Here is a 144179-nt window from a genome sequence, read left to right as displayed (position 1 = left end):
AATGTTTGTAAAGGTATTTCTAAGCTGTGATTCCTTGACTAGGCATATATGTTTCTAATTATGAGAAGGAAATGATATCTATTTATTAGTTAAATGTCTTAGTCCTTATTGGAAAGGTAATTATTTTGTCACTATAACTAGTCTATGGTATCTGTTGTATAATTCCATTAATTTCATGGCATCAGAAACATTCCCCAAGAACAAGCATAAGTCGTTTATACACAAAAGTTTATTTGGTCGGTGAGTTTTATTTAAAAAGAGGTTATATATGGACAATGAAATTAATTCTGGTTTCAACTGAAATATGTCTTCCAATTTCCTTCTAATAATCTGTGTTATTGCTTCATTGAAATGCACTATGAAGGCATTTAAGAATTTCTCTAGCCGGTATTATAGAACAGAGTTCAGATATGGTAAATGTTATCCATAGAACATTTAGGTTTAGGTTTTTAGATCTTCCCCCCGACCAATGGATGTTTTTAGTATGATTGTTGAATGAATTGTAATGATAAGTTTTTTAAATTAGAATTTTTAAGGATTGTTTTAATGTATTAATAATTGGATTGTTTATTACTGTTTTCTGTCTTTTATATATGCTATGAGCCACCCCGAGTCCTCGAAGAGGGGTGACATACAAATCCAATTAAATCTAAATCTAAATATCCATCGATCTTCAGAGGCTTTGCTGTTCTGTACTCTGGTTGGACAAAAAAATCTCTGTGGGAGAATGTAATTTGTGCTTGATGACCAGATTAATATATCATGTTGGAATATATTATTTTGTTTTTATCTGAATCAAGCCACAATGACTTGTCTATCAAATCATGGTTTAAATCATCCTAATTTTCCATTATGTACTAATAGAGATGATTTATAAGAGATACCCTCTTCTGGGTCATTACCATTGGTCTGCTGAAGCCTGCTTGTATCAATTTGTAAGAGGTGATTATTTCTAATTTTCTGGAATTTTGCTTACTGGTTGAGAGCAAAAAATCCAGTTGAGCCCTAACTCCAGCTGAGTCCCAATCACAGTTGAGTGGTGTAGTGAAAACATGGCAATGGAGCCAGCAAATCCAGTTGCTATACATCAGATTACTAGTAATTAACCCTTTCTGATGAAGGACCTTATGCATCATAATAACATTATGACTATCCCACCGATAATATGCTTTCCCAGAACTGTCACCCATGATTAGTAGACATTGATAAACAAGGAATCCACCTAATTATATTACATTCCACTGGAAAAGGAATTGGCAAGCCATCCCCAATTTTTTTTTCTAGAAAACCAAATGAGTATCTGGAATTTGGACAAAAACGCCATTCCATATTCTGGCATATAAACCCACAAAGTCGGGAGATATTCAATGAATAGAAGACAAATATAAGTTCCAGTTATAACATGATTGAATGAAAAATGTAAGAAAGTCCAGTTGCTGATATGGCCAGAAGCAAAATGAAAATTCAATGCTCTATCTATGTATTGTCAAATGTATCCAACTATAATGTATAGTTGTGGAATTGCTGGATAGAGACAAAATAATGTCTTTGAATTATTGGGGTAGAGCAAATGGTTGAGAGTCCTTGGACCTCAAATATGATTGCTTAAATGAAATAAAATCAGACAGTTCACTGGAATTGCTAATAATGAAACTAAAGTTTATGGCTTTGAACACTTAATATGAAAATTAGAGCAGACTCTGATCCTTCGAAAAACTGAAGGCAGTTGAAAAGAAGCTGGCAGAAGACATGATCACTGATGACACAAACATGAGCTTACAAGAACTGAAAGTAGCAATTACTGACAGACTATCCTGGAAAAATGACATCCATCAGGTCATGAAAAGTTGGAAGTCACTGAACAAATGAACCACAACCCTGGTTTTTCACCTATCCTGACTCTTGACATTGAAAATTGTATCTGGAATTGAAATTTTTGGCTCAAACTATATTTCTGATTAATTACAGAAAATATAGGATTAAAGCAAACTTGCGGTACAATTTAAAAAGGACTTTATTATTTCTGTTCATTTATACATAAAGCAACTGTAAAATGACACTGGCAAAAAAGGCCAACATGAATATTCATGAGTTTTCTCGCTTTATAATAAGTGATACTTTAAACAGGTTGTGAAATTATTTAAAATATATAATATGAACCTCTGTTAAATACTCAATATTTTCTAGTGTATAATATCAGTGAGTGGACAGACCTCACCTTTGCTAATAGGCACCTGGAGAAAAGGTTCCTTCTTGAGGCTTTTATTAAACTCAGATTTGGAAAATATGTTTTAGGGTGCCTGTTTATGAAAGAATGCTTCTTTCAATATTGGAAGTAGCCATCATCACAGACCAAGATTCTGGGCACCAGAGCAGACAGTGATAGTGGGAAAATGCTTACTTATCAAGTAAAGATTAAATGGGCTAATTGTTTTTTGGCAGTGAGTTGATTACCAAAATATTTAGCAAATGACTACATTCTCCCTGTGCAAATACAAAATTAGCTTGCCTGAGAAAATGCTAAACTGAAGTTTTTGTTTGAAACTTGCTGACTTTCCACAAGAATGGAGAAAATCTTGTAAACAAAATTGGAGAGAATCTCATTTTGTAGGATAAGGTAGAAAAGGCCAGGTGAATAGTTTCTGCTTGAGTTAACTAGAGTGATCTTCCTTAGGAGATACCTATAAAACACATTTTATTTAGTGTCTAGGATGAAATCTCATGCTCCAGTAGTGATATTATATGATGCACACTTCAGTTCCTGAAGCCAGGAACAACTTCCTATTATATAAATTGCATTTGCAGAAAATGTTCTTAGAATCTGAGCTGTATACAGGTACACATTTATGATCTTTCCCCCCAGAAAGACAATTTTGTTTAGGGGCAAATCAGTAGTGAAACTATAGCTGATAAAAGGTAGTGGGGAAAATGTATTGAAAATTCAGAATAGATTAACATGTAAAACAACAAAGTACACACTAACAACTGTCATGAACGGCAGATTTTCATATTGTGGTTCTGTACTGAATGAACATGACTTTGAAAATCCCTAATGTCTACAACTTTTTCAAACTTCTTTTGAAAAGAACAGTCTTCTATATTTGCCAAGAATCCTTCTACTGCATTCTTCTATTTTTAAAAAAATATACTGTACTTATATTGCTAAATTCTTCTTAAATTTATCAATCAATAAGGGAGGATATAAAACCAATCACTTTATTAGTGCAACACACTGAAATATAATTAGTCATTTTCAGTGTAGACTAGCATGTAGTGCAATAGTGGGTTGTGAATTACTTTGTTACTGCATGCGCAGAAGCATCCCGGGTGGGTGGGTGGAGCCTACCAACTCCAATACCAGTTCAAAGAACCAGTCCGAAATGGGAGCAACCCACTGCTGATGTAGTGTACACTCTGTCTATTTAGTTACAGTAGTTAACTGTATTATGCAAACTCAGAACGTTGGGTTAAGCAAGTTATTGGCCAATTAAATAACTATTACATTAAATTTAATGTTAAGGACTCTGAGTGATTTGACAAGTAAATTCAAACAGATTTTTTAGTGCTACATCTTCTTAGGTACTACATATTCTTCCAACACTTAAAAAAAAACCCCTTTCCTATTTAGTCTACAGCCCTGGCTTTATTTCCTCATCCAAATGCTATCCATGCATCACCCTGCTTAGCTTCTGAAGTATGGTTGATCTTATAATAGCATCTGCTGAGGTGTGAACGTTGTCTGTACAGAAGAGAAAGAGCTAAGCTTATTATGCAATAATAAAGTGGAGGCTTGAAAGCATGTTTCCAGGTGGCCAGGATATAAATATGGAGAAATAGGTAGAACATGCTCAAAACTTTCTCTACTTTGAAAGCATTCAGAAGAAGAAAAAATGATAAAATCTGAACCTTGTCATAAAGTGTCTTTTCACAGACACTTAAACATAACATCCTCTGTACCTTGATCTTCAGTCAGAAAAAGAATTATTTCCCCTTGGGTCACCAATACACACTTGTTATTTTTTGTAAATTTGTTTCTCCTCTTTCTCAAAGAGTAACTATAAGGACCACTGTTTTAGCCAGCTGTTTATATGAGGGCTTTTAAATGCAAAAAGATCAGACAATATGTTCTTAACTTTTGTCACCTCCAAGTAATTCTTGTCCTTTTTTATTTTAGAACTATGAGCTTTGGTACTTAGCCATTTAATGCAGCTACGGCATAGATGTCAAACTCACCACATCATGTTGCTGTCACATGATGTTTCACAATGTTTTTCCCATTTGTGGAGCTGGGATGGGCATGGCCCGCGTGTGACAGATCTAGTTCATAGGCCGCCAGTTTGACACCACTGAGATGCAGTAATTAACATCAATTTAACAATAGTACAAATCAAATAGTACAAATCAATCAAGCCTATTTTAGGACCGCAGTGATATACTTAAGATAATTTCATTACTACAAATAAATGCAATATGTAAATATCTAAATGAAAGGGAGAATAAAGAAGTATTATGGAGGGAGGAGACAGGGTTAGAGAAAATAATAAGAGAAAAAAGTGAGGGGATAAAGGCGCAAGCAACTAATATATACAAATTGCTAGTGCAGTCAGATGGGGACACAATTGATGGATTGACTAAATGGTGGCAAAATGAGATATTAGTAGAGGTACAAGAAATGCAAAATATAGTAGAAGATATAAGGAAAATTAAAAATACAAGAATCAGGGAAATGAGAAGGAAAATATTACATAAGTGGTATTTCACTCCCGTTCAATTTGCACATTTTCAGCAGAATGTTAGGGGGAATTGTTGGCATGGTTGTCAAGACAAAGGAGTGTTTATGCATATGTTTTGGGAATGCCCGATAGTGCAGGAATTTTGGCAAAAAGTGAAAGAGGATATCAATAGAATGTTAAATATACAATGGACAATCACTAAGGAAATGGCAGTACTAGTAAAAAGTAATGCGATGGGAGAATTTAGAGAAATAAAAAAAGCAGCAATAGAAAGCGCTCAGGCAGTAATAGTTCTGGGTTGGAAGGATGCGACAAAATGGACAATGCAAAATTGGTATAGGTACATGGTGGACCATATTCAATTTGAAATTATGGAAAAAAGGATAAATTTGGATAATGAAACTGAGTTGGGACAGCTGATGGGACGGTGGGACAAGGTAAGACGATATATGACGAGCAGAATCCGAGACCAACCTACAAGAAATAAATTGGAATCACTCTATAATATGTAAACAGATATATTGCTCTTGGGTTAAGTGGATTATACAAGAAATACCCCCAATTTGGTGGTGGGGAATGTGTGTATGTCGGGGTGGTGGGCACAATTCACTACGCACTGTTTTATGTTGTGTGATGTTACATTGTTAAAAATCAATTTAAAATTTTTTAAAAAAAAAGATAATTTCATTACTGAGTGCATTTCATTCTTGGTTATTTGAGGGGCTGCCTGTCTCCAGTTGTTTGTGCCCTTCTGGTTCATTCAGACAGAGTGAGCACACTCTTTGTTGTTGTTCTTATTTGCGACATTGTGTCTTACCCATCGTGATCCTATGGACAACATTCCTCCAGGCCTTCCTGTTTTCTACCATCCTCTGAATCCATTTAATTCACACCTGCTGCTTGAGTGGCTCCATCCAGCCAGTTCATTCTCTGTTGTCCCCTTCTTCTTTTGCTCTCAATTTTTCCAATCATTAGGCTCTTCTCTAGTGAGTCCTTCCTTCCTCTAGGTCACATTCTAGGTTCCCTCTATTAAGCAGGGTTATCACGTGAGACCAAGGAAGTGTGCCTTCTCTGCAAGTAGCCTTTTGTCCTCTGGACCAGTATCTCCCTGGAGACATGCAGAATTCTTCCTCTTCAAGGACCCTGGAAGTTTCTTAAGATATGGCTCTGTTTCCAGGCCAATAGTTAGGATGTCTATAGAACCTGTGCTGAGTTTGTTTCTGAATGATGAGGATGTTGTTTTACTCCAAGCAGTTATATTGTCTTAATTTGTGTTTTTGGATATATTGTGAGCCTCCCAGAATTATTTTGGAGTTGGGCTGTATTAACAAATCAAATCAAATCAAATCAAATCTAGATAGATAGATAGATAGATAGATAGATAGATAGATAGATAGATAGATAGATAGATAGTAAGTTGTAACTATTAGGGCACTGTTTCTCAACCTCAGCAACTTTAAGATATGTGAACTCCAAATACCAGAATTCCCCAGCTGACCATGAAGTCCATATATGCTGTTATGGTTGAGAAGCTATGCATTAGGGCAACTACATATGAGCTATAAAATAAACCATACAATCACTGGATGATGGCAAAGAACTGGAGGTTTTTATATCACTTTGCTACTCTCTTGTGGTTTTCTGGGTTTGGCAGACTAGATATGCTAGCCCCATAAATCATTACTTTAAAAAACAGAACGTCCAAGTCTGCATAATATGTTAAATGAAAATATATAATTATATTTCTAATATTTTAAATTACTTTGCTCCAGAGCTTCTAGCAAGCATCCAGAATATTAAAAACACAATACAAAATAGCAATAAAACAAAACTAAAACTGTGAGCAGCAACAAAGCAATAGTGGCAAGATCTTTCTATTTCTACAATATGTATTCTATTCTCTAGTTGCTTCTGCCACTTCAACAACATTATGTGTTAGCATGTTGCACAAGTCCAATAAATGTCTTTATAGCACTCTGAAAGTTAAGGGCTAAAAAAAAGTAACAATAGGATTGGGGAAAGAAGGGAAATATTACTTCAGAGGAACACCTTTATTTCTCATTTCTCTTCCCCCTCACCCTTCAGTGTCTGTCGGTTCAGGGAATATTAGCAATAAGCTTTCAAAAATGCTTTCTATCTCCACAAGGGTTATATTCTTTTCTGATAACCTTACTGGTATTTATATGAACTGTTGAAACACAAAAAGAAGATCCCATTTGCAGAAGAACTCAAACAGTGTGGTAGGTATTCAATTATATAAAAGTAACCTCAATTACAATTACCTATAGAATATTAAAGATGTTTACATGCAAAAGATTAAGATTTCCCATCTGCCTGACTTTTGAAGCTTGTCTCTTTACGTTTTAAAGATTTTGTTCTTCTTTCAATCTTGTTCTAATTCAATTCAATTCACATCATTTTACTTTTTTTCTTTTTACTTTCTTTCTTTGACATTTTGTCTTGTAAAGTTTTTTTCCCCTTTATTGTTTTGTTTGTTTGTACAGACCCTAAAATTAGGTTCTCTTGAATAGTTAATCCAAATCTATCCCAGTAGAAATGCTGCCCAGTTACCAGAAAGAAAAAAAATGTAGTGCATATATTAATGAGAGGACAGGATAGTCCAGTCCTATGCATAATTTGTTGCTTAAAAGGCCCAAATGGGTTCTTATTCCATTATAACAAATGATAACAGTTTTGATTTGATTTGATTTGATTTGATTTGATTTGATTTGATTTGATTTGATTTGATTTGATTTGATTTGATTTGATTTGATTTGATTTGAATGCCGCCCCTCTCCGTAGACTCGGGGCAGCTCACAACAGCAATAGAACAATGCATAACAAATCTAATAATTTAATTACTATGCCAGATAAATCAAACTGTCTGTTCTACTTATTAGACTCCACTAATTCTCTCCCAATATCTAATAAGACCTTATAATACTTCAGGCAGTAGAGGTAGGCAAGCTATAAATCTCTTGTAGCCCTTCTTTTTTTAAAATAGTTGACAAAAATCACCTATCCCTGAAAACCACCTATCCCTCAATTTTGATTGCAGTCTATAGAACCTGTGCTGAGTTTCTTTCTGAATGACGAGGATGTTGTTTTACTCTATAGCAGTGATTGCCAATCCTTTTTGGCTCAAATGCCTAAAAGTTGTGCACATATGCCCACGCTCATTCCCTCCCCCACACGTGCACAAGCCCTGTGCTTCCCCCATCCATGAACACAATTCCTCTCCTGCCTTCTTGTGCATGCACACAAGCCTTACTGAAGCCTAGGGAAATCGAAAATGAGCCAACGGGCCAACCAGAAATTCGTCTCCAAACTTTCCATTATCCCATTGGACCATTTTTCACCATCAACAGGGCTCTAGAAGCTTTCTTGAACCCTGCAGAGAGTGAAAATGGGAGAAAAGAAGGTCAAAAACTAGCTGGTCAGTGTGCACATGCATGCTGGAGCTGACATAGGGCAATGCCTCACATGACCTCAGGTATGGCGCCAGGTGCCACTGTGGCACACATGCCAAAGATTCATCATCACTGCTCTATAGCTTTCTCAGTCTCTGTAATTAACTTTCTGTTTATTTGAGTAAATTTAATTCCTTCTCATGTTGATATTTGGAAAGGGTTTAAAACAGTGATGGCAAACCTATGGCACAGGTGCCACAGGTGGCATGCAGAGCCATATCTGCTGGCACACAAGCCATTTCCCTAGCTCAGCTCCATCATGCATGTGTGTGCTGGCCAGCTGATTTTTGGCTCCCACAGAGGCTCTCGGAGGGCATTTTTGGCTTCCACAGAGCCTCTGTGGGAATGGGAGAGGGTGTTGTTACCCTCCCCCGGCTCCAGGGAAGCCTTTGGAGCCTGGCAAGGGTGAAACACAAGCCTACTGGGCCCACCAGAAGTTGGAAAACAGGCCATTTTCAGCCTCCAGAGGGCCTCCAGGAAGCAGAAGAAGCTGTTTTCGCCCTCCCCAGGCATTTAATTATGGGTGTGGGCATTCACACATGTGCAATACCATGTGGCCATGCTCTTTCAGCACTCGAGGGAAAAAAGGTTTGCCATCACTGGTTTAAGATTTCCCATCCGCCAATTGTATTTTTAATGAATTGAATTGCAATGTAATTGTTAAATATCTGTTGTAATTTTTCTATTTAATTTATTTCTATTTAGTTTAGATTTAGGGTTTTTTAAAAAAAATTAAATATACTAGATTGCTGTGAGACTTCAATAGTTGAAGCATAAAATGTAAATCATATTTAATTATTTATATCCTGCCTTTATTATTTTTATAAATAATACAAGGCAACTAATTTACCTAATGCTCCTTTTCCCCACAACAATGCTGTGAGATTGATTGATTGATTGATTGATTGATTGATTGATTGATTGATTGATTGATTGAATGAGTGAGTGAGTGAGTGAGTGAGTGTATGGCATACCCTATGAAGTAGAGTTGGGCTGAGAGAAACTAACTGGGCCAAAGTTATCTAGCTGGCTTTCATGCTTAAAGTGGTACTAGAATTCACAGTCTCCTGGTTTCTAGTCTGGTGCCATAATCACTGGATCATATTTAGCCACCATAGAAAAAGTGGATTGGTGGTCTTGCACTTTTTTCAGTGGAAAAACAAACTAAAAAATAAAACTAATTTTCATCTGAGTTATGAAGAAGAAACACACTTTTTCAATGAAAAAGAAAGAAAGAAAAGTTCTATCAAAATCCCAATCACACCCATTTTAATAATGTTACCACATCATTGTGCTACACTTTCACATACAGTCATGCTTACTTTGGTAAACATAATCTCCACATGTCTATAGTTTACCTCTTCTGCATTACAGGGTATAAAATATATTGTGTTTCATACCTACATGTCTCTGTAGATAGATCCTAAAGATAGATCCTAAAGATGATCTATCTTATAGATAGCCACAAATTGAGGAAATATTTAGAAGCCAAAAAAGGACCAAAGCATTCATTGAGTCGAGGGAAAATAGATAACATTAGGGAGCAGGTGTAGATTCTGGATCCTTTTGGTGCTGGTTCGCTCAAGGTCACATAGTGTAAGCACATGACCCCAGCAATCAAAAATTAAAATCTGAGATGGTGGCGCCCACAAAGACACCGATAGAACTGGCTCTGTGACATCATCACTGAATTACTAATGGTTCTAAAGAACTGGTTAGAACTGGTAGGAATCCATCTTTGTTAGGAAGAGACTGAGGGTTGCTGCTCCATAACTCCTTGAAGTATAAAAGGGAGGAGGAGGAGAACAGCATCACAGGCTTCCAAGATTAGTTACTAGAGACTCTTTCAATAAACAAAAATTTCCTGTGGAAGCAGTTTGCTGATCTGGACTGTCTTACTGGATTGGCAGCTGATTTCATAATTGTCAACCATTCAGTCATGTTCAACTCTCAGCCACTCTATGGATCAGCACTCTCTATAACTTCTGCCTAGCACTATCTCCTTCAGGGGTAGGTTCCACTTACCTTCCCTACTGGTTCACATTGTGACAGAAATGCATGTTTTGTGTCACCTCATGCAAAACACCCAGAAATGTTCTGCTGTGCATGCACAGAAGCCTTTGCACATATGTACAGGGTTGTTTTTTTTGCATGCTCTGGTAACCAGATTCAGAACCATGGACTGCCGGTCATCATTGTCACTTTGGAAGAGGCCAAATAGAAAACAATTTGGTAGATTTTTGGGTATGTTACATGGAAGCATGTATTCATACACACAGAGGAACAGGGCAGCATTACATAGTACAATTTTCATGAGAATCAGTAACAAACCAATTCTTCGGATAGTTAATTAGGATAAGATCTGTTGAATCTTATTTTGACTTTTTGTTCTACACAGAAAGCACATTGTGCATTAGCTTGTATTAGAAATGAAGAAAGTTGGTGCCATCATTTAAAGGATGAATTAGGAACACAAAGAATAAAGGAGGCTATTTTTTTACAATTCTGAGTACCAGTAAGGCAAAACCCTACACATTACCAAAACATACTAATAGAAGATATAATATTAAGGAGACAAAATATATAAATTATTATGAAAAACAGGATTGAAGAATATTCAGTTTTACATGAATAATGAAGTAATATTACATTTACTTTTTATCTTGTGTCACCTATTTTTCAGACAGTATCCTTACCACATCACTCAAAGACTCAGTCTGAAAAATTTGCCCATAGCTATAATATATTAAATTGTAAGAATTCAATACTACTCTTGTTTTTCCTTCCTCTATTTTACCCCATTTATTTCTTGTGCTATTTATTTTTTTATTTTGATTTTATTTATTTATTTATTTACTTACTTACTTACTTATTTACTTATTTACTTACTTAGTTACTTAGTTACTTAGTTACTTAGTTACTTAGTTACTTAGTTACTTAGTTACTTAGTTACTTAGTTACTTAGTTATTTAGTTATTTAGTTATTTAGTTATTTAGTTATTTAGTTATTTAGCTATTTAGCTATTTAGCTATTTAGTTATTTAGTATCTATCTATCTATCAATATATATATTGGTTTTTATCCTCTTGTTTACAAACTTTTAATAAAAATTATGTACCAAAAATAATCTGGGAAATTACATGCTGTCTTTTGGCATTTCAAGGAACCAATCACATTTTAAAAAGACATCACTGCTTAATATCCAACCAATTAGTACATTATTGTGCAAGCGTGGATGTTTTAGGCTTCCCAAATCAATTCACTCAACATTCCTGCTGCTATATTTCCCTGCTAACACCACTTCACTCCAGTGTGGTTCATTGTTTAATCTGTAAATGAAATCTGCTAGGAGTCCAACTTGCTTGAATTTCTGACCTTTTGTCTAATTTCCATGCTGAGTAAATGATGCTCTGCATAACACTGGCAGCTGATTTCTCTCAATCTGCAGAGAGCAAAGACAAATCCTGCAGCACTTGTGTTAAAGGAACACTTAGGCTCCAAGGTCTGGCATTGTTTGTGACATAGATTCTGATACAGATCCTGCAAGGCTTTGAGGGAATTTCAGTACTAATTCAGACTTCACTGACCTAATACCTTGTTTTGCTTGAACCATGGATAATAACTTGACCATGGATCTAGAGAATGCATTCTCTAATTCTATCAACCCATAAGAGAATTGCAGATTTTTAATTCCATGTTATTTGTGCATATCTGTGTGTTTCTAATGTGCCTTCAGTGTTGATTCGTGGCTGCTGCATGGAGAAGTAGCTTCAGTTTTCAAGGCAAGATTTCAGAAGTTTCTCATTGCTGCCTCATCCCTAGGACTGAGAGAGAATGACTGCTCCAAGGTCACCTAGAACTAAGCTTTACTTCAAACATACTAGCACCCAGCTTAGACAACTGAACCACACTAATTGATACAGGAGACTTCATAATATTTAAGCAGATTTAAATAGCTCTGTATCTTTTCTGCACCACCCTCTTTCTTTTCTCATCCCTTCCCTGAAAGCTAGCATCTCTCTAAATGTTTCTCACAACAACAAAGCATGATTTTCATTCCTCTTTGTATAAATCTTTGACACTCCTGAGGTCTATAATAGACTTGTTTTATTTTCTTCAGGAGTTTTGACTTGTAACAACAAGGGATGGACGCTGCCGCATTTTAGAAGGCTGTGGCTTTTTTTGACCAGTATCGACCAATAATACAAAGTTCCAATTGAGATGCAGTGAATTTGAATGTTTGATATTGTCATATGTTGAAAATGACATTGAAGCACCTTGGTTAAGTCAGAAAGCTCCCCTCCGTTGTGCGTTTGTGTGTGTAAATGAATATTGTAATGTGGCCAGTGCATAGAAACATAGAAGACTGACGGCAGAAAAAGACCTCATGGTCCATCTAGTCTGCCCTTATACTATTTTTTGTATTTTATTTTAGGATGGATATATGTTTTAGTTGTTTTTTATTATTGGATTGTACATGTTGTGTTTATTATTGTTGTTAGCCGTCCCGAGTCTGCGGAGAGGGGCGGCATACAAAACCAATAGATTATTATTATTATTATTATTATTATTATTATTATTATTATTATTATTATCCCAGGCATGTTTAAATTCAGTTACTGTGGATTTATCTACCACGTCTGCTGGAAGTTTGTTCCAAGGATCTACTACTCTTTCAGTAAAATAATATTTTCTCATGTTGCTTTTGATCTTTCCCCCAACTAACTTCAGATTGTGCCCCCTTGTTCTTGTGTTCACTTTCCTATTAAAAACACTTCCCTCCTGAACCTTATTTAACCCTTTAACATATTTAAATGTTTCGATCATGTCCCCCCTTTTCCTTCTGTCCTCCAGACTATACAGATTGAGTCCATTAAGTCTTTCCTGATACGTTTTATGCTTAAGACCTTCCACCATTCTTGTAGCCCGTGTTTGGACCCATTCAATGCATAGAAACATAGCACGATGCATCCAGCCCATGGGCTGTGAGTTTGACAGCCCTGCTCTACAACAGTCTCTATCTTCCAAATCCTCATATGTTTGTAACCTCTCTGGGCACAATTGACTGCCATGATCATCCTCTATTTTTGTTTCATCCATCATGACTTGTTAGAAGTCTTTTTAAAACCTTCTGTCATGTGAAATGTTATGCTTTAAAGCTTCTGTCATCTTGACTTTTATGTTCAAAACCTTCTGTCATATTAACGGCACAAGCTTGATGGCACTTCACAGAGGGAGCTCTTAACTTTCCAACTCCTCTCTCTCTCGTTCTTAGAATTTGAGATAAGTTTGCCTTACTTACAGAATGAATTCTATGGGTTGGCTCTGAGACTTTCCTTACAGCATGTGCTAAAATCCTTCCAGATGTCTTCCAGATGTAGAGGTTGAAGAGAACAATAGCCCAGGATAACTCAAACCAGCCTTCTCCACCTCTCCATAAAAAATTAATGCATTGTGTTCATAAATGAGAAAACTAGGAGAAGATTTTCATTGGCATAAAGTATCTGCTGATCTATCTATCTATCTATCTATCTATCTATCTATCTATCTATCTATCTATCTATCTATCTATCTATCTATGGAGGAGCATTTGAGAAAGGTGTGACTCTGCTTTGGAAGTCATAAATCTCTCATAGATCTCTGTTAGAAGGTTTACACTTTCAATCATGAAATCATCATAAATCTAATTACCACCCTGGGAGAGGGGAGGTTTGTGTTACAAACCTGCTGGCCCAGTTTTTAAATTAGTGCTCATAATTAATCACTGTAACAATACTATTTTGGGAAAAGGAGGTTCTCCCCTGATATAAACAGGCTGCTATTTTTTTTTTCATTCCCCAAACTCTCTGGAGCAGTTTGAAAGCAATGCATAATATTGAGAAGCATCAGATTGCAGACTTCCTCTAAGCTAGTTCTGACTCTAGAGTAAGCAAGTTCTTTTCCATCCCATTCCATCCAAAAATAACCCACTATTCAAAGAGCCTGAGCATTGCAATTCACTTGTTTCACGGGATATGGAACACAGGATTTAGGAGAGGAGTGAAGTAATCCCCCCCCCCAGTTGGGTAATAAAGTACAGTGTTCCACCATCTTCTTTTCTCTGTTGGAAGAAAGCTTCTTGGAGGTTTCACTTAAACCACAGTTGAGCAAGACATAAACCAGCTCAGTTTTCCAAATCCAAAGCTTCTTTCAGACCAGTGCAAAAAGCTTCATGGTAAAAGAACCATGAAGGGTAACAACAATTTCATTGCAGTTAGATAATTCTACTGTGCCTATTTCCTGAATCATAGCAGCTTACTTGCTATTGCTGTGGGGGAATCCAGAGTCTTCATTAAATTAATGATGGTGGACTTTTTTTTCCTGTATTTGTTTTTTGGCAGTTTTCTCTAGCCGCCAAAGAAGGAAGTTGATAGAAGAAATAATAGGGCATTTGAGTTAGCTCTATTGTACTGTACAACTCAATCAGTACAAAAGTTGAGATTTTTCACAGAGCAGGCTTGGTCCCATTTTATTTCTATAGCAAAATCTATGGAGGCTGGGAAAATATCCATCATCTGTTGACATTTTATGGAGCTGTATAAAGCATCTGTAAATATTCACACATTATTTGTCTGCAAAAGCAAATTATGACTGAAGTGGCTTTCTGAGCTGTGATTGCCAATGCTTATGCTCATAGAGGTCACCAATCAATCACAATTTATCTGTGGGAATAATAATCTGAATATGGCAAGAAGACAAGGATCCAGGAATTCTCCAAGCATCTGATTTTGAATCTGGCTGCTAGTTTGGTTGTTAGTGATCTGATAAACCCTTGGCTAGTAAGAAAGGTCAAGTATGCCTTGGCTCTAGGAGGCAGACAACAAAAACTCATCAACTTCATAAATCTCTATAGTCATTTAGAAACAGATGGCAGCACTGTTGATTTACTAGACCAGTACTTGGGTATCATGTGAAATTACTAATTCCTATTTTGTTTGCTCATTTTAGGAATGAGAGCATTGCAACCATTCCAAGGATATATCTATTTTCTAGCCAAATGAACTGCTTCTTATAAAAATAATAGTGGCTGAGGCTAAAATTTGACTCAGAAGATGCATGTGCATCTAAAAGTTGGACTTGCAGGTAAGAAGTAAATCATACATCAGTGCCATCCAACATGACATAATAAATAGTTCTAGAAAAATAATATGATTCAGAAAAGAGGATTATACATTCTGGAGGCTACAGTACCTATGTGAAGGCTCAGCTCATCATCATTTTGACAAAGAGAATTGCTCATGAAAAATATTAATGCAATAGGTATGTCCTTATTTATTTTATACATGCCTTAGGGAACAATAGATTTCTCTGTCAGGTTTTTGGTAAGCTTGTCATCTCTTTGTTGTGTAGAAAATTGGGGCAGGGAGGATTGGGGAAGGCTCCTCTGTTGGACACACTTTGTGTAGTATTTGTTACTCCGAGTAAATGTTCGGACCCTGTGTTAATATCAAAGCATTATGAAGGAGTTCTTTCTGGGCTCCTTTTGTTACTTCTTCATTAGAAGGAGAATTGTGTCTGATTATATTGAAGAAGAAAAGGTATCAGTTTTAAGTATCACTGTGGCACAATGGTTAGAGTGCAGCATTGCAGGCTACTTCTGCTGATCACCGGTTGCCTGCAGTCTGATAGACTGAATCTCACCAGGCTCAAAGTTGACTCAGCCTTCCATCCTTCAGAGGTCAGTAAAATGAGGACCCGTATTGTTGGGGGAAATTTGCTGACTCTATAAACCACTTAAGCGCTAAAGCCCTATGAAGTCTATAAGTGTATAAGTCTAAGTTCTATTGCTAAGTGCTATTACTATCAATAGCACATTTAATGCTCACTGTCTATGTATTAATAAGTGTTTTTTTAAAGCCTTAGCATGACAATTTATTTTTTGCTTTGATTTAGAGCTTCCCACCGATATGATAAAGAAAAAAATAGTCAAGATGATGCCATTGAAATTCAACTCATAAAAATAAATAGAACTTTGCAATGACTATTTGACTTTTTAATTATAATTAATCAGCCAGATGTTTAGCCTGGATTTGGCTGTTTTGGGAATGTGTTCTGGTTTCACAGTGTTAAGATATAGTTTCAGGGTGTAAACAGTTCTAAGCAAAATTATTTCTTTTTCTTTTCTTCCTCTTCTTCTTCTTCTTCTTCTTCTTCTTCTTCTTCTTCTTCTTCTTCTTCTTCTTCTGTTGATTGATGATGAATTTGTAAATTGTTATCGTTACTACTCAATTTTTTAAAAATATATATTTATTAAGTTTTTCCATTTTTTTAAAAAAAAGTACATGATCATATTTACAGATAAATCTACATCATATATACATTCCTATCAATATTGTCTTTTAATTGCTTTTGAATTTCTTAATATTTTTTTTTCAATGCTTCTTTTAATTTCTTTTTTTTGTCCATTGGTACCATTTTGTCCAGGTTTCATAATAATCCGATTCTTTTCTATTATGAAGCTCCATTGTCAATCTGTCCATCTCTGCACAGTCGTATACTACTCAATTTTTATCCCACCTTTTAAAGGTCAATTCAAAAGCAGCAATCATTTTTAATACTCTTTATCCACAATATCTTTTTCAGGTTGATTTGGCTGAAAGAGAGTGATTATTCCAAAGCCACCCAGCTGACTTTCATGACAAGGCAGGCCTTGAACTCCTACTCTTCTAATTTCTAGGCCAGTATCTTGACACCAGACCAAACTGGCTCTTCTGATTTACTTTCAGGTTCCATTAAACATAGTTCTTTATGTTATAAGATATCTATTTTGGATTCTGGCTGGTGACACCTTAATATCTTCTTTTTTCAGAATTAAGAAAATAGAAGTTTCTTATATTCTAATTGCAAGAACCAAAAGAAATATGAATCTAACTGAATTTAGGTTCACATTCTTATTACAAATCTGTTGAATTTAATTTTCTCTGGTATTATTTCACATTTAACCCTGATCTCAAAACTCCGTGTATCCACCGTTTTCAGAATTCAAAGGATTATGGAAGGACAGTTTCTAGGCATCTGAGTTTCTCAATTCATTTTAGGGAAGAGCAGAACTCCTGGAAAACAATTGTCATAGTACTGAAATAATTCACTTTAATGATAACAATGAAAAAAGTGGGGTGTTCTTTTTTAGTGAAGACATATTAATGTGGCAGCTTAGATCCAAAATCAGGTTTGTTATCAGATTGGGCCTTGTATTTGAAATAGCTACCCACAAAAGTAGAATTTCACACCTATATGCATTTCATGGCAGGGTCATATTTATTATTCATTCATTCATTCATTCATTCATTCATTCATTTATTTATTAGATTTGTATGCCGCCCCTCTCCGTAGACTCGGGGCGGCTCACAACATACAATAGCACAATTCGTAACAAATCTAATAAATTTAAAAAACAAAAAAACAAAAAACCATTATTAAACCAGACATTCACACAGACATACCATACATAAATTGTATAGGCCCAGGGGAGGGGGGAATACTTCAGTTCCCCCATGCCTGACAGCAGAGGTGAGTTTTAAGTAGTTTACGGGAGGCAGGGAGGGTGGGGGCAGTTCTAATCTCTGGGGGGAGCTGGTTCCAGAGAGTCGGGGCCGCCACAGAGAAGGCTCTTCCCCTGGGACCCGCCCGATGACATTGTTTAGTCGACGGGACCCGGAGGAGGCCAACTCTGTGGGACCTAATCGATCACTGGTATTCGTGCGGCAGAAGGTGGTCCCGGAGATATTCTGATCCGATGCCATGAAGGGCTTTTTAGGTCATAACCAACACTTTGAATTTTGACCGGAAATTGATCGGCAACCAATGCAGACTGTGGAGTGTTGGTGCAACATGGGCATACCTGGGGAAGCCCATGATTGCTCTCGCAGCTGCATTCTGCATGATCTGAAGTTTCCGAACACTTTATACAAAATTTAATGTGTTTCAACAACAGTATCACAGAATTTACACTACACATGAGATTTTTCTTGGTAATGCCAAGAGAAGTGTCTTCTATTGATATATGAGGTAAAGCAGCAAGAAAGAATCTTGAAATGATCATGTGTAGATAGATATCTGAAAGGACACTACACATCAAGGCTTCAAGCAATTGATTGGAAGGGATATTTAGATCACTTGGCAAAGCATAACTGTGAATGAGCCACATGGTTATAGTAGAGGATCATCTGGATTCAAACATTTTAGAAACTTGCTCTGAGCTGAAAGTAGAGTACCAATTCTGGGACTCTGGTATTGCACATTACAATACATTCTTCAGTCATTAGACTTTCATTTTTTTTAAAAAAGATGACATTAGACAGAAGCAGCTATTAGTATTTCATAGTGTCTAATCAGCTAATGTCTCTTAGCCTAAATTATACTGACCTTTAAAAGTTTGCAAGAGCTGCAAGAAATTTGTTATTCCAATTTTGGTTTTCCTGCTTAATCTTTCTTCAGATTATGCAGGAAGAGTTATTAAAACCAAATTTCTATCATTAAAGGTTTTTTTTTTTAGCTTTTTAAAACATCTTCTATGTGGGTCACCAACATAAAGAAAGCCTTGTTGAGCAGATAACTTTTTGACTTTCCACCTCTGCAAAATGACACTTAAAATAATATTTTGGCCTTACTTTTTCCGTACAATCAAGATGAAGGAATCCCAATAGTGCAGTAAGTTTTGGAAGAATAGTTTTATTGAATCACTCTTGTATCATATCAGGTACAGAAAAGACCCAGAAACATATACCTACCAGCCTTTTCTTTTTTATTATAAAGGGTCAACAAATGTGATGTAGCCTTGAAGGCAGAATGAGTTTGGGTTTGTATTTGAAAGGATGAAGGAGGAGAAAAGCAAGTATCATGTTCACCTTAATCAATTTTTAACAAGAGCTATTGCTAACAGCACCAGGAGACTCATAGTAATGATGGCCAGAAAGAAAGAGAATATAGTACTGACTTATTGGCCAGAGGATAAGCAAGCAATCTTTATGAACATGCAGAATGGAATATCATTCCAGAAATGATACCAATTACTATTTTTTTCCTTGGCTGCTACTGGGAAGATGCTAAAATGCTATTATCTGCTAAAAACAGCTGAAAAGTTATAGAATGATAAAACTTGTCATATGTTTGTCTGGATTTTTAAACTGACTTTTAATCAGTTGTTTTAGTGTCATGATGCTAAAATATATGACATAAATTTTATATATGACAAATCTCAGCCCTAGGAAGAAGATACTAGCAAGGCTTCAAGCAATTGCCAATAAAATGTTGCCAAGAAAACTTCATGATGTTCCCAGGAGTCAAGACTGAATTGAGGACATAGTAGATTTAATCATAATACATGATTAATCATAACAGATTTAATCACAATGGAGGATTAAAGACCTGGAGAATAAAATATATGAAGAATGGTTGCAGGATTTGAGTTGGCTTGTCTAGAGAAAATGACTGGGGGTCACATGATAGCAGTATTCCAGTATTTGAGCTGCTGCCACAAAGAAAAATAAGTCAACTTATTTTTCAAAGGACCAGAAGGTGAGATGAGCAATGGATGGAAACTAATCAAGGAGAGAAGCAACCTGGAATGAAGGAGAAACTTCCTAACAGTGAGAACAATTAACCTTGCAATTAACAATTAACTAAGAACAGCTTTTTTTTATTTATTTTTTATTTATTCTTTGTCCAATATACAATACATATGAGAGAGAATATACATTAGGAATATATATATAAAGATAGGAAGTAAAAAGAAGGGAAGTGGATAGGAAGATAATATATATAGAGGAGAGAATATATAAGATAAAAGAGGTAAGAAAAGAGAATTGGACAGGGGACGATAGGCACATCAGTGCACTTATATACGCCCCTTACTGGCCTCTGAGGAATCGGGAGAGGTCAATCGTGGAGAGTTTAATGGAGAAGTGTAGGGGATTGGGGGTTGACACTATTGAGTCCGGTAATGAGTTCCACGCTTCGACAACTCGATTGTTAAAGTCGTATTTTTTGCAGTCAAGTTTGGAGCGATTGATATTAAGTTTGAATCTGTTGTGTGCTCTTGTGTTGTTGCTGTTGAAGCTGAAGTAGTCGTTGACCGGAAGGACGTTGCAGCGTATGATCTTGTGGGCAATACTTAGATCGTATTTTAGACGCCGTAGTTCTAGGCTTTCAAGGCCCAGGATAGTTAGTCTATTTTCGTAGAGTATTCTGTTTCGAGTGGAGGAGTGGAGGGCTCTTCTGGTGAAGTATCTTTGGACGTTTTCGAGAGTGTTGATGTCTGAGATGCAGTGTGGGTTCCAGGCAGATGAGCTGTATTCGAGAATGGGTCTGGCATAGGTTTTGTAGGCTCTTGTGAGTAGTGTGAGATTGCCGGAGCAAAAGCTGCGTAGGATCAGGTTAACAACTCTGGAGGCTTTTTTGGCGATATTGTTGCAGTGGGCTTTAGCACTTAGGTCATTTGAAATGAGTATTCCGAGGTCTTTTACTGAGTGTTGGTTGGTAGTGAGGATTTGTTTATTCAGTTCATATATGTGGTTTGGATTCTTTTTGCCGATGTGGAGGGTAGAGCATTTGTTGGTTGATATTTGAAGTTGCCAGGTGTTGGACCAATCTGAAATGAAGTCAAGGTCTTTTTGAAGAGTGAGTGTGTTGTCGGTGGTGTTGAAGAGTTTCACATCGTCGGCAAAAAGTACACAGTTGCTTACGATATTATCGCAGAGGTCATTGATGTATAGGATGAAAAGAGTAGGACCTAGTACGCTGTCTTGGGGAACGCCGCTTTTGACAGGGACAGGGGAGGAAATGGCGCTTCCGATTTTGACAACTTGTTGTCTGTTTGACAAGAATGCGGTAATCCAGTTATGGAGGAGTCCTGAGATGCCGTAGGATTTGAGTTTTAGGAGAAGTTTGTCGTGAACCACTGAGTCAAAAGCTTTGCAGAAGTCGATATAAATTGCATCGATGAATTTTCCTTGATCAAGGTGGGTAGTCCAGATGTTTTTGCAGTGGAGTAGTTGTAGGTTGCAGGATAGTTTCTTACGGAATCCAAATTGTTTTTTTGATAGTAGGTTGTTAGATTCTAAGTAGAGAGTGATTGAATGATTTATAATTGATTCCATGATTTTACAAGGTACACAGCATAGTGATATGGGTCTGTAGTTGTCAACTAGTGATGGGTCTCCTTTTTTGAAGATGGGGATGACTACTGCTTTTGACCACAGTTTGGGGAGAGTGCTGGTCATGAAGGAATTTTGGAAGATAATGCTTAGAGGTTCAGCTATGGCAGATGAGAGTTTTCTTAGGAAGTATGCACAAAGACCATCTGGACCGACAGATAGGGAAGGTTTGAGATCACGGATTGCTTTTTCCACGTAGTCTGTAGTGAAGATGATTTGGCTTAGGTTATTCAATGAGTTGGGAGTACGATTTGCGAAGAGGGGGGATGAGTCATTACTTTTGACAAAGACTGAGCCAAAAAAGGAGTTGAATAGATTTGCTTTGGATGGGTCGTCGTGATACTCTATGTTGTGTGGTCCTACGATAGGTGGAATAGGTCTGGAGTCGTTAAGTTTGTTGTTGACATAGTTGTAGAAGGCACAGTTAGATTTGTTGCGTAGCAGGTTTTCCTCTTGTTCACTGTGATAGTTTAGGCTTTCTACTTTTATTTGTTGGCATATTCTTCTGTAGCGGCTTTTGAAGTTGTTTACTGGACCTTTTTTGTTTCTACGCCAGAGGGATCTTTTTTTGGTTTGTAGTTTCTTTATTGAGATGGGAATGTTATTTTTCTGTTTTCTTCTAGGAGAGGTAATTGGGACATACAGATCTATAAGTCTGTTGATTTGGAGTAAGAACATGTTGTAGAGGTCTTCGATGGAGGTGCAGTTGGAGAGCAGGGATTGCCAATTAATAAGTGAGAGATTGGCGTCTATGAGTTCGTAGTTGGCTTTCCGGAAATTGAACTTAGGTGCCGTGTTGTTCCGTTGAGTGTTATGATGGCGTAGGTTGAGGTTGAAGTTGATCATACTATGGTCGCTGTTGGAGAAGGGTTCGATGGTATGCAGTCCATAGATGGCACTTTTACTATTGCAGAAGATGAGGTCGAGACAGCTGTTGAGTCTGGTGTTGTTTAATACTAATTGTTCCAGTCCCAGGCTGGTGACGGTGTTGTAGATGGTGGTATGAATAGGATCGGTGGAACATTCGTTTAGTGTCCAGTTGATGTGTGGTAGGTTGAGGTCGCCTAGGAAGATAATGGGGTAGGGGCAGGAGGATGCCCATGTTAGTAGGGAGGTTAGTTTTGATGCATGGGAAGTGTCATAGTTTGGAGCTCTGTAGCAAAGTAAAAAGCGGAGAGTGGTGTTGAGGGAAAGATCACAGATTAGGGTTTCAGGAAGGAATAAATCTTGTGCAACTTGAATGTTTTTTAGGTTGAGAGAGCTTTTATAGAATATGGCTACACCACCTCCTCTGCGGGATTCACGGTCGGACCGGAAAACCAGGTAGTTATTTTGTGTGACGATGGAGTCAGGAAGGGAACAGTTCAGCCATGTTTCGCAAACAAAGATAATGTCAAATACGTTGGTGTTGAGTAGAAGGAGGAATTCTGATAACTTGTTGATTAAACTTCTTGCATTGATTAGTTTGCATTTGAGATTGTGTTTGAGTTCAGGAAGGGGATTGGATTGGCTTGCCTTCAGAAGTTGTGGGTGTTTCATCACTGCAGGTATTTAGGAAGAGCCTGGACAGCTGCTTGTCTGAAATGGTGTAGGGCAGTGATGGCAAACCACTGGAGGAGCCATATCTCACGGCACACGGAACATTGCGTCAGCTCTAGCATGCATGTACATTGTTCTGCCAGGCTCTCTGGTAGGAGCCTCCCGAAAATTAAAGGGTAGAAATTTCAGACACACACACAAGTTTGAAAATTCAAAACAATATTTTTTATCCCAAAATTCAAAATAAACTAAGCACTCTTTTTGTATTGCAAAGAGCACTCTTCCCAAAACAACCGGGTAGTCTGTACAATTAACCTTAAGCAGTCATTAAGTACTTAGCTAGCAGCTGTGAAGAAACTTCACACCCCTTCTTCTTCCAACGAAGGGAGACACACACACATTGCTCTGCTTTGGTTTCAAGGGTGTGAAAAATCAACAAACCAAGTCCAGAAACCAGCAATACAGGATTCCTGATGAACTGCGATCAGATACCCTTCCACAACGGCCAAACCCACATGCTGTTATTTATAGCAGCAGCCTTAATTACTGGAGCCCCACCCAAACACAGGTGGCCACTCTTATCTCCTGTAATATGTCCTTACTTGGTCTCTTCTACGCATAATTCTGCACTTGCGTGGGTGCAAAACGTTTTCATCCGAATCAATGGCTGTGTGCCAAGCCCCCCTCTGCCGAGTCACTCCCACCTTCTTCTTCATCCGAGGAAACTAAATTTTGAATTGACTCTGTTGGCGATAACACATGTTGGCCTGTGACATGTTGAAGTTTCCCCTGCATCCAACTCCACATTCTCTGGGGCAGGAGCTGGGCCAGAACAACCACAACATACATGCTGGCCAGCTGATTTCCAGCCTTCTTTTCAGCCCTTTTCGCTCTTCCCAAGGCAAAGATGGCACAACGGGCCAACCAGAAGTTAATTTGTGTGCTCACCCTCAGCTTTTCTTTCACTGTCAGAGGTTTTCAGGAATTTCTTCAGCTTTTGACAGTTGCAGCCAGGCCTCTCACATCTCAGACCATTTCTTCTGCAGATGGGAAGGCTTTTCTGAAGTCCTCTGCAGCCAATAATAGAGCTCCATGTCAATATGGAGCTCTATTATCATCTCCACAGGCCTTCGGGAAAGCCTTCCTGGCTGCAGAAGAAATGGGCCGAGGTGTGCGAGGCCTGGTTTCAACTATCTGAAGGTAAGTAATAAGGAACTTCCACTTCCTTTCATTTCTGGACTTCCAATTGGCCCGTTGGGCCATTTTTCGCCATCCCCAAGCTTCAGGAGACTTTCTTGAACTCTGGGGAGAATGAAGAACAGCCCAAAGGGTCTTTTGGAAGTCATGCGCCCTCAGTGAGGCCTGTGCACCTGTATGGGGAGCAGCAGGGGGTTGTACGCATGTGCAGGGCATTGCATTATGGGTGTGGGCATGCACAAACACACACTTTCATGTGTGCATGCACCCTTTTTGGTACCCGAGGCACTGCATCTTCCATCTTTTGAAATAAACAATAAACAATTCTAAACAATTATCTGATGGTGAACTTGGTTGATATGTGCAGGAATAATGAGATTGGCTTAGCCTCAATCCTTCCATCTGCCTCTTTAATTCACCAGCATGCAGACACATACCTGAACTGTCTCTGGAATACTAGATTATGAACAGTGAGCAGTCAGTATGAACAAAGGAATGTTCGACAAAATGAACATTAACATAGCACAGACTCCCATTAATCCTGCCAATGATTTAATAATATGACCAAGAATATCATACAGTGTCCATTATGTGAAGTTGCTGTACTGCCAAGAAAGCAGAGGATTGGCATGTACTTTCAGCAATAGCTTTATTTGTGCAACACAGTCAGTAAATGAACTCTCTTAACAAGCTATTTTGGCCATCACTCTTCTTCTATGGAAGAAGGATCCACTTGAGGCCAAATCAGGACCACCCTTTTGCCACTGAGTAAGGATAACCAAAGACCTGACTCTTCTGGAAAGCTTTGGAGAATTGATAGCATGGTAGGTTCCTTATGTGCATTAGGCAATTATTTGCTGATTGAATTTCATTGACATATTAATGGACAGTAAGGTTTACTATTGTTACTTATTTGGGAATGTTATTGTGTTGTGTTGTGTTGTACCATACCACACCACACCATACCACACCACACCATACCACACCATACCCTACCCTACCCTACCCTACCATACCATACTATACTATACTATGCTAATTATTTGTCTTTCATTGTACATAGAAGTTGCGAAAGACTCAGAAATATTTCTATATCCATTATGGCATGGAATGTTCAAGATTCGTTTCATTCTTTATTTATAGGGCTGTGCCATGAATATACATGCTTAGTCTGATGCCCTTAGGCCACATGTAGTCTTGAAAGTGTTGGATGCAGCTCCCAGATTTCATCCAAAATAATTCAGCAAGCTAATTTTTAATGTGTTAGTTGAGGAACATGATTAAAGGGGATAATTCTATTAACTATACTTAATTATGTGATTTAGTAAAATTTTAGCTCTAATGTAGGGCCATGGGAGGGTTGTTTTTTATTTATTTAAATAAAGCATTAATTTATTTTGGTACTGAATGCCCGTAGTTTTTACCTCTCTCTTTCTCATGCTGTCTGTTTTATTTAGCCATACAATTCCACGTCTAACAAATTTGCAACCTGAATATTCAAAGGTTCAGACAAAAATACTATATTTGAATTGAAATTGGACAATTGAAATGTTCTATCATTAAGCATAATTCAAATGTATGTGAAGATGACAATGCTTTAAGTGAATATATGATTGTTTCTATCCTAAATTCAAACACTTTTGCCTATCATCCTATCCATGTACCTAGTTGAAATAAACTATTTGTTAGATTTCACAGTTAGACAAATACAGATACACATTTTGGGACATCAAATTTTCAGTGGGTGTAAACATTTTTATTTCATAAGTATATCCTGTTTTATTTCTGGTTAAACATAATTCCTTATTTTGACATATCAGCATCATGACAAATTAATTGATCTTGTGGTTATGGTGCTTATAGCCCAAAACCCAAGTAGTTAATCCCTTTGGGGAATAATAACCTAGCCAAGGAAGTTTATATGCATGCAACTAATAATTGCATGCCCAAACAAGCCAAGATACCCAGTAAATTATTGGAATCAGAGATCTTGATAGAGAAGAGAAAAGAACATTACTGTGAAATGAAGAGAGAAGAAACTTCCATTACCTTGACTTTGTCCCAAGACAGTTTGAGTCACCAGTGGCTCCTTAAATACTGCACATGGCAACAAGAACACTTCTATATCGCAGATGCCAGTACATAATATGCCATACATTGTTCAATATATTGTTTGGCTGCCAATGATTAGACCTATCTCTCTGTGATAACAGCTCCTGCCGCTGCAATTTGGAAGTCAGAAATAGATTGTGTTAGCAAAGAACTAATTTTATTTAAGTCATCCATATTTCTTTTCTGTTGTGGTTCCGTCTGGGACCCCTCCGGGAACGGCTGACCTTCTGTCGGTTTCCAGCTCAGAGGGAGAGGCTGAGGAACAGGAGGTGCAGACTGACGAGGAAGAGGAATCCCAGGCTGAAGAAGGACAGCCAGAGTTCCACCAGGGGGAGCTCTCCCCAGCAAGCAGCCTGGATTCCTTAGGGGAAAATGCTCAAGACATCATAGATATGCGACAAAGGAGAGCTAATCAGAGACGGACTCAATTGGCCAGGTATTTCCAGCATTAGAGGTCACAGCTGGGTTTGGGTGTGGTGCTCTTGGGAAAGGATAAAAGGCGGACCCACCCTTCCTGGCTTGTGGAGTTTTATCTTGGAGATTCGTGAGACCTGTCTGTGAACTTTGGTGGCTTACAATCCTGGTTTGTACCTTGGACTATTGAAACCTTGGGGGGGGGTGCCAGCAAGAAGCTTGTGGTATTGACTGGACATCAGGACCCTGCTGTAACGTATTATAGCCTGTCTGTTGTGAAGACAGGTTTTCCTTTGTGCTTATTTTTTCCAGCTATAAAATACTTTTGGCTTTTACCAGAGTGTCTGGCTGTTTTTTCAGTTGGTGTTGAGGTCTGGGAAAACCCAGACAGAACATTTTCTAGCTAAACAATGACAGATTAGGATTTCTCCTTCATTGGTCTCACTCCTGTTCTTACATGTTGCTGTAGTGACAAGAGATATAATCCAGGTACAGCAAACAATCCATCCCACTGAAATATTAGAACTCTTCCTATGGATGAAGAAGTGAAAGTGTCCACATCTATACCCCCCCTCTCTCCCCCCCTCTTTCCCCCCTCCCTCCCCCCCTCCCTCCTTCTCTTCCTCCCTCTCCATAATCAACATTATCACCAAACTCTGCAATTGTGCAGGTATGGACAGCATATCTATATCAGTCTATCTATCATCTATGTCTGTCTGTGTAGAGATAGATAGGTAGGTGGGTAAATAGATAAAGAGAGAGAGAGAGAGACAGACAGACAGACAGAAACACTTTCGACTTCTCTGAGCATTCTTTCTTTCAGGTGTCCCAATTCTATCTATATCTGTCTATCTATCTATGTCTGTCTGTCTGCCTAGAGACAGATAGATAGATAGAAAGATAGATAGATAGATAGATAGATAGATAGATAGATAGAGAGAGAGAGAGAGAGAGAGAGAAAGAGAGAGAAAGAGAGAGAAGAGAGAAGAAAGAGAGAAAGAGAGAAAGAGAGAAAGAGAGAAAGAGAGAAAGAGAGAAAGAGAGAAAGAGAGAGAGAGATGTGGATGAATGGATGGATGGATGGATGGATGGATGGATGGAGATAGATGGAGATATACATGTATATTCAAAATTGTGAGAATTCCAGCCTAAGCCTTATGTGTCAAGAAAGTTCGCAATTGAAGCAGCCCTGAACAACTCACACACAAAAAAGACACTGAGGCATACTGTCCAGCGAGTTAGTACATTATCATGTAAATAGAAGATATTTTATACTCCCAAATCCTCTTCATTTAATATTCATGCTGCTCTGTTTGCCTGCTACACCAGTTCAGCTCCAATATGTCTCATTGTTTAATCTGTAAATGAAATCTGCTAGGATTCCAGCCTGCTTGAATTTATGACCTTTTGCCTAGTTTCCATGCTGAGTAATATACACTCTGCATCATTTTGGCTGCCATTTTCTCTCAATCAGCAAAGAGAAATTCTGCAGCAGTTGTGTTAAAGGAACACTTAGGCTCCAAGATCTGGCATCATTTGTGACATAGATTCTGATGCCAGATCCTGCCAGGCTTTGGGGGAATTTCAGTACTAATCCAGATTTCTCCGACTCCACCCCTTGTTTTGCTTGAACCATGAATGATAACGTGATCATGAATCTAGAGAATGCATTACCTAATTCTCTAATTTTATCAACCCATAAGAGAATTGCAGATGTTTAATTCCATGTTATTTGTGCATATCTGCGTGGCTTGTGTGTGCCTTCAGTATTAATTCCTGGCTGCTGCATGGAGAAGTCACTGCAATTTCTATGGCAAGATTTCAGAAGTGGATTGTCATTGCTGCTTCCTCCCTAGGACTGAGAGAGAATGGCTAGTCCAAGGTTAAGAGAGAATGGCTAGTCCAAGGTTACCCAGAACTAAGCTTTACTTCAAACATATTATCACCCAGATTAGACAACTGAACTACACAGATTCAGAAGACGTCATAATATTTAAGCAGATTTAAATAGCTTTGCACCTTTTCTGTGCCACCTTCTTTCTTTTCCCAGCCCTCCCCTGCAAACTAGAGTTTGCCCCCGGAAGCGGAGTAAAGACGCTGAGACGTATTGTGGATTAAATAAGGGTCATTTTATTAAATTAACATAAATTTGAATAAATTTGAATACGTAAATTTAAATATTTAAATCCAAATATGAACTAAGGACCTGCAGAGGCCAAAACTAACGGGGCAGAAATTCCTACCAGAAAATTCCTTGGCAACATTGGGCAAAAACTCCTTGCTGAACCAGGTGAAGGTACCACCCTCACCTGGATCGAAGCCACGCCCCTTCGTTGTGTGGGAGGAGTTCACCCTCCAATTCCCATGGGAAATTGGATCCGGTGATTCCCATGGACATCCTCTCTCCAATCCCCGAAGTTGTTCCAACCTCTAGTTCCTGGAGAGAGGGAGTCCATCACCTTTTAAAGGATGACCAAAGGAGCATGCGCAGTCGCTTCTAATTGCCCCATTTCCGCCCCTAACCTGCCAAACCCCAGTGACCAAAGGGAGGCCTAAACTGATATCTAAGTGTGCCGCACCCCCTAACCAATCCAGTCCGCACCGTCAGTGTGGAATAGGCGGAAAAACGGCTGCCTGTAAAGGGGAGGCCACAAAAAAATTCTATTCGGCCCTGAGGTGACCTCCATAGGACACACTGTTAATAGCAGAGGGTGGGCGGGTGTTCGCATGCCAGAGCCAGGAAACGAAAAGGAGGAGGTCCTATTGGGATCGCCCTTATAGCTAGGGCGATCTAGGACCTCCCCCCAAGACCAGCAGGCAGCGCGCTGTCCTGGCGCGCTGCCAGAAGCCAAACTTCCGGGTTCCTTTGGAATCCGGAAGTTCGGAGCTCCGAAGAGCTGCTGGCAGCGGTCCCCCAGCTCTGGAGGCAATTTCGGCCAACGGTTTAAGCCACCGGTCGTGCATTTCTGAACTCTTTCTCCTGCAATGTTTTCTCTTTGTTAAACTTTTTGATACTCTTGAGTAAGTCTATAATGGATTTGTTTTATTTTCTTCAGGAGTTCTGACTTGTAAAAACAAGAGATGAGTCTTTACCTCATTTTAGAAATTGTGGTTGTTCTTTGTCAGTACTGACCCCAAAATATTTCCTGTGTATTATTGAGATGCAATTAAATTGAAATTTTGATATTATCATCTATTTAAAATGACATTGAAATATCCAAAGTAGGTCAAGATGTTTCCCTGTGGGTTTTTGTTTGTTGGTGTGTATGTGTTCATATGTGTATTTTTAATGTGTGTTTGTCTGTGTCTGTGTAAGTATTTAATAAACTCTTTATGGGAGCACTAATCGCTTTTTTTTACAGGCACGTGTGGCTCAGTGGCTAAGATGCTGAGCTTGTCGATCAGAAGGTTGGCAGTTCAGTGGGTTTAATCCCTAGCACCACGTAACGGGGTGAGCTCCTGTTTCTTGTCCCAGCTTCTGCCAGTTTGAAAGCATGTAAAAATGCAAGTAGGAAAGTAGGGACCACCTTGGTGGGAAGGTAACAGTGCTTCATATGCCTTTGGTATTGAGTCATGACAGCCACATGACCACAGAGATATTTTTGGACAGCATTGGATCTTTGGTTTAGAAATAGAGATGAGCACTGTTCCCTAGAGAAAACAACTATCATGCATGTGCAGGGGAATCTTAGAGAAAACAACTATCATGGGAATCTTAGAGAAAACAACTATCATGCATGTGCAGGGGAATCTTTATCTTTGCCTTTAATCACTTTTTGGCATGTAGTTTCAAATTTATTTGCATATCTTCCCCATTTCTCTTATCTGAACATCAAAGTTATCCGTATAAGTTTCTGAACTATCACCAGTTGTTTTATGCTCCTGATATAGCGCATAATTTTTATTTATCTTTGTATCACACTTGTATACCTCTGTCCAGTAATGGACAGCCAAATTTTTTACTGCCACGCTATGGGTGTGGATTATTTTGTGGGTGTGGTTTAATGGTCATATGATTGGGTGGGAGTGGCTTGAATGATCATCATTGTTCAAGTGGACTGTTAAGTCCTCGATTTACAAACTTACTATTGTCACTCGCTGTGGTGATAATTTGCTTCGTTTTTCCCGCCTCTCCTTCCTGGGTTGTTCCCCCGCCTCAGGCTGGGAAGCTAGGTGAACGGGTGCTGCCAGAAGCATAAATGCTGCCAGTGCCACTTCCACCCACACCTTCTGCTTGCACCTCAGGTGGGAGGGTGCCACATGAGGCTGGAGGGGAGCCGGGCAGTTGAAAGGGAAGCTCATCTGAGGCCAGAAAGGAGGAAAGAGGAAAAAAGCAAGTAGCGAAGCAGGGGAAAAAAGGAGAGCCGAGCCGAGACCAGTAATCCAGGAAGTGGCAGCCACCGATCAGATGGAGCTGCACATGCATCTTCATTTCCTCTGGTGGAACTGCATCCCACTCCATCCTGCCTGCTGCCCACCCTGCCTCTCTCTCACCAAAGGTGAATTTATGTTTCTGTTTAAAGACCCATATCACACCTTCTCAGGAAAACTGTTTATGGCATATGTTTATGGATTGAGAATGTTCATCATGTAACATCATGTTACTTCTGGATTTTCTTTATCACAACACAGCACATGCACATGTGGTCTTTGTGTGTGTGTTTTTCAGTGAACGTAACTCCTAGACCTAGCTTAGCCCTGGTGTTCTGCTCAAAAACACACCCTAAAGTTCTGTTCCCGGGTCTATTTGACCCGGACCGCAAATTGTTCATTTTAGGTACTTATATTTGGTCTTTTTGAAATCTTTTTTCACTTGGAAACAAGTTTGAACATTTCTGCCCACAATGAAATGAAAATTGAAATGAAAAAAATTAATGCTTATTGGTTTATTTTGCTGATAAAATGCGCCACCCTATTTTTGTGAATTTTTTTTCAATTTATAGATAGTTTTTGTGAGGCTTGTGTAAATCTTTGATGCAAAGGTTGGTTTCAACCATTCTTCAAGCCAAACACTCTCAAATTTCTCTTGCAAAGCAATGATACTTCTATCTCCTATAGAATGTGGTAGACCTACCACAAGATATGTCCCATTTTAAGAGCCTCCATCACCACTTCCCATAGCAGGGAGAGGCTTCTGTTATGTTCAGAGTGGGTGCAGACATCTCTTCCCTCACTTCCAGTGCAAAACAAACAAACAAACAAACATTGTGAACAGGAGGATGAATTGCAGGGGTGAGTGGTGAACCAACCCATAGAATCTGATGTAGCGATTTATAGTGCAATTGATTCTCTCCGGCTTAATTTTTGTGTATCTTAAAATGTAGGTGCATTTTAAGCTATTTTATTCTGTAGGTTACCTGCATTTTGCAATTTTGTCTCATAGACTTTTTTTTTGAGATAAAGCTGGGATCAATCAACTTTTAAAAGCAATCAATAAAATAAGCACACCAGGGAGTAAATAGAGCTAAATGACATTGTATATGGAGAAAGTAGCTCTCTGGCTAAATATAGTGCCTACAGATCATTCAAAGATGTGATCCACTTAAGGCAGTCAAATTTCTTCAAATGGATGTAGGTCTCTCCATTTCCAGATTTACATTTCCCAGAAGCACCTGAAATACCTGAAGTAGTAACAAGTTTGGGAAACTTTTTTTAGGTCAGGCATTGTTCCCTGCCCCTCCCGTCCCACTTTGTTGTACGTGTATTCATAAATAGTTTTGATTTGGCCAGTTTTGAACAAAAGCCATAACTTTTCAGTCTAATAAAGTTAGATTACTAATGTGTTGTTTTTTACACAGAAGTCAAGAAAAAAGACACATTCCAGCACAGGTCCTGCATGTCCTGTTACTTTATTGCAAACGTACAGATAGGCCTCAGCTTACAACAGTTCATTAAGTGACTGTTCAAAGTTACAACAGCTCTGAAAAAAGTAACTTATGACCGTTTTCGCCCTTAACAATTGTTGCAGCATCCTCATGGTCAATTGATCAAAATTCAGACAATTAGCAACTGACTCGTATTTATGATGGTTACAGTGTTCCAGGGTCATATAATCAACTTTTGCGACCTTCTGACAAGTGAAGCCGGATTCAATTAACAACCTTGGGAAGAAAGGTCATAAAATGAGGCAAAGCTCACCTAAAAACAGAAATTTTGGGCTGAAAATTGTAGTTGTAAATTGAGGAACACCTGGACTAGATTTCAGAACTTTTGTCAGCATTATTTATACCCTGCCTTAAAATTCCTATAAGAATTTTCCTTCTTTATCAAAGTTATACAAGCTGAAATAATGGGAAACTTTTCAAACATTATTTCTCATATTACAAACCACGACCACTCAAGGTTATATAAGAAACATAAAATAAAATAAGTCAAAAAGATATGTATAAAAGTTTTCCCCCATAACAATAACACTAAACTTTGATAAAAACTAATAAAACTTTTTTTTTAAAAAAAAGAATTTTCCTTCTTTAGTGGTATTCCTCCAAATTTCTCTATCTCTCTTTCTCTTTCTCTCTCTCTTTCTCTCTCTCTCTCTTTGTCTTTCTCTCTCTCTCTCTTTTTCTTTCTCTCTCTTTTTCTCTCTCTCTCTTTCTCTCTCTCTTTCTCTCTTTCTTTCTCTCTCTCTTTCTTTCTCTCTCTCTCTCTTTCTCTCTCTCTCTTTCTCTCTCTCTTTCTCTCTCTCTCTCTTTCTCTCTCTCTCTTTCTCTCTCTCTTTCTCTCTTTCTTTCTCTCTCTCTCTCTCTTTCTTTCTCTCTCTCTCTCTTTCTCTCTCTCTCTTTCTCTCTCTCTCTCTCTTTCTCTCTCTCTCTCTCTCTTTCTCTTTCTCTCTCTGTGTTACTTCACTTTGCACAAGAAGCCTTGTAGTGAAATCAGTTGGGAGCAGCATATTTACCCTTACCAGTCACCAATTAGCAGAAACCAGATTTCCAGTTTTACACTGCAATTGCTGAGCAGTGACTTGTGAGTATGTGGCGGGGGGAATAACAGAATAACAGAATGAAAGGGACTTTTGGGGTGTTCTAATCCAACCCCATGCTCAAGCAGGAAACTGATATATGGCTTCATTCATCTCACAGAAACCCTATGCCATTTCAGACAAATGGTTGTCCAATCTCTTCTTTAAAATGTTTCTACAGCCAAGATATGTACACTGGTATATAAGTGAGGAATATCCCAACGCTTACTAGCTTAGACAATGAATATATATGCCATAATTAATTCTTAAATTGTTCACATCCCCCAAAGATTTTTAAAACACTTTTCAAGAAATTTGTAGGCAAGACATGTTTGTATTTTACATCCCATGTAGGAAATGTTAGTTCAACACAGTTCCTCCGCAAAATCATTATGTTTCAAATCTTGCTGATCTTCTTACCTTCCCCCTGCCAATATCTATTGGAGAGGAAATGGGTTGCCATCTTTCCTTCTGTAACTGCAAATCGCATAGGTATGTAAAATAGACTGAATTAAAAGTCTAAACAATACTGTAGTTGATACTTATCTCTCACTTTTTCCCAGCTCCCACGTCTAATTGTAAATCTCTATTTAGTAACCTCTCAATTCAGATCTCAAGCTCATGCTTCATATCTAAAACTAGACAAAAATGATACATACTTGCATTCTACAAGCTAACTGAGAAACAGATAAGTGAATCTGCAGTTTCATAGCTTTAGGTCTCACTTTGTTCTGCCACCCTAAGGAAATCGGATCGGGGGATATACTTAAATAGTAAAAAAGAAAAATGTCCTTCCTAAAGTATTCTTCTTTTTAGTAATGACTCTAGGTTGCAATTCAAGAATGGCTGGTTTCAATGTTTTATCTGTTTATCCAGTGAATAGAAGTCACTATTGAAGTACTCATTTCAGACTTGACTACCTAGCTTTATAAAGTCATTTAGATGTTCTGACAAAAGACAGTGCTACAAACCCTTTGGGAAATCCACCAATTCGTATTTGCATGAGCTTGGCAGCCACCAACTTGCAGCGTGAACTCTGCATCTTTAAATGCTGAATGAGGCTGGTTTCTCCATTTCAGAAGAGAAGGCCATCTGGAGAATGACCCAGGCATTTGGCAGCAACTCTTTAGACAAAGATTGATTCCAGGAAAAGGCCTTTGAGGTAGGAGAGTGTTGACCTGTAGGCTCTTGTTTGTGCAATAAACTCTGGTTTCTCCTTCAAATTTGGATTAATGCATAATCCGAATGGCAGCTCGCATCATTTAGACTGCCTTACACCCATGGAGATGGCTTGGGATTCATAAAGCTGCTGAAAGGGGAAAGTAGAAATGTAGAATTGAACCATCAGGCATCTGACTTGTGCATAAAAAAAGATAGGGTTTTCCATAACCTTGGAGGAAAAATAGTGAAAGCTAGACTATTGGCTACACAATTGAATTAGAAAAATGGGAAAAATTATGGACTAATAATTGGTGGATAACAAAATCAACTGCATTCAAGGAAAACCAATTAAAAATGTTTTACAGGTGGCACCTATCGCCAGAAAGACTATCAAAAATGTTCCCAAAAACCTCTCCATTATGCTGGAAGTGCAAAAAAGAAAGAGGCACATTCTACCACCAATGATGGACATGCACACAGGCAAAAAATTTCTGGAATAAAATAACAAATTGGTTAAAAGAAATAGTAAATGAAGAAATTGAAAAAAAAACAGAATTATATTTATTGGGTATTTTTAATAAAAAAATAGAAAAAGAGAAAAGATACCTAGTTATACATATACAGTGATCCCTCGATTAGCACGGTCTCGATTAGTGCGAAACGCTACAACACGGTTTTTCAAAAAATATTAATTAAAAAATACTCCACGGTTTTTTTGCTATACCACATTTTTTCCCACCCGATGACGTCATACGTCATCACCAAGAGTCACTTCTCTGTCTCTTTCTCTTTCTTTCCTGTCATTCTCTGCTTCAATCATTTTCTCATTTCTCTTTTTTTCTCCCCTTTTTTCTATCATTTCTCTCTCTCTTTCTTCCTCTCTCACACTCTCTTCCTCCCTCTCTCATCTCTTTCTTTCCTTCTCTCTCTTTCCTTCTCTCTCCCCCCCTCCACTTGCCCACGAGAAGAAAAAAAGCAACCTCTGCCGGGCAGCTCCCCTTGTGCCCCCGCTTTGTGCCTGCCTCTTGTCCCTCTCTTTTGGGGATTTTTTTTTCTTTTCTGTCTGAGTGCGTCTGTGTGAGCGCGAGAGAGGGAGTGCGTGTATGTGTGTGTGTGTCTGTTGCGGCTTGGGCTGGTCGGCCTCGGAGGCGGGAGAAGGCGAAGAGGTAGCAAGCGGGGAACCCGGCGGGGTGGATGGCGGCGGCGGTGTGTGTGTGTGTGGTGGCCGCCTTCAGCTTGGGGTCGCCGCCGGCGTGCTCGAAGCACGCGCCGCCGCCCGCCTTGGAGCCCTCGAAAGCCTCGTCGTCTTCTGTGCTCTGCTCGCCGCTGCTCTCCAAGCGGGGCGCAGCGGCTGGGAGCGCGCGCCTTTTCTCCCCTGCGTGGATCCTGGCTAGCCGTCGCGCCTCTCTTGAAGATGGGGAGCCTGGCGACGCGCTGTTTTCCCCCACCGAGGACAATCGGGGTAAACTCTTTTGGTTGGGAACCAACCGGCCCGGTGCTCTTTTGGCTCTCTTGGGGTTTCCCCTTTGCCTGGGCAGCAGGAAGACCCAGGGAAGGTTCCTTTGGCCGCCCAACAGCTGATCTGCTCCGCAGCGCGGCAGCAGCGAGGAGCCGAAGATGGGGTTTCCCCTTTGCCTGGGCAACGGGGAAACTCCATCTTCGGCTCCTCGCTGCTTCCGCGCTGCGGAGCAGATCAGCTGTTGGGCGGCCAAAGGAACCTTCCCTGTGTCTTCCCCGCTGCCCACACGCAAACTCCACCATCTGCGCATGTGCGGCCATGGAAAAAAAAGGGTGCGCATGCGCAGATGGTGTTTTTACTTCCGCACCACTATAACACGGAAAATCGATTAGCGCGGTAGGTCTTGGAACGTAACCCCCGCGCTAATCGAGGGATCACTGTACTAACAGCTGCCAGAATAGTATATGCCCAACAATGGAAAACAGACAAACTACCGGAAGAAAATATAATAATTAAAAAGACTGTGCGGAGATGGACAGGTTATCTAAAAGATTAAAGGGAAAAGAAAAATCAGATTACTATAAAATATGGGCAAAATTTTATGATTGGCTAAAGAAAAGAGCAGCAAAGAAATAAATAAAAATCTACACAAAGTAACACGTCGAATAAAATAATTGAAAAATTAATACTATGTGAAAGAAGCAAAATTCTCTGATCAAACACCTAAAAAATGGGGAAACTTTCATTTCCCAAATGTTGTATGTGTATGTCTTTATGTATGTTTTTTTCTTTTTTTGTATGTTATATTTGAAAAAAAAAACAAATAAATAATAATAATAAAAAAGAAATGTAGAATTGAACCATCAGGCATCTGACTTGTGCCTAAAAAAAGATAGGGTTTTCCATAACCTTGGAGGAAAAATAGTGAAAGATATACTATCAAAATACAGGTAGTCCTTGATTTACGATGACAATTGAGTCCAAATTTTCTGTTTCTAAGCGAGACAATTGTTAAGTGAGTTTTGCCCCATTTTATGATCTTTCTTTTTTTATACAGAATCACTGTAGTTGTTAAGTTAGTTACGTGGTTATTAATTGAATCTGGCTTCCCTATTGACTTTGTTTGTCAGAAGGCTACTGTTAATGTCTGAGATGTAGCTAGAATTGCCACAATGTGCAGAGGGGCGGGGAGGCCTGGGTGTTGGCATTAAAGCACATGGGTGGAGGTTCAGTGTTATGCCAGGCTTCACGTTACGAGCCCCCAATTAAGTCCAAAGTAGAAATTCAAACACACACGTTTGTAAAGTAAACAAAGTTGGTTTATCAAAAGGAAAATACTATCCAAACACACTTTTAATCAGCCCAAGTGCTCTCCCACAAACCAAGTCTTCGGAGAGGGGCGGCATACAAATCGAATAAATAATAATAATAATAATAATAATAATAATAATAATAATAATAATAATAATAAAAAAAAAGGCTTGAATGCTGTGAAAAACATAAAACAAAAGCAAAGCAGATAAAAGGCAGCTGTAAAGATGTCACAGCCACCCACCCTTCAAGAGTCCTCAAGCCAAACTCAACTGTGAATTAGTCCAAGAGTCCTTGTAAAATCCTGATGTAAACCACAGTTCTCTCTCTCTCACCAAACGGATAATCTCCCACGCCCAGAGGCAGCAATGCTGGCAATTTATCAGCAGCCCCATTAGCCTACTTGCCCCAGCCACAGGTGTTCTCCCTTATTTCCTATAATACTTGAGCAGTTGTTCCTTCCTTGACATCAACCTGCATCTGCGAACATCTATTAATGCCTCCTCTTCTGAATCTAACAATGATAATAATGATGATGGTTCACTAATGGGGTAATTACCTAATGGGCTGCCTGTAATTACCTCCTCCATCGATTTATTTATTTATTTATTTATTATTATATGTAGACTTGGGGCGGCTCCTTGGACTCGGGGCGGCTTCACTTCGATCCTACTTCACTTCCAGAATCATATTTTGCTTTCAACTGGTCTGGCTCTTTTGGCTGGAATATCTGGATTTTGCAATGATGGAAGCCTTTTGCTAATGTACAGCTTAATCCAAGGCCTACAAGAATTTCCCCAGGCATCGCTTAAACTATACAGATAGGGAAAACTTACATAATTTGATTTATATTCTGCCTAGAGCAGAATGATGATAGAAAAGGTCTTTCTATGATAAGGATAATAAGGCTCGGAAGTGACAGATGTCTGCTCCCTGCTGCTCCATGTTAGAACATTATGTGATACATCCAGATCCTTTATTTATTCCTCCTCCCTTTCTTTAGAAATTACAGCAATGAAGAAAAATTAAAATTCAATACTCAGCCTAAATAGCTCATATCTCTAAAATAGAATTGAATGTCTGGCTTGAGGAAGGAGAGCAATTTTCTCAAACTGAAAAATGCAAACACTTTATTCTTTGCACTGGGAGAGTCCCACAGAATTTCTGTAATGTCTTCTTTTTTTAAAGTATATTGATATCAAACAGTTTTACTAGCTGTTAGACTCAAACCAGAGAACAGCTTTTTATAGTGAAAATGCAAGGTAAAATTTTATCTTTATTTGCGAAGCCTCCATGTAGGCTTGCAATTTATAGTTACATATCCTCCTTTCTCTGCAAATGTGGACAGAGTGCCAAACTGCTGAGGGAAGTCACCCTCTCCTAAAAGAATGAAATATTTTAGGAAATATAAAGAGGACAAGATATTATATTTCCCCTAAAAGAGAAATAGAAATCTTAAGGGAGACAGAAAATCAGAGCTTCAGCTCCCTGCCTCCAGCAGATATTTGGTGCCCATTATGAAAGACTGGACTATCCTATCTACAAAACAAAAGACCTTCAGCTCCAGGATGATGGGATTAAGACATGACCCTCTAGGACATAATAGAATTATCTTGCAGCAGAGCTCACTGCATTGCACAATCTCCTAAGGGCATAAACCGAAGGTTCAATCAAACTTATTTAGACAAACATGACTCCCCATGACCCCGTGTGAGTTTGACTATAGCCAATAGAATATATGCCCTTGCCACAGGAACAGCAAGCTCAAGAGCAATGCCCAAGAGAGAATATAAATAACTCTCATTCTCTACTCCATATAATAAGCTGCCCAGGACCTCAAACCCAGATAGTCCTGTTCATCAATGAACTATCTTTCCAATCACCATCCATATTTCCAATGTCTTTCTCCCTGTTTGGAACTGAACCAGGTGGATAATCTTCCACACTGCTAAGCTACTTCTGTTATTCAATGATGTTGAAGTGGCAGGCTCTTTAATTCATCCTGGACTCCCATTTATTGAAGTGCCCATCATGCCCCATGTAATCTATACCTGGAGATATATATATTTTTTGTTGAAAGGAAGCTGTGACCCACGGCAATCAAGACTAACATTTTGCTAACATAAAACAGTTAAACAGCTGCAAATCTTCTCATGAATATTGACATAACTAAATGTCCAATCTAAAATTGGTGTACGATGGTGACTGTCAAGTATTTCCATGCAACTGGGTAAAACATGAAATTGTTGTCCTTATCCCCAAAGTCCAAGGCCAGACCTAGACTGAAAATGGAAAACATTTTGCCTTATTTAAAATTTCAGTTTGTTAGTAGAATTTGTGTATATAGAATCATTATTTACAGCATTTATAGTTGCAAAGTCTACTTTCTGATAAATCGTCAGAAATGAATTATAATACATATGCAGAATTTGAAACAACAAAGTATTTATTTTACTTGTGTTTTTATTATAGTAATATATTGGATGAGACATCATCAGAAAACCTAAGTCTTTCTCTTTTAATGTCTCCACAAGAAAGACTTCACTTAATTCATATCGCTCACCCATGCTTTGAACTTCTTATCTTCAAAAAGATAGAAGATTAAGTTCTTTCTAGTTTTGTCTCATCTGCAAATGTGATAATCATCTTCTCAACCTTTTATCCAGATATTAATACCAATGTTAAAACAGCATTGGGCCCAGGACAGAGATTTTGCCATTCCACTCAATACTGTTATCCAAGCTGATGTGGACATATTTAGGAATTCTTTTTCAGCTAGTGTTATTAATCCATTTATTAACCTATATTTTACTATTCTATTTCTGTTGATATAATCGAGAGCCTTCAATGAACTCTTTGCTGAGAAGTATACTTTGTGAAAATGAGTTTGGTGTAATAATCAGGTTAGGCTGGGAGTTCTAATCCCACCTTAGGCACAAACAGGTGCGGACTGCTGGGAGTTCGCAAGGGTTCGCTAAGATTCTGTGGAGTTTGGAGAACCCTCAAATCCCACTCCTGGCTGGCCCCATTCACTCTGCCCTGCATCTCCCAGGAGTCCCCACACAGCCCATTTTGGATGCAGGTAAGTTCAGGGCACATACAGAGGTTCAGGGAGGGCAAAAAATAGGCCTACAGAAAGTTTGGGAAGGCTAGAAAAAGGCTTGTTTCTGGCCTCCAGAGGGCCTCCAGTGCATGGGGAGTCCATTTTCATCCTCCTGGAGGCTCACGGAAAGCCTCTGGAGCCTGGGGAGGGCAAATTCCCCTCCATTGTGGTGCAGGAGGCCGACTAGACCCCGCCTACAATGGCCATGCCTACAACTGGGCAGAGAACCTTTTGCTAAAAATTTGAACTGGCCACAAAGCCAGTTGGGTGACTTCCTCTCAGGCCTAGAAAAGAGGCAATGGCAAACTGCTACTGAAAAAGCTTGCCAAGAAAACTAAAGAGACTTGTCCTAGCAGACTTTGAGAAATGGACATGATTGAAAATGCAAATGGGGAAAAAATATGTCTGTTATTTTCCAAACAATTAATCCAGTAATACCACTGAAAAAGAAATTAAAGTTAATCTAGCAGGACCCATTTGTGACAAACCCACGCTGGCTCTTAATTGTTGCACTCCTACTCAATGCTTATAAAAATGCAGTTTAATATATTTCTTAAGCCCTTACTCAATAGATATCAAGCTGACAAGTTTACAATTTTCCAGATCATCCTCCTTCCCTGTTTTGAAGGGATCGACAAAATTTGTTCTCCTGGGGCTTCATTAAGTTCTCTAGGAGAACTCAGGTATTACAAAATACGGTAGCACTTTTGTGATCAATTCCACTCGTTTGGAATTGATACTCAAGTTTCATGAGTATTGTACACTGTCATCCTCCTGACCCTAGAGAGTTGAATCCTTCTAAATTAGCTAAACATTCTTTTATCCCCTTTCTTGAGCTTTAACTCTCCACTAGGGACTCAAAATACAGAAATGTAGTTTTTTTTCTGAGGGAAGACATGTAAAAATAGACATTATGCTTCTTGCCATCATATATTATTAATTTAGCCTCCCCCCTTCAACAATAGATTTAACAAGAGCTGGGATGGCGCAGTGGTTAGAGTGCAGCACTGCAGGCTACTTTAGCTAACCGCTAGCTGTAGTTTAGCAGTTCAAATCTCACATCGGCTCAAGGTTGACTCAACTTTCCTTATTTTTTAAAAAACATTTTGTTGGAATTTATTTGTTTCCACAATTAATTCAGTGTCTTGGAGATAGCCTCCCAGAAGATGGCTGAGGCAGCCTGAATTTTGACAATGACATCAAAATCCACAAAAGTGAATGGTTGATATTCATGGTGCTGCAGGTTCTTGTAGGTAGAAAGGTCATGTGTTTCTTGAGCAGTTTCAGGTGATGGCGTGGCCTTTTGGGAAGCTTTTTATAGAGTCACCTGGTTTGGTGCAGAGATAAAGAGAAGGCATACTTCACAGACCCCATGCTTGCTATGATACAGCCTTAAACACCATGCCATGACTGTAGTGAGTCACTAGGGAAGCCACCATTTTGGCATCTCCCAAACCTGTTCAGCATCCTCCTTTCCGGTTGACTCAGATTTCCATCATCCAAGGTGGATAAAATGAGGAGCCAGATTGTTGGGGGCAGATTGATTCTGTAAACTGCTTAGAGAGGGCTATAAGAGCACTATGAAGTGTTATACAAGTCTAAATGCCATTTCCCATACTCATTGTCTTTTCAGCACCATGGAAAGCTCCACATACAATATATCAATATTTGTCTCTTTTGATGTCTCCCATTTTCCTTCTAGACAGAATTGCTTGTGATTGCAACTTCAATGTGAATAGGATTCAGTAGGATTTCCTATCTGTCTTACAGACTTTTCTCCTGTTAGGATTTGAAGCCTCTGGATCTGACATCCATTTCAGTTCATCAGTTCAGTTCTTCTGAAAGCTTCTGAAAGCAGTGGGATTTGGGCGTTCTCCGAACTGCACAGACTCTTAGCTAGAGAGAACCTAGCTGCGAACCCCTGTGAACCCCCAGCAGCCCACCCATATGTTTGAGTTACATATGAGTACACATTCACTTTCCTTGAATTTGAAGGTACCAGTCATACTAACTCTGTCAGCTAAATTTCTCCTTTCGACAAGAATTAGATCCAGGATAGCAGATTGCCTTTTATCTTTTTGTTTTGTTTTATTTTCTGACAAATGACATTGTCAGCAAGAGATCACTAGAATTTGAGGGGTCTCTGACTTTTGGCAGAATTGGATTTCCAGCAGCCTGTCAAGATATTTGAAATTTCCTACTGTCATTTTGTACCTTTTTGAAAAATTGGTCATTTGATGCAGGAGTTATGGACCTGATACATATCTTCTTTCTGCCTAAATGATTTGCAGTCAATTACTATGACAATATCATGCTTTCTCCTTTTATTTTTATCCAAACACTGTTAACAGAATTTCTATGTTGAGGTTCATCAATTTCTCTACAGCCTTATACTTTCTTAAGGTAGGTGTAATTCCATTTCTGATGGGAGTATAGCTTTTGAGCATATTGGAGCCTTCTAATGTTCCAATCATCTGTCTCATCTCACCAGGCTTCAGTGTCAGGACTTCAAGTTCTAACTGTTTCTTTCCATAGCTTAGGCATTGATGGAGAAATATCTGAGACCATGAATAACACTTATTGACTTTCCATTTGTAGTTTCTTAACAACCTTTCAGTGCCACTTCTGCCCTTGGACTTCCCTTTTATCTCCTGGAATGTAGACCTCAGTCTTTGACAATTTATATTTAATTAGGGCTTTTGCCATGCTTTCATTTTTCTCATATGTCCTTCTTGGTCTTTTTAAAATATACAGAATATTCCCTTTGTGTCCTTTATGTAAATAGCTCTATTCTTGGCAGCACCACCTACATAGTCCAATTCCAGGATCGTTTTCTTCTTTCCTGTGCTGTGTTGTTATCAGAAATGGAAGGATTAAGGAAAACTCTCTTCCTATTTCCAGTTTCTTTACCTTTATGAGCCTTACAGTCTTTGGAGATCTCTTCAACATCTCTTAGTGTCACTCATCCCACCTGAATCAGTATTAAGGGATAATTATTGGTGGGTCTGGAGACTGTGGACAGTTTATCTGTCATTTCCTGGATATCGGCACCTGGAGGACAAGACAATTCCTGCAATTTTATTTTATTTTATTGTAGGCTGCTCAACTCTTAACAACTCTCCTTGATTTATCCCTTTAAAAAAAAGTCCCTGAGAACAGATCACATACATCCAGAAGAGGAAAAACTCATATAACAATAAAAGCAGCCAGCAGGTGTTCAACAACCATCCTACCCAGTAGTGGGTTCTATAACTATAAGCTAATGCCCGGATGGGGGGAATGCAGTGGGGTAGCGAAAATGGAACTGCACCCCGGAGAACCCAATTTGCACTGAAAGATGTTGAAAGAAAATGCAGGAAGTCCTGCATAAGCCACGCCCACAGTGTGGTAGTAAAAATTTTGGTAACCCTTCACTGTCTATAGCCTTTTACTACCAATCTGTGCACACACTTGCGTTCATGTGTGATGCTTCTGTGCATGCACAGAAACATCCCAGGTGGGTGGGCGGAGCCTTTCACCTACATAGTCCAATTCCAGTGATCCTACTCTATGGCCTGGAGAACAGTCGATTTTCAAGGCATTTTGGGATATCATTAGGATGGCAGCAACATGGTTTGGGAGAGAAGGGAGGGTAGGGTTTGGGAGGGAAAATTTCCTCATATCAGATTTGTATGGTAGCCTCTGTTCCTTCCAATCTGAAATTCAATGAAACGAAATGAAATTCAATGAAATGAAATGAAATTCAAATTAAGAAGATGTTAGATAACCATTTGATTGAAGTAGTGTAGGGTCTCCTGCCCAAGCAGGGGATTGGACTAGAAGACCTCCAAAGACCCCTCCAACTCTGTTGTTATTATTACAATAGGGAAACATTTATTAATTTATTAGATTTGTATGCCGCCCCTCTCCGTAGACTCGGGGCGGCTAACAACAATAAGAAGAAACAGCATAAAACAAATCTAATATTTAAATTACTAAAAGCCCTTATTAAAAACCAAGCAAACACACAAACATACCATGCATAAATTGTATAGGCCTAGGGGGAAGGTATATCTCAATTCCCCCATGCCTGACGACAGAGGTGGGTTTTAAGGAGCTTACGAAAGGCGAGAAGGGTGGGAGCAATTCTGATCTCTGGGGGGGAGTTGGTTCCAGAGAGCCGGGGCCACCACAGAGAAGGCTCTTCCCCTGGGCTCCGCCAAATGACATTGTTTAGTTGACGGGACCCGGAGAAGGCCCACTCTATGGGACCTAACTGGTCGCTGGGATTCATGCGGCAGAAGGCGGTCCCAGAGATATTCTGGTCCGATGCCATGAAGGGCTTCATAGGTCATAACCAACACTTTGAATTGTGACCGGAAACTGATCGGCAACCAATGCAGACTGCGGAGCGTTGGTGTAACATGGGCATATTTAGCAAAGCCCATGATTGCTCTCGCAGCTGCATTCTGCATGATCTGAAGTTTCCGAACACTCTTCAAAGGTAGCTCCATGTAGATAGTGTTACAGTAGTCAAGCCTCGAGGTGATCAGGGCATGAGTGACTGTGAGCAGTGACTCCCAGTCTAAATAGGGCCGCAACTGGTGCACCAGGCGAACCTGGACAAATGTCCCCCTTGCCACAGCTGAAAGATGTTTCTCTAATGTGAGCTGTGGATGAAGGAGGACGCCCAAGTTGCGGACTCTCTCTGAGGGGGTCAGTGATCCCCTCCCACAGGGTAATGGACGGACAGATGGAATTGTCCTTGGGAGGCAAAACCCACAGCCACTCCATCTTATCAGGGTTGAGTTTGAGTCTGTGACAAAGCTTTCCTTTTCCTCAGGATGGTTCATGAGTTACTTCAGTCCATGTTGTCCTGCCCTGTTCTGTGGAAATCAGGGTTAGCAAGGCATAGCCACTGTGGAGCTCCATTTGAGTAATTTTTGATTTCCTTCTTTGTCTGGATCACATTTCTTCCTAGTGGTTTTTTTAAATATTCTTTATCATTTATTTTCCTCCTGTGACCCTTCTGAGGAACTTCAACTGTCCATCCAGAAACCTATCTTCTCCCCTGCTGTGATACAAGATAGAAATTGTCTTCAGTTTCTCTAGGTCTTTTCTTCTTCTTCCAAGAGAAAAATCATCCTGCACTTGAAACATGCAGAGTTCTTGTTTTCTTCACAGACAAAAACAAACATGCTAAATTCCTTGCAAGGTTTCCCCCCCTGTTTCTATTTCTGCTGCAGGAAAAGAACAACAACAAAATTTCTCTCCATCAGCTTCCCCTGCCAAATTCCTATTCGGTCCCGCTGTTCACCTGCTCAGGGAGCTTCTCTTTAGAGAAATGACTTCCTTATATGTCCCCTGAAACTGCCTCATCTAGGTCAGCAGCAAGCAACGCTCCAGTCACACACAATAGGCAATAAGCAGTAATTAGTATTATAAGCAAAAGCAGGGGAAATATTTACACCAGTTATATAAACATTCTAGATCTCCTTTTATGCTGGAGTAACATGGGCAAGCTTCAGATTCTTCAAAACATCCATTCCCATTCAGTTTCTGGGATACTTTCAATCTATCTACAAACATTGGTGGAAAGCAGGAGAGAGGGGCAAAGTTTCAACCTTCAGGGTCAGGAGTCTCACTTCAATCTCAACACCAGGGATATCGATCTCTGGGATAGCAATAGCAATAGCAATGGCAATTAGACTTATACATAGGCTGTTGGGGTCTGGATTGGTGTCAACAAGCTCAAGCTCAACCCAGACAAGACAGAGTGGCTGTGGGTTCTGCCTCCCAAGGACAATCCCATCTGTCCGTCCATTACCCCCTCAGAGAGGGTTCACAACTTGGATGTCCTCCTCGATCCACAGCTAACTTTGGAAGACCATCTTTCGGCTGTGGAGAGGAGAGCATTTTCCCAGGGTTGCCTGGTGCACCAGTTGGATCCCTACTTGGACAGGGAGTCATTGCTCACAGTCGCTCATGCCCTCATCACCTCGAAGTTCGATTACTGCAACGCTCTCTACATGGGGCTACCTTTGAAAAGCATTCGGAAACTCCAGATCGTGCAGAATGCGGTCGCGAGAGCTATTGTGGGGCTTCCCAGATTCGCCCACATTTCTACAACACTCCGTGGCCTGCACTGGCTGCCGATCAGTTTCCGGTCACAATTCAAAGTGTTGGTAATGACCTTTAAAGCCCTACATGGCATTGGACCAGAATACCTCCGGAACCGCCTTCTACCGCACAAATCCCAGCGACCGATAAGGTCCCACAGAGTTGGTCTTCTCCGGGTCCGGTCAACCAAACAATGTCATTTGGCGGGCCCCAGGGGAAGAGCCTTCTCCATGGCGGCCCCGGCCCTCTGGAATCAACTCCCCATGGAGATTAGAACGGTCCCCACCCTCCTTGTCTTTTGCAAATTACTCAAGACCCACCTGTATTGCCAGGCATGGGGGAACTGAGACACCTCCCCCAGGCTTTTATATTTAATGTTTGGTATGTATGTGTTGTATGATTTTAATCTTGAGGTTTTTATATATCTTTTTTATTATTAGATTTGTTTCAATGTTACACTGTTTTTATTATTGTTGTGAGCCACCCCGAGTATTCGGAAAGGGGCGGCATACAAATCTAATAAATTATTATTATTATTATTATTATTATTATTATTATTATTATTATTATTATTATTATTCACAGATTCATAGTTCTTTACAGACTTCTCTAAGTGGTTTACAGAGTCAGCATATTGCCCCCAACAATCTGGGTCCTCATTTTACTGACCTCAGAAGGATGGAAGGCTGAGTCAATCTTGAGCCAGTCAGCATTGAACTCCTGGAGTAAGCAGTGAGTTAGCGAACCACTGCCCCACCACAGCTCTATATGCTGCAGCCCCAGGACTTCAATGTTAATTTCATGGGGCTGCATATGAGATCAAATAGCATGTTTTATATAATGCTTATTTTTATTTCGACAACATGAACATGAATCTCTGCAGGCAGTGTAACTGTTGCTCACTCATCTTAGAGCCCAGAGCAGCCTGCTTTATGAACCAGACCCATCTTCTTTCCTCATACTTTTTTTTTGTCATAGGCCAGGAGCACCATCTGCCCAAACCAGCAGTTCTATTTCTAGTGCAATGTCAAAGCCTAATAACAATAGTTTTAAACATAGAAACATAGAAGAGTGATGGCAGAAAAAGACCTCATGGTCCATCTAGTCGGCCCTTATACTATTTCCTGTATTTTATCTTAGGATGGATATATGTTTATCCCAGGCATGTTTAAATTCAGTTTTTTTCCAGATGACCACCCAACCTTTTGAGGCGACTGTGATGCTCAGAATTTCATATTGTATCTTTCTTTATATTTTGCAATACAGTTCCTCTTCAAGAATTGTGTAGCAATTATCTTCACTTTTCGGGATACCATATTATCAAAATGCTTCACCAGCAATATCAACAACAAATGTGAGCATAAAGAGAACGTTAAACATTACTATATCTGGGACATTTTTCACAGGTCAGGTAGAACAATTTGAGTGTGTGTGAGAGAGAGTGTGAGTGTGTGTGTGTCAATTGAAAAGTAAAATTGTCCTGAATTTGGGGGCTATTCTTTGCTTTCTCTATATGGCAAGGTAAATTGTTACTTGGGATGATGCAATAATCTCAGAGTTAAAGATTTATGTTTTGTTTTGTTCTTTACATTTTGCAATACAGTTCCTCTTCAAGAATTGTGTAGAAATTATCTTCACTTTCCGGGATATCATATTATCAAAATGCTTCACCAGCAATATCAACAACAAATGTGAGCATAAAGAGAATGTTAAACGTTACTATATCTGGGACATATATAGAATAAAATCAGGTTCAGTGTTATGTAGTCACAGAAAAGCATTATCTCTGTCCTTTGTGTATGCCTGTGTGCTTATTGTTGTATACAAACAAATAAACAAAGAAACATTTTTTATTTATAAAAGGTTTTTTTTATTTTTTCACAACAACAAAAAAAACATACATAACATACATATTACCTATACCTTCAATACAAATCAATATACCGTACATATATTATTGCTTGAAAACAATAATACAATAATGTAAGTTAGAATAGAATAGAATAGAATTTTTATTGGCCAAGTGTGATTGGAAACACAAGGTATTTGTCTTGTTGCATATGCTCTCAGCGTACATAGAAGAAAAAGATACATTTGTCAAGAATCATGTGGTACAACACTTAATGATTGTCATAGGGGTCAAATAAGCAATCAAGAAACAATCAAGTTACATTCCAATTTAAGCTACAGCCACTGTATATACAGAATATCCCTATAGGAGAATGATGAAAGAATATGCAAATATTTAGCTTACTAAAAAAAATAGCTAAAAGAAGAATGGCAGCTTTCAAATATGTGAAGGATTATCACACCAAAGGAAAAAAAAGTGACCTTATTCATTTTGCCTAGAGGGCAGTGCCAGTGCCAATGGGTTAAAACTACAAATAACATTCAGACTAGACATCAGGAAATGGATGAATTTTCAACCAGTAGAACAGCTGCCACATAATATGTTAATTTTTTTTACCCCTTTGGCAGAAGTGTTCAAACAGAGATCGGATGTCATCTATCAGAGAGGCTGTTCCTGCAATGCACTAAGCAAGGATGGACTGTATGACATCATTAGCTCCTTCCAACTTTGATTCTATGGGGTCAAAATACACCCCAAAGGCACATAACAATATATTATAGCTGTTGTGGTAAGCTCTGGCCCAGCTCCTGCCCCAAGGACTGTGGATGTGGGGGAGACATCCACATGCGGCAGGCCTGTTTTGCCCCAGGTGGAATCTGCTGATGAAGGCTCCTCTGACCAAGAAGACATGAGTGACAGGGAGGAGGAGAGTGTGGTAGACAGCTCAGAAGGAGATCAATTATCTAGCTCCTCCTTGGATTCAGAACAAGAGTTAATGATACAGCCACGCATGCTGAGAGCGATGCATAGGCAACAACAACTGAGAGATTATTATTAAAAAAAATGAGGCCACCTGTGGTTGGGTGGGGCTGTGGTAATTAGGGAGGCTGCTATAAATAGCAGCCTGTGGGTTTGGCCATTGTGGAGGATTATCTGATCATTGTGTTTCGTGACTGCTTTACCGACTTTGACTTTTTGTGTGCTGATTTTTCCCCACTTTGAAACTAAACCAGAGCAAAGTGTGTTTCACTTTGTGAAAGAAGAAGGACTGTGAATTACCTCACAGCTGCAAGCTAAGTATCACAGAACTGATAAGGGACTTGTACAAATTACCAGTTTGTTTGGAGACGAGTGCTCTTTGCTATATCAAAAGAGGGCTTGGTTTAAGTGAATTTTCATTATAAAGAACATTGTTTTGAATTTTCAAACGTGTGTGTGTCTGAAATTTGTACCTGTGAATTTTTGGGAGGAGTCTACCAGAGAGCCCGACAGAAGAATAGTAGGGGTCCCCAATCCATGGTCCACAGTCCAGTTCATTGAGAACTGAACCATGTAAGCAATGGGCGAGCACACACGTGAAGCCCCATTTGTGCAAGCAGTGGACATACACATACATTAAATCGCTCCCACTGCCACTACCACCAGCACTACCATGGAAAAGCAGAACACGAAAGAACCGCTATATTATAAGTTCTGTAAATGCCTATTACAATTGGACAGTTGCTTTTGAAAACTTTATTTTTCCCTGGATAGATCTCTTTTTCCTTCTCCTTTTTGCACAGCCCAGGGTCCCTAGGTCAGGCTTTTGGACTAGAAAGCATACACAAGCTTCTAATATCAAGTCAAACTTTCAGAGGCAGCACATCTGGAGGGCTTCATAAGATCTTGGATTGTAGTGCTTGTCAACCTCTTTCATATACCACAATTAGAGTGGTGAATAGCAGGGTGGGTGGGAAGCATCTCCTGTCTGTTTCCAGTCTTTAAAGAAGCAATGACCCTTTGATAACTTTTCAGCACTTTCAGAGACTGGAGCTCGGAGACTCTTGAATTATTGGGATAGTGCTTTTCAGTTCACAGTATCAGGAAGAACCAGTGTGAAGAATTAGAAAGTCTGGCCTATAATCCTTGAGACTGTTAATGAGTTAGTGTGGGATCTCAGTCCTTTTGATAAGGAGGCTGCTGTTCCACTAGATGGCAACGCTGAAATGCATGAAATGCACAAACCTAATCCCTGCCGTATATTGCTGCAATGTTGTCTTGCTCTGCAAATAAAAGAACACTGCAATGTTGCCTTGATCTATTTGTAATAATAATGATAACAACAACAACAACAATAACAACAACAGCAGCAACAGCAACAACAAAAACAATAATAACTTGGGCAGGATTTCAGGAAAGAAAGGGCAAAGCAGTACCTTGCTGCAATAGCAAATCAGGAAAGAGTGAAAATCTTTAAAAAGAAATGTGATCTTTCACTTGAATTAGTGAAATCCATAGGTGTTTGGGGGTTTTTTTTGTAGATGCTAATTGTTTAGATGAACAATATTTTGTATTTTAACAATGTCGTTTGGCGGGCCCCAGGGGAAGAGCCTTCTCTGTGGCGGCCCTGGCCCTCTGGAACCAACTCCCCCCGGAGATTAGAATTGCCCCCACCCTCCCTGTCTTTTGTAAACTACTCAAGACTCATTTATACCACCAGGCATGGGGGAGTTGAGATATTCCTTCCCCCTAGGCCATTACAAGTTATGCATGGTATGTTTGTGTGTATGTTTGGTTTTTATAAATAAGGGTTTTTAGCTGTTTTATTATTGGATTCTCACATGCTGTTTTTATCATTGTTGTTAGCGGCCCCGAGTCTATGGAGAGGGGCAGCATACAAATCCAATAAATTATTATTAAATTATTATTATTATTTCAGTATGTGTTTAGCCATTTATTTACCAGGATTCATTTGTTATTGCAAACCTAAGTTCCCATTTGTAATTGAGCCCAAAAGTTTTGCTGCTAAGTGAGAAATTTGTTAAATGACATTTGGCCCCATTTTACAACTTTGGTACAGTTGTTAAGTGACAATTGCGTTAATTAGATGATTGATAAATATCTGGCTTCCCCATTGAATTTGCTTGTGAGAAGGCCTTAAAAGGTGATGATGTGACCCTGGGATACTAAGACTGTCATAAAGTGAGTCATTTGCCAAGTGTCTGAATTTTTATCACATGACCATGGGGATGCTGCAATGGTCATAAATGTGAAAATTTATCTGAGAAACAACTGAATGTCTGGGAGGAAGCATTATATTTAGTGATGGGCGAACCAAACCCGCACAATTCGGGTCCGTACTGAATTTTGCGGTGTTCGGTATGCTGAACACAAACCCGAAATTTTTTCAAACTTCAGGCAAAGTTCGGCATTCGGAACTTTGACGTCACTGGAAGGTTGCTAAGGACGCCAAGGTGATCACTTCCTGGATTCCATGGAGGTTAATTCTCTGCCTTACAAGGCAAAGCCTGCAAGTTCAAGTCCCAGTGAGGGTATGGCTAGCTGATGGATTCCAAAGAGAGGCAATCAGCAAAATTCTCCACAAACACAACATCAAGACAGCCTTTGGCACAGATAAAAAAATAGCCAACATCCTAAGAAACCCCAAAGACACTATCCAGCTAGAAAACCAAGCAGTTTATCAAATACCATGTAAAATCTGCCCAGCCATACATATTGGACAAACTAATAGGAGAGTAAATGCACGTGTTGCAGAACATAAGAACACATTAAGGAAAAAAGAAAAAACCTCCTTCCTTTTCCAACACTTCAAAACTACAGGACATGAAATTGATTTTGACAGTACTAAATTAATTTCCAAAACAGAACACTACAGCAAAAGAATAATCATGGAAGCCATCGAGATAGAAAAACATCCCCAAAATATGAACAAGCGGGATGATACCTCCCGCCTACCAGACATCTGGAAACCAGCCCTCAAACGTATTCCAGCCATAGAAACTGAAACCAGACTCAGAACACATATTGCAAAACAATCAAGTAGCCTGCAAGCTGCAACTACTCAGGATATCACGCCTAATCCACAACCATTAACTAATCTGCATACCTCAGTTACATCAACGACCCCAGGTGTTACCCCACTGACTCACCAGGAAGTTTCTACACAGCAGGCAATTGCTGAGCCATCAAACCACACCCAGCCACCAGTATTTATAGAAGGAAGGCAGCTCAGGTCTCGCTGTGTTCGCCCTAGAACAAGGACAGAAACACCAGCCTGAAGATGACGAGTGGGACCTCTTCGAAACGTCGCCAGAAATTTCCAAATTCTACATGGGAAGAAACTGGAATATGCCAAGACCATCATACATGTGTGTGTGTGTGTGTGTGTGTGTGTGTGTATGTATGTGTGTTTCCTGTCGGATCACCCTGGAATATTGAAGGAACATCACAGTTCCTTTTTGCCTCTAGGCTCAACCCAGGACCATTTCAAGGCAGTTAATTTATTCATAGCTGACAAACTATGTATGTATCACATGTTTTTGCTGGATTTTTAAAATTAAGGGAAAATTAATAGATTAATAGATTTTTAAAATTAAGACTAGGATAGCACTATTTCGGCCTTGTTCTGGCCTCATCATCTAGCCATACCCTTACTTGGATTTGATCCTGGGGTTGGGATCAAATCCAAGTAAGGGTATGGCTAGCAGATGAGGCCAGAACAAGGCCGAAATAGCACTGTCCTAGTCTCCCTTAATTTTAAAAATTCAGCAAAAACATGTGATACATACATACATACACATACATACATGCATGCATACATACATGCATGCATACATACATACATACATACACATGTTTTTTTCTGTTGGATCACTCTGGTGTATTGAAGGAACATCACAATTCCACCACAGTTCAATATACCAGGGTGATCCAACAGAAAAAAACATATAGCCCCTCCCTGGTACAAAGCTGAAGGGATCAGATCCTGTGGCCTAGAGGTTAATTCTCTGCCTTACAAAGCAGAAGCCCTAGGATCAAAATCCCAGTAAGGGCATGGCTAGCTGATGAGGCCAGAACAAGCCGAAATAGCACTATCCTAGTCTCCCTTAATTAAAAAAATAATAAGCAAAAACATGTCATGTGTGTGTGTGTGTGTGTGTGTGTCACATGTTTTTTTGCTGAATTTGAAAATTAAGGGAGACTAGGATAGATCTATTTTGGCTTTATTTTGGCCTCATCAACTAGCCATACCCACTGGGATGTGAACTTGCAACCTTTGCCTTGCAAGGCAGAGAATTATCCTCTAGGCTACAGTATCTAATCCCTATATTCACCTGTCTGCATTATTTAGTTTTGATTTTAAGAAAAATAAGCCTAGCCTTCCCCTCTATTGAACAGGACTTTTGAAAACCATTTTCAGAAACATCTGGCAAGCCATTATCTACCGAACTATAAGAAAGCTCTGCTGTTTTGGTTTGCAAGTGTGTTCTTCCTCAAAGCTTGAAGAGAGTGTTTCTAGCCAACCTTCAAAGAATTAAAAGAAAGGACAATATAGTTGGCCATGCCATAAACAGTAAGCATTGAAGTGTGCTTTAGCAGCTTTTCAACAATGACTCAACCATTTAATTCCTGAGTCCTGTCTTCCGTTGGATGCTACGCCTCCAAGAAAGGCCTACTTTTCTATTTTGCTTGGTGCTGCCAGACTGTACTAATGTATAGTGCCAAATTATCTTTCACTTCTGCCACCAGCATGCAGATTAACAGCAGGCAAAGTATTCAGTGTTGCCTGCTCCTCCGGAGACAGCTTATGTTCTGCTAGGCTGAAGTAGGAAAAGTATGCAGGATTCAGCTATTTTCAGCAGAGCAGGGGTGGACCACATATGGCCCCGTGGACCACATGCTGTCCTTGGAAAATATTTTTGTAACTTGCCAGCTATTGTTAGAAGGCAATCTGTTTTAATGAAATAACTTTGTAACCCTCCTGATTCTACAGTTAACTTAGAAAACATTTTGATAAGATGTGCGGCATATTACTGCAGTTAAAACATGCAACAAATCTGCATTCAGTTGCTAAATCTAATGGTTTTTAAATGTACAGTAAGATGTTGACTCAAAGATTGCTCAAGGAAATGAAAGAAACATACTGTAAAACAGTAGATTGTGTATGTCTGGGAATCATGTACCACTTTTTCTTCTTCTTTTTTAACCCTGCTGTTCTGTTCGAAAAAAGTTACAAATCTTATGTTCGGGTCACATACGACCCGGACCGAAAACTCTTCATTTGAAGTGCTTATGTTTGGTCAATTTGAAAACTTTTTTCACTTGGAAAGTAGTCTGAACATTTCTGCACACAATGATATGAAAATTGAAATGAAAAAATTAATCCTTATTGGTTTATTTTGCACATAAATGTGCCGCCCCCCCCGTTTTTGTGATTTTTTTTCAATTTATGGATAGTTTTGCTTGCAAAATGCATTCTATTTTACTAAAGTTGGTGTGGGATTGGTAGCTTGAACATTACTGCACACAATGATATGAAAATTGAACTGAAAAAATTAATCCTTATTGGTTTATTTTGCACATAAATGTGCCTCCCCCCGTTTTTGTGAAATAGTCTTTACTTTATGGATAGTTTTGCTAGCAGAATGCATTCTATTTTGCTAAAGTTGGTGTGGGATTTGTAGCTTGAACATTTCTGAACATAATGATATGAAAATTGAACTGGAAAAATTGATGCATATTGGTTTATTTTGCATATAAATTTATTTCAATTTATATAAAAATTATGCTGTTAATTTCAAACTTACATACTTTTTTTTAGTAAAATGGATTTCTTTCATAAAATTAGTTATCTGGCTACAATGTGGTTGATTTTCAAAAGGATATTCCAAATATTTATAGACAAATATGTATAAACAGTGACAATAATGGCACACAGCAAGGCCGGGGGGGGTGGCCCTTTTGTGGCAAAAATAAACCAATAAGAACCATTTTTTTCAGTTCATTTATATTTTTCTCATGTTCAGAAATGTTCAATTTAGTATATCAAACCTTTTGGGGGAAAATTCCTTAGGGATTTGTAGCCTTAAAAAATATAAATTGACACGAAATTCAGAAAGGATGGGGGGAGGGAGGGGCTTTTTGATCAAAATAAAAATATAAGTCTCAATTTTTCCAGTTCAATTTTCATATCATTATGTTCATAAATGTTCAAACTAGTTTTCCAGTTGAAAAAGTTTTCAAAAAGATTAAATTCAAGTACCTAAAAAAAATATTTTTGGTCCTGTCATATAGGAACAGAAACAGATTTGAAGTTATGATTTTTTTTTGCCCAGAAAACAATTAGCCACCACCCCAAAAATATTTTTTGATGACCAGCATTGTTAAATTGAGTAAATGAATGCCTAAGATTTTAAAGAATATTTCGGATTTGGAGCATAAAAAAATAAAAAGTGAAAATGATTGCAAGCAGCCGAGGGGGGGGGGGGAGGCCTTATTTCTGATGTTAAAAAACCAGTAAGAATCATTTTTTTCAGTTCCTTTATATTTTTCTTATATTCAGAAATGTTCAAGCTACCAATCCCACACCAACTCCAGTAAAATAGAATGGATTTTGCAAGCAAAACTATCCATAAATTGAAAAAAAATCACAAAAACGGGGGGGGGCACATTTATGTGCAAAATAAATCAATAAGGATTAATTTTTTCATTTCAATTTTCATATCATTGTGTGCAGAAATGTTCAGACTACTTTCCAAGTGAAAAAAGTTTTCAAATTGACCAAACATAAGCACTTCAAATGAAGTGTTTTCGGTCCGGGTCATATGTGACCCGAACATAAGATTTGTAACTTTTTTTGCTCAGCAAAAACTAAGCCCCCCACCCCCCCAAAAAAATTCTCATAGAGAGAACCCCTGAAATGATGAAAAGTCATGAAATTTCAAGTTTCAGATATGCAGGGAAAATTTTTTACAGGGACTCAAACTTGGCTTCGGGTCACATACGACCCGAACAGAACAGCAGGGTTTTAAAGGAAAGGAAAAAAAGGAAATATGCCAAAGGAGCTTTTTCAAGAGACAACTGGGCTTTCTTTGTTTTCCCTTGAAGACATTTGGCTTCTCACCCAAGAAGCTTCTTCAGTTCTGACTGAATTGTAAAGAATGAAATAATTTATATCCCTTGCTGGTTGTTCAGGGAAAGGAAGCCCAGTTGACTCTTGAAAAAGTACTATTAGGACAATATGACTGAGGATGACTGAGAATCTCCATAGACCAAAAAAGGAAAAAACCCAGAATGAGCACCCAAAAGCTTTCCTACATGTTACACATTGTATGTACTGGAATAATTTAAGATGCATTTTCATTTTTTTCCCAAAAAGAAGCAGATGAATCTGAATCCTTTAGGTTTAAATTCTGGACCTCAGAGTACGGTTCCTATCTTACAAAGTGTTGCAGTGGGCAGCATTGCAACAAAACACACACACAAACAAAACAATTTATTTATTTAAGCTACTGTAAGGAGGAGAAGAACATGCTAGTTTTCAGTCACTGACATGCTTGCTTTCAAATAAGAATGATCCTTCCAATTAGGTTAGAATTGGAAATCTCAGCACCCTATCCTGAAGGATACTGGAGAGGGTTTTTAATGTTATTATTTGACTCAGCCTTCCATCCTTCTGAGATGGATAAAATGAGGACCCGGACTGTTGGGGGCAATATGGTGACTCTATAAACTGTTTAGAGAGGGTTGTAAAAATACTATGAAGCGTTATATAAATCTGTTGCTATTATTTCCTTTTATCCCTGTGTCATAAGAGTGGATTTTGGCTATTTGAGAGGACAAATCTGGGGAAGCATGGAGAATTTGTGCAAGAGATAAATTGGAAGACCTAGTAAAGGGGAATAAAGGGTATGAAATATTTATAGCACTTGTTTTAAACTTATGCTTTAGGATGGAATTCTACTTCTAGAAGGGTTCACAGGGGAAAACAGTATACACGTTGGAAGCATATACACTTTCAAGGCAATGCTCTTATGAATAATGAGAACCAAGATATTATTGTAGTTGCTTTTTTTAAAAAAAAATCACATTCGACCATACAAGTCTTGTTTCAGAAGAGGAACAAGACTTATATGATTCAAAATTAGAAAAGGAACTATCATGTTTCCCTAAAAATAAACCTACCCTGAAAACAAGACCCAGTCTGATTTTCAAACTTGCACCTAATATAAGGCCTATCTTCAAAATAAGGGCTAGTTAAGACCCATCCACCATTTGGTTATATGAGTTGGGGTGAGGCACAGGTGTAAAAATCAAGCTAAAGTGGGGCACTTACTTTAGTGCACCCACTTACTTTTGGACCACTGCAGCCAGGCTCCCCATGACCTGACACATGTCACACCATCGCCCAACTTCTTCTGCAGCCGCTTACAGCCTTTCTGCTCTCCCTGCTTACTGTCCCTTCTGCTGTTGGGGCACTGGAGCTCTGATGCTGTAATATTTGTTACACCAGTGGATCTGCTCTCAGTAGGATGCATGAGTAGGCTATGCATACCAAAATGATGAGTACCAAACAGGTTTTTCCCATAAGAAATAATGTAGTGAGTCGCAAATTAGCTGCACTGACAAGTTTTAACTTGTATTTAGTATCAAACACATGGTGAGTACCAGAACATTTTTTTCCCGGGTATAAATTTTTTCTTTATTTTTCTTTCACAATACAATAAAACAACACAAGCAATTAAAAACACAGAATCAATGCTTAAAATAATAATTAATAATATTTCTTAGATACGTTAAACTTTCGGAGAGAGAAAAAAGCGCTAATAATACTTTCAATATGTACTTTTTATCCTCTTCTTTGCTAAGTTAATTAAAATTAACCACACATGAGATATATTTCATCTACAAATAACAATATTATAAAATCCAGTCCCTTAAATTCCATTTTTCTATTTATAATAAAACATAAACATCTTAACTCAATATCTAATTTAATCCTTTCATCTCTGTGTTGACTCCTTATCCAATGCTGCCACCAGTCTTTATTTCATCATCTGGGTCTTTAATAGATTAAAATTAAATTATCATGTATTTCTTCAAAAGTATGTAGAAGAAAATACTTCTCAATTATTTTTAATTTCCAACCATTTATAAAACTTTCCCCAAATCTTATAGTAATCACATTCCTCCTTATCATTAAGTTTTAAAGTAAGCCTATTCATTTCGGCACAGTCTAAAATCTTAAGTAATATTTCTCTTTTGTCTGGAATTTTATTCAGCTTCCAATTTTGTGCATGTGCTGCTGTTAAAATATGTATAATCAAATATGTTTCTTCTTTATTAAAATTTTCTGGTAAAAATACCTAATAAGAATATTTCTGGTTTGAATTCAATAGTCTTCTTCAAAATCTTCTGTATCCATTGCTGAATCTCTTTCCAAAATTTCTTAACTTCTGTGCATGTTCACCACATATGATAAAAAGAGCCTGGTAAATGATTACATTTCCAGCATTTCATTGATCTATTCTTAAACATTTTTGCTAATCTTTCTGGTGTCATATATACCATCTATAAAACATCAACAAATATTTATATGAAAATGCAGTGAGTATCAAATTTGATGAGCTTCAAACCATTTGAATACCAAGGTACTACTTTATTTTGAAAGAGGGGGGCATTGTTCTGGTCCAAGTTAAATTATCTATAAAGTTTATAAATAAATAGGTTTGGCAGAAAGAATGATTCAGGCCGGCAATGATGTAAAAATATCTAGCACTTGTAAAAGTGATTTTTCAAAAACTTTGTTTCAATTCTAATAGCAATAACAATAGCACTTAGACTTATATGTCATTTCACATTGCTTTATCTCTCTAAGTGGTTTACAGAGTCAATATATTGCTCCTAAATCTCCTGCCTTTTAATGTTTGTAGTTGTCTTCCTTTATGCTGCTCTAAGGGAATTATACAAATGTTACCTTTAATAAGAGCTTCAGTGGCGCAGTGGTTAGAGTGCAGTACTGCAAGCTACTTCTGCAGATCACCAGCTGCCAGAAGCTTGGCAGATCGAATCTTAGTAGGCTCAAGGTTGACTCAGCCTTCCATCCTTCCAAGGTAGGTAAAATAAGAACCCAGATTGTTGGGGACAATAGGCTTACTCTCTGTAAACCGTTTAGAGGGGGCTGTAAAGCATTGTGGAGTGGTATATAAATCTAAATGCTAATGCTAAATGATAATAGCTAGCTATCAACACCCCAAGCAATATCTAAAAAGCCACATCCAACAGGCACTATATAAATACCACACAGAGAACAGACCAAAGCACACATTCTGCTAAAGAGAAGTTCAGTGAAGATGGGAACCAGTACGAGTCCAAAAGCTCGGAAACAAAACCTGTTATCCCAGTGACTTACCCAAACTGGATCTTGGGACACGTTTATTCACTTACATTCATGTTACCCTTGTCTACATTGCATCACTGTCTCACAGTTTGCAGAATAGCTGAGAAAAATAGATGAAGATGAATGACAGCCAGGACCACCATCAGGAATTTTGGGGCCCCATACAGCCTAAGTGTCTGCCCCCCCCCCCGCCATTTTAAAACTATTTTAAGTCGCCAAGCCACTCCATCCCCCGGGGATCATTTCCCGCTTCACGCCAAGCGAGGCGGTCCCATAGGCCAGTGTTTCCCAACCTTGGCAACTTGAAGATATCTGGACTTTAACTCCCAGAATTCCCCAGCCAGCGAATGGTGGCTGGGGAATTCTGGGAGTTGAAGTCCAGATATCTTCAAGTTGTCAAGGTTGGGAAGCACTGCCATAGGATATTTCAGGAACTGGGTTAAGCCGATTGTGTGGACTCGTCCAGGAGAAAGAAAGAAGCGGGAGTGACAAGGGAAAGAAAGATCCTGGCATCGGTCCGGCGGAGCGAGGCTTATTTACGGCTCCTTGGCACTTCTCCCTTCTTGTTGACAAAACCATGTGCTTTCTAGCGAGGGGAGAGGGGAGGGGGATCCCACACCCGGCAGCCACCGGAGAGGAGCTGGAAAGGACGAGGGGAGAGAAAAAGCAGGGTACCAGCAGTCAGGCGGGTGTCTTGAGGGGGCACTCCCATCTGGAAGGAAGGGAAGAAAGGCGAGGGCGAGCTATGAAGGAAGGAAGGAAGGAAGGAAGGAATGGTAAAAGGGGCGATCAAGAGAGGAATGGGTGAATGAATGGACGGAGGGTGGGAAGGAAGGAAGGAAAGAGGGAAGGGACAGGAACAGAGGAAGGGTGCAAAGGAAGCAAGGAAAGGTGTGAAAGGGGAGAGTAAGAGAGGAAGGAGTGAAATAAGGGAGTGAGGGAGGAAAGAAGGGAGGAAGGAGAAGGAAAGCAAGAAATGGAGGGAGGGAAGGAAGGAAAGAAAGGGGGAAGGGACAGGAACAGAGGAAGGAAGCAAGGAAACCTATGAAACGGGAGAGTAAGAGAGGAAGGACTGAAGGAAGGGAGGGAGGGAAGAAGGTAGGAAGGAGAAAGAAAAGAAGAAATAGAGGAAGGGAAGGTAAAAGAGAGAAAGAAAAAGAGAAAGAAAGAGAAAGAAAGAAAGAGAATGAAAGAGAAATAAAAAGAGAGAGGGGGAATGAAAGAAATGGAAGGAGGGAAGGAAGGAGAGAAAGAAAGAGGAAGAAAGAAAGCAAGAGAAAGAAAAAAAGAATGAAAGAGCAAGAGAGAAAGAGAGAAAGAAAGAAAAAGAAACGAAAGAAAGAAAGAGGAAAGAAAGAGAATGAAAGAGAAATAAAAAGAGAGGGGGAATGAAAGAAATGGAAAGGGAAGGAAGGAGAGAAAGAAAGATAAAGAAAGAAAGCAAGAGAAAGAAAAAAGAATGAAAGAGCAAGAGAGAAATAGAGAAAGAAAGAAAGAAAAAGAAACAAAGCGCCCACGGGTCAGACCCCCGCCCAGCCCCTACTTTCCGCTCCCTCTTGCCTGCTCAGGTTGCTGCACCAAGGCGCCCCTGCCCCAGCCCCCTCCTCAGTTAGCCTGCCTTCTCCGCGGTCTTCTGCGGCGGCTTTTCGGGCGGAGGGGGCCTGGCTCCATGGCCGGTCCAAGCCCCCCTGGCCTCCCCCGCCCGGGGCATTTCCTCTCAGCGTCAAGGAGGCACAGCGGCGGGCGGAGAGAGGGAAGGGGGGCAGCAGCGTCCCTCCTGGCCTTGGCGGGCTGCCTGATCCTCCCCACCTCCTGCAAACGCGGCGGGCGGCGGGGGGAGAGCGAGGAGCCGGCTCCGGCGGGCGCGGGGCTTGGCTGGCTGGCTGGCAGGGAGAGCGCCGCTGGTGGTGCGGAGGGAGACCCTCCTCCGGGAGGGAGGGGGCCAGGCAGCAGCTAGCCAGCCAGCGGGCGGGATGGCGCTTCCGCGTTCGCAGCCAAACTTTGCACAGACGGCGGCCGGCCGAAAGGAACGCTAGAGCGGGCGCACCTCCAGCCGCAGCAGCTGGACTCAGCAGGAGAAGCGCCGGGCCCCCCCATTATTCAATTTCCCGGGGCCTGGTACGCCCCTCCCAGTAATACCCGTCTATCGGCGGCCCTGATGACAGCTACCTGCAGCAAGTTATTCCTAGAGTATAATCCAAAAGTACTGAACTGAACTTAGGTTATTTACTTTTATCTTATGAAAAAGATGCCCAAACGAACCTCAATGGGTGATTTTCTCACAGAAGTATTTTGTTTAAGTTTTAATATTTGAAGGATATGTTTATTGTTTGTTTGTATTCTTTTGTTACATAATCAAAAGTTGATATATAAATTAATGGAGTTTTAATTCAATGAAGGGGGGAAAATACTTTTCAGCCTTAGATGAGAATCTGCCTTATCCTAAAACAAATGGCTGACAAACTTTCAATGTGAATGATAAGATAATACTGTTGCTATATTTTCTGTCTGATAACAAGTTCTGCTACAGCTGTAAATTGATCTTTAGCTTAGCCAAAATCTAATATAAATAATATGTAATCAGAGTTTGGACTACCATCTCCCCTCCTCCAAAGCTTTTTACTTGCACGCTTTTTGGCATGGCACAAATTTTTGAATGGACCCTTAAGAGAAAACCTCACCCCCTTCATTTGTATAGTTTGTTATCTAATTGATTTTCTGTGCTAATACACTAAAGGTCTGGAGAAGGCAGAGCCTCAGGTGTGACAGATGAAATAAGGTTCTTTTAGTCATTGCTTTTATCTTCCATGTCTAATGTGTTGGTTACAGCTGTGCAGTTTAACAGCAAGATCAATATATCATTTGCTGCAGATACCTGAAAGAATTTGGAAGAATGCTGGTATTTTAACTATTAGGTTTCCTCCTTGACTTCCTGCCCATCTCTCAGATCCTGAAACCAACCATTAAAGAAACATGAAGGTCTAGAGGTACTTTTAAGATGGTAAACTTGAGTCCCTGTCTGCCTTTAGATAAGCATGGATAGATAGCGATTGTGTTGTGGTTTAGTAAATAAATTGTTTGGCTACCTGTCACTTCAAAGCAGAGATGGAATTATTTTGGTCTAAAAATTCTCATTGCACTGTCTAAATAATAGTTAGTGACTCCATCTTTCTCCAAACCTGTGCCTCAAGGAAGGCACTGTATCTTGGCTCAATATATCCATTAAGTAACTTCTTCCATGGTCAGATTATTCCAGTCAGAACTGGTGGGTAAAGTAGGGGTCACCTTGGACTAGTTGAAGAACAGAGGCAGCCATGGCTAGGCATTCTTTTCACAGGTTTGTCTTGTTTACCAAGTGTTTAAGTTCCTGGTTTGGGAGACCTTTCTCCTGAGGAGTCATGGTTTAGTCACTTACCATTTGGATTATTGTAATTCACTGTACTTGGGATGACCTTGAAAAGAATTTGGAAGCTCAACTGGTCAGCATACAACAGTGTTGGTGCTTCTCAATGCACTCCTATCACACTGCAAGCTACACTCATTCCCAGTTGTCTTCCAGGTGGTAGTTACCACCTATAAAACTCTGTATGGCATAGGATCACTGTGGTACCACCCATTCCCCCATTCCCCTAGATCCTTGGAACAAACTTCCAGCAGACGTGGTTAGTAAATCCACAGTAACTGAATTTAAACATGCCTGGGATAAACATATATCCATCCTAAGATAAAACACAGGAAATAGTATAAGGGCAGACTAGATGGACCATGAGGTCTTTTTCTGCCGTCAGTCTTCTATGTTTCTATATTTCTATGTTTCTGCCTACCTTATCAGGTCTAGCAGGAAAGGCATGTTCTGGGTTCCTATCATCAAATAATACCAACTTTGGAATTATGACTTCTCTGTGGCTTTGTGTGCCCTATGAAATAGCATTTTACACCCTTCCCCCTCAAAATCCATATGGCTCTGACCCTGTTAGCTTTATCTCTTGTAGACCTGGCTCAATTCCCTAGGCATTTGGACCAGGAATGTAGATGACTTTGGCATCATGGAATATAAATTGCTATGCTGGTTTTAATTTTGGTATATTGCCTATACTTACTGCTAAGAGGTGAGTAGCTCTACGGATTCTTTAGATACATAAATAAATAAAATATATTTTTTATTTCAAACAAGGATGAGCTGTTTCTATGCATAGGGAATATATATGGATTTCTATGCAATTAATGAACAACTCTACTGTATGTCTGTTAGAGTTACCATTCTTGAGCTGCAGAAAACATGGATGGTTACTATATGGCAGCAAAAAAAGTAGGAACCCCTTTTTGCCCTCAGCTATATTGGGTTTTGTAGCCATCTACCTGAAAATTAGATTCTTTACATTTCTATATGGAAAAACCACATAGAGGAAAAAAGGAAGCACAAGCATGATGAGCAATAATTATATTTATTTCTTTATCTTTTTCATATCTTGCTTAATCTATTTTACTTGTCAGAAATTTGCAAAGCAATGGCAAAGTCGATAAATCTGTGGCATAGGTATAACCTTTCCTTAAAGACAATGGGGGGAAAACTGGATTTCTTTTAAAAGTAGTTGCCCATATTTAAGAACACAAATATAACTTTCTGTTATAAATTAAGACTCTTTCTTTATGAAACTGTAGATGAAGAAAACTATTGTTGTGTCACAAAAGCAGACACAGCAAATATAAGGATAGTTCATGAAAGGTCTCACTATTTGAGCCTCAGGTTTTATTAAACACTGTACAGATTTTTCTTGTTTGTATTGTGACTTTATCCTATGAGCTATTGTTTCCTTCCTTCCTTTTCAGTACAATCAATTTTCTGTAATCCAGTATAAATATTAAGGACATTTTCATTTGAGAGAAAAAAATCAAAGTGACACAATTGATCCTTTGAATGGTAGAATTATGTTGTTATGGACTGGTGGTGTGGTTTGTTTTTTTTACATCTAAGTACTCTTTGAGGCACAATGGGTACTTCTGAGGCAAAGAAGAAATCTTGTGTTCTTCAAAAACACTTCTGTTTAGCAGCATAATTCAGCGACACTGGTTCTAAAAACTTCTAAAAAGCAAATCTTCAAGAACAACTACTATTATAAAATTGAAAAAGATTTCCTTCCTTCCTTCCTTCCTTCCTACCTTCCCTCCCTCCCTCCTTCCTTCCTCCGTTCCTCCCTCCATCCCTCCCTCCCCGATAAAATCAGCCTCAGTCATAATAAAAAGTTAAATGTTGCCATATTCCATATTCTGTAGGAATTTGATGTCTGGCTCCAGGTGTCATTCAAAACATTTGGAGGATGTTTCAATAAAATGAGTGTCTAATTGTGAATATGCGGAGCAATTTTAAGATAGAAAGTTTATTTATTAGATTTATTTATTTATTAAATTTGTGGGCCACCTAATTCCTTTCAGACTCTAGGTGGTTGATGGAACTGCTGTCTAGTCATGCTATTTTAAGTGTGGCATGATAAGCAATCCATCTTGTCTCTATTGCTGGTAATATATTTTTTTAAAAAAAATGATAATCATATTTATAACTTGTCTTTAATGAAGAACCTTGATTGGAAGATGAGAGAGAATGTTTACCAGTCTTCAGGTGTTGACACTAATGCAAAAGTAGCAGCTGAATTGAGTCTACCAGATCAAGTTTTCACAAATCTAGAGTTTTAGAGCCCAGATGTGTCAGAATTATTTGAACAAAGCTGGAGTAACAGGCTAAAATGTGTAGTGGCAAAAATATCATAAATGTTCTTTTCTCCTTCCATCAGCACCCTGTATATGCCTTCAACTATTCTTCCCATTAGTTTTATTACTCTAAATAGTAAGGCTACCCTATTTATTTTCAGGCTAGTCTATATACAACTTACATTGTGATTATAAACTCATCACTTGATTTATAATATAGTATGTAGGATGTAGTTCAGCATCTCATCTGGCCACCACAATCACCAGACCTCAACAATATTGAGCATTTATGGTCGATTTTAGAGATTCAAGTAAGAAGTCGATTTCCACCACCATCATCTCTAAAAGAACTGGAGGGTGCTTTAACTGAAGAATGGGCTAAAATTCCTTTGTAAACAATTCACAATTTGTATGAATCAATACCTCGGAGAATTGAGGCTGTATTTGCTGCAAAAGGTGGACCACCACCATAAAGATATCTTGATGATTTTTCAAGGTGTTTCCGGATTTTTTGTCCACCCCCGTAGGTTTGTTTTTAAGCTATCACAACTGTAAATTGTGCAGAGAAGTTATGGATACAGAGATGTAGAGGGTGTATCCAGCAATTCTGTCCCCATTTCTATACACATTTTGAATATCACAAGCTCCAGGGGAATGTATAAAGAGGATTGCTTTAAGGGAGTTGTCCCCCTCAATCTCCAATATGAACCTAAGCGCCAAAGAAAATCTCAGCAGAGTGACAGGTGAATTCATGGAATTAACACCAAATATTTGGGAATATGGAGATATCTAGGTTGTGGAAAATTATAATAGGGAATTAGTCATGTCTCATATTGGTAGTGACTGTGAATAAGTACAATCAGCAGTTTTATCATCTCTGTGTTAGAAGTTATCCTGGTGACATTTTGCACTTGACGGCTTTGGTGCCGGTCCATTGAGCGGCACCATCTCTTTTTTAATTTTTTTTTTGCTTTTTTGCTTTCAGCGCATGTGCAGAAACAAAGTCTCATGAGGAGAGGATTGCACACATAGGATTTCAGCAAATTTTTGCTTCTGCACATGGAGGGAAGCAAAAATTGCATGAGGTATGTTTGCGCGGGCACATGAATGAAGATGTGCACGCAGTGCACTGATTTACATGCAAGTGCAACCTGCCACTGGTTTATTCTATATCAAATAATATTCCATCTCTTGCTTTCTTCTTATTTCCTTTGTCAATTTATCCATCTCTGCACATTCCATTTTTTTCCTTATTATTTCTTCATCTTTCGGAGTACCCTAATTTTTCCAATATTGTGCATAGATTATTCTCACTGCCGCTATGATATGTATAATTAAATATTGTATTTCCTTCTTGTAGTTTTTTTCCAATATACCCAATAAAAATAGTTCCAGCTTCCAGGCTATATACCATTATTTCTTCTAACCATTGTTTGATTTAGTTCCATTTCTTTTTTGCTATTATGCAGGTCCAGCATATGTGGTAATATGTTCCAAATCTTTTCTTACACTTCCAACATGATGAGGATATATTTGGGAAGATCTTAGCTAGTCTTGCAGGGGGTAAATGCCACCTGTAAAAAAGCTTGAACCTGCTCCTGAAGGGGAAGTATTATCCTGTCAAGAGCCAATATCGGAGCAAGATCTACACTGGTGACCTCTGGGCAAACTACTTCATCTTGTTGGGGTTCAATTCCAGCTTCATTCATTCTATCCAGTCCCTGGATAGCTCCAGACATCTGATAAAAAGGTCTGCTGCGTCTCATTTAAAGAAATGCAATAACTGATTATTACCTTCATTCAAATACAGAAAAGCCTGATTCACTGTAACACAAAACTGGTTCTTGAGTTGTTATACTTAGAATGACTGAAGAAGCATTTGGCACATTATGGCAGTATATAAACGATTACAGCAGACTGATCAAATGTTTCCCTTATTATTAGACTAGTAATATTTATTTCCACGCTCAAAAGCTTCATTTTCATTCTCACAATAATGGAATATTGCTATACGCTCTGGTGGTACTTTCCTTCCATTGCTTTTTAAGTATAAAAGCATCTTATGCCCTTGGTGCCTCTTTAATTTTTATCTCCCCTCTCTTCTGCCCAGTTTTGCTTTCATATGACACTGTTTACCAAAAAGTATTTTCTCCTGAGATCTTCCACTGATCTCATTTGTCTCTTTTTCTGAAAGCCTACTTACCTGCACACCTCCTACTGAGACACATACATTGATGTCCTTCTCTTTAGCTCACAGAGGTCAGTGGGGAAAAGAAGAAAAATTAAGTATAAATGGCAGGGCACTTACTTTTGCTACTTGCAGGAAAATCTGACAATACCGCAACTTTTACCACTAATTATTTGCAAAGCATCTTTTTCAAAAGAAAGAGCTTTGAGCAGAGGTAGACCTCCTTTCTCATCTTATCATTCAATTGCCTTTTTTTTCACAGCTCCCAGTGCATGTCCAAACATTTAAAATGCAAAACAGAAAACAAAGAGAAATTTATTACTGCTATCTAAACAGTTATCGCTGATTTGAGTCTGTCTTACTGACTTAGCCTGTAATACAAGAAGGGAAGCTAAATAAAACAACACTTTAAAAAACCAAACACACATCTCCGAATCCTGGGGGGTTTTTTTGGCAGGCCACCCTACAAGGGGAAGTGATAAGAAGCACTGGAGGGTCACAGGGTGAAATGTTGAAATAGTGGATCTAACCATTTTGGTTTCTTTCACATTTTTTAAAAATAGGATGATCTCATCCTGTTTTTTAAAAAAGGGTATATATTTGTGTTCTGTCGGGCTCTCTGGTAGAATCCTCCCAAAAATTCACAGGTACAAATTTCAGACACACACACGTTTGAAAATTCAAAACAATGTTCTTTATAATGAAAATTCACTTAAACCAAGCCCTCTTTTGGTATAGCAAAGAGCACTCATCTCCAAACAAACTGGTAATTTGTACAAGTCCCTTATCAGTTCTGTGATACTTAGCTTGCAGCTGTGAGATAATTCACAATCCTTCTTCTTTCACAAAGTGACACACACTTTGCTCTGGTTTAGTTTCAAAGTGGGGGAAAATCAGCACACAAAAAGTCAGTCAGTAAAGCAGTCATGAAACACCACGATCAGATAATCCTCCACAATGGCCAAACCCATAGGCTGCTATTTATAGCAGCCTCACTAATTACCACAGCCCCACCCAACTACAGGTGGCCTCATTTTCTTTGATAATAATCTCTCAGTTGTTGTTGCCTATGCATCGCTTGTTCTGAATCCAAGGAGAAGCTAGATAATTGATCTCCTTCTGAGCTGTCTGCCACACTCTCCTCCCCCCTGTCACTCATGTCTTCTTGGTCAGAGGAGCCTTCATCAGCAGATTCCACCGGGGGGGGGGGGACAAAACAGGCCTGCAGCATGTGGATGTCTCCCCCACATCCACAGTTCTTGGGGCAAGAGCTGGGCCAGAGCTAACCACAACATATTTGGATAAGTTTTTATTGACTGGAATTCTTATTCATCTGTGCTCTTCACAATCTGTAGATACAGCCTTCAGATACTCCTATAGCCCAGCAGTCTCCAATCATTTTGGCACCAACGACCGGTTTTGTGGGAGACAATTTTTTAATGGACCAGGTAGAGGAGGGATGGTTTGGATTTCACTGCCACTGACCTCCAACTGTGCAGCCTGATTGCAACAGACACCGGAATAAACACATGAACCACAGAGCTGAGATTTATTGGTCACTTTATTAATTTAAATATGGACCTGTAGAATTGAATCCAATGGGGTGGAACTCACGTTCAAACATTCTTGGGCAACTAGTGGTGAGAAAAGGAATAATGCCCTTGACCTTGGCCTTGACCTTGGTCTTGGCTTTCCTTGCTCTTAGCCACGCCCAAGGCATGTGGGAAGACTCCATCTGGCTTGTCGCCTGTAGGCTTGTGGCAGGTGAGCCCCAAAGGCACCCCCTCCTTAATCACCTGGGCCCATCCCATTATGCCCCGTGCTAAGCGCTGGCACAATCACCCTCCCCCCCCAGATACTCGCTGGCAGTGGCCGTATTATCTGGCCTTGCCACAACTGCTGGCCAGCCTCGAGCAGCTGGGCTTTTATTTCCTAGCAGGTCACAGATCAATATTGATCCATTGCCTGGGAGTTGGTTTCCTTTAATCATCTATTGGAATATAGACTCAAAAACATCACCACATAGGTTCCTGAATGTTCACATAGGATTCTGAAGAAGGTATTTGGGCAAAAAAAAGTTCAAAATATAAAAGCTAGATTCTTTGAGGTTGAAATAAATAAAATCCTTAAAGCTTGGATTAGTTTGCAGCTCTTTCTTAACCCTAGTTGGAGATTATAGTTTTAGGTCTTAAAAGGACTTCTTTATAGTTGTATGGCTCAGAGAAAAGCAAAAAGTGATGAGTCAGGATTCCCAGTGGGAAACTGGAACTATTATGGATTAGTAGTTGCAGTCCTAAACTAGGTCCAGGAAGATCAAAAGTTGGAAACACATACTCAGATTTCCATTCAGTTATAAAACTCAGAGTGATAATTCACACACTTTGCCTATCTTACTTAAAAAGGTTTGATATCAAAATAATCTAAGATGGTATTTGCCTTCTTGGCACTATTTGGGGTGAATAGGATTTCTGTATAAAGAATGAATATTTGTGTTGCCTGCTGTACGATTAGTCCTGGCCATTTTGGGGGTGTCTTTTTTGATGAGAGTATCTTTATTATTCATTTATTAACAGAGATTATGTCCCATTCTAAACATTGCAAACTCTGAATATCGTACAAGCCCACATTTCCAACCAAACTTAAAATGGCACATATAAAACAAAAATATAAACTGTCTATGCCTTATTAGAACAACTTCAGCCCATTATTAACAAATATAATCCCACTAAAGAAAAAAGAAAATACCCTCCTCACAGTTTGTTGAAAAAACCCCCACAGGTTATTAGAGCCTTTCTAAAACCCAACAGGGTTAAAGCTGAATAATTCTTAAGGGAAATTCAGAAATTTTCAGAGAAGAGGACAGCAACCGAAGCCTGCTTTTATGCTTCTTGATGATAGCATTTCCTATCAACGAAGGCAATTGAAGAGACCCCTTTTTTAAAAAAAAAACAAAAAAAAACCACCTTATTGAACTGGCAGATGCAATTGGGAACAGATGTTCCTGAAGATACCATCTTCTGAGCGATGAAGACCATCCACCTTGCAAATTAGATTAGATTAGATTAGATTTATTGGATTTATATGCCGCACCTCTCCGCAAACTCGGGGCAGCTCACAACAAGGTAAAAACAATACATAATAACAAATCCAATACCCACCGATCTAATTACAATTTTAAGCTAAAAAATTCATGAAAAACAACTGCAGAATATTAAAAAACAAGCACACAATCAATCTAACACCAAAACAACATGGGCAAGGGGGAGATGTTTCAGTTCCCCCATGCCTGACGGCAGAGGTGGGTTTTAAGGAGTTTGAGAAAGGCAAGGAGGGTGGGGGCAATCCTAATCTCAGGGGGGAGCTGGTTCCAGAGCGTCAGAGCCGCCACAGAGAAGGCTCTTTCCCTGGGTCCCGCCAGACGACATTGTTTAGTCGACGGGACCCGGAGAAGGCCAACTCTGTGGGACCGAACCGGTCGCTGGGATTCGTGCGGCAGAAGGCAGTCCCGGAGATATTCTGGTCTGGTGCCATGAAGGGCTTTATAGGTCATAACCAACACTTTGAATTGTGACCGGAAACTGATCGGCAACCAATGCAGACTGCGGAGTGTTGGAGTGATATGGGCATACTTAGAGAAGCCCATAATTGCTCTCGCACCTGCATTCTGCATGATCTGAAGTTTCTGAACACTTTTCAAAGGTAGCCCCATGTAGAGAGTGTTACAGTGGTCGAGCCTCGAGGTGATGAGGGCATGAGTGACTGTGAGCAATGACTCCCGTTCCAAATAGGGCTGCAACTGGCGCACCAGGCGAACCTGGGCAAACGCCCCCTTCGCCACAGCTGAAAGATGTTTCTCTAATGTGAGCTGTGGATCGAGGAGGACGCCCAAGTTGTGGACCCTCTCTGAGGGGGTCAATAATTCCCCCCCAGGGTAATGGATGGACAGATAGAATTGTCCTTGGGAGGCAAGTCCCACAGCCACTCCGTCTTGTCTGGATTGAGTTTCAGTTTGTTGACACCCATCCAGTCCCCAACAGCCTCCAGGCACCGGCACATCACTTCCACTGCTTCGTTGACTCGACATGGGGTGGAGATGTATAACTGGGTATCATCGGCGTATTGATGATACCTCACCCAAGTAACCGATACAACTCTCAAAATAGAGATACTAAATAACCAAACTGACACACACCCATAACTACTCAAGCTTCTGTATTCCCATCCAGTGGTCTTCAAGAGCAGCCCTATATAGTTATAGTTTATTAGATTTGTATGCTGCCCCTCTCCAAAGACTCAGGGCGGCTCACAACATAATAGTAATACAAGACATTACAAATTCAATAGTAGAGAAATTAAATCAATTTAAAAAATATTAATAACATAGTAAAATCCCTAACTATACAATCATACACATTCAACCTAATCCATCATACAGTAAGGCTATATAATGTCCATGGCAGATGTTTAGCTGGGAAAACCATAAGCAGAGTTTCCCACTGTAGGAAAGAATATTAGTACCATGCTATATGCAGTTGTACAAATGCCCTCCTTGCTGCAGCCCAGTCTCAAAGTAAGAAGGAAATATCTCTAGAGTTGGATGAGTTCATAACCCAGACCAATTCCATCTTGCTGAGATTTGAGTTGGTCTAGTCAAAGGGTGTCAAATTTGCATCATCATGGCAGCGTCACATGATATACCAAAACTTTTTTCTCTTGCATGGGTGTGGACAGCGCATGATGTATCCAGTACATGGCCTGCAACTTTGACAACCTTGATTTAGACTCTTCTTCCCCATCTAGACCACAAGAGTCTTCAGGCACTGGGTTTGTAGCATATCACTGAAGTCAAACATACTGATCATAGCTAACTTCAAGTTGATAGATGATCTCACCCAGAATCTTAATGTAGACATTAAAAAGGAATGGCGACAGTATTCAAAAGTATAATTTTTCTCTACTATCAGTGATTACAATCACTTAGGAAACAGTCCCCCTCCTCTACTCAATCACCCTGGGAAGCATTCCAAAAGGATACCACATTTATGATCTTGAAAGTCACTTAGAGATCAAGCAATACAGGAAGGTCTCATTGATCTCAGCCACTAAGAAATCAAACAGCAAAGGAGGGTCATTGATCTCAGCTGCAAAGAGATCAAGCAACCCTGTCCTGGTCTCATCTCAGCAAGATAGTCTGAGTGTCATAACCAGGCCTAAAGCCAAACTGGATATCATTTAGCCTCCCCCCCCCCCCTTTGGAAACTATATCTTCTTACTCTGCTTCCCTTGGATTCTTTACTATTGAAGAGTTAATCTGTGGAAGTTCACTGCACTGTACTTTCTGGTTCAGCCATGCATGTTTAAAAGTAGGAAAAATGAAGGAGAACAGCCACAATATAGGTGCTTACTTTTTCTAGTGAGTATTTTTAGAAAACTGTATCTTATTTCATGGGGACTGAAATGTTACCATTCTTTTGATCTGTACATGGCATAGTATCCCCTGCTTTGTGTGTGTGTGAATTCTCCAGTTTTTATGATGAACATTTTTTATTACTTTGTTGTAAACATATTGAACAAAAGATGACAATAAAATAAATTACCACAAAGTATTTCATGAGAGTCAGTTTGGTGTATAGGTAAAGATATGAGCTGCAGTGGTGCAGTGGTTAGAGTGCAGTACTGTAGGCTATTTCTGCTGACAGTCAGCTGCCTGCAATTTGGCCCTTAAAAATTCAGCAAGCTTAAGGTGGACTCAGTCTTGTATCCTTCCATGGTGGGTAAAATGGGGACCCAGATTGTTGGAGGCATTATGCTGACTCTGTAAACTGCTTAGAGAGGGCTGTAAAACACTGAGAGGTGGTATATAAATGCTATTGCTATCAGGCTATTGCTATCCGACTAGAAACTGGGAATTTTAATTCCATCATCTACACAAAACCAATTGAGGACATTCTCTCTCAATCCTATGAAGCAGGCAATGGCAAACTACTCATAAATAAATACTTTATTGTCATTGTATATTTGTTTGTTTGTTTGTTTGTTTGTATTTATTTATTTTATTTTATTTATCTATCTATCTATCTATCTATCTATCTATCTATCTATCTATTTATTAGATTTGTATGCTGCCTCTCTCCGTAGACATAGTATACCCATGCAATGAAATTCACTTGACACCTATGGACCAGTCCCAACACACATAACAATCCCGCCAAAATCATGCCCCACTCAACACAAATTCCCCACTCTGAACCACCCAAACACCTACACAACAAACCAAGTAATACTGTCCAACCCTTTAGTTCATTGTTAAGTGCGAGTATAGCTCTGGGCTAAAAACTATTCAGAAAATGTGTGGTCTGAGTTTTAATCTTCTGCCAGAAGGCAAAAGTTCTGAAATACTTCTATCTTGCCAAGTATGTATTTTTATATTTTCAGATAAAAGCTTCACTTACACATACAGTCTACGGAGAGGGGCGGCATACAAATCTAATAAATAATAATAATAATAATAATAATAATAATAATAATAATAATAATAATAAATACACATATACATATAAAGTTGCTGGTATGGTTATTCATAGGAATCTATGAGGATTCATTTTTTGCGCAATGGAGTGAATCTTGTCCTAATCTCTTGCATAGTCAGTTTAGCACAATGGAGCAGAACAAAACCGTAAATCGGTACTCATTAAGAGCAGCAGCGGTGCAGTGGTTAGAGTGCAATACTCCAGGCTACTTCTGCTGACCATCCAGTTGCCAGGCATTTGGCCGTTTAGCTCTCACTGGCTCAAGATTAACTCAGCCTTCCATCCTTCTGAGGTTGGTAAAATGAGGACCAAAATTGTTGGGGGCAATATGCTGACTCTGTAAACCACCTAGGCCACTTAGAGAGGGTTGTAAAGCACTGTGGAGCAGTATATAAGTCTAAGTGCTATTGCTATTAAACCACCAATTCAGTCATGGAGTCAGTGATTACATATCTGACTCAGGAAAGACTGTTTGAAAAATGATAAACACCTGAAATACTTCATATGGAAAGAACATTTAAAAATGGGAAGGAATACTAAAATATCAGGGATGTTTAATGCTAAAAGAAATTAAAAATTATCTTGCAGTAGACAAGCAACTTCTAAAATGTAAAATGAAAAAACAAACAAACAAGCAAATGACCAAAACTCCAAATGAAGTACAGTAGTACCTCTAGATACAAGTTTAATTCGTTCCAGAAGGGAGCTTGTATGTCGAACAACTAGTATCTGGCTTTAGACTTTGTTTTTCCCCTCCGAGATAACCAGAAGCAAGGATTCTTGCACCACCTAGTGGACGTCCAGCTCATATCCCGAATTTGAGCTCGGGTCTGGAACAGAAATTTCTCTCCCCTCATGGCTCGTAACTTGGAATACTTGCATGTGGAGCAGCTCGTATCTAGAGGTACTACTGTAGAGTTAAAAGCAAGGGTGGTAGTATGTATTTTCCCATGATGGAATTTTCCTGGAAAACCTTCCAAATAAAGATTCCACAGAGAACTCATACATTGAGCTACTGTGGACAGTGTGCCAAACCAACTTAAAGTGCCTATTTCTGTCTTCAGATAGAAACAAAGGAATAATGTCAGTGTGCTTTTGAAAAAAGTTCTAATTGAATACTGAAAAAGAAATCCTATCAAGGAGGAAGGGGGAAGAAGTAAAGTAAAGTGGGAAACTGCCAGCAGATGGCTTCGTATGTGAGATTCTAGTCATTTGAACAGTGCTGCAACTTCACATTATTTGTCTACCCCCAATCCTCTTTGCCCAGTGTAGAATATGGAAATTTAATTCTGAGTCATGTTACAGAAACATTACAAATATCCTCCATATAATATATGTCTACAATATAAATTGCTATTATTCCCTTGTTGCATACATTACAATAAGTCCAGCAGGGGTGGGTTCTAACTTACCTCACTGCTGGTTCACTTCATCCCGCTCTGCGTGGCCTTGCCTTGTGGGCACGTGCACAGTATCATTTTTTAAAAAACAAAAGCTGAAAACAAGATGGCGACTCATATGCAGTGCTGGCAGCTCGGCTTCTGCACATGCGCAGGAAAAAAAAGCTGGGGGAAAGTTTTTTTAAAAATTCAAAAAAAATATCATTTTTTTAAAAAATGGCAGTGCCCACAACCAGCATCAAGCGAACCAGTTTTGTGACATCATTGTGACATCACCAGCAGTTTAACACTGCTTTGGGTGAACCAGTCCAAACCAGGAGGAACCAACCTCTGATGCCAAGGGTCCCCAATCCCTGTTCCATGGATGGACACCAGTCAGCAGCATGCAGCAACTGGGCCACACAAATAAGCAAAGCACCATCTGCGCGATGCAGACAGCACACAAAATCATATCCCCACCTGGGAAGCAGTCCCTGGGGCCCAAAATGTTGGGGGCCACTGCTATATGCAATATTACTTTTAACTTAATCACATTGGTCCTTCCTTCCTTCCTTCCTTCCTTCCTTCCTCCCTCCCTCCCTCCCTCCCTCCCTCCCTTCCTTCCTCCCTCCCTTTCGAATTGATGGCTTTAAAAATAATTAAACTTTTAAGATAGTTGTTTCTTCATAAGCATCAGAATTTATTCCCCATCTCACTTAGTGCAATTGGAGGTTTTTGAATTAATCCAAATGTTCAAGATTTTATTCTGCAGAGAATAAATGCAGAATAGACATTATGTTTGTCTGTACATCAACCATTTGTCTATACACCAACACACATTCACACTTGCTAAATAAAAATTATTCTTTATTTTTTTAAAATGCCATAAAAGTAACTGATGAACATAAGAAGCGTAACTAATTTTCTAAGATTAGCCAATTTCTCTTTTCCAAGCTATCAAAACATCTCATGTATAAGATTCACTTTTTCTCTTTTTGAAACTATGCCTTGTCTTATTTCATCTAGAATATGGAAATGTTCTACCTACTGATTACAGCATCGTTTTAAAGGGTAGAACAAAATATTCCCTCTGGGAAAGGAAAGAGCTGGATTTGTCCTTCCCTTTTGTATTGATGAACCACTTTGCTTTTTCTAATATTGTTTCTGCTATTTTAATTAAACATAATGGCTATTGAAATCCCATCCTCCCAAATAGGTCCTTTAAATAGCGGTGACACTCCTGTTTCTAAGGCTTCACTCTCCTTTCTGCCCCTGCTATAACACCATTAATGTGGAGGGCACAGACTTCCTGCAGGGAGCTAAAATCGCTGGGTTTCAAAAAGAAAACAGAGAGTTGCCTTTATTTTAAAGACATTTTGGTAAAGGAACACTTACAAATTGGCACAGCAGGTGTGTTTTTTCAGCTTGCAGCAAGATCCTTGCAACCCCATATTTTTGAGCTCTGCCCAAAGGAAGTAGGAGTAAAAATTACAAGGAGGGGAGAGGCAGGAGTCCATGGGAGGCTATTCCTAGGGGCTAAGCTGCTATCCTGCTACAATTCCAGAGTTAGAAAATAAAAATTTAATTCCTTCTTCCAGTCGTCTAGTTGTGTTAAAGCTCCAGGAAGCTGTTCCTTTACCTCAGAATGCAGCAAAAAACCTAATTCATGTCTAACCATGCGTTTCCATAACATTGAAATTGCACAAATGCTTTAAGTAATTATCATTATAGATTTAAGGTAGAAGGGATAAACTACAAATGTGTTCTTTTTAGTTTGGGGCTGGGAAATCATTGTAGTTGATTTTTTTTCCCATGTGAAGGTTGAATTGAAAATGTCACCTTATTCTTTTAAAATAAACTTGTACCACATCACTATTTACTTGGAATTATTTTAATATTATTTTGTGATTTTTTTTTACATAAAGTTATGATTCCAATGGTTCCATTTTAATACCTGGGTCTTTTTTATCCTTACCATATTTTGACTGCAATTGTAGGTAGGCCCACTATTCTAGATCTATCCCCTCTTTCTTTAATTCTACCCTTGATTTTAGTTCTCCTTTCTCATTTATTGACTGATTGTTCGCTATTGCTTTGCCTAGATACATGAAATTTGGGTGAGTGAAAATCAAAATCCAACTGGGAATCTGAAAGTAATTTTAACATTTAGTTATAGATCACACATCTATCAGTGCGTGCCTTACATGGTGTCTCAAGAAATACTGGTGGTTTCTATTTTTTTTCTCCCATAAAAAGGCATGCCAACCAGCTTGCAGATTGTGTCCCTCCAATTTTAATAATCTTTCCTTTTTCAATTGAATCCAATTTATTATCCATAATAATTTAGTAGCCTGATCATATTTTTCCCAATCTAGGAATCCAAATCCCCCCCCTTTCCTTTGAATCTTGCAGTAGTTTTCATTATGTTTGACTATTGCTTTTGTGATTCAATAGTTTTGCATTTTTGAACCTGCCTAGATTTGTGTGTGTGTGTAAGAGAGAGAGAGAGAGAGAGAGGAACATTGGAGATTTGTCCATTTATCTAAGTCCAATTTTATTTGATCTAACAATTTGTCATAATTACCTCTTTTCAATGTGATGTAATTAATGTAATCAATTGATTACTTAATGTAATTTGTATTCCCAAATATCTTATCTTTTTTGTGTGTGATTTGAATGCCCAATTTCCCTATTAATTCTTGTTCTTGTCTTTTAGTCCAGTACTTGTCCAGTAATTCTTGTACTCGTATATGTGTTGTTTTTATATTGTCTGTAAATAGATTGTGATGTACACAATTTTATCCAACATGATTTTATTTTGTTTATGCAATTTTAACTTTTTCTTTTTGTCTATCGCTAATATTAACAATTTTGGTTGGCACAATACTGGGGAGGGGGAACGGTTGTTATAAAAAAATATTGCCGCACGAATCCCAGCGACCAGTTAGGTCCCACAGAGTTGGCCTTCTCCGGGTCCCGTCAACTAAACAATGTCGTTTGGTGGGACCCAGGGGAAGAGCCTTCTCTGTGGCGGCCCCGACCCTTTGGAATCAACTCCCCCCAGATATCAGAGTTGCCCCCACCCTCCTAGCCTTTCGTAAGCTCCTTAAAACCCACCTCTGTCGTCAGGCATGGGGGAATTGACATGTTCCTTCCCCCTAGGCTTATAAAATTTGTGTATGGTATGCTAGTGTGTATGATTGGTTTTTAACTTGTGGTGTTCTTAAAATTAATTTAATATTGGATTTGTCTTGTATTGCTGTTGCTGTGAGCCGCCCCGAGTCTGCGGAGAGGGGCGGCATACAAATCTGATTAAACTTAAACTTAAACTTAATTTGTTCACAGATAGATCTCGCTGAATTTCATAGAATGTATTCCAAGATAAATGTCCAAAGGTTTATCAATGGCCAAAATAATCTTATCTTGATAGAAAAAAGAGAAACAGAGAAAATCAATGGGCTCCAGGACTGGCACAGTCCTTGTTCTGCTAAGGATTTATGCTGGGTGAATTGGAAAATTATGTGTCTTTCAAAATGTAGCCCCTGGCAAGTTAGCCATGATTTGACTCTGTTCCTTGTAGGATTAGATTAGATTAGATTTATTGGATTTATATGCCGCCCCTCTCCGCAAACTCAGGGCGGCTCACAACAATAATAAAAAACAGCACAGTACATAATACCAAATCCAATGCCCACCAATCTAATTACAATTTAAAATTAGTAATCTCATAAAAACAGTATATATAAAAACAGGCACACAGTCAATCAATCAACAAAACAACATGGGCAAGGGGGAGGTGTTTTAGTTCCCCCATGCCTGACGGCAGAGGTGGGTCTTAAGGAGTTTTTGAAAGGCAGGGAGGGTGGGGGCAATCCTAATCTCAGGGGGGAGCTGGTTCCAGAGGGTCGGGGCCCCCACAGAGAAGGCTCTTCCCCTGGGTCCCGCCAGACGACATTGTTTAGTCGACGGGACCCGGAGAAGGCCGACTCTGTGGGACCTAACCGGTCGCTGGGATTCGTGCGGCAGGAGGCGGTCCCGAAGATATTCTGGTCCTGTGCCATGAAGGGCTTTATAGGTCATAACCAACACTTTGAATTGTGACCGGAAACTGATCGGCAACCAATGCAGACTGCGGAGTGTTGGAGTGATATGGACATACATGGAGAAGCCCATAATTGCTCTCGCAGCTGCATTCTGCACAATCTGAAGTTTCCGAACACTTTTCAAAGGTATCCCCATGTAGAGAGCGTTACAGTAGTCGAGCCTCGAGGTGATGAGGGCATGAGTGACTGTGAGCAATGACTCCCGGTCCAAATAGGGCCGCAACTGGCGCACCAGGCGAACCTGGGCAAATGCCCCCCTCGCCACAGCTGAAAGGTGTTTTTCTAATGTGAGCTGTGGATCGAGGAGGACGCCCAAGTTGCAGACCCTCTCTGAGGGGGTCAATAATTCCCCCCCCAGGGTAATGGACGGACAGATAGAATTGTCCTTGGGATGCAAAACCCACAGCCAGTCCATCTTGTCTGGGTTGAGTTTGGGTTGAGGATTGTGGTACTTTTGAAAAATTATCAGTGATTTCCTCATACTGAAAAGAAGTGACTATACCTTTTGCCCAAGGAATGATAACTCACTGAAGGGGCAAGGAAGGCCTGGTGTCAAATGTTCAGTTAGCAGAATTATTATAATAAATGTCTTGCATAGATAATTGATGCTTTATTACCTTCTTTACATATCCTGCCATGTTCAGAAACATATTAGTTATAGGAGTGGGGTTTTTTTCAGCGTTGCTGAACCATTTAAAAAAAGATTAAATGCACACAGAGATGGACAGATGCGCACACACTGGGTTATCTTGAATGGCAGATATGAGCATAATTTGGAAGTCTATGTGGATGGAGGTACAAGCTGCCATTGCATTCCTTTTAATCACTATAGTAAAAATAGTGCTTTTAAGTTCCTTCCTTCCTTCCTTCCCTCCCTCCCTCCCTCCCTCCCTCCCTCCCTCTCTCTCTTCCTCCATCTCACACAAATGTACATCACACAGAGGAACAAAGTTGTTATTCTTTAAAACTAAATATATCATCTCACAAATAACAGCCTTTGTAAAATTGTTTCCTTGGGTAAATCAAGCATCCTAGCAGGATGCTATAAATATTAGTCACCCAGAACACTACCTGATTCTTCCCATCACTTTTTTTACCTTTCTCAAATTTTAAACTCTTATATATTCAAATTCATCAAGAACTTTTATTTATAATAAAAGCCAATGCTAATTCTTCTTAAACTAAACGATAATCACTGGGTACATAAATGCAGATCTTAATCAATTAGCATCAGGTATTAATTGGCATCTGATTTTTGCTGCTCAGAGTGATGACAGGTTGAAGTTAGGATTGTAATATGAAATTCTTGGTATATTTTTGTCAATTCTTATTATATTTTACATGTCAATGTATACCCAGGTTTTAAAATAGCAAGAATTATAATTGTTGATTCAAACTGTTGCTGGGCAATGTGTCTCAAAAAGTAGAGAATTATATAACATATAATATTTTAGTGTACATAACACAAAATAACTTCTGGAAAGTATTGCTGTCGGAAATCAAGACAAGATAACATGAGAATGCCATATGAAAAGGACATGAGACTGAATCTCGAATTGAAATATTTCCCCCCCCCAAACTAAGAAAATTGTTCTTTTCTTGGATGATACATTTTGTTATATTGGTATGCCCTACCCTTTCCTTGGATTTGACCTTAACAATGAAAAAAGATTTATGTTTCATTCTGGACAATTGTAATTCCAGTTTAACAATTATATGGGCAGCAGGGGGGTGGGATCCTACAATTTAATACCCAGAAATCATTTTGTGTTACATAGGCAGTGTTTTACAGATTAATTTTGGGAATATATTTTTGCAACTTTGTGTTTATTTCCTTGGAAGATTTCTGGAAAACCATTCCCAGGATCATGCTCAAAGACTTGATTGGCCAAACATAAGAGAGATAATATCCTACTTCAGATACATTGTGTAAATACCTAACTCTCTAGAGAAGATTCTAATAGCAATAACAATAGCAATAGCACTTAGAAACATAGAAACATAGAAGACTGACAGCAGAAAAAGACCTCATGATCCATCCAGTCTGCCCTTATACTATTTTCTGTATTTTATCTTAGGATGGATATATGTTTATCCCAGGCATGTTTAAATTCAGTTACTGTGGCTTTACCAACCATGTCTGCTGGAAGTTTGTTCCAAGGATCTACTACTCTTTCAGTAAAATAATATTTTCTCAGGTTGCTTTTGATCTTTCCCCCAACTAACTTCAGATTGTGTCCCCTTGTTCTTGTGTTTACTTTCCTATTAAAAACACTTCCCTCCTGGACCTTATTTAGCCCTTTAACATATTTAAATGTTTTGATCATGTCCCCCCTTTTCCTTCTGTCCTCCATACTATACAGATTGAGTTCATTAAGTCTTTCCTGATACGTTTTATGTTTAAGATCTTCTACCATTCTTGTAGCCCGTCTTTGGACCCGTTCAATTTTGTCAATACCTTTTTATAGGTGAGGTCTCCAGAACTGAACACAGTATTCCAAATGTGGTCTCACCAGCGCTCTATATAAGGGGATCACAATCTCCCTCTTCCTGCTTGTTATACCTCTAGCTATGCAGCCAAGCATCCTACTTGCTTTCCCTACCGCCTGACTGCACTGTTCACCCATTTTGAGACTGTCAGAAATCACTACCCCTAAATCCTTCTCTTCTGAAGTTCTTGCTAACTTAGACATATATCATTTCACAGTCCTTTCCAGCTCTCTCTAATCAGTTTACCTTGGTCAGCCTATTGCCCCTAACAATTTTGTCCTCAATTTACCCACCTTGGAAGGACGGAAGGCTGAGTGTTGAACTGCCAAATTGCAGACAGACAGCTGTCAGTAGAAGTAGTGTGCAGTACTGCACTCTAACCATTACACTACCATGGCTAATCCTAGGAAAGGTAGAAAAAGAGAAGACAAAGATGAGCACCAGCAAGGTGGATGAGCACAGTTACGGTGGCAATGGGGCAGATGTGGTCATTAAGACGCCACACTAATTTGATGGTACATAATCAATTAAAAAGTACAGAAGTCTATATACAGCAAGACATTATTCACTACTATCTACCCCTGCTCTCTTTTTTATATTATTATTGCTGAAAAGCCTAGATAAACTTACCACAATTCATATTTCATATTTTAGAGCAGCTAATTTAAAGGCATAATTGAGCTGAATACAATTCCTACTCTGAAGCAATTAGACAAATACTATTTTTTTCCTCACACATCGCCTGTCACTCGTAACCATTCAATCATCTTGCCTCATTAAACACACAAAATCTTTGGGTATACGTTTATCATTATACTTTCAAAAGGAAAAGCAGCATAAAACATGTGCTTTTCCATCCTTCTCCCCGTAAGGTTTTTTTCCCCCTTTTCCTTCTTTTTGCTTATCTCCATGGGGAAAAAAAAGTACGGAATCTGTGCTGAACTAAAAAAAAAATGTATTTCCTTCACTTTTAACCAAAAATCAATAAATAATGTAACGACAAAAACTATCCTGCCAAAAAAGGCAATACCTTGTGAGTTATAACTTTATTTCTGTATAGCTCAAGGGGTGGTGGGTTGCAGAGGGAATGTGAAAAGTTCATTATGATCAGTCAGAAAAAAGCGCAAGCGCTAAGAAGAAAGAAGCTTTTTTCCTACTGGGATTTTCTCAGACGGCATGATTTGCATGAAGGACGCCACATCAAACATATTGGATGCCCTTTGTCAAATATTAATGCGAAGCTTGTTTTAAGTTCTCTCCTGACTTTGTGCCACCTTGTATCAAAGGCAGTTAAAAGTAAGACTTGGGAGGAAAAGCAAAAAGAAAAAGATCTTCCTAACAGTTTCAACACTTCATGAAAAAAAAAATCTTCCTTTCTTGGCTGGGCTCAGCTCAACAGCAAACTTTTTTTTAAAGAAAATTTCAGTATACATGTATCTATTTTACATGGTTCTTAGGTTCACCCAGGTTGCTGCTTATTGCTGAATTAATACAGAAAATTACCATGGTTCCTAAGCTTATGGGATAAACATGTGAGAAGTAAAAGTGGTGAAAACTGATCTACTTGGGGAGGATATTGTTGTGAGTGGTCGACGACTGGGTTAGTTAGTCACAGATTCTGAGGAGGATGTACCGGGCCTGTCTTGGTTACCCTTGGCCAGCGTTCTTGCCAGCTGAATCAGAGAGTGAGAATGAGGGAGAGTTGGAACCTGAGAAAGCTGAGGAACCTCCAGAGACTGTAAAAACCTCAGTAATGGTAATGCCTGAGTGAGAGGAGGGGAGGGACATGGGAGAGGAGCCCCCATTAGACACCCGAGTCAGAAGATCATGCAGCAGACAGGAATATCTTTATGGGAAAAAGTTCAGAAAGTGAGTCTCTGAAAGAAAGTCTAGACAGTTATATCTCTAGAAAAAGTTGACTATATCCAAACAAAGGAGGATTTCTGGGTAATGGGGTGTAATGGTGCAATGTTCGTAATGTTCTAGATTTGGGGTTCCAGAAATGCTATACTGGCAAACTGCTATTCTTCTTCTAAATTCATTGGGCAGAAATGCAGCTGTGTGAGCAAAATCCTGGAGAATCGTAGGTGTGTGTATGTGTAAGCTGGCCCAAGTCTATGGAGAGGGGCGGCATACAAATCAAATCAAATCAAATCAAATCAGATCAGATCAGATCAGATCAGATCAGATCAGATCAAATCCAATAAATAAATAAATAAACAAACAAACAAAAGAAACCTTATGTTACTGTAATGTGATAATTGGCTTTGACTATTGGCAGCTGTTGGACATTTATCTCTGACCCAATTTAATACAGAAAGCTGCCAAGATGGACTGCAATGCATGAGTTTGCTTGTATAAATCCTGCTTGTTATATAAAACTGTGTTATTTGAAATCTCAGCATGTGGATTCTCCCTTTGTCCCGATCTGGATAGGCGAAAGCAGAACAGATATATTGAATGGTATGTCTTTGTCCTGCTCATTAACCATGTAAGATATTACTGCCACATTTATTTATTTATTTATTTATTTGTTTGTTTGTTATTTGTCAGACAAGTATAGTATTATAGTTTATGCACAGTTTATGCATGGTATGTTTGTGTGTATGTTTTTGCTTCTTAATAAGGGATTTTTGTGACTTTTAAATTATTAGATTTTTTGTATATTGTTTTATTGTTGTGATCCGCCCCGAGTCTACGGAGAGGGGCGACATACAAATCTAAATAATAATAATAATAATAATAATAATAATAATAATAATAATAATAATAATAATAATACATATTAACACAACATAACAGAAGTAGAACGTAGTAATAGAAAGGATAATAAGACAATAGGACAGGGACATTAGGCACAAAAGTGCACTTATGCACGCCCCTTACAGACCTCTTAGAAAAGGGGAGAGGTCAATTGTCGATAATGTAAGGTTGAAGATTTTGGGGTTGGTGGAAGCAACAACAGAGTCAGGTAATGAGTTCCAGGCGGTGAGCACTCTATTGCTGAAATCGTTTTTTTCTACAGTCAGGCTTGAAGCGATTTACATTCAGTTTATATCTATTATGTGCTCTTGTGTTGTTGTTCTTAAAGGTGAAGTAGTCATCATGCATTATGCATGACATCATGCAGTAATGTCACTAGTGGGTTTGTAAAGACTTAAACATATCTAGTATTCCTTCTCCTCCTGTTTTCCTCATTAAAAAAAAAACCCTGTGAAGTGAGTTGGGCTTACAGAGAGTGACTGGCCCAAGGTCACCCATCCAGTTTTTGTGCCTAATACAGGACTAGAATTCACATTTTCCTTTGTGTCTTAATCACTAAATCAAATGAACTAAGGGTTACTGGAGTGTTCTTTTGATAGATATGTTGCATAATGTCTGCTCCTATTCCAAGCTCTATCAAGGCATTTAGTCCAAGTCAAGTATTTAAAGCTTATGTTGGTCCAACCTCACAGTTTCCAACTCTGAAGTACAGTTGCAGCATAGTTTGAAGGGATGGGATTTCCCCATTTGTTGAAACTTCAGTGTTGTTTCCATCCATGCCATTGGTACCCTGATGACATAAACCATAGAATAAACTTTTGAAATCAAGTGAGAAGTGTTTAGCAGAAGAGGCTTTTATTAGAACTTTGGAGTTAGGACTGTCAATATGAGATTTGGTGTTTGGAGATTCCCCCTTGATGCCATCTAGATTTCATGTTCTGCCTGACCATTTTTGAATTCTTATTGGCCATGTCTACATGTGTGCCAGGGTTTTTTTTAATTACCAGTAACTGAACTGTCCTAATATTGCAACATGTTCTTAGGTTTCCAGATCTGCTCACTTTTGGCTGCAGAAGTTAGAAACTCTTGTCTTATGACTTCTAAAGAGTGGAAAAACTTTTAAGCAGCAGATGTTTCAGAATTTCATATCCCAAATGCATTAGATTCACAAAGATAGAAGGGGAAAACAGATGAGATTTCCAGGTAGGAAGACAATAGAGAGAAAATAACATGAGTAAATAAAGTAGAATTATCAAGACTCTATATCTATCTGTCTGTCTGTCCATCCGTCCGTCCGTCCATCCATCTATCATTATCGTCATCGTCATCATCATCATCACCATCTATTCATTTGTCTGTCTGTCTGTCTTTCTCTCTCTTATCTTTCCCTGCCCTGCATGTACTGGTCTTACTATAGGATTATTGCAAAACCTATGCATGTTACTTGCATAATTTGTATCATTATGTGCCAAAAAGGAGACAGGAGTTTCCATGTATTTTTTTAAACTTGAATTCTAATGATTATCAATGTACTTATTTGTAGCAGATTTTTATGTTTTGGCAACTGCAGGATTATTAGCAGGGATTGGGAAAAATAGGTTATACATCCTGTATATTGTGCACATGTACATAATAGGGGCAGCTACATGTTTTGTACACAATTATTTATTAATTAAGCCCATTCATGAAAAGGTTCCTCTCATGCACCCATTGCAGAGATAACATTTTTTGCGGTTTGTTTGTTTGTTTGTTTGTTTGTTTGTTTGTTTGTTTGTTTGTTTGTCAAACATGCATAAGATAGTAGTAGTTTGTATAAATATAAGTTTAAAAAGTAACAATAAAAGAGGACAGTAGGAGAGTAGGACAGGGATGGTAGGAACAGTGGTGTGCTTATGCATGTCCTTATGGACCTTTTAGAAATGGGGAGAGATTGACTGTGTAGACAGTCTAAGAGTAAAATTTTTGGGGTTTGGGGAAGAAAGCACAGAGTCTGGTAGTGCATTCCAGGCATTGATCATTCTATTCCTGAAGTTATATTTTCTGTAGTCGAGTTTGGAGTGGTTTACATGTAGTTTAAATCTATTACGTGCTCATGTATTGCTGCAGTTGAAGGTGAAGTAATCATTAACAGGAGGGACATTTTGTTATATGATTTTATGAACTAGATTTAGATCAGATCCGAGGCGATGTAGTTGTAAATTGTCTAATCCCAGTATTTCAAGTTTGGTGGAAAAATAGCATTAATAATAGCATTTAGTTTTATACACCGCTTCATGGTGCTTTACAGCCCTCTCTAAGCGGTTTACAGAGAGTAAGCATATTGCCCCCAACAATATGGCTCCTCATTTTATGAACATGGAAGGATGGAAGGCTGAGTCAACCTCAAGCCTACTGAGATTCAATCTGCCAAGCTGCTGGCAGCTGGTGATCAGCAGAAGTAGCTTGCAGTACTTCACTGTAACCACTGCACCACCAAGATTCTTTAAAAGGTTGCAACAAAATAAGGTATTTTGTTGCAAGTAGAGGAGTGAAGGACTCTTCTTGTGAAATATTTCTGGACTTTCTCGATTGTATTAATGTCTGATATGCAGTGCGGGTTTCAGATAGGTGAGCTGTATTCCAGAATTGGTCTAACAAATGATTTGTAAGCCCTGGTTAGCAGTGTAATATTGCCAGCGAAGAAGCAACATAAGATTAGATTAACAACTCTTTGTGCCTTTTTGGCAATGTTGTTGCAGTGGGCTTTATCATTAAGGTCATTGGATATGAGTACTCCAAGGTCTTTGACAAAGAGAGGATCATCTACATGTTTGTTTCCTCCAATTTTGTATTTTGTATTCTGATTCTTTTTGCCAAGTGTAAGATGGAACTTTTGTTGGTTGAGATTTGAAGATAACAGCTGTTTGAGCATTCTGCTACATGATCAAGGTTTTTTTTTTGAAGGATTGCAGCATTGTCAGGGGTGTTAAATAGTTTAACATCATCAGGAAAGAGAATGCAGTTGCTTATAATATGATCCCAAAGATTGTTTATGTAGAGTATGAAGAGTATTGGTCCTAGAACATTGCCTTGAGGGACACCATTATTGACAGGAGCAGGAATTGATATGGCACTTCCTATTTTCACCATTTGTTGTCTGTTAGACAGGAATGCAGTTATCCAATCATGTAGGGGTCCAGAGATGCCATGGGATTTTAGTTTCAGAAGTAGTTTGTCATGTACTACTGAATCAAAGGCTTTACAAAAATCTTGTAAATTGTGTCTATTTTTTTACCTTGATCAAGTTGAGCAGTCCATATGTTTTTGCAGTGTAACAGTTGCAGATTACAGAATAATTATTTCCTGAAACCAAATTGTCGGAGAGTATATTATTAGTTTCTAAGTGGAGTATAATGGATTGGTTTATGGTTAATTCCATGACTTTGCAGGTGACACAACCATAGAAACATAGAATATTGATGGCAGAAAAAGACCTCATTGTCCATCTAGTCTGCCCTTGTACTATTTTTTCTTGTATTTTATCTTAGGATGGATATATGTTTATCCCAGGCATGTTTAAATTCCAACCCAAAGAGATTGGTTTGTAATTTTCAATGTTACTTGGATCTCCTTTTTTGAACATAGGGATGACTGTAGCTAGTGACCATAGGTTGGGTAAGGAGCTAGTCCCGAAGGACTTTTAAAAAAATTATGCTTAGAGGTTTAGCCAAGGTTGTGGAGAGCTTTTTAAAGAAGTATGCACACAGTCCATCAGGTCCAATAGACAGAGATTGTTGTGTAATACCTTTCTAATGTTATCTTCTGTAACATTGATTTGTGTTAGAGCGCTGAAGTTAATTGTGATACTACTAGGAAATATTGGGCATGAGCCATTGCTGTTTACAAAAATTGAGTTGAAGAGTGTGTTAAAGAGGTTGGTTTTAACTATTTCATCATTATAGTCTTTACCATTTGGTCCTTTAAGAGATATATCTTGAGTCTTTGAGTTGGTTGTTTTCAAAGTTATAGAAGGCACATGTGCATAGAAGGTTTACATTTTGATTGATGTGATAATTGGTGCATTCAGTTATTATTTGGTGACACAGATTTTTGTAGCAGCTTTTAAAGCTTGCCACGTAGCCTGTTTTATTTTTTCGCCAAAGGGAGCTTTTTTGAATTGGAGCTTCCTTATTTTTATGGGTAATTTATTTTTCTTGGTTTTGGTGATTATTAGAGGTACATATAATTTAATGTCTCATTGGATTTTGTGCAAAACTATTTGTTGTAGTATTTGGCAGTATTGTAGCCAGAGAATAGTGTATGCCAATCAAGAGATTAGAGTTGGCTTGTATGATATCATAGTTGACTTTTAAAAGTTATAATTGGTTATCCCATCAATGAGGTGGTTTCTGTAAGGACAAATATTAAGACAATAGACAAATATTGAGAAAAAAAAACTGTTGAGACAACAGCTATGATCGCTGTTGGAAAAGGGGTCCTTTATTTGTAGTCCATAAATTGAGTGTAAACTGTTGCAGAAGATGAGATCAAGACAATTGCTGAGTCTAGTATTGTCTGTTAATAGTTGATCTAGCCCTAGACTGGAACAGCTAGGAGCGAAGCCAAAAGTTAAATTTCAACAAAGTTTCATGTCTAAGCCAACTTTATATGAGAGCAACCTTTTAGAAGATGACATAAATATCCAAATTACTAAATCCTTGGCAGATGATTTAAAGCATGATATTGCTGCAATACAAAATGCTTATTAGATTTGAAACTGGATAAAGAGTCAAAAGATCTTAGCCAGTCTGAAAAGGATCTTGCCCTCTCAACTTATTGTCTACAGCTCTCAACTTATTGTCAATGAAAAGAAACTGAGCCGGATAAGAAGTGCACAAGTAGAATACTGTGAAGGGAAAATACATGACTCATTAAAGTTGAAAAATATGGTCTCTGTTCAAAGACAGTCTGATGAGGCCACGCCTTTCCCAGCATTCAAGGAACTAGGTGCAGCACCACCCAGTGGCCAAATTGAGAAAACACCCAGTTTAACTTTTCCTCTGGGATTTGGCTCAATTCCAAGCCAGATCCAAAATGCGCCACCTGGTGGACAACTTAAGCAACTGCAACAACAGATGCCGGCTGCATTTTCAAGACAATTCTCTACCTTGTCACCATTGCAAGGTGAGTCTCAACTTCAAAATAATGGGCGAAATTATAAGACGTGGTTACACCAGATCACGCTGATATTAGCTGCAGAAGGGGTTGACACCATCGTATTCAACCCACCAAACAGACTCTGGACACAAGAGGAAAGAGCCTTAGATAGAAGAGCGACCATTTTGATTCTCATGTCTCTAGTTACAGATTTATCTATCAGATTCTCTCTTGCCAATACTGCAAACACCGTAATTACCACGCTCAATGAACTGTACCGCCCTATCTCTCCTGAGGGCACATGCCTGTTGTTCACTGATTTTTTTAATGCGAAATTAAAACCTGGAGAGAAAATTGCTCCACACTTGTCGAAGCTCTTGGCAATGCAGAAGGAATTGATCGAAAGAGGATACAATATTGACCACATACAAATGACTACTGCAATCCTCACGTCGTTAAATGAGGACTGGAAAGAAGCTATCACAAAGTGTCTTAGTATACCCATACCTCAACGTACTACATCCAGAGTTTGCCAAATGTTGACCGAAGAAGAAATCATTATGGAACGAATGCAGAAACCCAGATTCACTACTATTAGATCTCCAGTGAGTCGTGGTTACCAACAAAGGAGTAACCAGTCCAGAAGATCAGATTTTCAACGCTCTCAATCTGCTGATCCACAACGCTCTCAATATCCTGCCCAGAATAGAGGAAGAAGTTCCACAGGCAGTAGACGCAGAGGTTCCAGTACCTATAGGTCAGCTCAACGAGGTTCCGGAAGCGAATCACAATCAAAAATCAATACTGTGCTTCAGAAAAACGTTCCTGACTTAAATTGTGAGTATAACACAAAACGTTTATGGACTATAGATAGTGGAGCTGCTTTTCATATTACTCACCAAAAAGAACTCTTTACGGAATTACGTGAATCTGACATTAAGGAGGTGTATGGATTCTCAAAAAGCTTATCCCGAGTCGAAGGAGAAGGAACAATCTACATAGATGAACTGGACCAGACGATTCCACGCGTTCTCTACATTCCAAATTCTGAAAGCAACATACTCAGCCTTCATCGCCTAAACAAAGACTTAGGCTACAAAGCAATGCTATTGAACTCTGATATACACATTGTTAGAAATGGCACTGTTGTCGCACATGCCATTCCGATTGGTGGTGTTTTCTACCTCAAGCCGAACTTTCGTTCATTAGTAGATGTAAGTATGAGCGTTCCAAAACATGAAAGTGCAGGCCCAGAGAGAAAACCTGCTGCTATTATAAAATCAGAGGCTCATAAAGCCAATGAATCACAAGATGTTCCGCATAATGTTGCAAATGCTAAACCTTTACTAAAAAAGAAACCTTTTCATTCTAGGTGCATCCACCGTTGGCATCGACGTTTGGGCCATGCTTCCTACATCTATTATCTAAGATGCCTGAGTGCGTGAACGGTTTCAAAGTTGATAGTAATTGTCCTATTTATCTTGATTGTTTTGTTTGTAATAAATCTAAATCAAAGGCTGCCCCCGTTGCTAAACATGCTCTTCGTTTGTCTTCACGCATTTTCGATTTGGTTCATACCGACATTGTCGGTCCATTTCGGCCTACTTGGGGTAACAATAAGTATTTTTTAACAATTGTTGATAGTTTTTCTCGATATGGCTTTGTGTATCTAATGAAACAGAAATCAGAGACGTTTCAGATCTTTACAGACTTTGCTGCAAAGGTCTTCAATCAATTCGGTGTCCGTATCAGAAGAATCCAAAGTGATCGTGGTGGTGAGTTTATGTCTCAGCAATTCCAGAACTGGATGAGACGTAAATGAATACGGCACCAAGCTTCAGCCCCTTACACTCCGGCTCACAATGGGATTGCTGAAGGAAGGCAAGGTGTTCTACAGACTATGTATCGCTGTCTCTTAGAAGACTCTGATCTCGATAATGCTTATTGGGGCGAAGCATTAAGGTATGCAAACTACCTTGTTAATCGTACTTGGAGCAGTGTGTTAAAACAAACTCCGTACTATATGTTTTATGGGAAGAAGCCTGACATTCAAAACCTTCACATATTTGGCTCGTATGCCATGGTTAATATTCCACTGGCTCAAAGAAAGAAGGGTGGTCCAGTGGCACAAAGACTGAGATTTATAGGTTTTGATGAAAGTTCCAAGTATTATAAATTTACTGACTCTAACTACAGAGCTATTGTTTCCAATTCAGCAAAATTTGAGGAAGATACAAATTGGTCCAGGATACACAGTAATGACACATCAGTTTATTTTCATAAAGATGTTCAAGGTACAGCACAACCTGACTCTCAGATAGATGTTTCAGATGTTCCAGTTGTCCCAGATGTTCCTGATGTACAGTCTTCACCAGTCGCAGATGATGTTATTAGCGATGTAAATGAAGATGGAGATGACCAAAATGAATGGACCACGGTTCTACGACGTTCCAAGAGAACCACAAAAGGAGTTCCTCCTCAGAGATATCAAGCGCAAGTAGCTCAAAAATTGTTTCCTGTTATTTGTAACAATGTTTTACTTCCTCCCGATAATTTTTATCAAATAAAACATTTACCTGAACCTGAACAGGAAAAATGGTATAATGCCATGCAAGCTGAACTTGATAGTTTAAAAAAAATTGAAGGTGTACAAATATGTTGACCCTCCAGAACATAAGAGAGTTATTGGCACATGTTGGGTCTATAGAATTAAGCAAAAGCCAAACGGTGAGGAACTATACAAAGCTAGATTAGTAGCACAAGGCTTCTCTCAGACTTTTCCTGATGATTACACCGATACTTATTCACCTACTGTCAGAAATGAAAGTGTCAAAATTGCCTTCAAATGAACAGATCGCTGATGTGCTGAATAAGCCAGCTGACCAACATGAATACCTTTCTGAGAAACTGTGCCTGAAGTAAATCAATGTCCCTGATGACTGCCAAAGAAGGGGTGTCACACTGAGATTGCCAGCCAACAGAGACTTTCCTTAGTTAAAGTGTTGCTGTGTTTCTTTATTTGCTCTGATCACACCCCCTCTTACATCACTCCCACAATCCTTATCTTTCTCTGTTTCCTATATATATATCCGCCTACTTATGTGAGCAAGCACATTCTAATCTAACCTTCTTGTGTGCTTGCAGCCATGTTTTCGTTAGAAGCTGCTTGATAAAGCGCAGCTGGCACAATGAACTTATATCTGTTTATAAAATAAAATTTGTTTTCACTATGGTTCCTGCCTGCTGAAGTCCTGCTTTAAAATCCATCCCCAACAGATTGCGGGTCTTAGTTTTGATGCAGCCAGTGCAGTAGTCAATATACAAGTTGGTTGGTTCTTGGTCTTGACATTTTTTGAGATCTGCTCAGAGTTCGCAGGAGTGGATTCGTTGTAGTATGGATAGGTCAGGCCTTGAACAAAGTTTTGAGACAAGAGGGGGGGGAATGAAACTCTCTTACAGCCCAACATAATTTGTTCTCTTTGATGCTGCTCAAACTTCATCCTGCCTTATGGCAGAGATAAACGCAGAGGAAAATAAGAATTAGTAAAGATTGGCTCATTTTGCTGAAGCTCAGGAATAGCAAGCGAAATTGTGGCTTTGAACATTGGGAAACAATCTTTCTGAGAATCATCTTTCTAAAGGTTTTTTCCCTCCAAAGTCAATTATAATACTGCCGTTTAGAATTGTTTTTCTACAGCAGCATGAACAAGAAATTTTTCTGACTTTCTTGCCTACTTTGTGTGGGCCTCTTGCACATATCCGTGTACATCCTTTGTCAAAGAAATCATTATAAAAACCTGGCAACAATAGGATGACAAGTTTAACCCTGAGCATCTGTGTACTGCCTAAAAGTTGTCATTGCTCTTGTCATTCGGTTGGATTGATGAGAGTATTTCAAAATCAGTTTATTCTGATCCACTTTATATAATATTCACTGATCTAGTGAGATACAATGGCAGTTGCAGAAGTGAATGTATAATCAGGCTTGAAATGAACCTATTTCCATTACTTTTGTTCTCAGTGATATAACTTTTGGTTTTTTACCTTTTGGTTACAGAAAAAAAAATAGCAACAGATAATTTAGTCTTCCAGGTCAGAAAATGGATTGGTTGGCAAAGTTTTGCTGACAGCTGAAGATATTTTCCTATTTAAATTATTTCTTATCCAGACATTTTATTTAACATAAGGAAATCCTAAATACTTTCCAGGGTAAAGTAGCATTTGATATCTTTTTTGTGAGGCTATTTCAGGGGAAAATGAAGCATGAATTAAATATCAGTAATGTAATCCTTTCCACAATCTGAGGCCAGGCTGCTGAAGATTTGTCTGTTAATTGGAGGAGACTATTTTACTGTCTATAGAACAAATACATGCATTTTACTGTTTCCTTTTTGCTTCCAACGCACCTGTACATTGTGAAAACTTGCACTGCTATAAAAATAAGCTGATATAATGGAAAATAAGATTGGGATGCAGTGCTTAGCTTAAGGATCATGAGTTGTTATTTTAAATAAAATTGTTATTACAGTTAAAACCAGCGCCTTCTGCCGCACGAATCCCAGCGACCAGTTAGGTCCCACAGAATTGGCCTTCTCCGGGTCCCGTCAACTAAACAATGTCGTTTGGTGGGACCCAGGGGAAGAGCCTTCTCTGTGGTGGTCCCGACCCTTTGGAACCAGCTCCCCCCAGATATCAGAGTTGCCCCCACCCTCCTAGCCTTTCGTAAGCTCCTTAAGACCCACCTCTGTCGTCAGGCATGGGGGAATTGACATGTTTCCTCCCCCTAGGCTTATAGAATTTATGCATGGTACGCTAGTGTGTATGATTGGTTTTAATTTGTGTTGTTTTTTAAATTAATTTAAATATTGGATTTGTCTTACATTGTATTGCTATTGCTGTGAGCCGCCCCGAGTCTGCAGAGAGGGGCGGCATACAAATCTGATTAAACTATAAACTCTGATTAAACTATAAGGAGGGAGGGGTACAGTCAATTAAATAACCATACAAATTATATCAAAGCTAGAAGAATCGGAATTTTATGATATCTGGCAGAAAGTATATATTTGGTGGGAAACAAGGAACAAGAGATAAGTGTGTTGCTATATTATTTTGCATATTTGAATTTAGTATTAGAATTGTATAAGTTGGTAATTATTAGTACAAATATAAATTTCTTTCATCTCTTTTTTTTCTTCCCTTTTTTCTCTTTGTTTTTTATAAAACCTTTTTCTTTTTCACATATATTTTTATAAATTTTGATACAGATTTAGATTTATATTAAGGTTGAAATTTGTACTCTTTATAATAATATATATTTTACAGACAAGCTTTTTCCTTTTATATGAAGACTTCTACTTTGAGTGGAGTGACTGTAGCTCCATTAAGTGTTATATGTTTTATTTGTTGTGTTTGTTACTTTGAAAAAACCAATTAAAAAAAAAGAAAAAAAAAGAAATTATATCAAAGCTAAAAGTAAACAGAATCTGTATTCAACTAGAACTCTTGTTCCTGTAACCATTAACTGGGCAAAATAGTGCATCGTAGGGCAATAATTTTCAAACTGAGGTACCTTAAATGAGCTAATTTACAGTGTGCCTCCATTCTGGGATCCATGGCTCTTAGCTAGGCTGTTTCTGTTTTAGTTGTGACAGACTGACGTCACAATTTGTCAGTCCAAAACTATTTTATTTTGGAGCTTGGCCCTGCCACACATATTCTATTATGCACTTTCTATTGTGGGAAAATGGGAGGGGGGGGAGAGAGAGCATGGGGTTGTTAGTATGTAGCCATAACAAATTCCTTCTAGAAAGCCAAGGTCATCCTCTCTCTCTGTGCCTCTGCGCCTGCATGGAAGGAGATGGGTGGACTCTGCCAGAATGGCACTTGAAGAATAGACAATGTGATGAATTTGTGGGCGTGGGGATAAGGACTTGAACTTTCAACTGGGTGGTGAAACATGGGGGACTTCAGATTTGGGTTTCACCCAGTTATACTTTGCTTTGGACTCTGATTTAATTTTGGATGATATTTGGAAGCCTAACAGCAGTTTTGCAATGCTCATTTTGAATGTTCTGTGGCAATTTCCCAGCCACACATGCAATCTCTCCCTTCCTGCTTTCCAACCAGCAGCTGTGACTTATCTGCCTGCTGGACTGGGAAGGGAAGACAAAAGAAGCAAAGGGATGGACCATTGCTTTGGAAGTTTGGTGTGATATGTCAGAATGAGGCTGAGTTATTGGATTTAACTAATTGAAAGAGTCCGAATATTTTTCATGACTTATTTTTTCTTGCATGCCAGCAGTTATTAACAGTATCACTTCTGCTGGAAGAGGACTTGTGCAGCTGCTGATGTATTTTTGGATACATAAGTTTGGTAAAATGGTAGCTTGGAGGCTTGGAATGGTGCTGCTGTTGCTGCAAGGGTATGCTGTTACTATGAATTAGGTACTGGTAGACCTTTTGGGTAAGGGTGTTATGATTATCTAAGAGTGAATCAGGAGAACCAGGGTAGGCTGATATCAGGATAGGCTGAAGATTCTGTTATTGTTTGCTTTAGATTGGGGTGGGGGGGTGGGAGATTCATTTTAATCTTTGTACACATCCGAGATTCCCTATTACCCCCGGAAGCCGAGTAACGATGCTGAGACATGTTGTGGATTAAAATATGGGTCATTTATTGAATTAACATAAATTTAAATAAATTTGCATAAATTTGCATATGCCAATTTCAATATTTAAATTCAGAACGAACTAAGGACCTGCAGAGGCCAAAACTAACGGGGCGGAAATTCCTACCATAACATTCCTTGGCAACATTGGGCAAAAACTCCCTGCTGACGCAGGTGAAGGTACCACCTTCACCTGGGTCCAGGCCACGCCCCTTCATCGTGTGGGAGGAGTCCACCCTCCAATCCCCGTGGGAATTGGATCCGGTGATTCCCATGGACATCCTCTCTCCAATCCCCGATGTTGTTCCAACCTCTAGTTCCTGGAGAGAGGCGGTCCATCACCCTTTAAGGATGCCCGAAAGGAGCATGCACAGTTGCTTCTACTTGCCCATTTCCTCCCCTAACCTGCCAAACCCCAATGACCAAAGGGAGGCCTATACCACTAAGTGCGCCGCACCCCCTAACCAATCCAGTCCATACCCTCAGTGTGGAATAGGTGAAAAAATGGCCGCCTCTAAAGGGGAGGCCGCAAAAAATTCCTATTCGGCCCCGAGGCGACCTCCTTAGGACACACTGTTGATAGCGGAGGGTGGGCGGGTGTTCGCATGAGGAGCCCAGGCAAGGGGGAGGTCTTGTCCAGATCGCCCTTAAATAGGGCGATCCAAGACCTCCCACAAATCCCAACAGGCAGCGCGCCGCCCTGGCGCGCTGCCAAAAGCCGGATTTCCAGGTTCCAGAGGAACCCGGAAGTCCGGACTTCGAAGAGCTGCCGGCAGCGTCTCCCGGCCCCGCAGGTAATTTCGGCTGGCGCTTAAAACCGCCAGCCATGCATTTGTGTGATGTTTCAAATATGCAAAGTGCTTTCAACAAGGGAGAGATACCACAATTTTTTAAAATAGCTGGCAGTGCTTTACACTTTCTGAGGCTTTTGTAACTTTGAATGGTTGTTTAAATTGAAGTTGCCATAAACTGAAGACTACCTGTATGTGATCTTAGCAATATGGGGAAGCCTGGGTAAATAAATAAAAATAAATGATTAATTAAAAGTGACAATACTGCTATGTAATTAATAAAATAACTCTGCAGTCGTAACATAATATGTGCATCAAACATTTATTGATCCATGTATGTGCTCATATCTTAGTTGATTCCAAAGTTCAAAGCAATACTAGAAAAAAAAAGAAGGTGATTGTGGTGGCAGCTTAGTGGATCCTTGCAGGAAGGAAGATGAGAAGATGTGACAGCTCCTGGGAATGGTTAGATGGCACCAAGAGGCTGTTGTGGGAGGATGAAGTCACGAGTAGGAAATGAAGATCAGTAGAGCAGCTATGACAGCACTGTATGACAAGCAGTGAGTCTGCCTTACTTGAACTTCTGGTGGATGTCATGCTACTGGTAGCATCTTGGACCAGAATGCTAAGAACAAGTCTCTTAGACTTTGTATTGGTGAGATTTCCTAAGAAGATGATTAAAAGGAAGAATTGCACAAGTACTCTACTTTTAAATGAGAAACTTATAGATTTTCCATGCTTTACTTTCTTCAAGTTCTTTTGATATCAAAGGAAGGAGACATGTCTCTTTAGTGAAGGAAGATGCAGATTTGTGACTGTTTTTAAAATATCTACAAGACTTCTTAGGGACCAAATCCCACATTCAACCTCATAGGAACTGCACAAATGGAAGTTTTTGAAGGACAGACTATATTGCAAAAGAGCCCTGAAATCCAGCTGAATAAATAATATCCTTTTTTCATTCTGTTCCAATCTATTCTCCCCGACCTTGCTTTTAAAATCCATGTGTTAGTTTGTCTTTAGAAAATAGTAGATTTTCTAAAGATAACAATAACAATAACCAAGATAAATAAATGAACACCGAATATTCAATGCCAGATGAAGGAAACATTCTATATTAATTTTACGGAATGGATATAGATTTCATTGATAATAGTAATAGAGAATGATTCAGTTTTTTTCTCCTCCCAAAGTACAAAACATAATTATAAGTTAATATATTGTTCTTAAATGTTTGTTGTGGTTAGTTTTTATTTTATATGTGTATCTGTGTATTGTATTGTTTTTTTGTTTTTTGTTAAAAACTATTTTAAAAATATGAAATAAACATAAAATAAAATTTATAAAATAATGGAGACTTTTACTTATCTCCAAGATTTTTGAAACACAGATTGAAAGGAAGAAGATCTGATTGTACTATTCTCCCCCCCCCCTTCTTGTTTCCTAATTAAAATCAAGTAAACAGCAAAAAAAAAAGTTTGTCTTCCATTTTCAGTTAATGTAGGTGACATATTCATAGAGCCGGGGTGGTGCAGCAGGTAGAGTGCTGTATTGCAGCCCACTGAAGCTGACTGTAGATCTGTAGGTCAGTGGTTCAAATCTCATCACCGGCTCAAGGTTGACTCAGCCTTCCATCCTTCCGAGGTGAGTAAAATGAGGACCTGGATTGTGGGGGCAATAGGCTGGTTCTGTTAAAAAGTGCTATTGCTAATATGTTGTAAGCCGCCCTGAGTCTAAGGAGAAGGGCGGCATAAAAATTGATTGAATGAATTGAACAAACAAACATTCCTTTGAGTGAAAGCAAGAGAGATAATGATTAGAGGTATAAAGTTTCATATGTCTTAGTCAAGATTCTTATTCAATTTGGTCCTTGATTAAAATCAGGATGGAGGTGGCAAATGAAGTTAATTGATCAGAGTCCGAAGCCAAGTTTATGATTGGCATGTAATCTGATTGCTAGTTGGTATTCATGGATTCTCTCAGCTGTATGTCCTATATAGTGATGGTTACAATTTGTTATACTGTCCATTGTAGATGGCTCCTATATTTTCTTTTGGGGGCTATGGGAATTTTAGTTCACTTATGATCTTTTAGAGGGCTTTGGTCAGTTTGCATACAATGACATGGTTGTAATAATTTCTTGGTTGTTTCTGCTTTTGATATATGGCAGTGTTATCATTTTCATAGCTTGCGTTGGTAGTGCTATACTAGATTGAGTGGTCAGACATTTTTGAAAAAGTTGTATGGAAGACATGGGACAAAGTGATAGAGTATATATGTTTGTGAGTGTGTAATTTTTTGTGCATGTGTATTCAGACACATGTACACATTGACACACACACACACACACAAAACCAAAGCAGAGATGCTCTACAACATATGTGTATTTGATTTGTGGCATACTTACTTAAAAGTTACTGCATTAGATTTGAATTTAAAAAATAGAAAAAACAAATGAAGGAAAAGGTTATCTCATCCATTTATAAATATCTTATAGTAAAAATGTGCATGGAATAATTAAATTATCTCCTTTTGTTTTTAGAGGCAGAGAGGAGGTATTTTTTAAGGTAAGACTCTAAGGGAAATTCATTTATTGATTTGATCAAGGGTGGTCATTTGAAAAGATTGGTTGATTATAATTACTGGCATTGCGGTGACTATAGGGCGAGCTCCTAAAAATTGAAATAAGGCTGTTATAATGTTTTGTCATTCTAAAAGGTTGGAGGGCAAGTATTTTCCTTGCTCATCCAATCAAGAATAAAACTAGAAATGATAGTCTACAACTGCCATCCCATTAGCAAATTGTTTCTATACATTGTTACTGAAAATTACTCGATCACAGAGTTGCAAAATAGTTCCCCATAATTGTCTACAACTAGAAAAACATTTTTAACAAAGTTGAGGAAAAATAGTACCGGAATAGACATCACTGCGTCTTTGAACAATATGTGCATGAAAATAATGATTATTTTCCACTGGGCTTGGACTGCATTTTTATTTGTATTTTTAATGCAATATTTTTCTGTATAGTCAAAATAATGGAAAATATTCCTCATAGCTAATTTAGTATCTGTGCAATTCCAGTTCTGGAAGCACCAAAGAAGTACAGTACAGTACAATTTATATTTTATGGAATTATGAATTCTAATCTCGTAAAGTTCATGCCTTATTAATATTTTTATTATTTTTTGTGAAGTCCTTGGTGCTCTCTGTACTTCTCTGCTTGCAAATATTTCATTACCTAGCTAGGTAACATACTCAGTGCTGGTCAGCATGGGATTCACTTCCTGTTTATATATTGGCTTGATTGGTGCGAGTGTGGTATTCTCTTTGGTAGATCCTAAAATATTTTTTTGCTTGATTGTTTGTCTGGTGTTAATTCCTGCTTATCAGAGTGTGTGTTAATGGAGATGTTCCCTGGTCATTTGGTTGCCTTCCTATCTTATTCATTACCTTTTTGAAAGGTCTGTAATTGTGGTTTATCTTTGTGAGTCTGTTGACAATGAGCAGAGTTTACCAGAATGAGGATCCAGAATGTTGGGGACAATATGCTGTCTCTGTAAACCACTTAGAAAGGGCTGTGAACCACTATGAAAAAGTATATAAGTCTTGTTGTGAGCTGCTCCGAGTCTCCGGAGAGGGGCGGCATACAAATCAAACAAACAAACAAGCAAGCAAACAAACAAACAAACAAACAAACAAAAAGTGCTATTGCTATTGATAGCTGACTTGTCTGAATGGCTAGCTTCCTTAGCAGTTTCTTACTTTATTGTTGTACCAATCTCTTCATCCAAAGTATTTTCTTATATTTAAATAACATCTAGGTAGACACAATGGCTCAGTGGCTAAGACAGGTAGGCAGTTCAGTGGTTCGAATCCCTAGCACTGCATAAGGGAGTGAGCTCCTGTTACTTGTCCCAGTTTCTGCGAATCTAGCAGTTTGAAAGCACGCAAAAAATGCAAGTAGAAAGATAGAGATACTTTGATGAGAAGGTAACAGCACTCTGTGTGCCTTTACTGCTTAGTCATGACCATGGAGATGTCTTTGAGCAGTGCTGACTCTTCAGCTTAGAAACAGAGATGAGCCATCACCCGTAGAGCCAGAAACTACTAGTATGCATGCCTTTACCTTTTTAGCCCCAGATACTATGTGATAATGCAATGAGTATGTGATGTTTCTGGTCCCAGTTTTTGTGACCAGGGTAATGATTTCTGACCATCTTCCCTAAGGCACCCTAAATACAGTTATCATATCTTTCTCAATCTTTTTTTCTCCAGACTGAACATTTACAGTTCCTTCAGCCTATCCCCATAGTCCCTGCATTATCATTGCTGTCGCCCTCTGTCCATCCTTCTCTGTGTAAGGTACCCAGATCTGTACCCCAACATGCCAAGAGTAGTCTCACCAGTGTGGTGTAGAAATGAGGGTGAGAATGTGTACAGGTTGTCTCATTCAACCTATGGACTTTCAAATAGCTTGCTATCTCTGCCTTTCATTTGTACTTTCATTTCTCATAAATCTCCTATCTGCCTCCTTTTTAATCATACCATTTCACTCCATTTTTGTCACAATACTTAAGCTAAATTAAGCAAATGTACCATTTTTAACATATTATAAATGGTGCTCCTAGTTACATGTTTTTATTTTAAAAAGCTATGTATTTAAAAGGCAATAAGATAAGTCCCATAGGAAGCATTTGCTTTCTCTCCCACATAGTGTTGTGGTTAGCTCTGGCCCAGCTCCTGCCCCAAGGAATGTGGAGGTAGATGTGGGGGAGACATCCACATGCTGCAGGTCTGTTTTGCTCCCAGTGGAATCTGACGACGAAGTCTCCTCTGACCAAGGAGGCGTGAGTGACAGGGAGGAGGGGAGTTTGGCAGACAGCCCAGGAGGAGATCAGTCATCTGTATCATCCCTGGATTCTGAACAAGAATTAATGACACATCCATGCATGTGTAGAGTGATGCATAGGAGACAACAACTGAAGGATTATTACAAGAGAAAATGTGGTTGGGTGGGGCTGCTGTAATTAGTGCTACAGATAAAAGCACAGCCTGGTGTTTTAGCCTCATGGCAGTTTATCTGATTCATTGTTTCGTCAAGATTGCGGTTTTTGTGCTGTTCAAGATTGTGTGTGGACTCTCTGGACTTTAGAATTGGATTCAATTTTCCAATTATTGGGTGAGCAATTGCATTGCATTTAACCTGTGCCTTGTGTGTACCAGAAAATCCCTTTGACATTTAAAAAGGGAGCTGTTTCTGTTTTTCTGTTTATAAAAACTTTTGGGTTTTCCTTTTATTGTGTGGTGTGTGCCTTCCTGGACTAATTACCCTGTAATTACAGGCTGTTGAAACACGCCGGCAGAACACATAGTATGGAACATCTTTACTCATTTCAAATCAGATGTCTTCCTGGCCTTTTATTCAGAGGTGGGTTTCAGCAGGTTCTGACCAGTTCTGGAGAACCGGTAGCGGAAACTTTGAGTAGTTCAGATAATCGGTAAGTACCACCTTTCACTGGCCCACCACCATCTATTTTCTGCCTACCGAGGCCCAGCTGATCAGGAGGAAATGGGGATTTTGCTGTAACCTTGCCCTAGAGTATGGTGAGAATGGGGATTTTACAGTATCCTTCCCCTGCAATTCCCAAGCCACACCCACTAAGCCACACCACACCCACCAAGCCATGCCCACCAAGCCATACCCCCATAACCAATAGTAAAAAAATTAAAACCCCACCACTGTGGCTTTATTCCTTTTGGAGTTTCATTTTAAATTAATCAACATAAAGGCTAGTTTGTTAGTTCTCTTATCGTCTTCTCTCAACTCATTTAGATAATAAGTGGATAACTTTGTAGTGCTTTTAATAATAATTAGGTAATTCCTATTAGAGATAGGAACAAATCTAAAGGTAAGATTTCTTTCTTTGAACTTTATGCAATTGTATGTACACCTTTAATTACACCTTTAATTAAGCTCCTGGATTATTAAAAAATAAAAAAATGGTAACAACTTTAAAATCCTCTGTTGGTTTTTAATGGATTAAAGGTCTTGATCTTCCAGAAATTTCAAATTTGAAATTGTTAACCCTAGTTAAAGTCATATTCTTTCTTTAGATTAAGGGCTTTTTTTTTTAGATTCAGGGCTTTACCACAATTCCTGGGTGTAATAAATTAATTAGAGGAAAAGTGTGTACCTTTTCCCCAAATGACTGCTAACTCCAATACATCATCATGTGCAGGTATTGCTATCATTTTCTTGCGTGCATACTTTGTGGAAATGCAAATGAAATACATTTATAAAAATGATATAAATATGGCATAATGTAATTTTTTAAGCTTCATTCAGACTGTTCTAGAGGCATTAGATTTACTGATTATTTCAAGGGCTGCTTGTGTCCATTGCAACTGAAATCTACTACATGGAATTTTGTTAAATAGAGGTTTTACTGTAATATCCTTCTCTGTATTGTTTATCCACAATGTTATATCAGTCAAGGAGAGAAGCAGCCTAAGACTAAAGATAAATTTCCTGACATTTGGAACAATTAATCAGTAAGACAACTTGCCTCCAGAAGTTGTGAATGCTCCAGCATTGGGAGTTTTTAAGGAGAGATTGGATAACCATTTGTCTGGAATGGAATAGGGTTTCCTGTCTGAGCAAAGGGTTGGACTAGAAGACCTCCAAGGTCCCTTCCAACTCTGTTACTTTATTATTCTATTAATGGAATTCAGCAAGTGTATGTAAGACTAAATATATATTTTCATTGATAGTCCTGGTTGGTAAGAAATGAAAACTATATAAACAAGCTCATTTTACTTTCCTATTATGGACATCATAATAAATATATTAAATAAATGGATTGCCTTGATAAATGTTACCAATTGTTATTTGTTTTTTTTCTGAACAACTACCCATTATAGATTAAATAGAAGTATTTTAAAAAGAAATAACTTTCATTTTTAAAGGTGAAAGCCGTAAAATTTTCAATAATCTCTTTCAACATTGACATATGGAGTTATTTTTCTGCTTTCTGAATTACACAATCATTTTCTTAATTTTCTATCAACTAGATCACTCTCTTAGAAAAAAAAAGTTATCATTATAATTTAGAAAGCCTACACTAGAGAATAACATTTAAAGAATGCAATTTCATGCCAACCTAGTTTGAAAAATGAACCTTCCATCTGTCCTTCCCACTCTTACCTTATGGCTGGCATTTAGGTTAAACAACAACAAAGTCACGGGGACCCAATCACTGTGTAGGCTTTACAGGAAGACACTATAGCACTATATGAAATATTTTCACTACAATAAAAAGAAAAATTTGAACAATTCCAGAAGGTTATGGATATTTGCAAAATGTGAAAGAAAACAAACTGGCCACCTATGACTGCTTTGCAGCAGTAAAAGCAAGTACTGGGAAGAGTAGATACCTAAAGTCAGTGCTCCATGGCATTGTTTTGAGGGTAGGAGTTGAAACAGTTTATGTCCAGGGTGTGAGGAATATGTAAATATTTTCACAGTCCTCTTTTTGACTCGTGCAGTATAGAGGTCCTCAAGGGAAGGCGGGCAGGTAGCAATTGTTTTTTCTGCAGTTCTGATTATCCTCTGAAGTCTCTTTCTGTCTGGTAGGGTTGCAGAACCAAGCCAAACTGTTATAGAGATGCAGGTGACATACTCAATAATTCCTCTGCAGAACTGTACCAGCAGCTCCTTGGGTAGTTTGAACTTTCTGAGTTGGCACAGAAAGAACATTCTTTGTTGTGCTTTTTTGATGACGTTTTTGGTGTTATGTATCCATTTTAGATCTTGCGATATGGTAGAACCTAGAAATTTGAAAGTTCCTAGTGTTGATACTGAGTTGTATAGTATTGTAAAAAGTGGAAGTATGGAAGAGGTTCTACTAAAGTCTACCACCATTTCTATGGTTTTGAATGTGTTCACTTCCAGATTGTTCTGGTCACACCACAAGGTTAGTTGTTCAACCTCCCATCTATATGCAGGTTCATCATTGTCTCGAATGAGAACAATCACTGTTGTGTCATCTGCGAACTTCAGTAATAGATGGATCGTTAGGGATGCAGTCATTAGTATACAGAGAGAAGAGAAGTGGTGAGAGCACACAACCTGGGGTGGGGTGGGGGCTGTGTTAATTGTACAGGTATTTGATGTGATTCTGCTTAGCTTCACTTGTTGCTTCCCCTTTGTTAGGAAGCTTATGAGCCATTTACAAATGTGGTCAGGTACAGCTAGCTGATTTAGCTTAGTTAGAAGAATATCTGGAATGATGGTATTGAATGCAGAGCTGAAGTCTACAAAGAGGACCCTTGCAAAGGTCTTCGGAGAATCAAGTTGTTGTAGGATGTAGTACAGAGCCATATTAACAGCATCATCTGTTGATCTGTTTGTTTGATATGCAAATTGAAGGGGCGTGTCTAACAGTGGATCCATGGTGGTTTTCAAGTGGAACAGCACTAGCCTTTCAAAGGTTTTCATAGCTACAGATATTAGAGCAACTAGTCTGTAGTCATTCAATTCCTTGTTGGTGGGTTTCTTTGGCACTGGGATGATAGTGGAGCATTTGAAGCAAGAAGAAACATAGCACATTTCTAGCAATTTATTGAAGATTTGGGTGAAGATGGAGACCAATTTTTCAGCATAGGCTTTTAAGCAAGAAGGAGTTATCTTCTCTGGCCCTGGCTTTTGTCTGTGAAATAGATCTTGCATTTCCTTTCCTGAACACAATGGTATGGGGGTCAGTTGTAGGAGACTTGGCTGTTGGTGGTATGTGTGAGAGGGGATTTGCAGAGATAGGTGGCTGTAGTTTCCTTTCAAACCTTCAGTAAAACACGTTCAGGTCATCTGCAAGTTGTTGATTTCCTAGCTGCAAACAAAATTATACTTCTTATAGTATAGAAAAATATTGTTATTAACTTTGGGTCTGTGGATTTTGCTATGGGTTTAGATTACTTTGCAGGGTAAAGTAGCATTTGATATCTTTTTTGTTAGACTATTTCAGGGGAAAATGAAGCTAGATTCTTTCTGGTATCATGCAGAATTTCGCAATATACTGAGAACTTTGCCTAGCAAATTTAACCCACATTTAATATAATTCTAAACTGCATTGTATAGTAGGAATGATAAGCTGTATCCTTCTCAACCTAAGGATTCTCAGCTTCAGGCTGTCTGTTTCCCTGTCAATTAAAGTTTTCCATGGCCTCCCTATCTGCTTGACGTGGCTATTACATGTGCAGTGTACTGTGGAAGAGGTGAGTGAAATGTTATTAAATATATGTATGTTCAGAACCTATATATTTTGTTAGCTAGACAGTAGTGAAATTGTGCTATTTTATAAGTTCATTTGTTGCTCATCCTCCTCTAGTTTTTCACAACCTCCTTATTTTATTCCTCCCCTGCATGATTAATCGCTTGTTCCATCATCCCAAACTCAAGGTTAAGTTAAGGTCTCCTTCAGGTTGGTGGACCATGTAATAAAAATCAGTTTGGATAGGTTCTGTCATCAGAGCATTACAGGTTTGAGGGTGGAATTATATTCATTTTTCTCCATTGTTTTCCCTTCAGGTAGATCTTGTAGGATACATTAAACTACTAAATAATATAGGGCCTAAATTTCATATCAGATCATATCAGAAAGTCTGATATGATACACATACACACATATATGTGCGAATATATGCTTAGGACCAGAATTAAAATTTATGGCAGCAAAATAAATTGTAATGCTGCTTTACTTTCAGAATCTTCATAAACATAATACAGATATTAACAATTTTTTAAAAAAATAATAATTAAATTTAATTATTTTAAAACTGCCTCATAATGTCAACTAAATGTCAGCTTTAGTGGTCCATTCATGAAATTGTTTAAAAAATAAATTGGATTGTAGTGTAGTTTATGCTTTTTCAATTTATTTTCATTATTATGCTTCTGATTTGAAACTGTGTTATGAGCCACTTCAGATTATTTGTCAGAGAAATATAGGTAAAGTTTAAATAACTGAGGTCTCTTCAGTGCATAGATATTTGGGGTGGCTTGATAACTCCTCATGCGTGGGATGCGACATATATCTACATGAATTTACATGGAGCACTCAGTCAATACAGTATCATCAGTACTCAGATTATTCCCAACTATATATTGTTACCCCAGGGGTTATGAGGAAGAAAATGCTATTGATGTCCTTTTCTAGTATTTAGACATGGTAAGGATCTGTCCTTACAGGGCAAAATACTGTGAAGCTGAACCCTAATCAGTCTGAGTAGCTGTGGATACCTCAGACTTCCTCTGCAAGCACCAATTATTTCTTGAGTGGCAAGCACTACTGTCATAGAGCAGATTCAAACTTTAGGATCCTTCTGTACTCCAGGATCCTTATAAGCAGCAGGGGAAAACTGTGGCCAAAGAGACCTACACTTAATTTTGGCTAGTGCACTGAAGTAGGCTACCTTACTTGGCTACCAGGTTACATAACTACCTAAGTAATAAGTAATACTGTACACAGCTGCTGTGGCTTAGAGGTGGATTTCTTCCCTCGCAATCAGGAGGTTGTGAGTTTGATCCTAGGTAGAGGGAGATGTAAGGATCTCCTGGAGGTTGGACTAGATGACTTTCTAACTCTGTTAATTTGAAACATTCCCCCTCTATTTAGGCTAGATAACAAAATCACAAAGTCGCCTAGCTACTTTATTGTACTGCTGTACTAGGTAGCTACATTAATTAATTAGATTAGATTTCTAGGCCGCCCTTCTCAAGGTGACTCAGGGTGGCATACAACATTATAAATGCAACAATATGTAAAGAAATCTAAATTACTGTAAAAGAATTATACAAATTACTAAAAAGTTTTTAAAAAGCCATATACAGTCATACACATTCATCCAATTCAATCATTCATAACATCAGCCGGAGACAATCTCACGGCCCCCATGCTCACCAGCAGAGGTAGGTCTTAAGAGCTTTATGAAAGACCAGGAGGGAGGGGGCGTTATGTATCTCTGGAGGGAGTTCATTCCAGAGGGCCGGGGCCACCACAGAGAAGACTCTTCACCTAGGCCCTGCCAGCTGATATTGTCTGGCCGACAGGACCTGGAGAAAGCCAACTCTGTGGTACCTAACCGGCCACTGGGATACATAAGGCAGAAGATAGTCCCGAAGATAATCTGGTCCTAAGCCATTAGCTACCTATTGTACTATATTCTTATTACCTTCCAGTTTTCATATTGTATAATATACTCTATTTGCCCTTAACCCTGCTGTTCTGTTTCGGGTCTATTTGACCCGAAGCCAAGTTTGAGTCCCTGTAAAAAATTTTCCCTGCATATCTGAAACTTGAAATTTCATGACTTTTCATCATTTCAGGGGTTCTCTCTATGAGATTTTTTTTTGGGGGGGCTTAGTTTTTGAAAACTTTTTTCACTTGGAAAGTAGTCTGAACATTTCTGCACACAATGATATGAAAATTGAAATGAAAAAAGTAAATCTTATTGGTTTATTTTGCTGATATAATGCACGCCCCCCCCGTTTTTGTGAAAGGTTTTTCAATTTATGGATAGTTTTGCTTGCAAAATGCATTCTATTTTACTGAAGTTGGTGTGGGATTGGTAGCTTGAACATTTCTGAATATAAGAAAAATATAAAGGAACTGAAAAAAATGATTCTTACTGGTTTTTTAACATCAGAAATAAGGCCTCCCCCCCCCTCAGCTGCTTGCAACCATTTTCACTTTTTATTTTTTTATGCTCCAAATCCGAAATATTCTTTAAAATCTTAGGCATTCATTTACTCAATTTAACAATGCTGATCATCAAAAAAATATTTGTGGGGGTGGGGGGAATTTTTTTTTTCTGGGCAAAAAAAAAGTCACGTTTAGTCTGTTCGGGTCATATAGACCCGGACCAAAATGATTTTTTTTAGGTACTTGAATTTGGTCTTTTTGAAAACTTTTTCAACTGGAAAACTAGTTTGAACATTTATGAACATAATGATATGAAAATTGAACTGGAAAAATTGAGACTTATATTTTTATTTTGATCAAAAAGCCCCTCCCCCCATCCTTTCTGAATTTCGTGTCAATTTCTATTTTTTAAGGCTACAAATCCCCAAGGAATTTTCCCCCAAAAGGTTTGATATACTAAATTGAACATTTATGAATATAAGAAAAATATAAATGAACTGGAAAAAATGGTTCTTATTGGTTTATTTTTGCCACAAAAGGGCCACCCCCCCCCTCGGCCTTGCTGTGTGCCATTATTGTCACTTTTTATACATATTTGGCTAGAAATATTTGGAATATCCTTTTGAAAATCAACCACATTGTGGCCAGAGAACTAATTTTATGAAACAAATCCATTTTACTAAAAAAAAGTATGTAAGTTTGAAATTAACAGCATAATTTTTATATAAATTGAAATAATTGAACATGGGGGGAGGCATACATTTATGTGAAAAATAAACCAATATGCATCAATTGTTCCAGTTCAATTTTCATATCATTATGTTCAGAAATGTTCAAGCTACCAATCTCACACCAATTTTAGTAAAATAGAATGTATTTTGCTAGCAAAACTATCCATAAAGTGAAGATTATTTAAAAAAAATGGGGGGCGTGCATTTCATCAACAAAATAAACCAATATGCATCAATTTTTCCAGTTCAATTTTCATATCATTATGTTCAGAAATGTTTAAGCTACCAATCCCACACCAACTTTAGTAAAATAGAATGTATTTTGCAGGCATAATTATCAATAAACCTAAAAGAAATTCACAAAAACGGGGGGGGAGGCATATTTATGTGCAAAATAAACCAATAAGGATTAATTTCTTCAGTTCAATTTTCATATCATTGTGTGCAGAAATGTTCAGACTACTTTCCAAGTGAAAAAAGTATTCAAATTGACCAAACATAAGCACTGCAAATGAAGAGTTTTCGGTCCAGGTCAGGGTGACCCGGGAACAGAAGATTTGTAACTTTTTAAAAACAGAACAGCAGGGTTAAAAAGTACTCAGAAGCTACAGTTGGTTCAAATGAAGTGGTCTGCATATTTCTCATATATATATATGTAGCCACCCTGAGTCTTTGGAGAGGGGCAGCATACAAGTCTAATAAATTATTATTATTATACTATATTCCCATCTATTTGTTATTACCTAATATATATTAATATGAGATGTAACATTTATTATTAAAATCTAAGAAAACTCTTGATAATACTAAGGATATTGTTTATCTACTGTTTATTTACTATGTTTAAGAAATATAACACTGTTATTAAGAACTAGATGTATTATGATTTACAACTTACAATGTACAATCGTATCACTTACCTGAACCTCTTGATTTCATATTTCCCTTCCCCATCCCCCCCATTCCTTTCTTTTCTGTACATTCCTTCCTACCCCCCACTACCCTTTCCCTTTTTCTTTTTTTCCTATATTTATAAATAAAGTATATATTTTTTTAAAAAGAACTAGCTTTGTGGTGCTTGCATTGGTTGCTATTTTTTTCCAAATCAAAGTTAAGATACTGCTTTTATTTTATTTGTTTTCCTCTAAGACTGAAGGTATTTTGTTTCCTTTTTTAATTTTTTCTCTAAAATACAAAACACAAAGTAAAAACAACAAGAACAACAAAACAAGAATTACAAACAATATATAAAAAAGAAAACAAATATAAAATTAACAGTAAACATATAACCTCCTCCCTGGTTGAATGTTGATACTTGTATCTAATAGGTTTGCATTATGGGTCTACAGAGAGTTACACATTTTCCATCTATGCTTGCTAAATTACTATTTTGCATAACACTCTCTTAACAAATATTTCAAATATACAAATCTCTTGTTTGTTAATCAAGTTGACCAAATATCCAGTGCTGCTTTTCATTTACAAAGTTTGAAAGAAATGCAGCCGACTTCATCCAACACCAGTCTCAGCAATTAGATTAAAAATGTAATTGATCACAGATTTTCAGGAAGTCCAATCCGGACTGAGGTAGGGAGGTGTTGCAGCACCAGTAGCGGGTTTCTACCAGTACGGTCAATGCCATTGTACTGGTAGCCAAAATTAAGCTGCAAGCACAGCTCTGCGTCTCTGGCATGAGTGCACTCATGTCTGAGCGAGAGTTTGCTTCTGCGCATGCACAGGAAGCAAAATCTCACAAGGGAAAACATGTAAGAAAGAGATTTTGGCGGTTTTTTGCTTTGCACATGTGCAGAAGCAAAGAAAAAAACAGAAATCTCATGCAGATGTGCGTCACCTGATGAGATTTTGCTTCCTGCGCATCCTTGTTGATGTTTTTGAAGTTGTTAAAATCATTGTTGAAGAAGAAGGCAGTAGCAAACCCATTGTGACTAACGTTGCCAAGAAAATATAATCAACATGCCATGGAGTAAAGATAGATGGAAGGAAGGAAAGAGGGAAGGAAAGGAAAGGAAAGGAAAGGAAAGGAAGGAAGGAAGGAAGGAAGGAAGGAAGGAAGGAAGGAAGGAAGGAAGGAAGGAAGATATATTGGCAGTGGTGAGATTAATTGTATTGTTTTGATTCAATTTACTGAAATCAGATGAATACCAATGTTTGTTTTAACCCAATTTATTGAAATGAGGAACATTTGACAGGAGCAGTCTATAATCCCAATAAAACAAATTGTGGAAATGCTTTTTCTAGAGAAGTAATTGGAAGTACCCCATGGATACAAACTGTGTTACTGTTTAAGTCAACATAGACCCTTGCTGTTCACTGACCAAATGCGTAACATTTAATCAAGATCAATAAAAACCAATCTGCATAGGTTTAATTTGAGAGCCAGCATGATGTGGTAGTTAAGGTGCAGGAATGAATAATGAATATAGGTTCTAGTCACTTAGATACAAAGGTAACCTTGGACCAGTTTCTTTCTCTTAACCCAAAAAAGCTACCCCAAAAATATAACTCCTCATTGCATCATGTGTTGATAGTTTTTGAATGTGAATTGAAGGGGGATAGAAAGCAAACAACAGGCATAGTCGTGATTCAGTTTAATTGGGATTTCATTTTCTTCAAAATAGAAATATGCTTGACATACACAGAATAGAAAGGATTTTTCAATCTGGCAGGCACAGTTGGTGCATACAAACTTTTGACATGATGGGTATTTGACTCAAACTCAACCCTGATAAGACGGAGTAGCTGTGGGCTTTGCCTCCCAATGATCCTCAGAGAGGGTTCACAACTTGGGCATCCTCCTCGATCCACAGCTAACATTAGAAAACCATCTTTCAGCTGTGGCGATGGGGGCATTTGCCCCGGTTCGCTTGGTACACCAGTTGTGGCCCTATTTGAACCGTGAGTCACTGCTCACAGTCACTCATGCTCTCATAACCTTGAGGTTCGACTACGGTAATGCTCTCTACATGGGGCTACCTTTGAAGAGTGTTTGGAAACTTCAGATCGTGAAAAATGCAGCTGCGAGAGCAATCATGGGCTTCCCTAGGTATGCCCATGTCAGTCTGTATTGGCTGTCAATCAGTTTCCAGTCACAATTCAAAGTGTTGGTTATAACCTATAAAGCCCTTCATGGCATCAGGCCAGAATATTTCTGACACCGCCTTCTCCGCACGAATCCCAGTGACCGGTTAGGTCCTACAGAGTTGGCCTTCTCCAATGTCATCTGGCAGGACCCAGGGGAAGAACCTTCTCTGTGGTGGCCCCAACCCTCTGGAACCAGCTCCCCCCAGAGATTAGAATTTTCCCCACCCTCCTTGTCTTTCATAAACTTCTTAAAACCCACCTCTCCCGCCAGGCATGGGGGAACTGAGACACCTCCTCCGGGCTTATACAGTTTATGCATGGCATGTTTGTGTGTATGTTTTCTTTTTAATAAGGGGTTTTTAGTGACTTTTAATTATTAGATTTGTTATATATTTTGTTATTATTGTTGTGAGCCGCCCCGAGTCTACAGAGAGGGTGGCATACAAATCTAATTAATAATAATAATAATAATAATAATAATAATAATAATAATAATAATAATAACCACAAGGACCATTATATTAAAAAGTCAACTGTTGAGATGAACTGTTACCAAAGAATCTGAATATAATTTATATATATCCTTCTCTATCTGTATCTGTATCTGTATCTGTATCTGTATCTGTATCTGTATCTCTATCTGTATCTCTATCTGTATCTCTATCTGTATCTCTATCTTTCTATCTTTCTATCGTCTTTCTTTCTATCTTTCTATCTTTCTATCTTTCTATCTTTCTATCTTTCTATCTTTCTATCTTTCTATCTTTCTATCTTTCTATCTTTCTATCTTTCTATCTTTCTATCTTTCTATCTTTCTATCTTTCTATCTTTCTATCTTTCTATCTTTCTATCTTTCTATCTTTCTATCTTTCTATCTTTCTATCTTTCTATCTTTCTATCTTTCTATCTTTCTATCTTTCTATCTTTCTATCTTTCTATCTTTCTATCTTTCTATCTTTCTATCTTTCTATCTTTCTATCTTTCTATCTTTCTATCTTTCTATCTTTCTATCTTTCTATCTTTCTATCTTTCTATCTTTCTATCTTTCTATCTTTCTATCTTTCTATCTTTCTATCTTTCTATCTTTCTATCTTTCTATCTTTCTATCTTTCTATCTTTCTATCTTTCTATCTTTCTATCTTTCTATCTTTCTATCTTTCTATCTTTCTATCTTTCTATCTTTCTATCTTTCTATCATCTTTCTATCATCTTTCTATCTATCTATCAATCTATCTATCTATCTATCTATCTATCTATCTATCTATCTATCTATCTATCTATCTATCATCTATCATCTATATATCTTTGCTATATAATCACATAGCCTCCTCTAAAGTTTTTAGCCATGGTGTCAACGTGCATAGCAATTATAAGGCTTTTGTACTAACATCATTGTCTAAGTAATCCCATTTTGACCATTGCCACTGCCAACATTTGATTATAGATTGAAGGTTAGGAACGGAAACATCATGCAAATGTTGAGTGCCTTTTGAGTCTTCCTACACAATTTGGGATTTGCGTAAGATCCTGACCAAATGTAGGGTTTAAAAGTATGTAATTTGAACATGACAAAAAAAAATCATTTCACATTTTTAACTCCCTAAGATGAGTAGACTGGTAGGTTATAGGGATATTTTAGGCAAGAGTATCATTTACAACTCTTTTTCTCTCCAGGTATCATTTATATGCAAGAGCGGAAATCCTCTCTTCCCTGCAGCGGATCACATTGGGAGTCTTGTATAGCAATGATGATGGCTGTGGTAATTTAGGATGGAAATGAAATTAGTCTTACTTCTCTCATGCTGCTGTGATAGTGATAGAGTTAGGTGCCTGTCCTTTTGCCTGCGTCACCATGTGTGAAAAGGATCAAACTGATTCAATTAGGGAACCAAGGTTGTTAGAGCCAACTTGTTTTCCCTTGTTGCTTCCCAGCACACATATAGGACTTATCTCAGCATGAGTTACTTGACAGAACTCAGCTTTGTTGCTATGGGAACAACTTTCATAAACTCCTCTAAGCAACCTCAGCCCACTCATTCCACCAGGGATCAGATATTTGATTGACTGCTAAGTCCAACTACGGAGTAGTACTAGTCATGTCACATCTGTCATTTTTCCCTAAATACCAATTTCCCCCCCCAAAAAAAATTACCCTAAATTTTTACCTAAAGGTATATAGGTATTTCTACTTTTCCTTTGTTCATTTAAGGGTTTATTTTAATTCTTGATTAAATAAGAATTTAATCCTTGATTAAATAATTCTTGATTTTCTTTTCCTCTGTGTAAACAAACACCATCATTCTTTTTCTCATGTTTTCCCCATTTAAATCCAAAGCCTGGGAAACAGCACCACTACTAATTAGGAACTGAATGATGTTGTTTAAAACAGTATTAATTATTGGAGCTGATGACAACCCAGGGTTACAGAAATCAAAGAAACCAGAATAAGAGCAAGAAACTACTATTCCTTAAAGAAAAACATCAGGGATTTACTCTTTTCTGTGTGCAATTGATACCAAAGAATCAGGCAGTGATGGCAAAGTTCTGGTCACAAAGGAATATTATTAAAACTTTAGTACATCAGAGAAAGTTTCTAATTCTAGCTCATGAACATCCCCTGCAAATGTCAGACCATTCTTTCCAGACACAGAATTCTCTGAATTCAAATGCAATGTTCGAATAATGATGGTCTTCCATGTGCTAGTAGGTCTATTGAAAAATAACAATTTCTATTTATGCAGCATCTTTCTCAGATGTCACAGAGCAACTACATTGGCACTACTTATTGTTTCTTTTCCCTGGCAGCTCCTTGAAACTAGCTCTACTTCTCTAGTCTCTTAATGGTCAAGGAGTCATGTTGGGCTGTAATGCCGCAGAGATACTGCATGAAGAAGAAGATTATGGATAATTGGACAGGGGCACTTTCTGTTGGATGAGCTCACTCTTCCTTAACATGGCCCAGGCTATAGCTCATCCTGGTCAATAGGGTTTCCACCAGACATCCAAAAAAAGCTTTTTGGAGCATGGACATTTGGCAAAAAGGGAGATAATTTTGCAGATAGATCTCTGCATTCAGTCCAATATCTTGACAGTCCTTCTAATTGGAGAAAGCTGATATTAACTTAGTAGATTGTTGTTGTTGTTAGTTGCAAAGTTGTGCCCATCACAACCCCATGGACAACATTCCTCTAGGCCTTCCTCTCCTCTACTATCCTCTGGAGTCCATATATTAATCTCACACCTACTGCTTCAGTGACTCCAACCAGTCACCTCATTCTTTTGTCATCCCTTTCTTCTTTTGCTCTCAATTGTTCCCAGCATTAGGCTCTTCTCCAGTGAGAACTAAGCAGATATCCCTGGGCAAATGATTGATAGATGGTTCTGAGCTTTCTGAGCCTATTACCTTTATACTATTCATTAAAGTCCACTTTTTTTCAGGTTTCTTGGGGGGGGGAAGAAGTTGCTTCTTTAAGAGGCACAATGAGTGGTCTCTTTTAATCAGTGTCATCTTTGTTAGGCTCTGTAAAAGTTTGAAAAATTTGGCAGTGTTAAGGAATGATACAGTAGACCAGTGATGGCAAACCGATGGCATGGGTGCCACAGGCAGCATGCGGAGCCATATCTGCTGGCACACAAGCCGTTGCCCTAGCTCAGCTCCAACGTGCATGTGTGAGCTGACCAGCTGAATTTTGGCTCACACAGAGGCTCTAGGAGGATGTTTTGGGGTTCCAGAGAGCTTCCATGGGGGATGGGGAGGACGTTTTTACCCTTCCCTGGCTCCAAGGAAGCCTTTGGAGCCCATGGAGGGCAAACCACGAGCCTACTGAACCCCACCAGAAGTTGGCAAAGACACTAGTTCTGGCCTCCAGAGGACCTTTGGGGGGAGGAAGCTGTTTTTGCCCTCCCCAGACATTGAAATTTGGTTGTGGGCACTCACGCATGCACAATAGCATGTACGCATGATCTTTTGGCACCCGAGAAAAAAAAGGTTCACCATCACTGCGGTAGACAGATACTGCCATTCTGTTTTCCTGAGTTCTAAACTATTTGTTGCTAATCATTTTTAAGCCTATATAGCCCAAATGAATATCTGAATCAGAAACTGAATCTGAACAAAAAGTGGTTGAAGATTACAAATCAGAATCAAACCCCGCATCTTCAGAATTATTTCTTGTTTTGCTGTGATTATTCACTGCAAAGAATGGAATGGCAAACAAAAGTGCTATAAAGTTTGATTCAGGCTCATTTTGCACTTTGGTCAGCCCAATGTCTTATGTTGGTTGAAGGGATTGCACCAATAGAGGAAATCGAAAAAGTTTTGGCTTGAAAAAGTTTACAGGGCTTCTACAATGGACATTTCACAGTGTCAAATGTGTATTTGGGTGTGTATTCATTTTTCTGGTCATTTTAATATTTTTTTCTCCTTACAGCCACAGATAATAGCATTTGATAATGCAAGTGCTGGATATTAATCTTGTATTTAAGTGAATTAAATTCTGAAGGAAATAACTGTGCTTTGTCCAGCTCATGTTCAGAATTATTTTTTAAAAGGCTCAAAGATGCATACATGTACACTTTTCAGAAAAGTTCAAACTGGAATATTGCTTAGAAGAGTGCATTATTAATAAGCAATACAAATATGCTATGCATTAATAAATAATCTGTTGTTCAAACTGCAAAGTAGAAGCCTGGGAAAGAAATTTAGCAAGAGTCTATTTAGCTATGAGTTTCACATATTCCAATTATTCTTCTAAAATGACTTCAGTTTTAACTATGAAACATGGGCTGATTCAACCATCCATATTCACTTTATTATTTTATTAATGTTCTTAAATGTTGCTTTGGAATGTGTTATTAGCCGAAACTCAATCCTAATTAAGATAATTTTTATAAGATTCAAATAAGTAGAATAAAATATCTCTTTAGCAATACATGCGCAGAAGTAAAAAATCAGTGAAAATTGCCAAAATCTCGCTCCTGCGAGCATCTTCATGCAAGATTTTACTTGCTGCACATGTACAGAAGTGAAATCTCAGTGCAGGGGCACGCGTGCAGAGGCATATTTTTTGCTGATAATGAAAAGGAAGGTATATTAGTATAGAGCTATTTTGAACTTATTTGCTCTCATCAGTCAGCCATACCCTTACTGAGATTTGAACCTGCGGCCTCTGTATATTTCATAAGACAAAATAATGGAGACAAATCTAAGAACACAATTCCATTGTTTATGATGAGCACCTGAGAGAATTAGTAAAGGACATCAATCCTTCTGGTTATGGATGTGAGATAACATCAGGAATGAATCTTAGAGAAAAATAAGCATTAAAATAGACATTAAAAATAGGGAAGACAACAAAAAATAAAATTAAAGCAGAATGGCTTAGGAGGAAAAAAAAGTCCTGTATGAAAAAAAAATACTAAATGATTCATCTACCTCTCAACTAAATGAATGGGAGGTGGTCATAGGGGAAGAGGAATTTTCTGGAACACAGTGGCAATAATTATAGTTTGAAGTGAAGTTATCTAAAATAATATTTGAAAAAGTGAAAAAATGCTACAGATTAAAGGGGGAAACACTATATAAAGGAATGCTGTAAAAGAGAGGATGGTATTGTATGATGTACTTATAGAGAATAACATAGTCAAAGAGAACAAGGAACTATTAATAGAGAAATGCAGTGATTTTTATGAAAACTTAAAGTTGAAGTGGGTGAAAATGACTACCCCACATTATTGCATCACTTCCATTCAAAAGAGGATTCTTTTGAATGGAATTAAAAGGAAAAGTGATGCAATAATGTGGGGTATATCTGAAATTAGGACATCCGGAAAGAAGTATGTAATTTAATGTATGCATGTACTGTATATATGTATTATATATAATGGCATTTCAGAAATGTACCATTAATAATCTCACTGATTAAAAGAAAGAGATGAAATTTAAGTCACTTTTAATACAGAAGGCAGCCTCCTCTATAAAGCATTATGTTTACACATTTTAAGCTTAGGCCAATTTGTATTTTGTATTTGAGGAATAAATTGAAGAAGGTAAGGCTAAGTTTTATTGCCATTGTTTTTTAGAGGTACAGTGATTAATCAACAAACAGTCCTTTTTGATTGATGTTATTGACTCATAAACCTAAAAAACCTCTTCCTGGATAGGAAAGGCCTAGAAATGCATATGATTCAGAATTAGTTGCATAAAACATGGCATTTTTGATTGATATAAAATCTACTCAGAGCAGAATAAAGGGTATCTACAGTAGTTCATTCACTATCGGATTCAAATTCTGTTGTGGTCCGTTCAATAAGTTGTTTCAATAAGTCCTGTGTGTAAATGAGAATTCCTCAGAAACTCTTACAATGATGTTATGGTATTTTTTCCGTTTTGTGCCTACTAAGAATCTAACTTTTCTGCAATTATTATTGCACAACATCCATGGAAACAAAACAAAGAGTTCGAAGTACCTCACAGTTTTTTTCCCATATGATAGACTGTGCATTTAAGATACAAGGGTAGCCTCACTTTTTAACAACATTTTCAGAATCAGGAATAGGATGAGATAAGCTACACTTAACTTTAGTTCAAGGTGTAACGTTCTACTGACTGAGTAGGAATACAACCACAAAGTGACTAACATGATCCATTTTAACAATTTAAAAATCTTCATGTGTCCAAAATTGTTCTTCCTTAAATTTTAGAGTAATAACAATGAATATCTATAACATGAATTTGAGAATTGCTTTTAGTAATTTAACTCAGCAATATATTTAATTAACTTTCTAACAGGAGTCAGGAATGTGATTCTTGTATTATAAGCCTACCCTACCATTAAGTGAGGAAATGCATAGCAAAGTGGAAATTAAATGGATTTGCACTGATTGCCACAGTAATACTTTTAATACTTCAGGGTCTAAGTTGGCCTTGTGCCTAGAATGAAAGGCCTGCTGAAATCAGACTCAAAATCCAAAGTAAGTGATTAAGTTTAGTGCACAGTCTTCAACAATTCACTACACCTGAGCACGATCTACTTCTTAATAAATTGCCAAGAGGCCAAAATTCAACTTCAGATTGGATGCTTTCCACACAGACGTTCCCAAAGCTCAGTCCCAGTTTAAAAAGAATCAAATAAAAATTGATCCAAAAGGTTTCAAGAGATTTTCTTCTGCATGAGAACACAAGAGCAGTTATTAAGACTTTTGGACAAAGGGAGATTCCATCTTTAAATAAAATAATCTGGAGATGTTTTGTTGCAAATACACAATCTATTTGCTACAAAATTCTATCCCAGCCTTTCCCAAATGTTTTCAGCCCTAAATGACAATGTCCATTGGATAGTTAGATTTTTGTAAATAGACTAGTTGGAATATGGCTTCTTTTTCCTTTTCAATACTTTCATAATGGTGAACTAAAGCAGGATTTAAAGTTAAGGAACTGTTTCAAAAGAAAATATATAAGTCCAGGAATATATTACCATAATATACATTATGGTAATCCCATCATTTCTATTGTTTCCATTATGTCTATAAAGTGTGGGCCATCAAACCATGAGATCTGGGTAAATGATTATTGGTCTTGAACAAATCAGTCAATTGTACCTCAATTGTATTTAGTTAGGATTACAATGCTTGCAGAATTTGCTGAGTTTCCATATACCAAGTCATGCCCTGGAACTCATAGGAATACAAACAATGAACCTTGAACCTCATGGCTTTGATTTCAGTTGATGTGATCCAGAAGAAAAACAAGCCAAGCCAAAAATGTGAGGCATTCTCAGTCTCCTTGGCTTATGGTCAGAAATTACAGCAGAAATATTGAGGTTCTGATACTTATGAGGCACAAAGATAGATTTCCACCACCACCACCATAAGCAAATAGAGATTATATTCATTGGTCAAATTCACAATGGGCTTAACATGAAGGGGTTTGTCAACTTTGAATAATAATACAGCAAGCTTCCAGTAGAGCAGTGATGGCAAACCTATGGCATGGGTGCCCCAGGTGGCATGCAGAGCCATATCTTCTGACACGTGAGCTGTTGCCCTAGCTCAGCTCTAACATACATGGGTGTGCTGGCCAGCTGATTTTTGGCTCACACAGAGGCTTTGGGAGGGCGTTTTTGGTTTATAGAGAGCCTCCAGGAGAATGGAGGGGGTGTTTTTACTTTCCCCAGCTCCAGGGAAGCCTTTGGAGCCTGGGTAGGGTGAAACACAAGCCTACTGTGCCCATCAGAAGTTTGAAAACAGGCCATTTCTGGCCTCCAAAGGTCCTCTGGGACATGGAGGAAGCTGTTTTTGTCCTCCCAGGCATTGAATTAAGGTGTGAGCATTCGCGCATGTGTGATAGCGTGTGCACATGCTTTTTTGGCACCTGAGGGGAAAAAATGTTCACCTTCCCTGCAATAGAGCATTAATAAATGCAAAGAAAACATGGGGGGGACTGATTCTGTAAAGATATTAGACTCAATATGTATCTTATATCATCTTTCAAGAATTATGGAATATTTCTTTAAGGAACAGCTCTCTGTAATCTCACCCCCCACCTGTCTTTACATATACAGTGGTACCTCTACTTTTCCAGATAAGAACTGGGCATTTAAGATTTTTTTGCCTCTAATTAAGAACCATTTTTTACTTAAGAACCCGAGCTCGGAAAAAATTCCCAAGAAATTTGAGAGCGGCATGAAGGCCCAGACAGTTTCCTGCCATTCCCACTTTAATCCCAGCCATCTCAAGCTTTTCTGGGCTACCAGAGGAGCCTTTCAGTGGCGCTTAAGGAGGCTTTGGCAGTTCAGAGCAAACAAAGCATTTCCCTTTCTCTGGGCATTTGGAGAGGGAATAAACCTCTGCCAGTGGCCAGAGAAAAGAAACGCTCCCTTCGCTCTGGGCAGCCAAGGAAACACCACAGCGAAGGAAAGGCGCCAGCTACAAAGCGAGTGAGCGAGAGGAGAGGGGAGCCCTTCAGCATGGGAAGGAAGAGGCAGTAGGTAGCAGCAGCAGCAGCCAGTGTATGGGAGGCAGTGTATGGGTGGCAGCCTCGCGCCGGGCGTATTGGAGGCACGTGCTCCTCCTCACCAACTCAGAGTCCCTTTTCCTTTTTAAAGCCTTTTTTAAGCCTCATCTTCTTCCTTCGGCAGCAACTGTCCTCCTCCTCCTCTTCCTCCCTCTCCTCCCACCCAAATTCCAAGCTTTTATTTCTTTCCTAATGGGTTTGCATGCATTATTTGCTTTTACATTTATTCCTATGGGAAAAATTGCTTCTACTTAAGAATGTTTCTACTTAAGAACCTGGTCACAGAACGAATTAAGTTCTTAAGCAGAGGTACCACTGTATGGAAGAGATTCTAACACAGGAGGAAGCTAATTCTCCAGAATTATGGATCATCAAATGCAAATGCAGACGACAGAGACAAAGAGGCAAAAGAGCGGGAATTTTAAATAGACTAAGGAATAAGGATTTTTTTAAAAACAAAACACTCCCTTCAATCTTTCTTACCAATTTATGTTCACCTGCTAATAAGATGGATGAAATATTCCTTTTAAACAGATGCAATTCTGATTTTTACAATGCATCTGTGTTTTGAGGGTAGGAGTTGAAACAGTTTATGTTCAGGATGCAAAAGGTCAGTAAATATTTTTACAGCCCTCTTTTTGACTTGTGCAGTATTCAGGTCCTCAGTGGAAGGCAGGTTGGCATCAATTGCTTTTTTCTGCAGTTCTGATTATTTCCTGATTGCTTATTTGTACTGTATGACAATAATTAAGTGCTGTACCTCATGATTCCTGATAATGGTACCTTAATTATATCTTAATGGTACTACCTCTACTTCTAATCCTCAATAATGTTTGGTTAACTTATGTAATTATACAATTAATATGGTATAAGGAAGCAACTATAAAAGGTTGACACAATTTGGCTTTTAAATTACAGAATTATTCTATGAACTCATAAATGTGGTGGAATTAATTATCTGATACAAGATAAAATATACTAATTTGCATGGATAAAATCTCTGCTGTGTGTAGAAACTTCTCAGTTGAACTTCAATTTTGCATGCAGGCTTTTGGTGGCCAGTGAAAATGACTTGGGCTGCTAAAATCAATATGATGATTCTGTTTTGCATAACTTCTTAATGACCATTGAAAATTGTAAGAGAATTGGAACAAGCTACCAAGCTAATAATAATTTTCCATGAGTGGTTACTCATTTCTTTTTCACTGTAGAGAGGTTCCAAAAAATCAACAATATAAGTTTTTCTCACTTACATTAAGTAAAAGTTTGCATTTTATCAATTATTATGAAAATAATCATTTCTTTTATTTTCCCTTTGTGCCTCTGTGTGATACTGAAGGATCTCAGGGACCGCCTTCTGCTGCACGAATCCCAGCGACCAGTTAGGTCCCACCGAGTGGGCCTTCTCCGGGTCCCATCAACTAAACAATGCCGCTTGGCGGGACCCAGGGGAAGAGCCTTCTCTGTGGCGGCCCCGGCCCTCTGGAACCAACTCTCCCCAGAGATTAAAATTGCCCCCACCCTCCTTGCCTTTCATAAGCTACTTAAAACCCACCTCTGCCGCCAGGCATGGGGGAATTGAGATACCCTTTCCCCCCAGGCCTTTACAATTTTATGCATGGTATATCTGTATGTATGTTTGGTTTTTTTATTATAATGGGTTTTAATTGTTTTTAGTATTGGATTATTGTTATACACTGTCTTATTATTGCTGTTAGCCGCCCCGAGTCTCCGGAGAGGGACGGCATACAAATCCAATAAATAAATAAATAAAATAAATAAATAAATGTGTGTGGAATCTGAATGGTACATCAATCCCTTCATTATATTATTGTAGTTATTTCATCATTGCTCCAGCAGAATCTCATGATATCTCTCTAACTTCTCTGTGTTAGGTTATGCTCTGTGGAACTAAAATAGCATATCTCTCAGATGTCTGGGAGACAGCTTCCCTTTCTGAAACCTTTCTCTGCTTTTTGTAGAAAATTAATTATCTCCTGATTATGGCTCTCATTGGTCTGGGCCATTAGTAAAGTGATGATTTGTATTACCTTGCAACTACTCTTAAATGATCAAAATGGTCTTTATCCACCACACAAAAGTTTTTAATTATTCTCCAAAACACTTAAAGGCAGGACAAAAAGCAATGGGTGGAAAGTAATTAAGAAGAGATCCAACCTAGAACTTAGGAAGAATTTCCTCACAGTTAGAACAATTGATCACTGGAACAGCTTGCCTTCCGAATTCTGGGTGCTCCAACTATGGAAGAGTTTTTAAAAGATATTGGGCAACCATTTGTCTGAAATGATATACAGTTTCCTGCTCGAGCAGGGGGTTAGACTACGACACCTCTATGGTACCTTCCAACTCTGTTATTCTGTTATTTTACCTATGGAAAAGTGGGAAACCAAAATATTCATGAGTTCTCCTCCTCTGCCCTTAAAACATATTGTACTGCTAGAAAAATCCCCTTTGGTATCTCTGAAGCAGAAGAAAATAGTGCAGAATCATCCTCTTTCTCTACCTGTGTGAGCATCTTACATTGCCTTATACTGCTCATGAGAATTAATCTAGGGCAGTGTCTTGTTGTCTTACCTTTGAAGGTGCTGATATTAAATTTGGGACCAGCTGCATGCATAACACATTTGTGAGATAGATTTAACAAATACAGTGGGCTACACTTTCATATAAGTAAGTAAACAATATGCTTTTTCCTCTCTAGTAGCATCTTCTTAAAACAAAATTGAACTTTTTACCTTCCAGAAGTTGCATATATCTTTACTGTGTATCTGTGCATCTTACACAGAAAAAAACAGAATGACTTCTTTAAAAAAAAACATTTCATGGGTACCACTTTTTCACACCTTCTTTTATACAGGGTTAAAAAATATCTTGCAAGAACAGTAGCAGAGAGTTAAATTATATAAATGCTAGATTCTACTCATATATTTACACACTGATATTTTAAATACCCAGATGGTTGCAAAATTGTTTAATAACAATATGTTGAGATTCAATCTTGCCCCAATTCAGCAAGATTTTTTTCAGACAGACAAACAGACAGACAGACAGACAGACAGATCTTAAAATATTGATCTGCAACCTATGGCCACCACAAAACCTTGGGTATAGATAACTTTAAAAGCTGCCACTAAATTGTCATTTTCTAAGTATGATAGATGGTAATACAATATCTGTCTGTATTTTTGCAGCCCCAAACAAATCTCAATTTAATGAATTAAATTGGAAAAGGAATAAAATGAAATGAATCAAGTTTTTGCCTTGGTTGCATATGATGCTTTTTGGAATGAAAACTCTGTTGCATTACTCAAAGGCTAAATTCAATATTCAGCCCAGAAAGGTTGCCCTTAACATTTGCAATGCACCAATTGTAATTTGATGTATGTGCTCAAGGTGGATGAATTTCCCCACTGAAGATTAAACCCAAGATTAACTCTCTGAAATTCAGATACTCTATTTGGAAATATGCTGCCTTTCTTCTTTTATATTGTAGTGATTTTTAATACTTCATTCTTTGCAACTTTCTTAGAAGCCTGCTCTCTTTACAGTGGAATTATAGTAGCTTGTTATGGAAACACCACAAATGTGTAAATGTTAAAAGTATATATTGTGTAGAATGCCCAGCTGGCGACTTATCGTCAGACGGATTTGCTGCGGGGCCGGGGAAACGTGGTCCCCAGTGTAGCCGCCATCTTGTTTGCCCGGGATCTTGTGAGATTTCGCAAGATCCCGGCCATGTCTGTCATCAGCGCCGGTCGATGACGTCGTTGGGGCATGGCCAGCCAGCCCTTTATAAAGGGCTGTGCTGGCTTGGGTTCTCCTTTTTGTCCCGACAACAAGCAGGTTAATACCCGGCTGGTGTTTGCTGAAGACAAAGATGAGCGATGCGGAGGCCCTGGCCGGGCAGGCTTCAGTGGCATCCGGAACGGTCTCCGAAGGATCTTCTTCAGGGACACCTGGTGCCATGGTGTCAGGTGAGGTGGTTATGCAGTCACATTACACACTGCCCCTCCCCTTATCCAGGCAGGTTTTCATGCCACCAGCTTCAGGGAGTGGGGTCACTAACTACACCATGGCTTCAGGGAGTGGGGTCACTAGCTACACCATGGCTCGCCCTGCCCTTAGCTGTAATCAGGTTTGGGCTACACCTGCTGCTGCTGCTGCGGCAGCCCAGACCCCCGTGGCATCTGCGGCCCCTCTGGCTGGGGCAGGCACAGGGACCATGGCAGCAGCTACGGTGCCAGATCCTTTGGCTATCATATGGCTATTGCCATTCCTTGGGGGTTGCCTTCCACCCCCCTTGGGCTTTCATTTGCATCCCTCCATTCAGGAGCGAATTTGGAGGGGGGGAATATGTAGATTTGTTCTCCCTTCTTAATCAGGAAGTGCCCCAGAAGGATAAGGATGAAGAGCCGAAGACCGACCAGCCTAAAAAGGTCAAGGTAGATAGGTATTTCAGCTCATGGCTGTATGCCTTTCTGACCTATATGTTGGTGGTCATTGAGAGGGAGCCCGCGTGGACTTCCTTCATGATTAAGTATATTGATCTCATCACTTGTGCTCCCTATGACTACAAGAGTACTGCATGGTTGCAGTATGATGAGTCTTTTAGGATGTGGGTGGCATTTGAATGCACCCTGCCTTGGGACATGGTGATCCCTGATTTATGGTTCCGTGCTATTCAGCTTGCTCGGGCTGGGGGCGGCGAGCGCACTGACAGCGGCCACTTTATGAAGGGCAAGGCAGTGGCGACTCCTGCACAGACTGGCCAAGAGATGCGATGGAGCTGCCAGACTCTGGTAAGATCCACGTCTCACCCAGTTGGCAGGTCAGGCAGGGTATGGGGCAGGCACTAAAAGAGTGCTGTCCTAAAACTTCCTTGCTGCTTGGTTTGGGGTAAATGGTGCCTGGCAGGCCCAAGTGTGATGGGTGGGCAGGTGAGTGGAACAGTTACATGACTCACTCAAATTGCAGGGATTTGGGCATCATTTATGTGACTGGGATGCCTGCAGGATATCTGGCTTATGAAACAGGCTAGGCCAAGAAAGGAGGCACTGTGAGGGAGCCCATTTCTCACATTGGCTGTGTGGGGTTGGGCCTTGAAGCACCAACCTGAGCAGACACCAAGCTGGAGGCAGGGGGGGGGTCAGTTTCCTTACACAGTTGCCTGACCTCCACCATTTTTATCAGGTGTGTGTGACAGAGAGAGAGAGAGAAAGAGAGATAGAAAGAGAAACGGTGGAAGCCCTTTAAAACAGTGTTGCCTACAATTCTTGTTACTCCCCTCCATCATTTCTCTTTCTTATTCTCTCACATTCTCTTTCTCTCACACACAGAGACATTTGATTGCTTGAAAGGGACAGGCTGCTCTTTGCTGCTATTGTAAGCACATATTTCCCACAATCACCTTTCCTTTAATCAAGCAGCAGCCTGGTATTGGAGGGGTGATTCCAATGGGCCCCATGGCTTTCTGCCTCAGTGTATCAGGAGCCTAAGCAACACCCATGCAGAGCAGACCATGGTTAGGTCCCACAGAGTTGGCCTTCTCTGGGTCCCGTCGACTAAACAATGTCATCTGGTGGGACCCAGGGGAAGAGCCTTCTCTGTGGTGGCCCTGACCCTCTGGAACCAGCTCCCCCCAGGGATCAGGACTGCCCCCACCCTCCTTGCCTTTCATAAACTTCTTAAAACCCACCTCTGTCGTCAGGCATGGGGGAACTGAGACATTCCCCCCCCCTTGCCTATGTAGCTGTATGTATATTACGTGTATGCTTTTTTATATATTGGGGTTTTTTTAGGCTTTTTAATGTAAAATTGTTATTTTAAACTTTAATATTAGATTTGTTACTATATATTGTTTTTATCGTTGTTGTGAGCTGCCCCGAGTCTGCGGAGAGGGGGGGTATACAAATCTAATAAATAATAATAATAATAATAATAATAATAATAATAATAATAATAATAATAATAATGGTTGCTGCTTGCTCCATAGATGCAAAGTAAGCTGCGGAACAGAGGGATCCTCAACTACAAGATTGCCTAGCACTGTGGACAGAACTGGGGCTAGCAAGAGTGTGCTGAAAATATCTCCAGGAACCCGGAGAGAGAGAATTCCTGGCCTTCGGTCGATCAGGTGATCAACAGACCATAGTTAAGGGGCCTAGCAGCCTTGAGGTGACCAGGGAAGGGCTGTGTCTGTGCTGTCCTCACCCAACCCTTCACTAGGGGCTTCTTTTCAGGGGAGGGCATATATTTGCACCCATCCCAAAAATCAGGCTTGGCCTTATTTTCAGGGCATGTTGTATTTTCGGGAAAACAGTAGATAAGAATCAAAATCCAAGAAGGGGTATCAGTTGCTATCTAAAGAGGGTATTCAACTACAATTCTATTACATCAAAGATGATAACAAAGAAGAGTGCTTCTGAAAAACTGGCCAGCAACCCATACAAATACCAGAAAAGCATAACGTTTGATAAGGAAATGGAAATGGTTTGATTAGATCAGTTCTATTAAAAGCACTGAAGGACAATAAATGATTCAATAGAGGTAATCTGCCATTCAGGTTTGCACAGTAATCCACTTGTGGTCTTTGTCAAAATCTTTTGACAAGCTAATTAAAAGAAGACAGTTATGCAGCACCGAGTGTTTACTTTTTACAAAACAAATCAACCAATTGACAAACTTCTGCATCCATATTTTCCCCATCAGCGATGTCATGGTGACCTTTCTTGATAGCATAAATAAACTCTTTTTTTCCTCATGATAGCTTCATGACAGCTTAGTATTTAAATAATGTACCTTTCTATTTGAGAGACAGAATGCAAATTGAAGGTCTCGGAAAGTTTACTTATTGCAATGCCATAGCTGGTTCAGGGCAACCTCCGATGGTGGAGAAATATTTCGGTCCTCAGGAATTAGAATCAATTGGGCATTTATCACCACTTGCAACCTATACATTCTATTTTCTTCTTCTTTCAGTCCCCCCCCCCTAAAACACAACAAAACATTAAGGTGGAAAGAAAGTGTCCTCTTTATTTCAAAGCATATGATTTTTCATCTTGTTCTTTCATTTTCATTGTCCAATGAAAACTAATCCCATTACTCAGGTGGGTAAGAAAGGAATAATTTTACCACCTACACACTCAAACATCAGTTTGCTAGTATTCCTCCTGATCATCCAAGACTACTAAAAGAGGGCACCTCTCCTGTTTTGATCTATTGATAGGTTTGTTTTTTGCTTTCCTGAAAAAAAGCCTTCAATTCCTACCTACTTCTATCATTGTCTAAGAAATCAGTGTATCCACAGGGAACAATTGTGCATTTCCATTCTTAGAAGTTTCAAAGAGCTGATGAGAAAACTTATTTCTAGGTTACATCAATGCATCAAGAACAAAAATAATTTTATTTTCAGTCCTCCATTGTGAAGCTCACTAAGTTTCTCTGTGGAAACTATAAAGAATACTCAGGTTTGTGAATAATAGCCAACATGTCCTTGATTCAGCTAGTAGAACCATTCTAATTACTATAATACCTATAGTAAGTGGAACTGTGTTGAGTGAATGTGAAAGCAATGTGGCTTAATGCGTGGCCGACGGCTTAAAAACCGCCAGCCGAAATTACCTCCAGGGCTGGGGAGACGCTGCCGGCAGCTCTTTCGAGCTCTGGACTTCCGGGTTCCTTTGGAACCCGGAAGTTCGGCTTTTGGCAGCGCGCCAAGGTAGCGCGCTGCCTGCTGGTTGGGGGAGGTCCTGAGCCGCCCTATTTAAGGGCGATTCAGGCAGGACCTCCCCCTCGCCCTTGGCCTTCCTGTAAGCGAACACCCGCCCACCCTCCGCTATCAACAGTGTGTCCTGAGGAGGTCGCCTTGGGGCCGAATAGGAATTTTTTGCGGCCTCCCTTTAGAGGCGGCCGTTTTTTCGCCTATTCCACACTGACGGCGTGGACTGGATTGGTTAGGGGGTGCGGCGCACTTGGATATCAGTATAGGCCTCCCTCTGGTCATTGGGGTTTGGCAGGTTAGGGGCGGAAATGGGCATTTAGAAGCAACTGCGCATGCTCCTTTGGGCATCCTTCAAAGGGTGATGGACCGCCTCTCTCCAGGAACTAGAGGTTGGAGCAACGTCGGGGATTGGAGAGAGGATGTCCATGGGAATCACCGGATCCAATTTCCCACGGGGATTGGAGGGTGAACTCCTCCCACATGACGAAGGGCCGTGGCTTGGATCCAGGTGAAGGTGGCTACCTTCACCTGGTTCAGCAAGGAGTTTTTGCCCAATGTTGCCAAGGAATTTTCTGGTAGGAATTTCCGCCCCGTTAGTTTTGGGCTCTGCAGGTCCTTAGTTCGTTCTGAATTTAAATATTTAAATTGATGTATTTAAATTTATTTAAATTTATGTTAATTCAATAAATGACCCGTATTTAATCCACAACATGTCTCAGCGTCATTACTCCGCCTCCGGGGGTAAATGAAATTTGTGGTTTGGTACTCTATATGTCTAGGAGCCATCGCTTTGAGTTGAAGACTTTGGCCTGCCACTAGGCACATTCTAGTTTACAAAAAAAATGTATTTCTCCTATTTTGATGAATTTTATGTCAGGAAAAAAAATATTAAAAAGTGTTAGCTCAGCTATACTTTAAGGCAAATGAAAGTTGCATTAAAAATTGGACTGAAATGTTGTCTGCCATTTGGAATGGCAAACATTTTCCTCCTTTTTGCCAAACCTGACTCTGCTTCCATGTTATCTTCGAATGACTCTGCACCTGCTTCCCAGACATACTGGCTACTCTCAAGGGTACAACCTAGCCAGAATCCAAATGATCCCAGACCTTTGAAGATTTCCTCTGTGTAAAATGAATTTCACCATGCAAAAGAAAATACAAACATGTGTACTCTATACTGCCAAATTCAACAGAATAAGAAAGATGGATTATTATTATTTCTCATTTCACAGATGTGGCTGTCCATAGTTAAACAGTTGCATAACAAGAAAAGAAGAGAGGAAAGCTCTTATTCTTGAGTAGGGAAAATGCAAAATTTGCTCTTTCTGATTCTTCCTCCTTTTTGGTGGTTTTTTTTTATTCTATGAAAAAAATTGTATCAGAAATATGGTTGATCCCAAGCTTAAAATGAAAAAGGACAAGCTTATTCCTATGGTATACAGTAGTACCTCTAGATACGAGCTGCTCCACATGTGAGTATTCCAAGTTACAAGCCACGATGCGAGCGAAATTTCTGTTCGACACCCGAGCTCAAATTCGGGATACGAACTGAGCTTCCACTAGGTGGCGCAAGAATCCTTGCTTCTGGTTATCTCAGCGTGAAAAACAAAGTCTAAAGGCATTCGTTCGAGATGCAAGTTGATCGACTTACGAGCTCGGGTCTGGAATGAATTAAACTCGTATGTCGAGGTACCACTGTATATGCTTTTTTGAAATAAGGTTTTATAGTTTTATAGTATTAAATTAATTGACAAAAGAAAAATAGCACACAGAAGTACAACTGATACAAGGAGGAGGAGAGTGGAAAATTCTATTGAAGAAAGCATTTTGTCCCAAATTTATCACATTGGTATAATTTTGACTAGTTTGCCTTTTCTTGCAAAAAATAAAAAAAAATAAAATTAAAGGTCGGTTGGCTACATGTATCAGTAATTAATTTTAGCACGCATCATGTTTAAATTTGTCATTACGATTTAATGTAATATTTTTTTGGTATCCCCTGCATATGAAAGATCCACTTCTTGATGACTTGATAGAGCTTAAATACTGGGTCCTATCAAGCACAATATGAATGTTTTTTAAGTGGCGTTTGTAGTGTTTTTAAACTTTTTAGCAGTACAGACAAGAAATGCTAAAGTCAGATTAAAATGGAAAAAAAGATGGGCGCAGGGCTGGCACTGGCTCACTGGCTGGGCCAGGATGGAGGTGCCAGCCCCATGCCCATGCCCAGCGCAGTGCCAGCATGTACAGCATCCAGCAACACATCCAGCTGCCACCATCAGTGCCTCCACACTGGAGCTCCTGCTTGCAGCTGACCGCCCCTCCGTCCACCCCGCAGCTACAGCCCATGACAGTGCTGCTGGCACCCTCCCGCTCCTACTTTGACCCCTGCTTGGCAGCACTGCCTTCACTGCCCTCACTACTGTCCCATGTCTGCCAGAGCTGCCTGAGCCCTTCCTGCTGCAAAGCTCACCTTCTGCCGCTGGGCCCCAAAGCTCACCTGCTGCCACCATCAGGGAAGCTCCAGCCGGGTGGGGCATTGCAGCTGCGGGAGAGGCCGCCTCCATAGCCAAAGGGCAGAAGCTCAGTGCCTCCCAGGAAGAGCTGTGTGCGCGTTTGTTCCAAACTTTTTGCAAACTTTGCCAGGCTTCGGGACTGGGAGTGAACCAGCTCCAAAATCAGGACATTTTTGAACCACCATGGGATGTGGGGAAAATCATTTAAAAGCGGGTCATTTTATAATAGCATGGAACAATGAGTAATTCAATGAATATTCAGTCCAGACTACAAACCTACAGGAGAACATTGGTGTGTACTTCAGAAGAATCTCAAAAGCTGTATCAAAAGCTCAAAGGTTTTTTTAAAAAATTAAGCTTCTGGATTCTGCCTGTTTTCTCTGAAAGCAACTATATCAGCTAGAAAATATAATATTATCATGTTATCTAAATTCAGCCTCAGATGGTTGAACAATCCCTGAGTATCTCTGTTATAGATCTTATTTGACATATCTGGTGTTGAAGTTGTTAAAATATTAATCTCCACTTTATCAAAGAAATATATCTGTATCTGAAAAGAAGGCATACTCATGTTTTACTTAGGTAGTGTTCACCTCACTGAAACTAAGGAGTAAGAATCTACTTTAAAACATTTTCACATGTGTAGCAGTAAATTATGCCTTTGCCATATGATAACTGACTAATTTTTTGTTTCCTGCTCCCCAACCTGTATCATTATAAGAGAGGTGTCCGTGTTCCTGGAAGAGAAGTGTGGGAAAATGTCAGAAATATATGCTAAGTGGACTATATATGCTTCAACAGAGTTGCCCTAGTTGGGAAGATCATCCCAGCTGCCCAGCTAAAGGAAGTAAGCATCTATCTCGACAGTAGCAGTATAGGAAGATGGCGGAAGTGGATGATCAGTTTAATGACAATGGCAAAGACATAATTTCATATTTTACACAGAAAACCAAGTAAGATGAAGTGATTCACAATAAGCTGTCAGATAAGGAACCCTTCACATTGAATGGTACTCAGTATGCCTCTAAGGAAGAACTGAGTACTAATATGGCTCCACAGACAACTGATTCCTATGGCAATTATCCAAGGTAATGCTCTAGCCATTTATGTAGAGATTGAACTTGACCATAATTTTTGACAAAGTATGACACAGCCAGAACATGCAAGCGAGATGTACTGTTTGGGGCTGGAGATAGGAATGCTAAATTTGGACATAATATAAAGTGTTGTGGTTAGCTCTGGCCCAGCTCCTTCCCCAAGGACTGTGGATGTGGGGGAGACATCCACATGCTGCAGGCCTGTTTTGTCCCCGGTGGAATCTGATGATGAAGGCTCCTCTGACCAAGAAGACATGAATGACAGGGAGGAGGAGAGTGTCGCAGACAGCTCAGAAGGAGATCAATTATCTAGCTCCTCCTTGGATTCAGAACAAGAGTTAATGATACAGCCACACATGTGGAGAGCGATGCATAGGCAACAACAACTAAGAGATTATTATCAAAGAAAATGAGGCCACCTGTGGTTGGGTGGGGCTGTGGTAATTAGTGAGGCTGCTATAAATAGCAGCCTGTGGGTTTTGCCATTGTGGAGGATTATCTGATCCTTGTGTTTCGTGACTGCTTTACTGACTTTGACCTTTTGTGTGTTGATTTTTCCCTGCTTTGAAACTAAACCAGAGCAAAGTGTGTTTCACTTTGTGAAAGAAGAAGGACTGTGAATTGCCTCACAGCTGCAAGCTAAGTATCACAGAACTGATAAGGGACTTGTACAAATTACCAGTTTGTTTGGAGACCAGTGCTCTTTGCTATACTAAAAGAGGGCTTGGATTAAGTGAATTTTCATTATAAAGAACATTGTTTTGACTTTTCAAACCTGTGTGTGTCTGAAATTTGTACCTGTGAATTTTTTGGGAGGAGTGTACCAGAGAGCCTGGCAGAACATAAAGGAAAGCAGTTTAGAGAATAAACGCAGAAGAAAGAAATTACACTTTCTGCCAACCCAAGTAAAGATGGAAGGATTATACAGAAATTATGTACACCAAGAAGTCAACATCTAAGACACCTTAGAAAAATATTCATACAATATTCCCTATATTCCCTATTTACACAATATTCTCTATTGTAGAAAAAGAAGTTAATCAATAATTCTGTCATTACCAGATAGTGTCAGGGTTCCAAATAGCATCCAAAACTAAATCAGAGTCTGAGTCAAAGTATTCCCCAAAATCCCAAAATATTATTAGAACCATGTTGATCCATCTGGGTGAAACCTGAATCTGAAGTTCCAAGGGTTTCACCATCCAGTTGAAAGTTCAGTCCCAAACCTCCACCCCCGCAAGTTCATCACATTCTCCAATCTCCAAGTGCCATGCTGGCAAAGGGTGGATAGAAGGGTAGAAAAACACCAGAACTGTTGTTTGGTATTACAAGTTAAATTCATATTTTGCAGAGATCTACCTATTCATATTTTGCAGAGATCTACCTCATTCAAGAGGAGGTAGGATTCTTAGAAGATTAACAGTTGATTAACCTCTGGAATTTTATCCTTGCTCCCTTTTTGTCAGAATATCACAGCCTATGACAAAGTATTATCACATACCTGACAGTGATGAAATTGAGCCCATCAAACTGCAGCATCACCTGTTCCATTTGTTGAATAAAATGATTTTCATTCAACAGATGCATTCAAAGACCATTTGAGAAATATATGTAAATTATTCTCAAATGAATTGTTTTCTCCAATTTCATCAAAGCATGATCCAAAATATTTATAGCATCAATGTTATAGTGTTAAATAGTAGGAATGAAAGATTAGAATAATATTTATATAGAAAAATAACTTCAATAGAGACAATGTAAGATATCTGGGAGGCTATTATGCAACTGCAGGAAAAGGCATGGCTTCAAAAAAGCATTCAGCTGGGTGACAGAAAGTGACCATGAAACCCAAAGCAACATTGGCTATTTCTAATCAGAATATTGCACATCACCATTCTCAGTCTAGCCATTGGTATTAAATACCATTTCCTGTTATTTCCTCCTCAACTATCTGCTTGGAAAATCTACTACTTGTGTCTTTTGTAAAAATATTAGTTGCCCATAAGAAATCCATTTAGGTTTCCATTGTTTCATACTTACACTTACCTATGCTTACTGTGACCAGCTATAATAATATGCATGTATGTGTCTGTGGGTTTGTTTGTTTGTGTGTGCATGCATGCATGTGCACATATAATCTCTATCTCTCCCTCACTCCCACATCTCTCTCTGCCTGGGATGCTGAGGGTTTGGAGCAGTTGTTTCTGGGATCTGTTGAAGCCATTCTTCTACCTTAGGAGCAGTGATGGGCTACCAAAATTTTTACTACCACACTGTGGGCATGGCTTATGCATTTTCTTTCAACATCTTTCAGTGCAAATCTATCTATCTATCTATCTATCTATCTATCTATCTATCTATCTATCTATCTATCTATCTATCATCTACCTACCTACCTACCTACCTACCTATCTACCTATCTATCTATTTGATTTCTATGCCGCCCTTCTCGAGGCCACTCAGGGCGGTGTACAACAATTGGGTGTTCTGGGGTGGAGCTGCATTTTTGCTACCCTACTGCATTTCCCCCTTTCAGTAGCCCACTCCTGATTATCTACTATATAAAGTGTATGTACACATACGCACGCACAGCTCTTCTAAAATTATACTCATTCAACCTCATTTACTGTGATAGGAAAAACATACCCAGAGCCCAGAAGGGAAGAAAAGGGGGGGGGGAATCAAAATGTTGCTACTGGTACTGCGTACCTGACCACCACTGCTTAGGAATCACCACCACTGCTTAGGAATCACCACCCTGAGTGCTCCTACCACTCCTGGGACCTTTTTGCCCTTTACTTTCCAAATTCTTTCTACATCCTCTTCAGACCTTGCTATTGAAATAGCTTCGCATATTCCTTCTTCCTGATGTTGCTGTCATTTTTGGAACTACATCTACCATCACCTCTATCTTCTGGTCCCTAACTACTACCATGATATTTGGTTGATTGGCCAGTACCTACCTGCCAATCTAATCTGGAAATCTAACAAATTTAGTTCTGTTATTCTCCATGACCTTCTGTGGAATGTCCAATCTGGACTTAGGACATTCTAATTCATATATAGGGCAGATGGTCCTGTCACCATACCAGGAATTTGGTTGTGTCATTCACTCTATGCTCTCCCAGGTTGCATCTTACACTCTGTCTTTGTGTTGGACTGTTTTTTATGCCTCCCTGAATAATCTGAACCTTTGGTGTTATCTAGTGTGGTAGATCCCCTTCTTCGATGAAACTGGGGTTTAGTATCTGTTCTTGTGCTGCTATGTTCAGTTCATCAGCACAGTCTTTCGGTCCAGCCCTTTCCAGTTATTGGAAAGTAGGGTTTCTCAATGCCTGCCACCTCAGCTATTTGTTGATGATTCATCCAATACAGATTCTTGTCTTGCTATGACAATTCCTCTGTTTTATCTTTTTCCCATATCTTCTGCTGCTTTGGGCATTTTCTCAGCACTCATCTTTGAGAGTGCCCTATTTCCATTTGGTATACAATCTCTGCATATTGGACCTGGGGTAGAAACCCCTGTACACTGTGAAGAGCCTCTAAGTCTTCATATTGGCAACTTCCATGTCCTTCTTCGACCAGTTTACCATACTGGAAGGATAGCTGATGATGGCACTGGTACCATCTAACACTTCAATCATTAGATATACAGCAGAAATAATCATCTGGACTCAAGCTGAAGTATAAGCTGTGGACAGGTTTTCCATTATGGTTGCAAGTCATGCTGCTCATTAAGTGAAGCTTCCCTATGAGGATATTAAGTGACAAGCAGATAATTCAGTAGTGTATGAGGTGCCTTTGGGTAAAGGAGAAGGTGCAGACTTGCCTGCACTAGGGGTCCCAAGTCCTCCTTTATTTCCTGAAGCACACTGTGTTACCCACAGGTCACAGACCTGGTTCCTCCCCATGCTGCCATGTTCCCACCAGTTTTTAGGCATGCGTCCTACCCAACCACTCAGCCATCCAGGGGAGCCTAAAGCTGACTGCAGAAGCTGCCGGTACATGTGTGGCTGTTGCAGTTTGCTGTCCTTGGTCTGCTCCCAATTCAGCCAATGAAGGAAGCCTAAATCTGTCCGCAGAAACTACTGGCACACATGAGGCTGTTGCAGTTTGAAGGCCTCAGCCTGCTTCCAAACCCAGGTGCTCAAGTCGGCTGCAAAAGCTACCTTTTAACAATGTCAGACAATAGCATCTGCTATTATTTGGAAGGCTTAATAGGTGGACAAAAAATGCCAGTTCACATATATGGCTAACCGTATAACCATAATAATAGCATTTAATTTATGTACTTTCAATAAGTCCCAGTGAGAAGAGGAGGGGCGAGGGGAGAGGAAAAGGGCAAGACTAAAAGAGTGTTTTAATGCGTCTTTCAATTGACTTTTGTGTATGTGCTAGAATTCCACAACTTAGAATTTCTTCTGTGACAGAATTCTGTTTTTACTGTGTTAACAGGAGGATCATCAGAGTATATTTTGCTTCTACAGAGACGGTACATTGGTCAGGAATTCAAGCCAGTCTTCTGGATCAAGCATTAATTTTAAAAGGATTACAAACAATGGAGGTCCGCGGCTGATCAAATAAACAGCCCTTGCCCATTGCAAGTGTTTGGCGGCCAAAAAACGCCTCCTGCTGGCTGCCGATTCAGCACCTGGGAGAAAGGATTTTAGACAGGCATCCCTCCCCCCAGTTCTTCCCCTCTAAATCTCCTTTCCTTTCATCTCATCAAAAAGAAAACAAAAGGAGCCTTTTTCTTTGGGTCATCGTAAATGCAAGCTAAATTGGGGAGATTCCACTGAGATGCTTCTTTTCAAAATTCAAAGAGGAGTTTTGAAGCGTTCTGTCTTTCAGGCATTTCAGGAGATGACTCTGTCGACTGCTCTATATGCAAATTTCAGCTTTCAAAATACAAAAAATTAAAGTGCCTCTTTAAAGAGACAAAATCCTTAAGAAAAAAAATCCTAAGTAAACAAGCGCTGATGAACACAGCCCTGAATTTTATTTCCATTTGGATCGTTTCATTGGAAGTTTGCCTTTGGAACTCCCCCCCCCCTGCAGCACGAACAACTTCCAGCAGTTTCTTCTAGTTAAAGAAAGTGGACTGACAATATGAAAGGACATCACACTCAGTCTTAGCTGCCCATTTCCGGGCCATTCTGTATTCCCAGCAATAATAGGATATTCAAATAGTGTCATGCCCCAACATAAGGTCTTTATATACTGATGTTGCTCTCTAGCCCCATTTAGTGGCCTGAGGGACAAATACCAAGTATATTGTTTGAAGACAGATTCTGGTGGATTGAGTGGATGAAACCTGCTAGAATAGGGTCAACAGTCCCACAGAGTCGGCCTTCTCCGGGTCCCGTCAACTAAACAATGTCAGTTGGCGGGCCCCAGGGAAGAGCCTTCTCTGTGGCGGCCCCGACTCTCTGGAACCAGCTCCCCCCAGAGATTAGAACTGTCCCTACCCTCCTTGCCTTTCGTAAACTCCTCAAAACCCACCTTTGTCGTCAGGCATGGGGGAATTGAGATATCTCCCCCGGGCCTATATAATTTATGTATGGTATGTTTGTAGGTATGTCTGCTTAAAAATGGGGTTTTCTTAACTACTTTAAATTTTTAAATTGTAAATTATTAGATTTGTTATGAATTGTTTATTATGTTGTGAGCCGCCCCGAGTCTACGGAAAGGGGCAGCATACAAATCTTATATATATATATATACCCCCCTCCCTGGTACAGAGCTGGAAGGGTTCTGATCTGATAGCTCTAACTGCTAGTTCTCTGCTTTACAAGGCAGAGTTCACCAGATTGAATCCCAGTAAAGGAAAGGGATGAGGCCAGAACAAGGCCGAAATGGGACCATCCTAGTCTCCCTTAATTTTAAAATTCCAGCTAAAACATTTAACATATATATATATATATATATATATATATATATATATATATATATATATATAATATATATACATACAAACAAACAAACAAACAAACAAACAAACAAACATGAAGGTGGGTTCCTGCAAGCGATGTGGTATGCCTAAGAGCACGGCAAGACAGGAAAAAATGTCCTGGTCAACCACTAGGAGAAGGGAAACTCTGACTGCAAACCTCCACTGCCTTGTGGCTATATCCATCATTGGAAAAGGCTTCAAGAGTAAACCTTGAGGCAAAATCTGGATCTGGAGTTCTGGAAGCAGTTTGTGACTGTGTACAGCCACCTTCTGATAACTCTTGCGATGTAGCTGGAACCAATCGTATTGACCTTTGCTATTCCATACGAATATTGCAGTGACATGGAGAGAGAGGATCTGCTGCTTGGGTAACAGTTTATCCTCCATACTAACCTACCCCAAACTTCATGCTCTGGGGAATTCAGAGCATGATGCCATGGTCTTGCGCGAGACTGAAGGATGCCAATGTAATGTTTGAAGATGACCCAACTCATTTTACTGGAAACCAAGACTTACGAAGAGAGACTGAGGGAACTGGGCATGGATAGCCTAGAGAAAAGGAGGGCCAGAGAAGACATGATAGCAGTCTACAAGTATATGAGGGGATGTCACAGAGTGGAGGGGATCACTTTATTCTCCAGGGCACCAGAGAGCCGGTCGAGGAACAACGGCTGGAAGCTGACCAAGGAGAGATTCAATATGGAGATAAGGACGAACTTCCTGACAGTCAGAGCAATCAACCAATGGAACAACCTACCAGCAGACATTGTGAACTCCAACACTGGACATTTTTAAGAGAAGATTGAACTGCCACTTGACTGGTGTGCTATAGGATTCCTGCTTGGGCAGGGGGTTGAACTTTATGGCCTTCATTGTCCCTTTCAACTCTAACAATAAATAAATAAATACTCAAGACAAGTGCATTCTGGGAACCCAGGCCCCATTTCCTATAGCATTTGTAGAAGGAAGAAGCACAAGAAGAATTCATCTTAATCTGTGGCAATGGTCATCCAAGGACAAACCCACAATCCCACTGCTCTAGAGTTTGAAATCCATGTGGGGGATAATAAAAAATGGTTTAGGAGTAGGAGTAGCAGCTTAGGGGAGAAGGTAGCGATGGGAGGAAGGGAAAACTCTAGAAAAAAATATTCAAGGAGATGGTATGTCTCATGGCTAAAGGGAGTCACTGGGCAAAGGAAGGATAGAAAGGTTGGTGAGATGGGCTCTGCTGGGATATTTCTGCCAATACTAGAAATTACTGACCAGAGGCAAAATTTTGTTTAGACTAAATTTGGAAGGCTGAAACCAAGTTTCCAGATTTGCATTGCACTGAACATTGCCCCAGATATTTTGGCAAATCCTCTGAAACTCATTTTCCTTGTTTTGTGTATGTCCAATTTATAAGGGTTGGGGGGAACCCTTCCAGATGTACATGGTATTATAACTGCGACACATAGTTTATCTCTTGGCCTATGTTTCTGGAGAATTTGGAATTCTATTTAGTGGCGTAATTAAGCATATGCATCATTTTAGCTAATGAAATAAAATACAGAAATGGTTATAAATCATTATGGGAACTGCTGTTTTGATGAAGCTTAGCTTTATATAATCCCTCCTCTCCTATCACTGATTTTAAAGTAGTAGAAATGTTTTCAGGTATAACTAAAAACCTTTGCGCAACTTTGCTAGTGTTCAGTTGCGACCCTATTTGGATTAGGAGGCTCTTCTCACAGTCACTCATTCTCTTGTTACCTCATGGCTTAATTGTTTGTTTGTTTGTTTGTTTGTTTGTTTGTTTGTTTGTTTGTTTGTTTGTTTGACTTCTATGCTGCCCAGTGAGGCTTACAATAATAATATAAATACAATGTATGGTAAATAGATACAAAGCAGTAAAAAAAGTTGGTCCAGAATGCAACTGTGTGAGCTACACCCACATTACACCAATCCTCCGTGGCCTGCACTGGGTCCCGATTGGTCTCTGGATTCAATTCAAGATGTTGGTAATTACATTTAAAGCCCTGCATGGCTAATGTCCAGACTATCTTTGAGACAACCTTCTACCACATAGCTCCCAGAAACCAGTAAGGGCCCACAGAGTTGGTCTTCTCCGGGTCCCGTCAGCTAAACAGTGTCGGCTGGTGGGTCCACAGGGGAAGGCCTTCTTTGTGGCTGTTCTGATTCTCTAGAACCAGTTACCTCCTGAGATCCACACTACCTCACCCTATTGGCCTTCTGGAAAATGGTAAAAACATGGCTTTTTTGGCAGGCCTGGGGCCATTGATCTGATGGTGGTAACCATCAAGATCCGGCCATAAATAATATGCATGGGTTTAAACTGTTGTATTTCAATTGTTTTTAAACTGTTTTAGAGGTTTTAGTATTATTTGGATGTTTTATATTTTTGGTTGTGAGCCGCCTAGAGTCCCTAGGGAGTAAGGCTGCATAAAAATTGAATGAATGAATGAAAGAACGAAAGAACGAAAGAACGAAAGAACGGAAGAACGAAAGAACGAAAGAATGAAAGAACGAAAGAACGAAAGAACGAAAGAACGAAAGAACGAAAGAACGAAAGAACGAAAGAACGAAAGAACGAAAGAACGAAAGAACGAAAGAACGAAAGAACGAAAGAACGAAAGAACGAAAGAACGAAAGAACGAAAGAACGAAAGAACGAAAGAACGAAAGAACGAAAGAACGAAAGAACGAAAGAACGAAAGAACGAAAGAACGAAAGAACGAAAGAACGAAAGAACGAAAGAACGAAAGAACGAAAGAACGAAAGAACGAAAGAACGAACCAAGCAACCAAGCAACCAAGCAACCAAGCAACCAAGCAACCAAGCAACTGGAACTATACAGTAGAACTGGGATGGACTCCATCTATTCCCCCTCTCTCAGTCAGCTCAGGTCCCAAAGATGTCTGCCTCTCCATCTGGGGGAGGATGGAATGCCCTGCCTCTGCCTCTGTCTCTAATGCTCTTTTCTTATCAGAGCCTTCCAAAGGCTCCGAAGCTGGCCCAGGCTCTCCCTCCACCTCCTCTTCAACTGACTATTCAGTTAGATCTGCTGATAGCCGATGGGCCACAACAGTTGAGTGAGGCAACATTTTTTAAATTCTTACAAGGATGAGCAAGACACTGGAATTTCCAGTACTAACCTTTAATGAAGGAGAAACAAGCAACTTGGCAATAACTAGATAACTCTGGAACCAAAGAGATGGAGAGGTCATGCCCGGCAGCTATTTATATGTCCCACTGCCAGGCTAGGTCAACCAATCCATGCTCCTGGATTTTCCCGCCGGAGCAAAGGAACACCCAGTGCCGCCCGGCTGATGCTGGGATGTAACAAAAAGATTGTCTGCTATGCTGGAGAGCAAGACTTCACCACGTACAAAGTGACCCCATCCCAATGCAGCAGAGATGACCTTATAAAGATAAATTAACCCCTTGCCATCTCTCTAATTGCTAGCTTCCTCCCCAGTTTAGCAGTGGCAGCAGCTTCCTCTTTTTTTTCTCTTTTTCTTCTCGTTTTGCCAATACCCAAGAACCCCAAATCTACAGAATTCAGAAGCAAGAGTATCAGACTGTCTGGCCCCTGACCTGGACAAGGTCCTTTTGGTGATTCAGTCTTGCATAAACCGAAGGATTTATTAGCTTAATCTGTGTCCAAGAAACACAAAATGTGACAATGTCAAGCCATTTTTTTCCTGAGAGATATATGGAGGTCAAGAGAGGATGGGAAATTTAAGACATTCAGTTTAAACTAGCTTCCCTGCATCTGGATTAGAAATCTCATAATTCAAATAACAAATAGTTCATCGATCTGTGGACACTAGGAACTCTGATATATAAGTTAACCATGCCATATCCAAGCAGAAGCTACTGTTGACCATGCCATATCCAGGCAGAAGCCACTGTTTGATTATGGCTTATTCAGAGAAACCATATTGTAGTTACAATGAAGCATATTTTGACTCCTTTCAGAGTAAAACTCTGCATTTGAATTCTTGACTGTATTGGAGGGGGAAAATAAAAAATGAATGCCTGCACCAAAGAGTCCACAATGAATCCTTGCTTCTGTGTCACTTTCTCTTAACACTAAATTGTCACTTTAGAAAGCAAGCTATAACACATTCTTATATCTAAATGAGAAGCATTTGTGAAGATAAAAGCAAAAAGAAAAGGGGAAAAAAGTTGGGTTTATTATTGCCCTCTCTCACAATTTTAAATCCCAGCAGATTAATATACCGCTAAAAAAAAATTAATAATAATAAAGGGAACACTCAAATAACACATCCTAGACCTAAATGAATGAAATATTCTCATTGAATACTTCACTTGCACAACTACTCAATTTGTACAACAGCATGAGAAATTGACTGTCAATCAATGTTGCTTCCTAAGTAGATAGTTTGATGTCACAGATTTACTTTAAGTTATATTCTGTTTTTTAAGTGTTGCGGCGCAGGCGGAGTAACAGTCGGACACAAGGTATGGGTATAATGGGGTCACTTTTATTCAACCAAACTCAACTGAACTTATTTAACCAATTAGCACCACGTGACCTGCAGGGTGCAT

This window comes from Erythrolamprus reginae, chromosome 1 (assembly GCF_031021105.1).
Source record: "Erythrolamprus reginae isolate rEryReg1 chromosome 1, rEryReg1.hap1, whole genome shotgun sequence".
Lineage (NCBI taxonomy): Eukaryota > Metazoa > Chordata > Lepidosauria > Squamata > Dipsadidae > Erythrolamprus > Erythrolamprus reginae.
The sequence above is the reverse complement of the archived record's forward strand: the minus strand, read 5'-3'. Positions refer to the sequence as shown.